Source organism: Oncorhynchus gorbuscha, linkage group LG22 (assembly GCF_021184085.1).
Source record: "Oncorhynchus gorbuscha isolate QuinsamMale2020 ecotype Even-year linkage group LG22, OgorEven_v1.0, whole genome shotgun sequence".
In the NCBI taxonomy this organism is placed as follows: Eukaryota; Metazoa; Chordata; class Actinopteri; order Salmoniformes; family Salmonidae; genus Oncorhynchus; species Oncorhynchus gorbuscha.
In genome coordinates this window covers 33056112-33198018 of record NC_060194.1, presented here as the reverse complement: position 1 = coordinate 33198018, position 141907 = coordinate 33056112, and the positions used below count along the sequence as shown (strand labels likewise).

Below are 141907 nucleotides of genomic sequence, written 5' to 3'. Positions count from 1 at the left end.
GATATTTTAGACAGTCTTCTCACTCACCTACCTGTTGATGAGCGGAAAGAGATGGTTGGTCTGATTCAGAGATTTCCAGGTTTATTTTCTGATACACCTACAAACTTAATAGAACATGATATTGACATTGGAGGTGCTGACCCCATTCGTCAGCGGTTCTATAGAGTTTCTTCAGAGAAACTACGTTGTCTGGATGCTGAGGTCAAGTACATGCTGGAGAGTAAGATAGCAGAGCCTTCTTTCTCCAGTTGGGCTTCTCCTGTATCTTGGTCAGTAAACCGGATGGAACAAACCGTTTTTGTACGGACTACCGTAAGGTAAACAGTGTCACAAAGCCAGATTCATTTCCTCTTCCTCGGATGGAGGACTGTGTTGATCAAGTCGGTGCAGCTAAGTTTGTGAGCAAATTTGACCTGTTAAAAGGCTATTGGCAGGTGCCACTGACGAGTAGGGCACGTGAAATCTCTGCCTTTATTACACCCTTTGGTCTGTACTCGTATTCAGTTATGAGTTTCGGTCTGTGCAATGCACCTGCCACTTTTCAGCGACTTATGAACAGGGTTGTCGCCGGTCTGACCGGGTGCGCTGTTTATTTGGACGATGTAGTGATCTATGCAGATACTTGGGAAGAACATCTGTCCCGTATTCAAGCCTTGTTTGAACGTCTGGCTGCGGGTCGCCTCACAATCAATCTGGCAAAATGTGAGTTTGCTCAGGCGACCGTTACATACCTTGGAAAAGTGGTTGGGCAGGGTGAAGTGCGTCCTGTTCGGGCTAAAGTGGTGGCTATTGATGCTTTTCCACCACCAACTACTAAAAAGGAACTGATGCGTTTCTTGGGCATGATTGGTTATTACCGTAGTTTTTGTAATAACTTCTCTACTGTGGTCGCTCCCTTGACAGATATGCTGAAAGCTAAGGCTGTTTACGTTTGGTCTACTCGTTGTCAACACGCTTTTGAAGATTCAAAGAGGTTGCTTACCTCAACTCCAGTGCTGGCTGCTCCTCGCATGGATTTGTCATTTACCTTGCAGGTGGATGCTAGTCATGTGGGGGCAGGTGCAGTTTTGCTGCAAGCAGATGTGTCTGGGATTGAGAGGCCTGTTCGTTAAACTTTTTAGAAAAGAAACTATTATCAGTTGAACTATTCGGTTATTGAAAAGGAAGCGCTAGCACTCATTTGGGCGCTACAACACTTCAAGTGTATGTCGGGTCGGGGTAGTACCTATTGTGGTCTACACCGACCATAACCCCCTCACTTTTTGAGGTCCATGATGTGTCCAAACCAGAGGATAATGCGATGGTGTTTATTTTTACAATCATTCCATCTCGATGTGAGGCACATCCGGGGACTGAAAACGTGATTGCTGATGCGCTCTCTCGTGCGCCCTGTTCCTAATGTTTACGTGACTGACCATTGTTTCGTATTGTCATGTTCTCTCTGTCCTGTCTGCTCCCTCCTGGTCTTGTTTTCTTTCCTCTTAAATGTTGCTTCCTGTGCGAAGGTTGCTGAGGTCTGGGGAGGAGGTTGGCTGGGGCAAATTGTAAGTGTGAACACGTAAACCCTCATCAATTTGGGACGCAGAGGCCTGTGTCAATTTGGGACGCAGAGGCCTGTGTCAATTTGGGACGCAGAGGCCTGTGTCAATTTGGGACGCAGAGGCCTGTGTCAATTTGGGACGCAGAGGCCTGTGTCAATTTGGGACGCAGAGGCCTGTGTCAATTTGGGACGCAGAGGCCTGTGTCAATTTGGGACGCAGAGGCCTGTGTCAATTTGGGACGCAGAGGCCTGTGTCAATTTGGGACGCAGAGGCCTGTGTCAATTTGGGACGCGGGTGCCTGTGTCAATTTGGGACGCGGGTGCCTGTGTCAATTTGGGACGCGGGTGCCTGTGTCAATTTGGGACGCGGGTGCCTGTGTCAATTTGGGACGCGGGTGCCTGTGTCAATTTGGGACGCGGGTGCCTGTGTCAATTTGGGACGCGGGAGGCTGGTATGTTGTTCCGGGGTCCTTGTTGGTCCCCGGTTTTATGGGGGGGAATGTGACGACCCTCCCACTCTGTCTGCCGTATTCTGTCTTTGTTCTTGTTTCCTTATTAGGATGCCAGTGGGCGGAGTTGAGAGGGTCGTCAGCTACATGGGAAACACCTGGGCCAGGTGTCTCCCAGGATAAATAGACCTCTTCAACATTCATGGAGGGGACTCTCTCCATGCAGACACCTTTTGTAGATTGTGTTGTGGTTCTTGGTGGCCTTTTGTTTGTGTGCTTTGGCACCTTTCAACACCCTGCATTATCACATTCATGCATGCAAAACACTCACTTACACTACGGACTACTGATTACACACACCATTGGATATTTTCCTTAGTTGCTTTAGTTAATAAATATATCTTTTGTTACTCCTTATCTCCACGTTGTCTCCCTTTGTTACGGGCTTTGAGCCGGTTCGTGACACCTGTCTGCGCATTATGCCCTGAATATATTCTACCATGCCCAGAAACCTGCTCCTCTTATTCTCTGTCCCCAACGCTCTAGGCGACCAGTTTTGATAGCCTTCAGCCGCACCCTCATACTACTCCTTCTCTGCTCCGCGGGTGACGTGGAGGTAAACCCAGGCCCTGCATGTCCCCAGGCACCCTCATTTGTTGACTTCTGTGATCGAAAAAGCCTTGGTTTCATGCATGTCAACATCAGAAGCCTCCTCCCTAAGTTTGTTTTACTCACTGCTCTAGCACACTCTGCTAACCCTGATGTCCTTGCCGTGTCTGAATCCTGGCTCAGGAAGGCCACCAAAAATTCAGAAATTTCCATTCCCAACTATAACATCTTCCGTCAAGATAGAACTGCCAAAGGGGGAGGAGTTGCAGAGATAGCCTGCAAAGTAATGTCATACTTTCCAGGTCCATACCCAACCAGTTCGAACTACTAATTTTGAAAATTACTCTCTCCAGAAATAAGTCTCTCACTGATGCCGCCTGCTACCGACCCCCCTCAGCTACCAGCTGTGCCCTGGACACCATTTGTGAATTGATCGCCCCCCCATCTAGCTTCAGAGTTTGTTCTGTTAGGCGACCTAAACTGGGATATGCTTAACACCCCGGCAGTCCTACAATCTAAGCTAGATGCCCTCAATCTCACACAAATCATCAAGGAACCCACCAGGTACAACCCTAACTCAGTAAACAAGGGTACCCTCATAGACGTCATCCTGACCAACTGGCCCTCCAAATACACCTCCGCTGTCTTCAACCAGGATCTCAGCGATCACTGCCTCATTGCCTGTATCCGCCACGGAGCCGCAGTCAAACGACCACCCCTCATCACTGTCAAACGCTCCCTAAAACACTTCTGTGAGCCCTTTCCTTTCGACCTGGCCCGGGTATCCTGGAAGGACATTGACCTCATCCCGTCAGTTGAGGATGCCTGGTCATTCTTTAAAAGTAACTTCCTCACCATTTTAGATAAGCATGCTCCGTTCAAAAAATGCAGAACCAAAAACAGATACAGCCCTTGGTTCACTCCAGACCTGACTGCCCTCGACCAGCACAAAAACATCCTGTGGCGGACTGCAATAGCATCGAACAGTCCCCGTGATATGCAACTGTTCAGGGAAGTCAGGAACCAATACACGCAGTCAGTCAGGAAAGCTAAGGCCAGCTACTTCAGGCAGAAGTTTGCATCCTGTAGCTCCAACTCCAAAAAGTTCTGGGACACTGTGAAGTCCATGGAGAACAAGAGCACCTCCTCCCAGCTGCCCACTGCACTGAGGCTAGGTAACACGGTCACCACCGATAAATCCATGATTATCGAAAACTTCAATAAGCATTTCTCAACGGCTGGCCATGCCTTCCGCCTGGCTACTCCAAACTCGGCCAACAGCTCCGCCCCCCCCCGCAGCTCCTCGCCCAAGCCTCTCCAGGTTCTCCTTTACCCAAATCCAGATAGCAGATGTTCTGAAAGAGCTGCAAAACCTGGACCCGTACAAATCAGCTGGGCTTGACAATCTGGACCCTCTATTTCTGAAACTATCCGCCGCCATTGTCGCAACCCCTATTACCAGCCTGTTCAACCTCTCTTTCATATCGCCTGAGATCCCCAAGGATTGGAAAGCTGCCGCAGTCATCCCCCTCTTCAAAGGGGGAGACACCCTGGACCCAAACTGTTACAGACCTATATCCATCCTGCCCTGCCTATCTAAGGTCTTCGAAAGCCAAGTCAACAAACAGGTCACTGACCATCTCGAATCCCACCGTACCTTCTCCGCTGTGCAATCTGGTTTCCGAGCCGGTCACGGGTGCACCTCAGCCACACTCAAGGTATTAAACGATATCATAACCGCCATCGATAAAAGACAGTACTGTGCAGCCGTCTTCATCGACCTTGCCAAGGCCATCGACTCTGTCAATCACCATATTCTTATCGGCAGACTCAGTAGCCTCGGTTTTTCGGATGACTGCCTTGCCTGGTTCACCAATTACTTTGCAGACAGAGTTCAGTGTGTCAAATCGGAGGGCATGCTGTCCGGTCCTCTGGCAGTCTCTATGGGGGTGCCACAGGGTTAAATTCTCGGGCCGACTCTTTTCTCTGTATATATCAATGATGTTGCTCTTGCTGCGGGCGATTCCCTGATCCACCTCTACGCAGACGACACCATTCTATATACTTTCGGCCCGTCATTGGACACTGTGCTATCTAACCTCCAAACGAGCTTCAATGCCATACAACACTCCTTCCGTGGCCTCCAACTGCTCTTAAACGCTAGTAAAACCAAATGCATGCTTTTCAACCGATCGCTGCCTGCACCCGCATGCCCGACTAGCATCACCACCCTGGATGGTTCCGACCTTGAATATGTGGACATCTATAAGTACCTAGGTGTCTGGCTCGACTGCAAACTCTCCTTCCAGACTCATATCAAACATCTCCAATCGAAAATCAAATCAAGAATCGGCTTTCTATTCCGCAACAAAGCCTCCTTCACTCACGTCGCCAAGCTTACCCTAGTAAAACTGACTATCCTACCAATCCTCGACTTCGGCGATGTCATCTACAAAATGGCTTCCAACACTCTACTCCGCAAACTGGATGCAGTCTATCACAGTGCCATCCGTTTTGTCACTAAAGCACCTTATACCACCCACCACTGCGACTTGTATGCTCTAGTCGGCTGGCCCTCGCTACATATTCGTCGCCAGACCCACTGGCTCCAGGTCATCTACAAGTCCATGCTAGGTAAAGCTCCGCCTTATATCAGTTCACTGGTCACGATGGCAACACCCATCCGTAGCACGCGCTCCAGCAGGTGTATCTCACTGATCATCCCTAAAGCCAACACCTCATTCGGCCGCCTTTCGTTCCAGTACTCTGCTGCCTGTGACTGGAACGAATTGCAAAAATCGCTGAAGTTGGAGACTTTTATCTCACTCACCAACTTCAAACATCAGCTATCTGAGCAGCTAACCGATCGCTGCTGCTGTACATAGTCTATTGGTAAATAGCCCACCCATTTTCACCTACCTCATTCCCATACTGTTTTTATACCGTTTTTATTTATTTACTTTTCTGCTCTTTTGCACACCAATATCTCTATCTATACATGACCATCTGATCATTTATCACTCCAGTGCTAATCTGCAAAATTGTAATTATTCGCCTACCTCATGCCTTTTGCACACATTGTATATAGACTCCCCCTTTTTTTCTACTGTGTTATTGACTTGTTAATTGTTTACTCCATGTGTAACTCTGTGTTGTCTGTTCACACTGCTATGCTTTATCTTGGCCAGGTCACAGTTGCAAATGAGAACTTGTTCTCAACTAGCCTACCTGGTTAAATAAAGGTGAAATAAAAAAATATTTTAAAAATAAAGATGGTGTCACGTTCACTGTCTTCAAACTACCTGTCATAGATGAGCCAAGGTGCAGCATGCATGTAATTCCACATCTTTTAATAAAGTGAAACCTTCACAAAAAAACTGGTAAACAGAAACCGACAACATCACCCGCAACATTAGGTGGGCAAAAGGCTGCCTAAGTATGATTCCAAATCAGAGACAACGATAGACAGCTGCCTCTGATTGGGAACCGCACTCGGCCAAAAACAAAGAAAGAGAAAACATAGAATGCCCACCCAAATAACACCCTGATCTAACCAAATAGAGAAATAAAATGTCTCTCTAAGGTCAGGGCGTGACAGATGCACTATAACCCACATAAAGTATGTGTTAATGCCACAGTGACACACAAGTGAATGTGTGTGTGTGTGGGGGGGGGGATCATTTTGCAAGCCCAATTTTTCAGTTTTTGATTTGTTAAAAAAGATTGAAATATCCAATAAATGTCGTTCCACTTCATGATTGTGTCCCACTTGTTGATTCTTCACAAAAAAAATCAGTTTTATATCTTTATGTTTGAAGCCTGAAATGTGGCAAAAGGTCGCAAAGTTCAAGGGGGCCGAATACTTTCGCAAGGCACTGTATATCCTCCAAACACCGGCTTCGAGGGCATTATCACTTTTATACAACAGGGTACCAACATAATCAAATAATGATTGACATATTTTCATTAAAAACTTTATTTTAATGAATTTATTCATATTATTTCATCCTTCCACGAGATATAGTCCCGAAACAAATCTAGGGTTGCTACCCAAACAGGCTGGTCATTAGTTCTATTGGTTCAGTTGCAAGAGTCAGTCGTTCAGTATAGAGGTCGACTGATTAATCGGAATGGCCGATTAATTAGGGCCAATTTCAAGTATTCATAACAATTGGAAATCTGTATTTTTGGACACCGATTTGGGCGATTTAGAAATATATATTTTTTACGCATTTATTTAATCTTTATTTAACTAGGCAAGTCAGTTAAGATCACATTCTTATTTTCAATGACGGCCTAGGAACGGTGGGTTAACTGCCTCGTTCAGGGGCAGAACGACAGATTTTCACCTTGTCAGGTCAGGGGATCCAATCTTGCAACCTTACAGTTAACTAGTCCAACGCTATAACCACCTGCCTCTCGCTGCACTCCACAAGAGACTGCCTGTTTTGTGAATGTAGTAAGCCAAGGTAAGTTGCTAGCTACCATTAAACTTATCTTATAAAAAACAATCAATCATAATCACTAGTTAACTACACATGGTTGATGATATTACTAGTCTATCTAGCGTGTCCTGCGTTGCATATCATCTGACTGAGCATACAAGCAGACAAGCATACAAGTGTCTGACTGAGCGGTGGTAGGCAGCAGCAGGCTCATAAGAATTCATTCAAACAGCACTTTTGTGAGTTTTGCCAGCAGCTCTTCGTTGTGCGTCAAGCATTGCGCTGTTTATGACTTCAAGCCTATCAACTCCCAAGATGAGGCTGGTGTAAACGAAGTGAAATGGCTAGCTAGTTAGCGGGGTGCGCGCTAATAGCGTTTCAAACGTCACTCGCTCTGAGACTTAGAGTAGTTGTTCTCCTTGCTCTGCATGGGTAACGCTGCTTCGAGGGTAGCTGTTTTCGATGCGTTCCTGGTTCGAGCCCAGGTAGGAGCGAGGAGAGGGACTGAAGCTATACTGTTACACTGGCAATACTAAAGTGCCCATAAGAACATCCAATAGTCAAAGGTCAATGAAATACAAATGGTATGGATGGATATAGTCCTATAATAACTACAACCTAAAACTTCTTACCTGGGATTATTGAAGAATCATGTTAAAAGGAACCACCAGCTTTCATATGTTCTCATGTTCTGAGCAAGGAACTTAAACGTTAGCTTTCTTACATGGCACATATTGCACTTTTACTTTCTTCTCCAACACTTTGTTTTTGCATTATTTAAACCAAATTGAACATGTTTCATTATTTATTTGAGGCTAAATTGATTGTATTGATGTATTATACTAAGTTAAAATAAGTGTTCATTCAGTATTGTTGTAATTGTCATTCTTACAAAACAAAAAAAAATCATCCGATTAATCGGCATCGGCTTTTTTGGTCTTCCAATAATTGGTATCGGTATCGGCATTGAAAAATCATAATCGGTCGACCTCTAGTTCAGTATTTTAGTTCTGTATCTACGTACGCTACCCAGTCCTTCGTTCTAAATGTTCCATTGCCATACTGGTTGGTAACGTTCTTATCCCTTGCTTACTAGCTAGCCAACTACGGATAACTTACAGTCACGTCCAGTGACGACCTGCCCCACCTGTTTTGAGCACCACATTTTCAGCAAAAGAAAATGTGCATGCTATTTTGGCATTAATTTGTATCACATATCAGTTTGAAAACAATATTTTTTAAAAATCATTTAGTTAATAAAGCTGCATACAAACATGGTCTCTTTTTTGTTTTCTTGAGTAAGGGAACTCCAAAATGCAGGTGTTTCAGCCTAGCTCAGTGCGTTCTGTGGAGGTGGGGCAAGCCAGCAGAAAATAGGGAGTGTTACGTCGTAATTGCCTAAGTGTTCTGTCACTCATGGGGACACTACGTCACCACCAAGTCTAAGGGTAGAGCTAGAAAATTCAAGCCCATTGGGTGCTGCCATAGAGTTACATTAGAAGTGCCCATCAAACAAGGCTCAAGCTCATTGTCCACAGATACAATGATGTCAAATCACATTACATCTACAGTAGCTTTCATTGGACTGATCATGTCAACATCATACATTCAAAATCTTAGCTAGCAGTCATCAAGAATCAAGTCGACAATCTACTGGCAAATCCTTTTTAATCTTTGTCATATGAAGAGAAATAATGAAGAGAAATTATAGATAAAATGTATCGGTGCTCATTGGCCATTGGACATAGACATTACACAACAAGGTGGGAATCGCAAATTCAACAATGAGTCATTTGGGTGTGACATGGGTGATGTATGTGTTTTTGTACTGTCTAGGGGTTTTGTAGTTTTATGGGGTTGTTTACCATCTAGGTGTTTATGTATGTCTATGGTTGCCTAGTTTGGTTCTCAATTAGAGGCAGCTGTTTATCGTTGTATCTGATTGGGAACCATATTTAGGCAGCCATCTTCTTTGGGTATTTTGTGGGTTATTGTCTATGTCTAGTTGCCTGTGGCTGCAGTTTTGTATGATAGCATCATGTTCGTTTTGTTATTTTGTATAGTTTGTTTAGTGTTTGTCTTCATTAATAAATAGAAGATGTATTCATATCACGCTGCGCCTTGGTCTCCTCTATTCAACGAACGTGACACAGGATTTGTGCCGCGCTCAAAACAACTGTTAACTCGGAACTGCAAAATCTGACTTTAGTGGTTTCAAGACAACTGGGAAATCGGGAAAAAATTAGCTACGAATGGGAAAATACATTTTGAACTTTCATCCAACACGGAATTGTAAATTTGGAACTTGGGCCTCTTTCTAGAGCTATGACCTGAAGATCACTGATTCGCCCTTGTTTTTTTTCAGAGTTCCCAGCATCACCCTAATAATTTGATACATGTTCACCTCTTAATTTCACCTACTGTTCTGACTTAGTGGTGCACATGTAACCTATAACTTGTTTTTGAGAATGTAATCATCGAATATTGTAAAAGCTTGAATTTTCTGCTTATATGCCCCTTTATTTTTCCGACATTTCTGACTTGGTGTACAGGGAGAACACTGTAAGAACGGCCCATGTTCTGAATTCTGTTGCTGTACATTTCACAAGTGCTGAACAAATAGTTTTATTGACTACATCCGTCCTAGCTTCCTCATTAATGTCTTAATCAAAGTTACGGATTGCCTCTTATCAGCTTGTCGTCCCCTTATGCCATATTTTGTACATCTCAATTGTCAGGAAAAAAACACATTTGTTTAAGCAAGTCAGCAATATCAGCTATGTTTTTTAAATGCAGTAAATGAGGCTTAATGAACTGTTTTTCTGCCAGACAATCCTCTGCTGATAGCCAGGTGTAGCAGTGGTAAGGTGATGGCACTGCTGTTGGGACTCAGCTGTTGGGACAGCTTTAAGTAGGCCCTAACAGTTTGTGGGCACTGTTCATCACCATTTCTAGTGCAATTAATGTGTTGTGTTGTGTAGTGGCTTTGCTGGCATGCATCCCACATTTCTGGGGGGGGGGGGGGGGGCGGGGGGCACCAAGATTTACATGCTAAAATCGCCACTGGTCACGTCAAACAGTGCAGACAGAGTAACAACAGTAGCTGCATTTGTTTAAACTGTTTTTTGTGACATTTATTTAGATACATCCATAACAATGACTAATGAGACACGATTTCACCTGGAATAGAAACTGTGCTCTCTCGTTAGGACACTGTTGTTCAGAGGAGCTAGCCAACAACACAGCTATCACAATAACTTCAAACTGAATCTGGAAAGACTGCAACCTAGCAGCACTTCATTTCGTTTTACATTTTTTCAATTGACATGTCTTTGTATGTATCCATAAAAATTATGCCAGATGATTCATGATTTCAACTGGCTGAGAAAGGCTGCCTGACTCTCTCTCATCCCGACTCCTGACCCCTACATGTCCATTACTATGGGACAATTGGAGATCGAATTAGAATATTGAAACAATGTTGCAAATGTCAAGGCAGACAGAAGGGAGAATGCTGATTGGTTAAAAGCGCATTCCAGTGGGTGTCTATTCTACAATTTACCGCCAGATAAATATATTACATTAAAATGCCTATTTACTATGTTCCATCTGACTGCGCAATCCACTGTCTCCAGGCAGGGAAGTTATAAACTTGATCTCCACTATAAAAAGCATCTAAACATTATCTCACATTTATTTTAGACAAAGAAAAGTGAGATAATGTTTAGATGCTTTTTATAGTGGATATCAAGTTTATAACTTCCCTGCATGGAGACAGTGGATTGCGCTGGATTTTTCTTTTAGACAAAGAAAAGTGAGATAATGTTTAGATGCGTTTTATAGTGGATATCAAGTTTATAACTTCCCTGCCTGGAGACAGTGGATTGCGCAGTCAGATGGAACAGAGTAAATAGCCATTTTAATGTAATATATTTATCTGGCGGTAAATTGTGGAATAGACACCCGGTGGAATGCGCTTTTAACCAATCAGCATTTAGGGTAGGACTCTTCCCCTGTATAAATTATAAGCAGGCAAGACTTTACAACATCAAATACATAGCATACTATTAAACCCACAGCCCACATTACTGTACACATACACTACATATACAGTCGTGAAACACAGCAAATAAAACACATTGACATTCAAACATGTCAAAATTGTGGATAGCCTACTGCTAAAGGGAAATCATAAATCTCAGAAAATGTTTGTTACAGAATCAAATCAAATCAAAAAGGACACTCAAACGCGCGCACGCACGCACGCACACACACACATATCACAAGAGGTTGGTGGAACCTTAATTGTGGAGGACGGGCTCGTGATAAGGAGGATTGATATCAAATAAATCAAACACATGGTCCCAATGTGTTTCATGCCATTCCATTCGCTCCGTTCTGGCCAATAGTATGAGCTGTCCTCCCCTCAGCAGCCTCCTGTGATCTATCTATCTATCTATCTATCTATCTATCTATCTATCTATCTATCTATCTATCTATCTATCTATATATATATATATATATATATATATATATATATATATATATATATATATATATATATATATATATATATATATATATAGACGCACATACACTCAACATTGCTGATTGAACACTGGCCACATCACCATGTTAAAGACACAGCCGCAAACACAACACTGTCTTGTCAGCAGCGTGCGCTCTCACCAGTCCGACACCTCTCAGTAGCCAAACGAATAATACATGACTGCAATTAAGTCGGTTTTATGAAGCGATACTGACCCGATCACCTTCATTAGGGACGCGCTGATCCTCATAGACATTGCACATGCGGCAGGTAAAATATTTGCCTCGCACACCGGGGTGTCAGACAGTGTCTGTATTTGGTACGTCTGCTGTTACCCCGCGGATCTTTTAACGTGACAGATAGAAATGCGCGTGCACCATCTGCTTGGACTCGGTTCAGTCATGAAAAATTTGATTCTGCTCTGGTCCGTCTCTCCCAAGTGACCCCGAGACGTGCGCGTGCCCTGTTCACTTGCCATTGTAATATATGAAATATATGATAAAATACCCTAACAGATGTGCTTCAATGTCTAAATTCAGTGCACTCGTAACCTAATTCAGCCAAATTACATGTAGGTGTGTCAGGTCTGAAACCATTTAAGGGACGTTGGCTATTGTTCATGAAATGGCCCAAAATAAAGTGGAGTAATCGACTCTTCAGCCCCGCAATTACGCACAAACAAGGTTCACAATAAATCCACCAAGTCATTCATCTCGAATACATGTTTTTCAAGCAAGCCATCAAAGATAATCACATGTGTTGCGTTAAAATCGTTTCGCCTATAATTTGCAAGTGCCTAATATAATGAATTCAGACTGACAAAGCAATCATGCATTCGAAATCTCAAACGTTAAAAAATCGGTTTCATCATCATGTGCCGCTATAATATCCCGCGCAAAAATTCTTACCTCGCCTCAGCGCGCAGCATGGGTGATTACCTTCTATGAAATTAAGGATTCATTTACCTTCAGAGTTCGGTCTTTAAGGAACTGTCTGAAGTTTCTGGCGTGTCGTTGTATCTGCTTGTCTCTCGTGAGAAGAACTGAGTCAAATATGTGAACAGGGCAAACGCTGTTATCGCATCTCTCTCTCTCTCTCTCTCTCTCTCTCTCTCTCTCTCTCTCTCTCTCTCTCTCTCTCTCTCTCTCTCTCTCTCTCAAATAATAAAACGGCTGTCTTAAAATCTCTCATCACGTACACTTTCGCTCTTTCTTTCTCTGGCCGTCTCTCTCTGACTAACAGTTCACCACTATGTTTCAGGTCATCATCATTACAGTAGCCTGTCCGTTAACTGACCATCGTCATCAACATCAACATCGTCATCATCATCATCATCATCATCATCAGTAAAATAATCAAAACATAATCAACATATTGTAATTTTCATGTTTTTGTATCTATTTGTATGTTCATATTGAATAACTAGCATCCAGTTCCTGTTGAAGGCAGAGAGAGCCCTGATCCAGCATTCCCATTAGAAAAGTAGGAGAGACTATTCCTCCTCCATTACATAAACACAATCCAGCAAGATGACAGATCATGAAAGGACTGATTTATCCACTGGGGAGAGATTATGTGTGTGTGCACTCTGCTCTACTCTCTGTCTATGGGTGAGGGTGTGTTTGCTGGTGCTCCCTTTGTGAGAGTGTGTCCCTCAGGTCTTGATGGGTGTCTTGGAAAGCCTCCTTCCTCCCCAATGACCCAGGTCACTTCTATCCCCCTAGGATCTATGCGGTGTAACCGCACCCACACACACACACACACACACACACACACACACACACACACACACACACACACACACACACACACACACACACACACACACACACACACACACACACACACACACACACACACACACACACACACACACACACACACACACACACACACACACACACACACACACACACACGAGGTTGCTACAACCTAACCTATGAATGAAAGATTACAACGTAGGTACACACAGGTCGAGAAAAAATGTTCAGAGGACAGACAGTGACACACATGGACAGACAGCGCCACATTCAATACTGCCTTGCACACTCTTGCCTGCATCTAGCTGATCTAGTGTAATCATTAGTCCACTGCTGAGAACATATTCTCATTCACAGCAAGCACAGTCAGGCATAAACAGGTAATATGATACACAGGTAGGCAGGCAAACACAACAGATCAGACCGATGTCCTCTCTTCTGCCTGCAGGGTGCATCTCCCCCTCTCCACCTATCTGCTCCTAGCTGTCTGAGAGGAAGACAGGGTGGTTGCTCCCACCAGGCCCTCTGCCTTCATCTCCTCATGATTATTTACCATTTGAATGGTATAGTTACAGGGGAGAGGAAGGGGGATGAATGAGCCAGTTAGAAGCTCGGGATGATTAGGTGGCCACGATGGTATGAGGGCCAGATTGGGAATTTAGCCAGGACACCGGCGTTAACACCCCTACTATTACGACAGGTGCCATCGGATCTTTAGTGAGCACAGAGAGTCAGGACACCCGCTTAACGTCCCAGCCAAAAGACGGCACCCTGCACAGGTCAATGTCCCCAATCATTGCCCTGGGGCATTGGATATTTTTTTAGACCAATGGAAAAAGTGCCTCCTACTTTCCCTCTAACAACTATTCCAGCACCATCTGGTCTCCCATCCGGGAAGTGACCAGGACCAACCCTACTTAGCTTCAGAGGCAAGCCAGCAGTGGGATGGAAGGTGGTATGCTGCTGGTGCACAGAGATAAACACTCAGACAAAGAAATAAAGAAAGACAGACAGACAGACGGACGGACGGACGGACGGACGGACGGACGGACGGACGGACGGACGGACGGACGGACGGACGGACGGACGGACGGACGGACGGACGGACGGACGGACGGACGGACGGACGGACGGACGGACGGACGGACGGACGGACGGACGGACGGACAGACGGACGGACAGACAGACAGACAGACAGACAGACAGACAGACAGACAGACAGACAGACAGACAGACAGACAGACAGACAGACAGACAGACAGACAGACAGACAGACAGACATGGTTGCTCCCACCAGGCCCTCTGCCTTCATCTGCTCATGACATTTACCATTTGAAGTTCTGTTCTTACTTCCCCTTCACATTGCACAAAGCAGCACAAATGAGAGGGAGGGAGGAGAGGAGAGGGGGAAAGAGAGGAGGGGGGATGGAGGTAGGGAGAAGAGAGGGGGAAGAGGGAGGGATGAGAGGGCGGAAAGAGAGGGGAGAGGGAGGGAGGAAATGGGGGAAGAGAGAGGAGATGGGAAAGAAAGGAGAGGGGGAGAGGGAGGGAGGAAAGGGGGAAGAGAGAGGAGATGGGAAAGAAAGGAGAGGGGGAGAGGGAGGGAGGAAAGGGGGAAGAGAGAGGGAGGAGAGGGGGATTGCGTGTCTTCAAATGTGTGAGATCATATAGTGTAATGTGACAGGGAATGTGTGTGTGTGTGTGTGTGTGTGTGTGTGTGTGTGTGTGTGTGTGTGTGTGTGTGTGTGTGTGTGTGTGTGTGTGTGTGTGTGTGTGTGTGTGTGTGTGTTTGTGTGTGTTTGTGTGTGTGTGTGCGTGCGTGCGTGCGTGCGTGCGTGCGTGCGTGCGTGTGTGTGTGTGTGAGAGAGAGAGAGAGAGAAAGTTGGGAAAATGTGACAAGGAATGTGTGTATGGTGTGTCAGCAGCATACCACCTTTCATCACACTGCTGGCCTGCCTCTGAAGCTAAGCAGGGTTGATACTGGATGGAAGTCCAAATGCTGCTGGAAGAGCTGTTGGAGGGCCAGTAGGAGGCCCTGTTTCCTCTGGTCTAAAAGAAATACCCCAATGCTCCATGGCAGTGATTGGGGACATTACCCTGTAAAGGGTGTCATCTTTAAGATGGGACATTAACTGGGTGTCCTGACTCTCTGTGGTTGCTAAAGATCCCATGGCACTTATTGTAGGTGTGCTAACCCTGGTGTCCTGGCTAAATCCCCAATCTGGCTCTCATACCATCATGGCCCCCTATTCATCCCCAGCTTACAATTGATGCATTCATCCCCCCCTCCTTTCCCATGTAACTATCGCCCAGGTTGTTGTTCTCAGTCAATTTACCGAGTTAAATAAAAGTGTGTGTTGTTGTTACTGGTTTAAATATATCCATATATGGGTCTTGCTTTTGTTTTTCCTTTTCTGCATCCCTCACTCTGACAGTCATACTACTGCCATAGCTCATTTTAATTTTCTCTTTCAGCCTGCTCCTGCATGGTCAGTGAAAGAAAGGAATGGAGAGAGGAGAGAGGAGGATGAGAGGAGTTAATGAGAAAACTGCTTGCCTACTGCACAGCTAAACTAAGCCGTACTGACCACCCACCTGCCCTCATGTCTCTTTAGCCATGACTCCTCAAACACTCAACACCCCTCACCCAGTCACTCAGAAAACACAGATTCATCCGTTTTTTTCCTCACTCACCTGAGACCAGATATTATATGGCTTTAAAGTGTAAGGTTTCTAGCCCACCTCCCACAGGTAAAGAGACTGTGCTGCATAGTCCCAAAGGTACTCCACCGCAGCAGATCTGCTTAGACATTAAAAGGATAAATACATACTGTACCTGGGCACATTATCCTTTACACAAATAGATAATGTGTGTAGGAAAATGCACAATATACAGGTCACTTGTGAAGCAGATGTGTGCCGAGCGAAGAACAAAACGCTAACTATAAAAACAACAGCCAAATTAATGATTATTAATGATGATAATCATCATTATCATCCAAGCAGAGAGAAAATAAAGTTTCAACAAATAATATGGTGGCTTTATTTACCAACTTTGTGTCCACGACATGCAGATCACAGAGTTTTCCGATGCTGCCAAGTATTTAAACCAAAAAATGGATTAACACCTGTAAATGAATTACAAATAAGTGCATCATTATGTGTGAAGTGAATGTGAATTGTATGATATGAGTTCACCATTTTATGACTAACAAGGCTGTCCACACCAAAAGTATTGGGACAGTGACAATTTTGTTGTTATTTTTTTTCTCTGTACTCCAGCATTTTGGATTTGAAACTATACAATTACTATCAGGTTAAAGTGCAGCTTTCATTTGGCTTTCATTTCAGGGCATTTTCATACATATCGAGTGAACCGCTTAGAAATTACCACACTTTTTGAACATAGTTCTCCCATTTTAGGGGGGAAAAAGTGTGGTTATTAAGCAGATATGGATAAGAATACCCAAAAACTAAAGCTGACAGTCTGCATTTTAACACTTTAATCTCATAGTCATTGCATCATTTCAAATCCAATGTGCTGGCATACGGAGCCCAAACAAAAACAAACTTGTCACTCTCCCATTACTTTTGGAGTTCACTGTATAACTATATAACTATATAACTAAATTATAGATAATTAAGTAATGTCATTATGTATCTACATTAGCGGGTCACTATGTATTTACAGGGCCTTCAGGAAGTATTAACCCCCCTTGACTTATTGCACATTTTGTTGTGTTACAGCCTGAATTTAAAATGGATTCAATTGAGATTTGCCACTATACACAATACCCCATAATGTCAAAGTGGAACAAGGTTTTCTACATTTTTATAAATTATTAAAAAATGAAAAGCTGAAATGTCTTGAGTCAGTCAGTATTCAACCCCTTTGTCATGGCAAGACTAAAAAAGTTCAGGAGTAAAAATTTGCTTAATAAGTCACATAATAAATTGCATGGACTCTGAGTGTAATGATAGTGTTAAAAATGATTTTTGAATGACTTCCTCATCTCTGTACCTCACACATATATGTAAGGTCCCTCAGTCAAGCAGTTAATTTCAAACACAGATTATACCACAAAGACCAGGGAGGTTTTACAATGCCTTGCAAAGAGGGGCATCGATTGGTAAATTGGTCATATTAAAAAAGGCATTAATTGAATATCCCTTTGGTGCAATTATTAATTACACTTTGGATGGTGTATAAATACACCATCGACTTCCGCCGAGATTGGCTCTCCTGCCCGTTCGGGCTGTGCTCGGCGGTCGTCGTTACCGTCCTATTAGCCACTAACGATCCCTTTTCGGTTATCTGTTGGTTTTGTCTGATTGTTTTCACCTGTGTGTTAGTTAATTAGTATCTGTATATAATGTAGGTTGTCCCGCCCTTGTTTTGTGCGGGATTGTTTGTTTTTGACATTTCGTTTCGGCTGTCGGTGTTTTTTGTGTTTTATTTCTCCGGTTTGTCTGTTTATTCCCGTTTTGGATATTTTTCACCCTGTTTGTATTTTGGGTTGTCCGTGTTTATTGTTGTTCACCGGAGAATAAACCTTTATTCATTATTTGCTTCCACCCACCTTGACTAGTCGTGACAGATACATGCATCCTTCCTAACTCAGTTGCCGGAGAGGAAGGAAACCACTCAGGGATTTCACCATGAGGCCAATGGTGACTTTAAAACAGTTACAGAGTTTAATGGCTGTGATAGGTTAAAACTGAGGATGGATCAACAACATTGAAGTTACTCCACAATTACTAACCTAATTGACAGAGTGAAAGGAAGCCTGTACAGAATTAAAAATATTCCCAAACATGCATCCTTTTTGCAACAAGGCATTAAAGTAATACTGAAAAAAATGTGTCAAAGCAATCCACTTTTTGTCCTGAATACAAAGTGTTATGTTTAGGGAAAATCCAATACAACACATTACTGAGTACCATTCTCCATATTTTCAAGCATAGTGGTGGCTGCATCATGTTATGGGTATGCTTGTAATTTCTCAGGATTAAAAAAGAAACTGTCACGCCTTGGTCATTGTATCTTGTGTTTTTGTTATATGTTTGGGTAGGCCAGGGTGTGACATGGGTTTATATGTTGTATTTCGTATTGGGGTTTGTATTTATTGGGAGTGTGTATTAGTAGGGGTGTGTCTAGTTAGGCTTGGCTGCCTGAGGCGATTCCTAATTGGAGTCAGCTGATTCTAGTTGTCTCGGATTGGGAACCGTATTTAGGTAGCTTGAGTGTGCGTTGTATTTCGTGGGTGATTGTACCTGTCTCTGTGTTAGTCACCAGATAGGCTGTAATTAGTTTCACTCGTTTATTGTTTTTGTATTTTCAGTTATTTCATGTACAGCATTTTCTTCATTAAAAGTCATGAGTAACCTACACGCTGCATTTCGGTCTGACTCTCTACAAACAACAGACGAACTACATTACAGAATCACCCACCATTCACAGACCGAGCAGCGTGTGAACTGGCAGGATCTAAAGGAGGACGTTATGGACGGCAGAAGCAAGGAGTATACTACGTGGGAAGAAATTGACAGGTGGGCGGCCGACCCAGAGCGAGTGCAGGAGCCCGCCTGGGATTCCCTACAGCAATGCGAGGAGGGCTACAGGCGAATCGAATCAACAAAAAAAGACACGCCGGAAAAAAAGGAGAGGCGCTGGTTTAAACAGGCAGCGACAGCTGGAGCAGCAAAGGGAGGATGAATTATTTGGAGAATGGACATGGGAAGACGTGTTGGATGGTAAAGGTTGTTACACTTGGGAGGAGATATTGGCCGGAAGAGATCGCCTCCCATGGGAACAGGTGGAGGCACTAAGGAGAGCAGAGGCAGCGGGAGATAGGAGCCGACGATACGAGGGAACACGGTTGGCAAGGAAACCGGAAAAACAGCCCCAAAAAATTATTGGGGGGGAGCTAGAAGGGAGAATAGTTATGCCAGGTAGGAGACCTGCGCATACTCCCTGTGCTCACCGTTGGGCTAGAGAGACCGGGCAGGCACCGTGTTATGCTATGGAGCGCACGGTGTTTTCAGTGCGGGAGCATAGCCCGGTGAGGCACATACCAGCTCTTCCTATTGGCCGGGCTAGAGTGGGCATCGAGCCAGGTAAGCTTGGGCAGGCTCGGTGCTCAAGAGCTCCAGTGCGCCTGCACGGTCCGGTCTATCCAGAGCCACCTCTACACACCAGTCCTCCGTAGCAGCTCCCCGCACCAGGCTTCCTGTGCGTGTCCTCGCGCCAGTACCACCAGTTCCAGCACCACGCACCAGGCCTCCAGTGCGCCTCGCCTGTTCAGCGCAACCAGTGCTTTTCTCCCCTCCTGCGCTATCGGAGTCTCCCGCCTGTTTAGCGCAGCCAGAGCCTTTCTCCTCTCTTGCGCTGCCGGAGTCTCCTGTCTGTCCAGCGCCACCAGTGCTCCCAGTCGGCCCAGCGCGTCCAGTGCGCATCGCCTGTTCAGCACAGCCAGTGCTTTTCTCCCCTCCTGTGCTATCGGAGTCTCCAGCCTGTTCAGCGCAGCCAGAGCCTTTCTCCTCTCCTGCGCTGCCGGAGTCTCCTGTCTGTCCAGCGCCACCAGTGCTACCAGTCGGCCCAGCGAGTCCAGTGCGCCTCGCCTGTTCAGTGCAGCCAGAGCTTTTCTCCTCTCCTGCACTGTTGGAGTCTCCCGCCTGTTCAGCTCAGCCAGAGCCTTTCTCCTCTCCTGCGCTGCCGGAGTCTCCTGTCTGCCCAGCGCCGCCAGTCGGCCCAGCGTCACCAGTCTGCCAGGATCCGCCAGAAGTGCCAGTCTGCCAGGATCCGCCAGAAGTGCCAGTCTGCCAAGATCTTCTAGATCGGCCAGACAACCTGAATCATCCAGGTCCACCAGCCAGCCAGGATTTACCGGAGCCTACTACCTGCCTGAGCTTCCTCTCAGTACTGAGCTTCCTTTCAGTACTAGGCTTCCTCTCTGTACTGGGCTCCCTCTCAGTACCGGGCTTCCCCTCAGTACTGGGCTGCTTCGGTCCCGGGCTACCCCTCTGTCCCGGGCTGCCCCTCTGTCCTGAGATGCCCCTCTGTCCTGAGCTGCCCTGCTGTCCCGAGCTGCCCCTCTATCCCGAGCTGCCCCTCTGTCCCGAGCTGCCCCTCTGTCCCGAGCTGCCCCTCTGTCCTGAGCTGCCCCTCTGTCCCGAGCTGCCCCTCTGTCCCGAGCTGCCCCTCGGTCCCGAGCTGCCCCTCAGTTATGTGGGAATCAGGGTGAGGACTATTAGGCCATGGTCGGCGGAGAAGGTGGATTATCCTAGGACGCGAAGGGGAGGAACTAGGACATTTATGGAGTGGGGTCCACGTCCCGAGCCGTACAATAACCTATATGGAGTGGGGTCCACGTCCCGAGCCGTACCTAATAACCGTATTTAGGTAGCTTGAGTGCGCGTTGTATTTCGTGGGTGATTGTACCTGTCTCTGTGTTAGTCACCAGATAGGCTGTAATTAGTTTCACTCGTTTGTTGTTTTTGTATTTTCAGTTATTTCATGTACAGCATTTTCTTCATTAAAAGTCATGAGTAACCTACACGCTGCATTTCGGTCTGACTCTCTACAAACAACAGACGAACTACATTACAGAAACGTAATGGAGCTAAGCATAGGCAAAATTCTAGAAGAAAATGTCACGACTTCTACCGAAGTCGTTGCCTCTCCTTGTTCGGGCGGTGCTCGGCGTTCGACGTCACCGGTCTTCTAGCCATCATTGATCCATTTTTCATTTTCCATTGGTTTTGTCTTATCTTCCCACACACCTGTTTTCAATCCCATGCATTTACCTGTTGTGTATTTAACCCTCTGTTTCCCCTCATGTCTTTGTCAGAGATTGTTTTATTGTCAGTGTTGTTTATTGTTGTGTTGGTGCGCGACGGGTCCTCGTACCCATGTTTGTTCATGTCTGTACTTTTAGTGTTATGGAGCATGTTCCGTGGACATTTATTAAAAGACTCAATTTACACTCCATTTTGACTCTCCTGCGCCTGACTTCCCTGCCACCTATACACACGACGCTGACAGAAAACCTGGTTCAGTCTGCTTTCCACCAGACACTGGGAGATGAATTCACAGCTGCCGGTGGATTTTAAAGAACTCATTGGGTCACTAATTGACACCAAAAAATGCCCAATAATATCTGTCCCTCTGCCCTCCCTAAATCGTGGCATTGAACGGTTCAGGAGACTTTTAGCCCTCCATAACTGGCTACGAGACTATTGCAGCTCTGTGGGTGTAACATTTATTGACAATTTTGATACCTTCAGGAAACAAAGCTCGTATTATAAGGAGGATGAGATCCACCCAAATCATTTGGGTTTACTGGATACTTTCACAGCATTATAAGGCTACGTTGAGACAATGACTTATCAATGACCAAAGCCCAGCTCATGTATTCCCTACCATTGTGTCGCTGAGTTGACATAATGTAAGTAACCTAATTTATGTCCCTCTGACCGCCCTGAATGCCTCTGCTGATCCTACAGCTATTGTATGCAGTAATCATATGCTATGAACCAGAGTTATACTGTTAGCACTGAGGTGGTGTGCCCTAGCAGGAAGTCCGCTGTGTGCAGCTCAACCTGCACTAACATAAATAACCTGAGCATGTCTACCTCTGCTAATCTTCCCGGTAAAGCAATAAAAACAATCAAGCATCCCAGAAAAGTGTTAAAAATAGCCCACGTTAACATATGTAGCTTAAGAAACAAGGTTAATGAAATCAATAATTTTCTAGTAACAGAAGACATTCATATTCTGACAATCTCTGAAACTCAGACTTAGATAATATCTTTGATGATACAGTGGTAGCAATACACGGTTATAACATCTACAGAAAAGACAGAAATGCCAAAGGTGGAGGTGTGGCTGTTTATTATCAGAACCACATTCCTGTTAAGCTTGGAGAGTGTCTCATGTTAAATACTGTTGAAGTAATATGGCTACAGCTTCATCTTCCTCACTTAAAACCCATTAGTGCCTCGCCCTAATAATTTGATTAATTTTCCCCTCATAATTTTGTCTACTGTTCTGACTTGGTGGTGTAGCCTATTGCCTGTTTTAGATAAATGTCATCATTGAATATTGTAAGAGCTTTCATTGTCTGCTTATATCCCCCTTTTATTTATCCTACGGTTCTGACTTGGTGTACAGGGAGAATACTGTAAGAACGGCCAATGTCCTGAATTCTGTTGCTGTACATTTCAAAAGTGCTGAACAAATAGTTATGTTGACTATGTCCATCCTAGCTCTCTCATTATTGTCTTAATCAAAATAACGGATTGCCTCTTATCCACTCGTCGTCCCCTAATGGCATATTTTGTACATCTCAATTGTCAGTAGAAACCACATTTGTTTAAGCAAGCAAGTTAGCCACATCAGTTATGTTTTTTTTAAAGACAGTAAATGAGGCTGAATAAACTGTTTCGCTGCCAGACAATCCTCTGCTGATAGCCAGGTGTAGCAGTGGTAAGGTGTTGGGACTGCTTTGGGGACTCTGCTGTTGGGACAGCTTTACGTAGGCCCTAACAGTTTGTGGGCACCGTTTGTCACCATCATAGTGCTATTAATGTATTGTTTAGTGTTGTGTAGTGGCTTTGCTGGCATGTATCTAAAACATTTATTTTTTTTTACCCCACCAAGATTTACATGCTAAAATCGCCACTGCTGGCCATAGATATTCAAATACATTTAAGTCAAAACTGTAACTCGGCCACACTGGAACAGTCACCATCTTCTTGGTAGGATACTCCAGTGTAGATTTGTCGTTGTGTTTTAGGTTATTGTTCTGCTGAAGGGTTAATTCATCTCCCAGTGTCTGGTGGAACACAGACGGAACCAGATTTTTTCTCTAGGATTGTGTCTGTGCTCCATTCTGTTTATTTTTTATCCTGTAAAACTCCCCAGTCCTTAACTAAGTATACCCATCACACACACAAGATGGCGCCGACAGAGATGGTCGCCTCACTTCACGTCCTTAATTAGATTGTTTATGTATTATGTCTTACATTGTTAGCCCAGAAAATCTTAAGTATTATTACACACAGCCAGGAAGAGCTATTGGATATAAGAGCAACGAGAACTTACCAACATTACGACCAGGAACATGACTTTCCCGGAGCGGATCCTTTGTTCAGACCTCCACCCTGGACATTGGATCTAATCCCAGAGGCCGACCCAAAACAACCTTGTTGCCACTGGAAGAGGCAGGCGGAGTGGCCTCCTGGTCAGACTTAGAAGGTGAGCACACCAGTCTCTAGACAACAAGATGGACGAAATTAGGGCACAAGTTGCCTTCCAGAGAGACATCAGAGATTGTAACATTCTCTGTTTCATGGAAACATGGCTCACTCGGGATATGTTGTCAGAGTCGGTACAGCCACCAGGTTGCTTCATGTGTCGCATCGACAGAAACAAACATCTCTCTGGTAAGAAGAAGTGCAGGGGTATATGCCTCACGATTAATGACTCATGGACTCATAAGGAACTCAAGTCCTTTTGTTCACCTGACCTAGAATTCCTCACAATCAAATGTCGACCGCATTATCTCTCAAGAGAATTCTCTTCGATTATAGTCACAACCGTGTATATCCTATCCTCCCCAAGCAGATACCTTGACGGCCCTGAAAGAACTTCACTGGATGGAAAGTATATATCTTGAGGATGCATTTATTGTAGCTGGGGATTTTAACAAAGCTAATTTGAGAACAAGGCTACCTAAATTCTACCAGCACTAGTCTGGGATATGTTCCGGGTAGCTTCAGACAATAACATTGACGTATACGCTGACTCGGTGAGTGAGTTTATTAGGAAGTGCATTGGAGATGTGGCACCCACTGTGACTATTAAAACCTTCCCTAACCATGATCCATGGATTGATGGCAGCATTCTCGCAAAACTGAAAGCCCTAACCACCATATTTAATCATGGCACGGAGACTGGAAACATGACCGAATACAAAAACGGTGTAGATATTCCCTCTGCAATGCAATCAAACAAGCAAGGCGTCCGTACAATCATGGATTACAAAAAGGAAACCATCCCCATCGCAGACATCAACGTCTCGCTCCCAGACAAACTAAACAACTTCTTTGCCGCGCTTTGAGGACAATATAGTACCACGACACGTTCCGCTACCAAAGACTGTGGGCTCCCCTTCAACATGGCTAATGTCAGTAAAACTTTTAAACGTGTTAACCCTCGCAAGGTGTTAACCCCAGATGACATCCCTAGCAACGTCCTCGGAGCATGCACATGCTTCAAGATGGCCACCATTGTTCCTGTTCCCAAGAAAGTTAAGATAACTGAACTAAATGACTGTCACCCCATAGCACTCACTTCTGTCATGATGAAGTGCTTTAAGAGACTAGTCAAGGATCTTATCACCTTCACACTACCTGATACCCTAGACCCACTTCAATTTGCCTACCACCCTATAAGGTCCACAGACAATGCAATCGCCATCACACTACACACTGCCCTATCCCATCTGGGGAATCCAAGAGGAACACCTATGTAAGAATCCTGTACATTGACTACAGCTCAGTTTTCAACACCATAGTACCCTCCAAACTCATCATTAAGCTTGAGACCCTGGGTCTCGACCCAGTCTGTGCAATTGGGTCCTGGACTTTATTTTTTTTTACATGTTTTTATTTTACCCCCCTTTTCCCCCAATTTCGTCATATCCAATTGTTAGTAGTTACTATCTTGTCTCATCGCTACAACTCCCGTAGGGGCTCGGGAGAGACGAAGGTCGAAAGCCATGCGTCCTCCGAAACACAACCCAACCAAGCCGCACTGCTTCTTAATACAGCGAGCATCCAACCCAGAAGCCAGCCGCACCAATGTGTCGGAGGAAACACTGTGCACCTGACGACCTGGTTAGCGTACACTGCGCCTGGCCCGCCACAGGAGTCACTAGTGCGCGATGAGACAATGATATCCCTACCGGCCAAACCCTCCCTAATCCGGACGACGCTAGGCCAATTGTGCGTCGCCCCACCGACCTCCCGGTCGCGGCCGGCTGAGACAGAGCCTGGGCACGAACCCAGAGTTTCTGGTGGCACAGCTAGCACTGCGATACAGTGCCCTAGACCACTGCGCCACCCGGGAGGCTGGTCCTGGACTTTGTGACGGGCCGCCCCCAGGTGGTGAAGCTAGGAAACAACATCTCCACCCAGCTGATCCTCAACACTGGGGCCACACAATGGTGTGTTCTCAGCACTCTCCTGTACTCCCTATTCACCCATGACTGTGTGGCCATGCACACCTCCAACTCAATCATCAAGTTTGCAGACAACACTACAGTGGTAGGCTTGATTACCAACAACGATGAGACAGCCTACAGGGAGGAGGTGAGGGAGTGTGGTGTCAGGAAAATAACCTTTCACTCAACGTCAACAAAACAAACTAGATGATCGTGGACTTCAGGAAACAGCAGAGGCAGCACCCCCCTATCCACAATAACGGGACAGTAGTGGAGAAGGTGTAAAGTTTTAAGTACCTCGGCGTGCACATCACGTACAAACTGAAATGGTCCATCCGCACAAACATCGTGGTGAAGAAGGCGCAACAATGCCTCTTCAACCTCAGGAGGCTGTAGAAATTTGGCTTGTCACCTAAAACCCTCACAAACTTCTACAGATGCACAATCGAGAGCATTCTGTCGGCCTGTATCACCGTCTGGTTAGGCAACTGCACCACCCTCAACCGCAAGGCTCTCCAGAGGGTAGTGCGGTCTGCACAACGCATCACCGGGAGCAAACTACCTGCCCTCCAGGATATCTACAGCACCCGATGTCACAGGAAGGCCAAAAAGATCATCAAGGACAACAACCACCCGAGCCACTGCCTGTTCACCCCGCTATCATCCAGAAGGCGAGGTCAGTGCAGGTGCATCAAAGTTGGGACAGAGAGACTGAAAAAAAGCTTCTATCTCAAGGCCATCAGACTGTTAAACAGCCATCACTAACACAGAGAGGCTGCTGCCAACATACAGACTCAAATCACTGGCCACTTTAATACATGGATGTCATAATGGTATCACTAGTCACTTTCAATAATGCCACTTTAATAATGTTTACATATCCTACATTACTCACCTCATATGTATATACTGTATTTTATGCCATCTATTGCATCTTGCCTATGCCGCTCAGCCATTGCGCATCCATATATTTATATGTATATATTCTTATTCCATCCCCTTACATTGTGTGTGTACAAGATAGTCGTGAATTTGTTAGATTACTTGTTAGATATTACTGCACTGTCGGAAGGAGAAGCACAAGCATTTCATTATACTCGCATTAACATCTGCTAACCATGTGTATGTATGAAATTTGATCTGATCTGATAACATGATGCAGCCACCACTATGCTTGAATATTTGTAGAGTGGTACTCAATAATGTGTTTTATTGGATTTTCCCCAAACATAAGACTTGTTTTGGAGTATTTTTTAAATCCTGTACAGATTTCCTTCGTTTCACTCTTCTCAAATAGGTTAGTATTGTGGAGTAACTACAATGTTGTTGATCCATCCTCAGTTTTAACCTATCACAGGCATTAAACTCTGTAACTGTTTTAAAGTCACCATTGTCCTCATGGTGAAATCCCTGAGTGGTTTCCTTCCTCTCCGGCAACTGAGTTAGGAAGGATGCATGTATCTTTGTAGTGACTGGGTGTATTGATACACCATCCAAAGGGTAATTAATAACTTCACCATTCTCAAAGGAATATTCAATATTCATTTGTTTCTTCCCCCATCTACCAATACGTGCCCTTCTTTGCGAAGCATTGAGGAATTGGAAAACCTCCCTAGTCTTTGTGGTTGAATCTGTGATTGTAATTCACTCCTCAACTGAGGGACCTTCTAGACAATTGTATGTGTGGGGTACAGAGATGAGGTAGTCATTCACAAATCATGTTAAACACTATTATTGCACACAGAGTCCATGCAAAATATTATCTGACTTGTATTCAGTGGTGGAAAAAGAATCCAATTGTCATACTTGAGTAAAAGTATAGATACCTTAATAGAAAGTGAAAGTCACCCGGTAAAATACTTCTTGAGTAAAAGTCTGAAAGTATTTGGTTTTAAATATACTTAAGTATTAAAAGTAAATGTAATTGCTAACATATACTTAAGTATCAAATGTATAAATCATTTCAAATTCCTTATATTAAGCAAACCAGACGGCACCATTTTCTAGTTTTAGAAATGTACGGATAGCCAGGGGCACACTCCAACACTCAGACATCATTTACAAACGATGAATGTGTGTTTAGTGAGTCTGCCAGATGAGAGGTTATTTTGATAAGTGTGTGAATTGGACAATTTTCCTGTCCTGCTAAGCATTCAAAATGTAAAAAGTATTTTCTTATTATTAAGGAATGTAGTGAAGTAAAGGTAAACAAGTAATATCTAACAGTTTCACAACATATACCCAAAATACACGTACATCTAAATATAGAATGGATTAAGAATGTATATATATATACACTACCGTTCAAAAGTTTGTGGTCACTTAGAAATGTCCTTGTTTTTGAAAGAAAAGCACATTTTTTGTCCATTAAAATAACATCAAATTGATCAGCAGAGTTGCAAAGAAAAATATTATATTAAGAAATATTAAGATGAGCAAAAGAACACCGACACTGGACAGAGGAACTCTGCCTTGAAGGCCAGCACCCCGGAGTCGCCTCTTCACTGTTGACGTTGAGACTGGTGTTTTGCAGGTGACTTGTTAAGCAAATTTTTACTCCTGAACTTATTTAGGATTACCTTAATAACAAAGGTGTTGAATATTTATTGACATTTCAGCTTTAATTTTTTATTAATTTGTAAACGTTTCAAAAACACAATTCAACTTTGACATAAAGGGGTATTGTGTGTAGACCAGTGACAAACAATCTCAATTGAATTATTTTAAATGCAGGCTGTACAATAACAAAATGTAGAAAAAGTCAAGGGGTGTGAATACTTTACTGTACTGTAAATCAGATTGACAGAAACAATACAATCAGATTTTTTTTTTTAAAGATTTCTTAAAACATGTTTTCATTTGGTCATGGGTTATTGTGTGTAGATGGGTGAGAAAAAAACTGTTTTAATCAATTTTGAATTGTGGAATAGGTCAAGGGGTATGACTACTATCTAAAGGCACTGTACCAGACCTGCGTTCGAATACATGTGCATTTGAGTATTTGTTACTTTTACTTTTTAATTACTTTTTTCTGTGTATTTGAGTATATTAAAATCCACAGCCCAGAGTATTTGAATGGTTCTTTTTATAATAGTTGACCAAATTGTTTTTGAAATTTCAAATACTATTTTCAAATACCTGGGTTAAATGCATGGGAGTGTAGTTGAGCAAATGTGTAACGGTTTTCTTTAGGTGAAGTAGAGGCGGACCAAAACGCAGCGTGGTGGTTATTCATGTTCTTTAATAAAGACACTAGACATGAATAAACTAACAAAACCAATAAACGTGGAAAACCAAAAACAGCCCAATCTGGTGCAAACCACAGAGACAGGTACAATCACCCACAAACACACAGTGAAACCCAGGCAAACCCAGGCTATCTAAATATGGTTCCCAATCAGAGACAATGACTAACACCTGCCTCTGATTGAGACATATCAGGCCAGACATAGAAATAGACAAACAAGACATCCAACATAGAATGCCCACTCAGATCACACCCTGACCAACCAAAACATAGAAACATACAAAGCAAACTATGGTCAGGGTTTGACAAAATGTATTTGAGCATTTTCAAGTTCTTTCCAAGTGTATTTCTAAATACATTCCACTATTCAACTACATGTATTTTTGTTCAAATAAAGGTTATCTGAATACTTGTTTTGAAATCCATTGATAAGAAATTGAAATACCTGAAATAGTATTTGAAACCAGGTCTGGTATCTACAGTAAGCGTGGCGTCAAAGTACATTTCTAACCTTCCTTTTACCATCCCTTTATTGTGCCACCATGTCAGTGATTTGTAGTCCTCCAGACCTACATTTCTCTGTCAGTTGCATCAGTTCACTAATGCACTCTCACATCACCACAGGGACGGTGCGCAATTTAAGGGGTATTCATTTTATATTTGATATTATCTTTTTTTAGCTTTACCACTAGTTGTTATGTTAGTCTGTCTGCTCATCCATCCTCATCTCTCTCATCTCAGTGAATTAACTGCTGGGCTAAGTCAACAGTGTGTGTTATGTTAGTACACTCAACAGTGTGTGGATGTTAGTGCACTCAACAGTTTGTGGATGTTAGTGCACTCAACAGTGTGTTATGTTAGTGCACTCGACAGTGTGTGTTATGAACTTGGCTGCTTACTCATGCCTTAGTCTCCTCTGACTATGCAAACACTGACACACTCACACTTCTACAAAAAGAGAATTCCCATGCATCTTATTTTCATCTCCCTCTCTTTTCCACCATCCACCAGATGGCTGACCCATCTGCTCCCTCTCTCTTTCCCTCTATCTCTACCTCCATCTCTTTTCCCCAATACTCTGTGTTTCATACGATAGAAATCCATGATCTCCTGTACACAGAATCCTCCATCACTGTCTGGAGTTATTTACTTTCTCCAACTTGGTTTATCTTGGTACAAGGTGTATGTGGGTGGGTGTGTGTGTGTGTACTGTGCATGTGCCTGTATTTGGCCATACCCTGGTACACCTCAGGGTTATTTTGTTGTACTCAAACATTTGTGGACTCCTAGCTCATCTCTGTCTTTGAGGCTCTGTCACTTTCCTTATATAGATAGCTAAAGGCCTACTGAGAGGCCTCTGACTGACAGGTGAGCAGAAGGCACCAAATACACTCATAGACAAGCAAGTACACACATTTTGTGATTTGATTTGACACACACACACACAAACAAACAGACACACACACACACACACACACACACACACACACACACACACACACACACACACACACACACACACACACACACACACACACACACACACACACACACACACACACACACACACACACACACACACACACACACACACACACACACACACACACACACACTCGGATACAGAAATACACACACAATTAGCCCAAGGTTAAGGGAGGTACAGGATACTGATCATTTCCAACACATGCAGTGAAAGTCAACGAGGATATAGACAGAGAGACAGAGAGACAGACAGACAGCGGACGAGAGAGAGAGAGAGAGAGAGAGAGAGAGAGAGAGAGAGAGAGAGAGAGAGAGAGAGAGAGAGAGAGAGAGAGAGAGACAAGAAGGGACATCAATACACAGACATGCAAAACACAGACAGACATAACTATAAAACCAGAGGGTAGTGTGTACGGCCCAGTACATCAGCTTCCTGCCATCCAGGACCTCTATACCAGACTCCAGCCACACAAGTCATAGACTGTTCTCTCTGCTACTCTGTTTATTATCTATTACCTCGACAAACCTGTACCCCTGCACATTGACTCGGTACTCCTTGTATATAGTCTCATTATTGTTATTTTATTGTGATACAATTTGTCCTTTTGTTTATTTAGCACATAATTCTTACTTACTTTTTAAAAACTCTGCGTTGTTGGTTAAGGGCTCGTAAGTAAGCATTTCATGGTAAGGTCTACAATTTATTTGATTTGTTTTGAGGTGTGGACTTGAGTAATATGACTTGGATCAAGTCTGACTCAAGTCACAAACTTGATGCCTCAAGACTCAGGACTCGACTTTGACATGAGACTGATGACTTGAAATTATCTGGCCAGGTTTTGTATTGTTTTCTTACTCATTTTGTGGCACAAGAGTCTCCGTGGATTACTCTCCACGCAGCCAGAGACAGTATAGCACTTGCAAAAAAACACACACTCGGCCCTCTGATATGACCAGAAAACTATAAATCGCCACAGATCGGATAAGCTAGAGCAGTGAGAACATTTTGGGGGGTTGCAAATGTGAAACTCAATGGGAGAAATATATATTTACTGTATAACTTTGCTTATGCGATCTGGTCACTATCATAGGCCAATGGCAGGGTTCCCCAACTAGCTGAATTTGGCCAGCGGGTGGTTTGATTTACCCCCCCAAAGTTTTCTGATCATTTTTACAAATAATATGCAGTACCAGCCGAAAGACTCACCTACTCATTCAAGGGTTTTTCTTAATTTTTCACTATTTTCTACATTGTAGAATAATAGTGAAGTCATCAAAACTATGAAATAACACATATGGAATCATGTAGTAACCAAAAAACATTATTTAGGATAATAAATACAAACGGAGATATCTGTTTTTGCAAAAGAACCCCTCAAATATGTTGTACACTTTAATTGGGAATCATATTTAATTGGATCTGTAATTACTAAACAATTTATTCTCATTAATAACAAGGTGAACACTAGGACAAATTCTGTTTAATATGATGCCATTTTTGATGCCTCAGTCGGGCAGATACAAGTGCACAGTTTCATATCATCACATGTTTGTTGCGCAGAACTGTCAATGTGACAATGGCCCTGTCATGAGACAATCAGGATAATTGCCACACCTGAAGGTGTTACAAAATTGGGTAGCTTTGACAATCAAATGGGTGGGTATTAAAAGGCATGCAATTACAATGTGTAATGAAGCACAATGGCTGCTTTGGCACTGTTGGGAGATTTGGTGGACGGAAGAATTCGTAGAGAGCGGATTTTCAGAGCAAATTTTCAGAAACCAGCTAGATTTACTGGCCAACGATGATGAGTGGCATATGAGCCGGTTCCAAATACCAAGAGATGTTCTCTTGGATCTCTGTGCTGTAGTGGGCCCAGCTCTACAGAGAATCACCCTCAGAAACCAAGCCATGCCTGTCCCACTTCAACTCCTTGGCAAACTCGTTAGTCGCGTTGATGGTGTCTCTTTGCGTTTGCAGGACTGCATCTGTGAGGACACGGCTGCTGGAGGGTTGTGACACGAGTTGCAGTGGAGACACCATGGCTGGGCGCACTCACCTCCTCCTCAGCTGCAGCACCACCTCCTCAGTGGAACACTCACCTCCTCCTCAGCTGCAGCACCACCTCCTCAGTGGAACACTCACCTCCTCCTCAGCTGCAGCACCACCTCCTCAGTGGAACACTCACCTCCTCCTCAGCTGCAGCACCACCTCCTCAGTGGAACACTCACCTCCTGCTCAGCTGCAGCACCACCTCCTCAGTGGAACACTCACCTCCTGCTCAGCTGCAGCACCACCTCCCCAGCGGAACTCACCTCCTGCTCCGCTGCAGCGCCACCTCCCCAGTGGAACACTCACCTCCTGCTCAGCAGCAGCACCACCTCCTCAGTGGAACACTCACCTCCTGCTCAGCTGCAGCACCACCTCCCCAGTGGAACACTCACCTCCTGCTCAGCAGCAGCACCACCTCCCCAGTGGAACACTCACCTCCTGCTCAGCTGCAGCACCACCTCCCCAGTGGAACACTCACCTCCTGCTACGCTGCAGCACCACTTCCCCAGTGGAACACTCACCTCCTGCTCAGTTGCAGCACCACCTCCCCAGTGGAACACTCACCTCCTGCTCAGCTGCAGCACCACCTCCCCAGTGGAACACTCACCTCCTGCTCAGTTGCAGCACCACCTCCCCAGTGGAACACTCACCTCCTGCTCAGCAGCAGCACCACCTCCTCAGTGGAACACTCACCTCCTGCTCAGCTGCAGCACCACCTCCCCAGTGGAACACTCACCTCCTGCTCAGCAGCAGCACCACCTCCCCAGTGGAACACTCAGCTCCTGCTCAGCTGCAGCACCACCCCCCCAGTGGAACACTCACCTCCTGCTACGCTGCAGCACCACCTCCCCAGTGGAACACTCACCTCCTGCTCAGTTGCAGCACCACCTCCCCAGTGGAACACTCACCTCCTGCTCAGCAGCAGCACCACCTCCCCAGTGGAACACTCACCTCCTGCTCAGCTGCAGCACCACCTCCCCAGTGGAACACTCACCTCCTGCTACGCTGCAGACCCCTCCTGTCTCAGCCTCCAGTATTTATGCTGCAGTAGTTTATGTGTCGGGGGGCTAGGGTCAGTTTGTTTATCTGGAGTACTTCTCCTGTCCTATTCGGTGTCCTGTGTAAATCTAAGTGTGCGTTCTCTAATTCTCTCCTTCTCTCCTTCTTTCTCTCTCTCGGAGGACCTGAGCCCTAGAACCATGCCCCAGGACTACCTGACATGATGACTCCTTGCTGTCCCCAGTCCACCTGGCCATGCTGCTGCTCCAGTTTCAACTGGCCTGGGCCCTAGGACCATGTCCCAGGACTACCTGACATGAGGACTCCTTGCTGTCCCCAGTCCACCTGGCCATGCTCCTGCTCCAGTTTCAACTGTTCTGCCTTACTATTATTCAACCATGCTGGTCATTTATGAACATTTGAACATCTTGGCCACGTTCTGTTATAATCTCCACCCGGCACAGCCAGAAGAGGACTGGCCACCCCACATATGCTCTCTCTAATTCTCTCTTTCTTTCTCTCTCTCGGAGGACCTGAGCCCTAGGACCGTGCCCCAGGACTACCTGACATGATGGCTCCTTGCTGTCCCCAGTCCACCTGACTGTGCTGCTGCTCCAGTTTCAACTGTTCTGCCTTATTATTATTTGACCATGCTGGTCATTTATGAACATTTGAACATCTTGGTCATTTTCTGTTATAATCTCTACCCGGCACAGCCAGAAGAGGACTGGCCACCCCACATAGCCCGGTTCCTCTCTAGGTTTCTTCCTAGGTTTTGGCCTTTCTAGGGAGTTTTTCCTAGCCACCGTGCTTTTACACCTGCATTGTTTGCTGTTTGGGGTTTTAGGCTGGGTTTCTGTACAGCACTTTGAGATATCAGCTGATGTACGAAGGGCTATATAAATAAATTTGATTTGATTTGATTCCCCAGTGGAACACCCACCTCCTGCTCAGTTGCAGCACCACCTCCCCAGTGGAACACTCACCTCCTGCTCAGCAGCAGCACCACCTCCCCAGTGAAACACTCACCTCCTGCTCAGCTGCAGCACCACCTCCCCATTGGAACACTCACCTCCTGCTCAGCTGCAGCACCACCTCCCCAGTGGAACACTCACCTCCTGCTCAGCAGCAGCACCACCTCCCCAGTGGAACACTCACCTCCTGCTCCACTGCAGCACCACCTCCCCAGTGGAACACTCACCTCCTGCTCAGCTGCAGCAGCACCTCCCCAGCGGAACACTCACCTCCTGCTCTGCTGCAGCACCACCTCCCCAGTGGAACACTCACCTCCTGCTCAGTTGCAGCACAACCTCCCCAGTGGAACACTCACCTCCTACTCAGTTGCAGCACCACCTCCCCAGTGGAACACTCACCTCGTGCTCAGCTGCAGCACCACCTCCCCAGTGGAACACTCACCTCCTGCTCAGCAGCAGCACCACCGACCCCGCTGGAACACGCAGCATCTAAAAACAATAGAAAATGTCAATTGTTTGTTTTGCATGTCCGTGTTCCCCTCCATCTCTGTCACTACTCCACTCAGGAGGAATTCCCCTATAATACCAGCAAGTCGCTCATCAAGGGGGTTGAGTTCCGGTGTCCCCTTTCCCCCGCCCGTGGCAAAAACATAAGGCTTTGCACCTTTTTGACTCCACTTTTATGTCGGACCACTTATTTTTATTTCTGAGAGGGTCCGACCTTCTGAGCCAGCAGCATTCACAGCGTCCGCCACATGCTGCCACCTAATGGCTTTTTGGCATTTGTAAAGCAGTGTCCACCAAACAATATATTTTTTCATGCTTCAAACTCCCCTACAAGAACTTCCATTTCACACTGGGTGTAATTTCTTTTTTTTGCCTTTCTGTCAGGATTTGTCGTCATTGTCGTCATGCAGTCAGTATGGATTAATATTCATTAGGGCATTTCACTGACTATTTATAGGCAACCATGGGCGTTAAAAAGGGTGGGACAAGACGCTCGCTCACGTGCGCCAAATTTCGAGTTGATAGAGATTTATAAAGGGAAACCGGCGTGGGACGTGTGTGTGCAGTGTGTTAGAAATCAGAATATTTTTGTGGGTAGGCACCTCCTGTGTTTCATCCATATGCCACCTTTTGAGTGAATCCTCCGCACAGTTTTATAAATGAGGCCCCAGGCCATCTGATGCAGCACTCTTATCACTCTCTTTATTGGTCAAATAGCCCTTACACAGCCTGGAGGTGCAGAAAAAATGATGCAGAAAAATTTATCCACGCTTTTGTCACTTCTAGGTTAGACTACTGCAATGCTCTACTTTCCGGCTACCCGGATAAAGCACTAAATAAACTTCAGTTAGTGCTAAATACGGCTGCTAGAGTCCTGACTAGAACCAAAAAAATTGATCATATTACTCCAGTGCTAGCCTCTCTACACTGGCTTCCTGTCAAAGCAAGGGCTGATTTCAAGGTTTTACTGCTAACCTACAAAGCAATACATGGCCTTGCTCCTACCTATCTCTCTGATTTGGTCCTGCCGTACATACCTACACGTACGCTACGGTCACAAGACGCAGGCCTCCTAATTGTCCCTAGAATTTCTAAGCAAACAGCTGGAGGCAGGGCTTTCTCCTATAGAGCTCCATTTTTATGGAACAGTCTGCCTACCCATGTCAGAGACGCAAACTCGGTCTCAACCTTTAAGTCTTTACTGAAGACTCATCTCTTCAGTGGGTCATATGATTGAGTGTAGTCTGGCCCAGGAGTGGGAAGGTGAACGGAAAGGCTCTGGAGCAACGAACCGCCCTTGCTGTCTATGCCTGGCCGGTTCCCCTCTTTCCACTGGGATTCTCTGCCTCTAACCCTATTACAGGGGCTGAGTCACTGGCTTACTGGGGCTCTCTCATGCCGTCCCTGGAAGGGGTGCGTCACCTGAGTGGGTTGATTCACTGATGTGGTCATCCTGTCTGGGTTGGCGCCCCCCCTTGGGTTGTGCCATGGTGGAGATCTTTGTGGGCTATACTCAGCCTTGTCTCAGGATGGTAAGTTGGTGGTTGAAGATATCCCTCTAGTGGTGTGGGAGCTGTGCTTTGGCAAAGTGGGTGGGGTTATATTCTTCCTGTTTAGCCCTGTCCGGGGGTGTCCTTGGATGGGGCCACAGTGTCTCCTGATCCCTCCGGTCTCAGCCTCCAGTATTTATGCTGCAGTAGTTTCTGTGTCGGGGGGCTAGGGTCAGTTTGTTATATCTGGAGTACTTCTCCTGTCCTATTCGGTGTCCTGTGTGAATCTAAGTGTGCGTTCTCTAATTCTCTCCTTCTCTCTTTCTTTCTCTCTCTCGGAGGACCATGCCCCAGGACTACCTGACATGATGACCCCTTGCTGTCCCCAGTCCACCTGGCCGTGCTTCTGCTCCAGTTTCAACTGTTCTGCCTTATTATTATTCGACCATGCTGGTCATTTATGAACATTTGAACATCTTGGCCATGTTCTGTTATAATCTCCACCCGGCACAGCCAGAAGAGGACTGGCCACCCCACATAGCCTGGTTCCTCTCTAGGTTTCTTCCTAGGTTTTGGCCTTTCTTGGGAGTTTTTCCTAGCCACCGTGCTTCTACACCTGCATTGCTTGCTGTTTGGGGTTTTAGGCTGGGTTTCTGTACAGCACTTTGAGATATCAGCTGATGTACGAAGGGATATATAAATACATTTGATTTGATTTGATTTAGTCCCAATAAGCGCAAACCAGATGGGATGGCCTATCACTGCAGAATGCTGTGGTAGCCATGCTGGTTAAGTGGGCCTTGAATTATAAATAAATCACTGACAGCGTCAACAGCAAAGCACTCCCAGACCATCACACCTTCTCCTCCATGCTTCACGGTGGGAACTACACAAGCGGAGATCATCCGTTCACCTACTCTTGGTCTTACAAAGACACAGTGGTTGGAACCAAAAATCTCACATTTGGACTCATCAGACCAAAGGACGGATTTCCACCAGTCTAATGTCCTTTGCTCATGTTTCTTGGCCCAAACAAGTCTCTTCTTATTATTGGTGTCCTTTAGTAGTGGTTTCTTTGCAGCAATTCGACCATGAAGCCCCTGCCGAGGCGGCAGGGTAGCCTAGGGGTTATAGAGTTGGACTAGTAACCGAAAGGTTGCAAGTTCAAATCCCTGAGTTGACAAGGTACAAATCTGTCGTTCTGCCCCTGAACAGGCAGTTAACCCACTGTTCCTAGGCCGTCATTGAAAATAAGAATTTGTTCTTAACTGACTTGCCTAGTAAAATAAAGGTAAAAAATTAAATAAATAAAAAATGTGGTCTCCTCTGAACAGTTGATGTTGAGATGTGTCTTTGAAGCATTAATTCAGGCTGCAATTTCTGAGGCTGGTAAAGAACGTATCCTCCGCAGCAGAGGTAACTCTGGGTCTTCCTTTTTTGTGGCGGTCCGCATGAGATCCAGCTTCATCACAGCGCTTGATGGTTTTTGCGACTGCACTTGAAGAAACTTCAAAGTTCTTGAAATGTTCCATATTGACTGACCTTCATGTGTTAAAGTAATGATGGACTGTCATTTATCTTTGCTTATTTGAGCTGTTCTTGCCATAATATGGACCAAATAGGGCTATCGTCTGTATACCCCCCTACCTTGTCACAACACAACTGATAGGCTCAAACAAATAAACCTCTAACAAGGCACACCTGTTAATTGAAATGCATTCCAGTTGTGTCCAAACCTTTGACTGGTACTGTATATATAAATATATGTGATGGGATGTATAGCCATTATGGACTGTATTTGGATGCTGGCCTTGAAGGCAGAGTTCCTCTGTCCAGTGTCTGTGTTCTTTTGCCCATCTTAATCTTTTTTATGGCCAGTCTGAGATATGGCTTTTTCTTTGCAACTTCGCCTAGAAGTCCAGCATCCCGGAGTTGCCTCTTCACTGTTGACGTTGAGACTGGTGTTTTGCAGGTACTATTTAATGAAGCTGCCAGTTGAGGACTTGTGAGGCGTCTGTTTCTCAAACTAGACACTCTAATGTACTTGTCCTCTTGCTCAGTTCTGCACCGGGGCCTCCCACTCCTCTTTCTATTATGGTTAGAGCCCGTTTGCACTGTTCTGTGAAGGGAGTAGTACACAACATTGTAAGAGATCTTCAGTTCTTGGCAATGTCTCGCATGGAATAGCATTCATTACTCAGAACAAGAATAGACTGACGAGTTTCAGAAGAAAGGTCTTGGTTTCTGGCCATTTTGAGCCTGTAATCGAACCCACAAATGCTGATGCTCCAGATACTCAACCATTCTAAAGAAAGCCCGTTGTATTGCTTATTTAATCAGCACAATAGTTTTCAGCTGTGCTAACATAATTGCAAAATGTTTTTCTAATAATCAATTAGCCTTTTAAAATGACAAACTTGGATTTGCTAACACAATGTGCCATTGGAACACAGGAGTGATGGTTGCTGATAATGGGCCTCGGTACGCCTATGTAGATATTCCATAAAAAATCAGCCGTTTCCAGTTAAAATAGTAATTTACAACATTAACAATGTCTACACTGTATTTCTGATCAATTTGATGTTATTTTAATGGGAAAAATGTGCTTTTCTTTCAAAAACAAGGACATTTCTAAGTGACCCCAAACTTTTGAACGGTAGTGTATATATATATACATTCTTAATCCATTCTATATTTAGATGTACGTGTATTTTGGGTATATGTTGTGAAACTGTTAGATATTACTTGTTAGATTTTACTGCACTGTTGGAGCTAGAAGCACAAGCACTTCACTACATCCGCAATAATGTCTGCTAAACGTGTATGTAGCCAATATAATTTGACTTGATTTGATTATTTGATTTGATAGTTGAATAGGATGGTATAGACTAGAATACAGTATATACATATGAAATTAGTAAAACAGTATGTAAACATTATTAAAGTGACCGGTGTTCCATTATTAAAGTGACCAATAATTCCATGCCTATGTACATAGGGCAGCAGCCTCAAAGGTACAGGGTTGAGTAACCAGCTGGTAGCCGGCTAGTGATAGTGACTAAGTTCAGGGCAGAGTACTGGGTGGAGGCTGGCTAGTGGTGAATATTTAACAGTCTTGTGACCTTTAGATAGAAGCTGTTTTCAGTCTCTCAGTCCCAGTATTGATGCACCTGTAATGACCTCACCTTCTGGATGATAGCGGGGTGAACAGGCTGTGGCTCAGTTGATTGATGTACTTTATCTTTTTGGCCTTCCTGTGACATCAGGTGCTGTAGTTGTCCAGAATGGCAGGCAGTGTGCCCCTGGTGATGCGTTTGGCAGTTTGTGAGGATCTTAGTGGCCAAGCCAAATTTCTTCAGCCTCCTGAGGTTGAAAAAGGTGCTGTTTTGCCTTCTTTGCCACACTGTCTGTGTGTGTGGACCATTTCAGATTGTAAGCGATGTGTACGCCGAGGAACTTGAAGCTTTTCAGCTTCTCCACTATGGCCCCGTTGATGTGGATGGGGGCATGCTCACTCTGCTGTCTCCTGAAGTCTACAATAAACTCTTCATTTTGTTGACATTGAGGTAAAAGTTATTTTCCTAGCACCACTCTGCCAGAGCCCACACCTCCTCACTGAAGATTGTCTCATCATTGATGGTAATCAGGTATACTACTGTTGTGTCATCTGCAAACATGATGATTGAGTTGGAGGTGTGCGTGGCCATGCAGTCATGGGTTAACAGGGAGTACAGGAGGGGGCTGAGTACCCACCTTTGTGGGGCCCCTGTGTTGAGGATCTGCGTAGTGGAGGGCGGGGTACAGACTAGAGGTCGTCCGATTAAGATTTTTTCAACACTGATACCGATACTGATTATTGGAGGACCAATAAAGCTGGTACCGATTAATCAACAGATTTTTATTTTTTTTATTTGGAATAATGACAATTGCAACAATACTGAAAGAACAGTTATTTTAACTTAATATAATACAGAAATAAAATCAATTTAGCCTCAAATAAATAATGAAACATGCTCAATTTGGTTTAAATAATGCAAAAACAAAGTGTTGGAGAAGAAAGTAAAAGTGCAATATTTGCCATGTAAGAGGGCTAACGTATAAGTTCCTTGCTCAGAACATTAGAACATATGAAAGCTGGTGGTTCCTTTTAACATGAGTCTTCAATATTCCCAGGTAAGACGTTTTAGGTTGTAGTTATTATAGGAATTATAGGACTATTTCTCTCTATACCATTTGTATTTCATTAACCTTTGACTATTGGATGTTCTTATAGGCACTTTAGTATTGCCAGTGTAACAGTATAGCTTCCGTCCCTCCCCTCGCTCCTCTCTGGGCTTGAACCAGGAACACAACAGCCACCCTGGAAGCAACGTTACCCATGCAGAGCAAGGGAAACAACCACTCCAAGGCTCAGAGCTAGCGAGTGACGTTTGAAATTCAATTAGCGCGCGCTAACTAGCCAGCCATTTCTGTCTGGGCCTGCAGCCTTGCGAGTGTTAACGCGCTTAAATGTCTTACTCGCGTTGGCAATGGAGAACCAACTGTGGCACTGCATTATCCTCAAAGCGGGCAAAGAAAGTGTTTAGCTTGTCTGGGAGCAAGACGTCGGTGTCTGCGACATGGCTGGTTTTCCCTTTGTAATCCATGATTGTCTGTAGACCCTGCCACATACGTCTCGTACCTGAGTTGTTAAATTGCAACTCCACTTTGTCTCTGTACTGTTTTTGTTGTTGTTGAGTTAACTGTGTTTTCTATTGGTTTTCTATGGGAAACTAGATTTATGAGGCACCTGGTTGCAGTTCCTATTGCTTCCACTAGTTGTCAACAGTTTAGAAATTGGTTGATGTTTTTCCTTTGAGAAATGAAGAAGTAGGGCTGTTCAGTGTCAAGCCAAGTGGACTCTTTTGTTTGGTGCGCACAACCTGGAACTCGCTCCACTTTGATTTTATCCGCTATTGAACACAGTATATTCCGTTTTAAATTTGACCGATTATTTACGTTTTAGGATACCTAAAGTTGGACTAGGAAAATTGTTTGAAATGTTTGTACCAAGTTTACAGGTAACTTTTAAAATCATTTTTAGTCATGTTGGGCGAGTTGGAACCGGTGTTCTTCTGAATCAAACATGCCAAATAAATTGACATTTTGGGGATATAAGGAAGCAATTTATCAAACAAAAGGACCATTTGTGATGTTTCTGGGACATTTTCGAGTGCCAACAGAAGAAGATCTTCAAAGGCATGAATTATATTGTTATTTCTGACTTTCATGTCGCACCTCCCTGGTTGAAAAATGTTTGTCATGCATTTGTATGATGGGGCGCTGTACAGATAATCGCATGGTTTGCTTTCACCGTAAAGCCTTTTTGAAATATGACATGGTGGCTGGATTAACAAGAAGTTAAGCTTTATTTGTATGTATTACACTTGTGATTTCATGAAAGTTAAATATTTGTAGTAATTTAATTTGAATTTGGCTCTCTGCCATTTCACCGGATGCTGTCAAATTGATCCCGCTAAAGGGATTTGATCCCTAAGAAGTTTTTAACAAGACAATAACTAGGAGATGGAGAAATGTAAAAAAAAAATGGACAGAAATGCTTTTCTGATTCTGTAGTTGTTGTTGAAATATTGAACAAAGAACAGAAAGTGGGTGTACTGTATGTTTAGAAAAATAATATAGTCTGGTGTGTGTGTGTGTGTGTGTGTGTGTGTGTGTGTGCATGTTTGTGTAAGTGTGTGTGTGTGTCACAGCTGCTACCAGGGACACTCCTGGACAGAGCAGCGTGGGACCGGAGACCTCAGGTGTGGCTACAGCAGACCTATTCTAGGAGGGAGTATGGAGAGATGAAGGGATAGAGGTATGGAGAGAGATGGAGGGGTCAGAGGTCAACGTGGGTACAGGGTCAGCTGTATTCGTTTGGAATTAACAAAACCATTTAAAACCCTGTGTAACTGTGACCTAACCAAATAAAACATTACAAAAGCGATACAAGGATAACATCCTTGCCCCCAAGAGCAGTCTTGCCCCCCCCCCCCCACACACCTTGCCCCCATCGCCCTGGGTGGCCCAACTATACCTAGCTGTCTCGGAGCAGAGGGACGAGGAGAAGTGTAGAGATGAGGACCTCCTGCGCTGTTCTCTAATCTGTTGCTTTAACCCTTCATTAAACACACTCAGCATTTAACTCCTCGCTGACTGAGCCCTGCCTGCCTCGCAAAATCACACAGCCCTCTGGTGGGATCCCAGCTGAGCTCAGATATGCCAATTAGTGAGATGAAAGCCAAGGCTACATCAGCCGGATCAGAGCTAGGCATTACAAGACTCAGGTGAAACAAACAAACCAATTAATTAATTAATTAATCCTACCAATCAACCAGACTGTGTATGTGTTTGAGAAGGGAGAGTTATCGAGAACAGATGGTGTGTGTGTGTGTGTGTGTGTGTGTGTGTGTGTGTGTGTGTGTGTGTGTGTGTGTGTGTGTGTGTGTGTGTGTGTGTGTGTGTGTGTGTGTGTGTGTGTGTGTGTGTGTGTGTGTGTGTGTGTGTGTGTGTGTGTGTGTGTGTCTAAGAGTCTTTGTGGGAGTAATACGAGAGGTCCTGGAACTGATTGCAGTAAACTGATAAACAGATGAAAGCAGCAAACGAGAACAGTGAGAAAAAGTCTTTAATGTTTCATGTTAGGGAACGACGCTGGTGAAAGACTGACAACATGGAGCCGTAGTAAAAATACCAGAGCAGAGCAGCTTTACAAGGCAGTGCTTTAGAACAATAGAGCGAGAGGGACAGCAGCTAGCCAGGCAGAGAGGCAGAGGCAGTACTCTACTCAGTAAAGATCAGAAACAAGGGACCATAATAAGGCTCACATAAGGCCAGCCATACAAGCCATTAGATCAAGGTAACATCGGCAATGAGCAGCCATGAGGATCACAGTTAAGACATTGCAGATATTGGCAACATAAATCCTCACACAGAGAAACGTATGGCATGACAGTAAGAGGGAAATAGACGTAAGAGATTAAAGACACAACATTATCATAGAGGAACAAGAAGGATCCCATCTAATGTATTGCATGTGTTATAGTTCACATAGTTAAAAGTATTGAATGTGGTTGAAGGCGGATAGGTAGCAATTCTTACTAGGGTTAATGGTCAAGTGGTATGTGGTGCCAACGTTTGATCCACAGGGCAGAGGGGCAGAGGACCAGGCGCCATGCTGCCACTGTGCCCTTGAAGAGAAAAGGGCTACATGAGCAGACTGCTGAAAAAGGTCTTGGAGAGGCAGTGGGGAGAGAAGAGAACAGAGAGCCAGTGAACTGAATCATCACCACCATCAATGTAATGAGAGGAGATCTGTCCTGAGAGAGGAGATAGAGAGGGGGGGTGGAGAGAGAGGGGAGGTGAGAGAGAGGAGCAGGGGAAAAGGTTGAAAAGGAGAGGGGGAGAGACAGGAGAAAGGGAAGGGGAGATAGGGGGGAGGAAGTGACAGGGGCAGAGAGAACAGGAGGGTAGAGGGATTGAGAGAGGCATGGGCAAGGGAAATAGAGAGGGAAGGAAAATGGAGATTGTGATTCAGAGAGGACATGGGAGAGAGAAAAAAAGAGAGAGAAAGAGCTGAGAGGGGATAGAGAATAAGAGGGATATGGGGACTGTGACAGAAATGGAAAGTGAGAGAGGGGGGGAGACACAGCGGATAAATATTTGTTCGGCTTTCTGCTGCAGTGCTGACGAGGGAGCTTAACATCAGAGACTGAATACCATCGAAGGGACAGACTGCTGGTTGTTTGAGGTTGTGGCACTCCAGCTGTCAAAAGGAAGAGAAGAGACAAAAAGTGAGAGCAAAGGCCCAGGTAAGGGCAAGAACAGAGAGAGAGGGAGAGAGAGAGAGGTGAGATTAATTTATGACTGAGAATTAGAGGACAGAGAGAAAGGGGCCAGAAAAGGGCAAGAAGAGAGAGAGAGAGATAAAGACTGAGAATTAGAGGACAGAGAGAAAGGAGCAAGAAGAGAGAGAGATATTTTATTCTCTCTTACTATTCTCAGGTTACTACAATCACACATTGTAAATTATCATAAATGATCATATTCATTATACAATCCATTCAATACCCACTCAGTCTCATAATCTATATCACCCTCTTCAATAATTTCCAGAATATCAAATCAAATCAAATTTATTTATATAGCCCTTCGTACATCAGCTGATATCTCAAAGTGCTGTACAGAAACCCAGCCTAAAACCCCAAACAGCAAACAATGCAGGTGTAAAAGCACGGTGGCTAGGAAAAACTCCCTAGAAAGGCCAAAACCTAAGAAGAAACCTAGAGAGGAACCGGGCTATGTGGGGTGGCCAGTCCTCTTCTGGCTGTGCCGGGTAGAGATTATAACAGAACATGACCAAGATGTTCAAATGTTCATAAATGACCAGCATGGTCAAATAATAATAAGGCAGAACAGTTGAAACTGGAGCAGCAGCACAGTCAGGTGGACTGGGGACAGCAAGGAGCCATCATGTCAGGTAGTCCTGGGGCACGGTCCTAGGGCTCAGGTCCTCCGAGAGAGAGAAAGAAAGAGAGAATTAGAGAGAGCATATGTGGGGTGGCCAGTCCTCTTCTGGCTGTGCCGGGTGGAGATTATAACAGAACGTGGCCAAGATGTTCAAATGTTCATAAATGACCAGCATGGTTGAATAATAGTAAGGCAGAACAGTTGAAACTGGAGCAGGAGCATGGCCAGGTGGACTGGGGACAGCAAGGAGTCCTCATGTCAGGTAGTCCTGGGACATGGTCCTAGGGCCCAGGCCAGTTGAAACTGGAGCAGCAGCATGGCCAGGTGGACTGGGGACAGCAAGGAGTCATCATGTCAGGTAGTCCTGGGGCATGGTCCTAGGGCTCAGGTCCTCCGAGAGAGAGAAAGAACGAGAGAAGGAGAGAATTAGAGAACGCACACTTAGATTCACACAGGACACCGAATAGGACAGGAGAAGTACTCCAGATAAACAAACTGACCCTAGCCCCCCGACACATAAACTACTGCAGCATAAATACTGGAGGCTGAGACAGGAGGGGTCAGGAGACACTGTGGCCCCATCCGAGGACACCCCCGGACAGGGCCAAACAGGAAGGATATAACCCCACCCACTTTGCCAAAGCACAGCCCCCACACCACTAGAGGGAAACCTTCAATCACCAACTTACCATCCTGAGACAAGGCAGAGTATAGCCCACAAGGATCTCCGACACGGTACAACCCAAAGGGGGGGGGGGGGACCCAGACAGGCCGACCACAACAGTGAATCAACCCACCCAGGTGATGCACCCCCCCCCCAGGGACGGCACGAGAGAGCCCCAGCAAGCCAGTGACTCAGCCCCCGTAACAGGGTTAGAGGCAGAGAATCCCAGTGGAAAGAGGGGAACCGGCCAGGCAGAGACAGCAAGGGCGGTTCGTTGCTCCAGAGCCTTTCCGTTCACCTTCCCACTCCTGGGCCAGACTACACTCAATCATATGACCCACTGAAGAGATGAGTCTTCAGTAAAGACTTAAAGGTTGAGACCGAGTTTGCGTCTCTGACATGGGTAGGCAGACCGTTCCATAAAAATGGAGCTCTATAGGAGAAAGCCCTGCCTCCAGCTGTTTGCTTAGAAATTCTAGGGACAATTAGGAGGCCTGCGTCTTGTGACCGTAGCGTACGTGTAGGTATGTACGGCAGGACCAAATCAGAGAGGTAGGTAGGAGCAAGCCCATGTAATGCTTTGTAGGTTAGCAGTAAAACCTTGAAATCAGCCCTTGCTTTGACAGGAAGCCAGTGTAGAGAGGCTAGCACTGGAGTAATATGATCAAATTTTTTGGTTCTAGTCAGGATTCTAGCAGGCGTATTTAGCACTAACTGAAGTTTATTTAGTGCTTTATCTGGGTAGCCGGAAAATAGAGCATTGCAGTAGTCTAACCTAGAAGTGACAAAAGCATGGATTAATTTTTCTGCATCATTTTTGGACAGAAAGTTTCTGATTTTTGCAATGTTACGTAGATGGAAAAAAGCTGTCCTCGAAATGGTCTTGATATGTTCTTCAAAAGAGAGATCAGGGTCCAGAGTAACGCCGAGGTCCTTCACAGTTTTATTTGAGACGACTGTACAACCATTAAGATTAATTGTCAGATTCAACAGAAGATCTCTTTGTTTCTTGGGACCTAGAACAAGCATCTCTGTTTTGTCCGAGTTTAATAGTAGAAGGTTTGCAGCCATCCACTTCCTTATGTCTGAAACACATGCTTCTAGCGAGGGCAATTTTGGGGCTTCACCATGTTTCATTGAAATGTACAGCTGTGTGTCATCCGCATAGCAGTGAAAGTTTACATTATGTTTTCGAATAACATCCCCAAGAAGTAAAATATATAGTGAAAACAATAGTGGTCCTAAAACAGAACCTTGAGGAACACCGAAATGTACAGTTGATTTGTCAGAGGACAAACCATTCACAGAGACAAACTGATATCTTTCCGACAGATAAGACCTAAACCAGGCCAGAACATGTCCGTGTAGACCAATTTGGGTTTCCAATCTCTCCAAAAGAATGTGGTGATCGATGGTATCAAAAGCAGCACTAAGGTCTAGGAGCACGAGGACAGATACAGAGCCTCGGTCCGATGCCATCAAAATGTCATTTACCACCTTCACAAGTGCCGTCTCAGTGCTATGATGGGGTCTAAAACCAGACTGAAGCATTTCGTATACATTGTTTGTCTTCAGGAAGGCAGTGAGTTGCTGCGCAACAGCCTTCTCTAAAATCTTTGAGAGGAATGGAAGATTCGATATAGGCCGATAGTTTTTTATATTTTCTGGGTCAAGGTTTGGCTTTTTCAAGAGAGGCTTTATTACTGCCACTTTTAGTGAGTTTGGTACACATCCAGTGGATAGAGAGCCGTTTATTATGTTCAACATAGGAGGGCCAAGCACAGGAAGCAGCTCTTTCAGTAGTTTAGTTGGAATAGGGTCCAGTATACAGCTTGAAGGTTTAGAGGCCATGATTATTTTCATCATTGTGTCAAGAGATATAGTACTAAAACACTTGAGCGTCTCTCTTGATCCTAGGTCCTGGCAGAGTTGTGCAGACTCAGGACAACTGAGGTTTGGAGGAATACGCAGGTTTAAAGAGGAGTCCGTAATTTGCTTTCTAATAATCATAATCTTTTCCTCAAAGAAGTTCATGAATTTATCACTGCTAAAGTGCAAGTCATCCTCTCTTGGGGAATGCTGCTTTTTAGTTAGCTTTGCCACAGTATCAAAAAGGAATTTCGGATTGTTCTTATTTTCCTCAATTAAGTTAGAAAAATAGGACGATCGAGCAGCAGTAAGGGCTAGTCTTTGTAGTAACTGTCATTATTCCTATCACTACAATGTCCAGACACAGAGTCAATGTGACTCATACTGCAATCTAAGCTCCCATGATCTGCTGACCTGGTCCTTCTATACGTTTCCTCCTGTCCGCGATGGAGAAGAGTCATAGACTGTAGCAAATGGCACCATATTCCTATATAGTGCACTACTTTTGACCAGAAGTAGTGCACTATATAAGGAATAGGGTGCCATACATTACCATACATGTGTTTCTGTGTGAGTGGGGAAACCATCAGAACAGGGGAAGGTAACTAGATTCAGCCACGGGATGATTTTTGTCGGAGCTGATGGTCGGGGGGCCGGAACATAATTATAATAATTTGCACACTGAAAATTGACTACAACTAAGCCCAAAAATAGATTATACTTGAAAATAACAATAATTTCATATCTTGATTACATTGACACATATCAGATCGTCTCTTTAGCCATCCCTCCGGATCATCTGTCAATGGTGTCCTCCCCTCATCTCCGTATTCTCTCTCATTACCCTCACATTCACTTCCAGCCTGAATTACAATTGCAGACTCAGTAAAGAGGCAGGAAGCTGAGGGGCTGGACCTGAGTAACGAGCTCTGGGATGTTTAATTAATACCTCCCCTTCCCACCATGTACCAGGTGGGCGTTCAGGCCAGGGGGAAGACGGCATTGATCGGACCGGGCCTGGATGGGCCTGGGGAGGTAAAGGGGAAGGTGGACGATGGGCCGAGGTCGTCCCGGGGGAGATTCAGTGGAAATCTAGGAGAAGAAAGACAACTTCACGCCTCGGTGCAGAGTCTGGGCCTGGCTGAGTTGGGCCTGCTGATGAATGTCAAAAACCCTGCAGTCCTCTGAGACACTTCAAACCTCCAAAAACACTGTACTTTACTATCCCCTTCCCTTCCCACAGGCAGACAGGCAGACAGGCAAGCAGAGAGATAGCCTATTTCCATAAGTACTGCCGATAATGTGATGAATCTATATTGAACTCCATTTAATTGTGTATGTCATAAACTGGTCGTTTGATGTTGGATACATGAATCAGTGTTTGCTCCCTCCACCACACTGCCATGTATAAAATTACAAAAAGAGTTTTGCATTGGTTAGTTTTGCAAATGTTAGTTCATACAAACAATACCAAGCACTAAAACCAGCAGGCACTCAAAATCCTTTTGATACCCTGAAAAAACAAGAATAAAGGAGGAGCAATCCACTCCCAGTCCTACAGGGCATGATGATCACCATTTAATAAAGGTTGTCACTAGTTACCACAGCCACAAAGTCTACATAGGCTATATTGTAAAAAACAAAATATGAAAACATTTTATTTTTGGTCTTAATTTAAGGTTAGGGTTAGGCATAAGGTTAGGAGTGTGGTTACGGTTAGGTTTAAAATCTGATATAGAAGATAAATAGTAGAAATAGGCGGGGTTTAAGCCATAATTATGACTTTGTAGCCGTGGTAACTAGTGACCACCCATAAAGGACTCGGCAATAAAAACAAGCGCCACACAGGAGTACGTGGACTGAACATGGCAAGAGACCAGCGCTTCTCTTGACCCCGTGTCTGTTTGCCTGGGAGGCCAGGAACCTCTGCTGCTGACGATGAAACAAACAGACATGCCACGTTTATACAGTCAGGTGTCATGACAAGGTTTAAACTGCCCTGAGCACCAGGGTTCCTCTGGGGCTATCATTATCACCATCATCAGAACAACACGCACAGCAGTGGGGGAACAGCACACTAAAAGTGCCTACAAACCTGCCTCTGAAAATGACAAGGACTGACTCGGAATGGACCAGACCTGTTAGACCACACTTAAAGGCTGGCAATGTTTTCTCAGTGAGGAGTTATTCATTCTTGCCGCTGAATTATTTTGACGGAAAAGCCATTGTCAAAAACAATGTTGTGGAGAGGAAAAACAGGTTCGAGGAGACCAGCAGCACGTGACAGGAATGACAAGCGCCTCAGAGAAATGAAAAATGGCACCTCTCAAATGAGGCGAGGGAGCAGCAGCCTCTTGCACGACGGAGGATAGGGATGCGCAAGAAGCACAAACGCAATTATCCATCGCGCCAGCTCTGCTGTTTGTCAGAAACTGGCGCGCGTTTAAGGACTCGAGCATGCTGATTAGGCTTACCAGACGCCCGGAGAGCCTTCAGGGTGGACACAAGACAGCGCGCCCAGAGTCATTACCTCAGCCAAATAGACTTCTCATTTGTTTTGCCGATCCTGGTACAGCATCAAGGATGAGATTCAAATAAATAATATGTTTTTCTCTGGTACACTCAATCATCACCAAAGGCACACATGCTAATCATTGTTTTTCTCTTTGATCTCTTTGCTCCTACCGTCACATGGAATAAGTGTTTTAGATCGACCTGTAGATATATAATAATAATAATAATAATAATAATAATACAGTGCCTTCAGAAAGTATTCATACCCCTTGACTTATTCCACATTTTGTTGTTGTTAGAGCCTGAATTCAAAATGGATTACATTGCTTTTTTTCATTCAATAATGACAAAGTGAATCCATGTTTTTCGACATTTTTTGAAATACTACTGAAAATAAAATACAGAAATACACATTTGGCAGTAAATACAGCTTTGAGTCTTTCTGGGTCTCAGAGCTTTGCACACCTGAATTGTACAATATTTGCACATTACAAAAAATGGTATTCTTCAAGCTCTGTCAAGTTGGTTGTTGATCAATGCTAGACAGCCATTTTCAAGTCTTGCCATAGCTTTTCAAGACAATTTAAATCAAAACTGTAACTAGGCCAGGGACATTCAATGTCATCTTGGTAAGCAACTCCAGTGTATATTTGGCCTTGTGTTTTCGGTTATTGTCCTGCTGAAAGGTGAATTTGTCTCCGAGTGTCTGTTGGAAAGCAGACTGAACCAGACTGAACCGGGTTTTCCTCTAGGATTTTGCATGTGCTTAGCTCTATTCCATTTCTTCTTATCCCAAAAAACTCCCTAGTCCTTGTTGATGAAACGCATTCCCATAACATCATGCAGCCACCAACATGCTTGAAAATATGAAGAGTGGTACTCAGTTATGTGTAGTGTTGTATTTGGCCCAAACCTAACGCTTTGTATTCAGGACATAAAGTACATTTCTTTGCCACATTTTTTGCAGTTTTACTTTAGTGCCTTATTACGAACAAGATGCATGGTTTGGAATATATTTGTTCTGTACAAGCTTCCTTCTTTTCACTATGTCATTTCGGTTAGAATTATGGAGTAACTACAATGTTTTTGATCCATCCTCAGTTTTCTCCTATCACAGCCATTAAACTCTGTAACTGTTTTAAAGTGACCATGGCCTCATGGTGAAACCCCTGTGAGATTTATTTCCTCTCCTGCAACTGACGCCTGTATCTTATTAGTGACTGGGTCTATTGATATACTATCCAAAGTGTAATTCATAACTTCACCATGCTCAAAAGGAATATTCAATGTCTGATAAAAAAAATAAAAAAATAAATGTAACTACCAATAGGTGTCCTTCTTTGCGAGGCATTGGAAAACCTCCCTGGTCTTTGTGATGGAATCCGTGTTTGAAATTCACTGCTCGACTGAAGGACCTTACAGATATGTGTGTGTGTGTGGTACAGAGATGAGGTAGTGATTAAAAAATCATGTTAAACACTATTATTGCACACAGAGTGAGTCCATGCAACCTATTATATGACTTAAGGTCATGTTTTACTGCTGAACCTATTTAGGCTCGCCATAACAAAGGGGTTGAACACTGATTGGCTCAAGAAATTTCAGCTTTTCATTTGTAATCCATTTGTAAATACTTTGAAAAATATAATTCCACTTTGACATTATGGGGTATGGTGTGACACTAAATCTCATTTTAATCTATACATTCAAGCTGTAACACAACAAAATTTGGAAAAAGTTAAGGGGTGTGAATACTTTCTGAAGGCAATGTATATGCCATTATAGTACTTATATCCAAAATGGCTTACAGTCCTGCGTGCATAGATTTCACGTATGGGTGGCCCCAGCGGAAATCAAACCCACGACCCTTGGCGTTGCAAGCGCCATGCTCTACCGACTGAGCTACACAGGACCATCCACAGGAGCTATCCAGTTTGAAATGGATCTGTGTTCATCTAACAGACTGGCCTCCCCCAGGAGCCTCACCCTTAATCAGATTTGGTAGCTGAGACCAAAATTGCATAGGACCACCTGACAGATGGCATTACGTGGGCATAGAGGTTATTTTCTGACACTGTGAAAATCATTGTGCTGGCACCTTCCTATATCGCCATTCACCAGCTGGTCTTTTTCAAAATGCACTGTTATTTAGGTTCAAACACAATGTTATTTTCACCATTTGTCAAACCGTCCCCGTGTCACCATCCAATAGTCGATTTTAAATCATTATGAGAGTGGAGAGAGCAAATCATGAGATGATGAAACTGAAAAATGGCCCTCATATTGAGAGCTAAATGGCCCTATACCAAGGGTGGAGACCAGTGGCAGTCGGTGCCGTTTAAGATGAGGGAAGACGATACATTTTTTATGAGAATGGCTAATTTCTATTACAGCATATTGGATGACTGTCATTCATATTCCATTCACCCAGCTCAATGTAACATCAATAGGTTTTGGCTACTACATAACTCACATTTTCCCTGTACCCATCATGAGGTTGTAACTCTGGATAAGAGCGTCTGCTAAATGACTTAAATGTAAATGTAACAACCTAGCCTATGAATGAAAGTTCACAATGTAGTTTGAGAGAAATTTTAGTAATCAAAGTGACAGTGACATTGAGTACCGCCTTGCACACTCTTCCCTGCATCAAGTGGATCTAGGATATAATCATTAGTCCAACAGTTGCAAACAACAGTTTCAAATTCAGGTAGTATGTTAATCCCCATTTCGTTCCATTTAAGAAAAGTTTTTTAACAGAATCGGCGGAATTAATACATCCTTGATCACACACAAACATTTCACTTTCATAGCAGCCAAATACAAAAAGCATGACCATTTGTTTGTTGTATAATTCCATCTCGCATATAAGAGCTCTCCTCTTCTCACCTTTTCCTCTTATTTGTGGACTTCAGTGTAAAACACATCTGTCTGTGACCAGGTGAAAAAAGCTTTCCAAGCCAAACCTTCATAGCATAACTGCTAACCGCTAAGCACAGCCTACATCGCTGTCAACCTATTAGCAAGCGTCACAGTCAACATAGTAACTAGAACAAAGGCGTTAATAAACCCGCAACAATCATGCAGTAAAGTATAGTCAGCAAGCAGTTTAGCAGTTACAACAGCAGATCCCTGTGGCGATACATTCATAAAACCAAAAGCTTACCTTGACTTGGAAGAGTTCCAGTGTTGGATAGCCATAGCCAGGTAGATATCATATGTGAGCCATTTTTTCAAGAGGCTAGACTAGCTAGCTGCATTCACTAGCTACGTGAATGTGAAAAAAAATACAACAAAATATAACTAGCTCTCTCTATTGGTTCTTCCTTTTTTAAGAAATGTAACTATTATCTTTCTCTCTCTTTGAGTCAACTACTCACCATATTTTATGCACTGCACTGTTAGCTAGATGTAGCTTATGCTTTCAGTACCAGATTCATTCTCTGATCCTTTGATTGGGTGGACATGTTAGTTCATGTTGCAAGAGCTCTGATAGGTAGGAGGACATCCTCAGGAAGTTGTCATAATTACTGTTTAAGTTTATGGTAGGGGTGAGAACCATGAGCCTCCTAGGTTTTGTATTGAAGTCAATGTACCTAGAGGATGGAAACTTGCTGTCCTCCGTGCTACATTACAGTGCTGTTGAGACTACTATAGACCTTCCTTGCAAAATAGTATTTGAATGAATTATTTGGTGACGTAAATATATTTAGTATAGTTTAATATTAAAAGGATAACTTTGTTTCATTATTTAAATTATGAAATTCACTGAGGATGTTCCAACTGTTCGTCCTCCACTGGTGGAGAACTTCGGTCATAACTGGCCACAGGCCCCTCATGTTGTACAAGCTTTTGTTCCATTCCAGTTCTTCTACACACTCAAGTCCATCATGTTGGAAAGAGAAGACCAAGATTAGTTCAATATTTGAATTAGGAATCTTGTGCTTATCCTTAAAATAGTCTTTGCTCACTCATATGACCTTGCCATCTCATCAGTGGTCCACTAACCAGTAAGTTAAATGCTCTGCATGAATCCAGCTCAACACACAGTGCCATTGTGAGGTTGCAATTCGCATCTCTTCCTTTTACTCAGAGCAGAACACTGGAAAAGGCTCTTTTACATTTATTGAAATCCCATTTGTTCATTTTTCCATCTGCCAACTATCCACCTGTGAAACTAGATTCTAACCCTGGCTGAAGGGGTAGGGGCCTAGACGTCTACCCATTGCCGTTGTTTCCCGCCCATAAAACCGCTGAAGGGCCTCACAGCCCAACGCAGACCGTTACATCGTAAAGCACAGTGACAGAGCGGCACATAACATTAGCATTGAGAAGCTAAATGTGTCATAGAGAAATTAAACAATACATTTCCCTTCCAATTAAATAATTAAATCGTTGCTAAACCAGTGGAGGGGAAGTTACACGTGAGGGGAAAATACACTGTATTCCACACAGGAAACAGAATTAATGCTAGATATGTAAATGAGCAACTCCAATGGTTTAAAAGGTAAACACTGCTGCTACTCCCCACTGGATCACAGAGCAGGGTTAGAAGGGTCGCTATCGGTAGAGGAACAGAAAACATCAAGATTTCAGAGGCAAATGACAAAATGTCAACAGAAAATGAACATTTTGGGGAAAGGAGTAATGTCAAGGAAAAATATGAAATGACAGGTGAGAATGTGTTGTGTGCATGTTATTCATGTACACATCTACAGTAAACACAGGAGGAAAAACAAAAGGACACAAATAAAAAGACATTCCAAGCTGAAAAAAAAAAAACATCTCGGGATTTATTGATAAAATATTTGCTTTCCCAGTTCTGGTTACAAGGTAGAGCTATAACAGTGTAAGAGAGACTACTCCAAGACTGAGTGAGCCGTATATTGAGCCCCCCATATCAAACACCGTGTGGGGGAACTGGAGCCCATTGTTTGGGAAAAATGTTCAAACATTTAAATGAGCTAGGAACATATCTGAAAGTAAACCACAGACGTGTAAGTGAAATTCATCCAAAACGGAAGAAAATTATTGCGATATCCTTATCAACCATTCCTAATTCTTATAATTCTCAAACTCGACCATTCCTCCCTCCCCTCTCTATTTCTTTGGTTCTTGGTACTGGTGGTGCAGCTTCAATACATCTTCCTGGGAGACTCTGGTCCAGCCCTCACTGTGGACGTGGTATAGGTTGACCTGTCCTCCGCTGTAGGCATCTCGGTATGTGGCCTGGTAGATAGCCCTGCGGCCCAGCTCACACGCCTCTTCCACAGATAGATCCTGTCTCAGCCCGCTGTCCACCACACCGTACGCATACATGGACCCAGAGCCAACTGCAAACAGGTCTCCGCACACACGGTTCCCCTCCGAGTCCACGTAGTACAACCCTGAGGAAGCAGAGACCGGAATCAGTCTATACCATCTGACATTCAGGGAGGGGTAGGAGGAGAGCAAGGTAAAGTGGGTTAATTTAACAGACTTTCGGAATCAAGTGTTGAACTGTGTCAGGGAAATTGAGATGTAGGCTACAGACTAGGGCTGACCCCATTAAGTGGAAAATATATATATTTTTCCCATTGCTAGTCTAAAAAAATTCTCGGCCGACCAACGGTCTGTCCACTTAATGGGGTCAGCCCGAGTGTGTAGCCTACACCTCAACTTCCCTGACAGTTCAGCACGTCCGTCCAACAGTCTATGTACATACGTGTGTGTACACACACACACACACACACAGTGCCTTGCGAAAGTATTCGGCCCCCTTGAACTTTGCGACCTTTTGCCACATTTCAGGCTTCAAACAAAGATATAAAACTGTATATTTTTGTGAAGAATCAACAACAAGTGGGACACAATCATGAAGTGGAACGACATTTATTGGATATTTCAAACTTTTTTAACAAATCAAAAACTGAAAAATTGGGCGTGCAAAATTATTCAGCCCCTTTACTTTCAGTGCAGCAAACTCTCTCCAGAAGTTCAGTGAGGATCTCTGAATGATCCAATGTTGACCTAAATGACTAATGATGATAAATACAATCCACCTGTGTGTAATCAAGTCTCCGTATGAATGCACCTGCACTGTGATAGTCTCAGAGGTCCGTTAAAAGCTCAGAGAGCATCATGAAGAACAAGGAACACACCCGGCAGGTCCGAGATACTGTTGAGAAGAAGTTTAAAGCCGGATTTGGATACAAAAAGATTTCACAAGCTTTAAACATCCCAAGGAGCACTGTGCAAGTGATAATATTGAAATGGAAGGAGTATCAGACCACTGCAACTCTACCAAGAACTGGCCGTCCTTCGAAACTTTCAGCTCATACAAGGAGAAGACTGATCAGAGATGCAGCCAAGAGGCCCATGATCACTCTGGATGAACTGCAGAGATCTACAGCTGAGGTGGGAGACTCTGTCCATAGGACAACAATCAGTCGTATATAGCACAAATCTGGCCTTTATGGAAGTGGCAAGAAGAAAGCCATTTCTTAAAGATATCCATAAAAAGTGTCATTTAAAGTTTGCCACCAGCCACCTGGGAGACACACCAAACATGTGGAAGAAGGTGCTCTGGTCAGATGAAACCAAAATTGAACTTTTTGGCAACAATGCAAAACGTTATGTTTGGCGTAAAAGCAACACCCTGAACACCATCCCCACTGTCAAACATGGTGGTGGCAGCATCATGGTTTGGGCCTGCTTTTCCTCAGCAGGGACAGGGAAGATGGTTAAAATTGATGGGAAGATGGATGGAGCCAAACACAGGACCATTCTGGAAGAAAACCTGATGGAGTCTGCAAAAGACCTGAGACTGGGACAGAGATTTGTCTTCCAACAAGACAATGATCCAAAACATAATGCAAAATCTACAATGGAATGGTTCAAAAATAAACATATCCAGGTGTTAGAATGGCCAAGTCAAAGTCCAGACCTGAATCCAATCGAGAATCTGTGGAAAGAACTGAAAACTGCTGTTCACAAATGCTCTCCATCCAACCTCACTGAGCTCGAGCTGTTTTGCAAGGAGGAATGGGAAAAAATTTCAGTCTCTCGATGTGCAAAACTGATAGACATACCCCAAGCGACTTACAGCTGTAATCGCAGCAAAAGGTGGCGCTACAAAGTATTAACTTAAGGGGGCCGAATAATTTTGCACGCCCAATTTTTCAGTTTTTGATTTGTTAAAAAAGTTTGAAATATCCAATATATGTCGTTCCACTTCGTGATTGTGTCCCACTTGTTGTTGATTCTTCACAAAAAAAATACAGTTTTATATCTTTATGTTTGAAGCCTGAAATGTGGCAAAAGGTCGCAAAGTTCAAGGGGGCCGAATACTTTCGCAAGGCACTGTACATATACACACACACACACACACACACATATACATACACACACATAAACACGTATGTACATAGACTGATGGACGGACGTGCTGAACTGTCAGGGAAATGGAAATATATACACACACACACACACACACAAAATATACATACATACATATAAATATACACACACACCCCTCCCCTCCGGGAAAGTATTCAGGCTCCTTGACTTTTTCCACATGGTAACATTACAGCCGTACTCTAAAATGTATTAAATAACATTTTTACCCTCAAATCAAATCTAACTACACACAATCTCCCATAATAACAAAGTTAAAACAGGGTTAGAATTTGCAGACTTAAAAAATAAATAGCTTATTTACATAAGGTCACACAGTTGACAGCGCATGTCAGAGCAAAAACCAAGCCATGAGGTCCAAGGAATTGTTCGTAGAGCTCCGAGACAGGATTGTGTTGAGGCACAGATCTGGGGAAGGGTACCAAAATTTCTGCTGCATTGAAGGTCCCCAAGAACACAGAGGCCTCCATCATTCTTAAATGGAAGAAGTTTGGAACCACCAAGACTCTTCCTAGAGCTGGCCGGCCTGTCAAACTGAGCAATCGGGGAGAAGGGCCTTGGTCAGGGAAGTGTCCAAGAACCCGATGGTCACTCTGACAGAGTTCCTCTGGGGAGATGGGAGAACCTTCCAGAAGGACAATCATCTCTGCAGCACTTCACCAATCAGGTATATATGGTAGTGGCCAGATGGAAGCCACTCCTCAGTAAAAGGCAGATAACAGCCTGCTTGGAGTTTTCCAAAAGGCACCTAAAGGACTCTCAGATCATAAGAAACAAGTTTCTAGTCTGATGAAACCAAGAGGCCAAGCGTCAGATCTGGAGGTAAAATGGCATCATCCCTATGGTGAAGCATGGTGGTAGCAGCATCAGCACACAGACAAGACAACGCAGGAATGGCTTCGGGACAAGTCTCTGAATGGACTCTGGCTGGGTCACTCAATGACAAACTTGAAACAGATTTATTTTGAGATATATAGACTATTAGAAATTAAATGAAACTGTTCCACGAAAATGTGCACATGAAAATCATAACTTGCACGCAGATCAGTAGAAAGGGTATGATAACTTGGCACTCCAAACCGCTGGTGTAGGCTATTACCGGCAACTTCAGGAGCATAATGGCAGAATCTGCGAGGGCCAGCAGCGGAAGAGGAGGGTCGGGAACAGGTTTTTTTCCATCTGGTTAGCCTACATTGATCTCAGACTCTTAGTCATTTGTTTTACTTTATTTTTTAAATAACAGTACTTAAAGCATCAGGCAAGCTCAGTAGCCCACATATAGATGATTTTTTATAAAAACATAGAATGTGTCAAATATATATTTAAAAATACACTTTTAAAAAATGTCTACCAATCGCTTGGTTGAAAGAACAGACAACTCAGTCGACCAAGATTATATATTTTTTATTTTAGTTAGGGACAGCCCTACCATCCACAAACACTTCTCTCTCTCACACGCACACAAAACACGTAATAGATCCAAGTGCACACACCATGCGGTGCCCTCCAGAGGGAATGTGAACAGCTGCATCCTCAGAGTAAACCAAGCCCAGCAGAACCTGCTGACGAGGCACATCCCGAAACACTGCCTGCCTGTCTACCCCGGGGCGCTGCTCTAGGCCTTATTGATCCCTCCCAACACACCCAAATTAATTATCAACCCATACCAGGCCAAGCAGGTGACCCGAACTCAGAGGAAAGATGGAAAAACTAAACAAAATCACAACCATATTCATATATACACACTCGCACATGCTACACCTGATAATGCAAGCACACATACACACACAAAATTCAGGCTGGTGTATTTGCAAGGATGACTTGTGAGACAGTTTAATCCCCAATGTGACACGCAGAGGGCTTGATCACAGTGACGCAGCAGCAGTGACTAGCCCCACCAGCCTGTGCTGTTCCACCAGAGAGCCAACCTACAGATGGTGAATCAGGGAGGGAAAAAGCCAGTCTCTCAACACCATAAAAACATGAACCTATGATAATTGTGAATCTCACACACACACACACACACCTCCCAGGACAGTTAAGGACAGCCTATTAAAGCATACTTCTTTAAGAAATTGCTCTAAGAAGTCACAATTGCTTTCAACTGGCAAATTGCACCTTCTATACGCGTCGTTAGCTCTCTCTGATAATCACTAAGCTCCTGCCTATGCCAGGATAATTTGCCATTTTGGAGCTGCGACTGAAGACTGAGGACTGGTTAAAAATGTAATAGAGACTTTTCTAAAGGCAGCCACTCATGCAAAGAGGCAGGGAGGAAGGAGGAGGGTGGCTCTTCAGGGCCAGGCAGGGATAAAAGCACCAACACCTCCACATCCATAACACACCTGGGATCTATGTAGAGAACGCAGGAATGTAGATTGGGATGACGGAGGGGGAGGGAGAGTGCGTCACTGAGAAGCGGCACAGAAGATGAGGGGAGAGGGGGACGCTCATCATGGCAGAACAAAAGGGCTTAAATTCACGAGCCCACATAAACCTGCAGGAAGGCGGCGGGCTGCGAAAGGCGGAACGTTCCGGCATAGCGCCTCGCCTTCCACTCCACCAGTTAGGTGACAGGCGGTTAAGCTCTAGCTCTTTTTCATGTCAGCGCTGAGGAACATCAGAGTGACAGCCTTCAGAAGAGCAGGGGCTGGCATCAGACGGACGAGCAGAGTGTCTGTCTGTCTGAATGTGTCTGTCTCACTTAAACACATCACTGGCTCCGCTCCAAGGGAAAGGAGGCCAGGGGCTTCAAAAACAGATGCTCAGCCTCACACTCACTAGGGAACAGCAGCTTACCTATACTGTGCAGCTCCTGCTACCTGTGCAAATCCACTGACTCACTCACTTCAGGAGCCTATGTGGTTTGGTATTACAGTGCATTAACTTGGCCGTCAATGCATCATATAGTCTCTCCATTTCATGACGCTTACCCTTTAAAAGTAACTGTTCAATGTTCCCAGATTTCTTTGAAATATAATTAATAGTGAAAGTTTCCCCCCAAAAAAAATTGTAATTAAGTATGTTAATTGTGTTGGAATGGTGTGGGCGTACAGAATGTGTGTCATTAAAAATTATTCTTGCTTTTGAAGTGTTTTTTGCCCTTTAGCCACAAATAGGAGTATAATACAAGTCAACAACATTATTTGGATACAAGTTAACAGAATAAGAACTTTTAAAAGTGAGCTTTTCACTTGACAGTTACTTTAAGTACACTGATCACAAAACATGAGACGATTTGTGTCCTAGAAACCAGCAACAGAACACGACCGCGAGAGGTGTGCGTTAACTCACACCATCTAGCAGCCAGGCACTAAGCCTGTTCACCATATGAGAGTCATGGCATTGAATGTTATTACTAGGCACTAAGCCTGTTCACCATTTGAGAGCCATGGCATTGAATGTTATTACCAGGCACTAAGCCTGTTCACCATTTGAGAGCCATGGCATTGAATGTTATTACAGTCATATTAGTCAAGATCTTAACATACTTCATTAGATATATTTATTGTGCCACTTAAGACACTTAATCACCAGAATAACAGTGCTTGACATCATTGTAACCGCTAATGAGCTTTCTCTTAATCGAGATTGATTTAATTTAGATGACATTTACCTCTCCATTCAAATCACTGGCATTGTAGCTGCTGCCATTCCTACAGCACTTATAGTGGGATCATTATTCACGCGATTGATTGCAGGATTTAATACGAGTCACCAAGGTCCCAGGCAGTCTGAAAGTCCACACATACTCCACACTCTGTGAACAAAGCTCATCGGTCAAGCAGAACCACTTTATGCATGCGACCCAATTGTCCAGGCCGAGACCGTGCGTCAATCACCACGCCGGCTCTCCCTGGCCCAAAGTCCCAGCCCTATCAATCTCCCGTCACAGCGTCATGGTGCAGCCCTCTTTAAGCACACCTCATGTACTGTAATGTAGGCTACTGACTATTACCTCACAGCATCTAAAAACACAAGTTAAATACACAAAAGTAAGCAAGTGTGACAGCAATGCCATCTAGTGGGAGACAACCATAATGCAGTCAAACCAGTACTTAGCCTACTTTTTGAACTGTGTTGGTAACTGTTGACAGCTGATGTGTTGTAAACATTTTCACAAGCAGCAGAGACAGGAGAAGTTCACTCAATCCCTGCTAACTATTGCTATTATGAACCACAAAAAAGAATATACACACACACCTCATACTCTGAACAGCTACTAAGTCATGATGTATGTTGCCTACCTGGTATGAGTATGGGAAAACAGTTTACATAGTTGGCTAGTTCACCGGATCATAGTGTAAACAAATACATGTACAGGTATGACTGGGGTTCCACTGTAACATAGCTACGTCAATTGGGGTAACACATGTACTCAGAGTGTAGGAGTTTTAATTACCTGGTCCCCTCTTGTCCCAACCACACACCATGGTGCCCATGCTGAGGCCCATGCCTTTATACTGGTACACCATATTTGCCAGAAGCTTGGAGGCAGCTGCCACAGAGATGCGCTCCTTGTTGCGAAGCTCATAGACGCGACACTGGCGGGCCAGCAGGCGCTCCCAGAAGCTGCAGTCTGCTGCACCTCCAGCCATGGTGCCCAGCAGGTACGGGTTAATCTCTATAACCTTCTTTACAGTCTGGGAGGCGATGTAGGCGCCAGCTGTGGCCCGAGAGTCCACCGCCACGATGACGCCATGTTGGAACTGTGGAATGATGACAAATGGGATTGCAGGTTGGTTAAGGAGGGCCAGCTGCTCTTGACTTGAGAAATTGGTGGCCTTACTGGCTGTCCGTTGATGGTTTCTTTCTGCTACAGAGAAGTTGATCCAACACTTTTAGAAGGATACAAATTCTAATGAACAACGTTTAGGCCAGTATGTAATGTATACTTAGCAAGTAACCTTTGCCCTGGATAGGACCACGTAACTAACTAAGTGCAATTGAAATTACTGACAAATGCCAAGCAAATAAACTGTGGCTACTAGCTAGTATGTGACACATTTGGATAAAGCAAACTTGTAATCTAGCTGGAGAACTGTCAGTGTTGTCAAGCTACTGCAGGCAGTTATTTAAATAGCTAGCTTGCAAGCTTGGCTAGCGTTGGCAATGAGCAAGCACAATTTACACGCTAACATAAGCTAGCTAGCTAACCATCAAGAAAACTGAAAAACAGACAAAGCAAGAAACTCAAGATCACGTCACCAATATAGCTAGATATAGCTGATATCAAATACAATTATCACGGATATCATTTTAGTTCATGTGTGAGTTATATTACATTTTAAAAAAGGCTTTAACTAGCAATCTTAATTTACTTTGAAAGCCAAGGTGGTAGTCCCATGGAGAAATTCTATTTTTCTCTCCGGGCCGTCCTTGTCGTCAGGGCCGAGTGAAGCTTTTATGGCGAAATTAAGTCTGTCGCCCGGTGCAGCCCCAAATCCCAAATCGGTCTGACCGAATCGACAACCAAATGAAAAAGACCGGTCATTATTAAATGAAAAATCCGCAGACTCACTCTGCAAGACACTAGACAACGCCATCTTTGAAAGTGTTTTGGAGATCAACCGACATACACGTCTCCTTCTATGGTATTTTTGCGAATGTACAATTGGATGTGCATCGCGCCACCTACTGTACGGGATGAATAGAGGATAACACTTCATAACTTTTGAACGGCAATAACGACTCTGGGATTTATATATACCGTTCAAAAGTTTGGGGTCACTTAGAAATGTCCTTGCTTTTGAAAGAAAAACACATTTTTTGTCCATTAAAATAACATCAAATTGATCAGAAATACAGTGTAGACATTGCTAATGTTGTAAATGACTATTGTAGCTGGAAACAGCTGATTTTTAATGGAATATCTACATAGGCGTACAGAGGCTCATTATCTTGTTCTGAGAAATGAATGCTATTCCATGCGAGAAATCCCGGAGTCGCTTCTTCACTGTTGACATTGAGACTGGTGTTTTGCGTGTACTATTTAATTAAGCTGCCAGTTGAGGACTTGTGAGGGGTCTGTTTCTCAAACTAGACACTAATGTACTTGTCCTCTTGCTCAGTTGCGCACTGGGGCTTCCAACTTCCTCTTTCTATACTGGTTAGAGCCTGTTTGCGCTGTTCTGTAAAGAGAGAAGAACACAGCGTTGTACGAGATCTTCAGTTTCTTGGCAATTTCTCTCGTGGAAAAGATTTCATTTCTCAGAACAAGAATAGACTGACGTGTTTCAGAAGAAAGGTCTCTGTTTCTGGTCATTTTGAGCCTGTAATCGAACTGATGCTCCAGATACTCAACTAGTCTAAAGAAGGACAGTTTTATTGCTTATTTAATCAGAACAACAGTTTTCAGCTGTGCTAACATAATTTCAAAAGTGTTTTCTAATGATCAATTAGCCTTTAAAATTATAAACTTGGATTAGCTAACACAGTGCACCATTGGAACACATGAGTGATAGTTGCTGATAATGGGCCACTGTACGCCTATGTAGATATTCCATTAAAGAAATCAGCTTTTTCCAGCTATAATAGTCATTTACAACATTAGCAATATCTACACTGCATTTTGGATACATTTTGTGTAGAAGGTTTTGATTTTAATGGACAAAAAAATGTGCTTTTCTTTCAAAAACAAGGACATTTCTAAGTGACCCCAAACTTTTGAACGGTAGTGTATACCTAAAATGTTATTAAATAAATCAAACAACTTTACTGTTAAAAAAAGGTATAGATCTGATCCCTACACAGGCACAAGGGGTGCCTCGGAGGGCAGGCCTTCTTCTGGCACCAGTACCCCTTGCATGTCTTCAGATGTAAAATCTTTATGTCCCAAAGTCTTTCCTTCTGCAGTCACAATGTCCAGTTTTATAGACTTCGTTGAGACTTGAGTTGTACAGTTTATAAATGTGGCCAGGAACTCTATCTTTTTAACACACAGGGTATTGTTTGACTGGCTGCAAACTTTTACTACAGGCTGTGGTGCATCCACTACCCTAAGTTCACTAGCATCACTTGTTTAATAAATGATTTCAAATCGCCTCCGCGTAGGAGATTCGATTGATCACTAACTTTTGCCAACTCAATCGCCTTCACTCCAGGAACTCGGGATCATGAACCCCACCACAATTGCAACACCGTCGTCCTTCTACACATCGTTCTTCAGTATACTCTGTCCGTCTGCACACACTTGAAACAACAATCCAGCTCTAACACTGTGTCTTACATAGCCAAGCTTCACATGCGTAGGTAGATGCTCTTTTCAAAAAAAAATAGGACCAACAGACTTTCTTCTTCTCTCCATTCACCCAGCAAGTCAGAAGCCGGGCACTAAACCACACCAGGAATTCTCCTTAGGTATTCAACGTGAACATCCATCGTCACCCCTGAGATGACTCTTTTGACGGGTGATCTACTCCGAAGTTCAAAGCACAAATTTCTGTTGTCCGGATTCTTTTGAGGCCCACTGCAATCGTGCTCTGTTCTTCAGAATTACAATGAATCAAAATAAGACACCCCCCCCCCCCCAAAAAAGTAAGCAAATCACTATCATTCGTAGATGTATCCTTCACTCCAATTTTAGACTATTTCCTTTTTGTTCCAGTTTGACACTGCTGTTGTCCATTCAGGACTTTCATCTTCACCAACTTTGCTTGATGCTCTGCTCGATTCGAACTCAGCTTTCACTCCACTCCATGCCATTTTACTCCACCTCTCTGTATTTTCTCTCGCTCTACTGATCCCCTCTTCCCCACACCTAGAGTCAAGACCAAAGATGTTGCATGACCCCCGGCATCTTTCTTTTCTGTCTTCTTTGAATCGAAGATGCCAAATGCTAAGAGTGGCCACTATTGCACTGGCAGGATGCCAACCGCTGTTAAACTTAATCCAAGAAGAAGTAGTATCTCACTGGCAGACTGTGGCAGCAGCTCTCATCTAATTTATTCCTTGCTTGTTGCCAACCTTTCCTCTTCATTCTCTCCCTCTGCACCCACACCCTGTATCTGACCCACCATCTCTGCATGCATTTCCCTTACTTTCTGTAAAAAGTGGCCAGTGATTCTATTTACTTAAATCTACCCTAGCCCAAGAATGAACTAAAGAAGCATAAAATTACTCCCTATAGTCCAAGGAACTGACATGTTCTGTTTCTAGGCGAATTGGCTCTGGCAGTCCAAACACTCAATCTAAACGTGAATTAATTCTCAATTGCAGTGCAGTTCTAGAAACATAAAGCCCTCTACCTTCATATCACATCAAAATAAATTCCCAAATGCTAAATATAGGCTACATTGACTGTACACTATTTTAACCGGTTTTAACAGAGTTGCCGCTGACAGTATTTTTTTGTGACAACACAATTATGGTGTCCGTCTTCCGTTTACACACAGGTGTTCGGAGACGCAGTTAGCTAATTAGCAGAGGTAGTCACCTCTGTCTTCCATCTGTTTTCTGTAAACAAGAGCTGTAACATGGAAATATGGCTGATATGAAATATACGTTCCTTATGTTTCCAAAACCGTACTGCAAGCGATGAATGTTAACGTTCAGCACGAGTGTCGGGGCTCTTCATTAAACTCCCCCGGCCAAAAGATATACGTTCATGAATAGACGCTAAAGGTAATTAGCAGCTATGAATGGGCTAAATCTACCCCTACCCTCTAACCCCAACCATCCCCCTTCCCTATTTATCAATCCCTATTTCTTATCTTCCTCACTCTCTTCTTTTCCCCTCTTCAGCACCCTCTCCCTCTTTCTGTGGTACTCCTCTCTCAGATCCTCCCTGTCTCTTCGGCAATATCCTTGGGCAGTGATGTGGAAAAGGTCCACACAGTTCCCTGAATATGCATCTCTGTGTGTGGCCCTGTACACAGCTTCTCTGGCCAATGAGATAGCCTCCTCCTCATTCAGGCTCCACCGCACCTCTCCATCCAGCACTCCGTAAGCATAAGGCGAACCTGAGCCAACCGAGAAAAGCTCTCCCTGCAGCCGGGTGCCATCACTGCACACATAGAACAGCTTTGGGCCACAACGATCCCTGACAGGATGGGATCTTGTCAGGTCCACATCAGTTACTGCATGTCTTGTTCTCTCACAGGCACGGTCAGTCAAGTCATCTTGACTACAAGCATCACTAGTTGACAATACTGTCTCTTCAATGGGCCGTTTTGCTGGAGAGATGCTGTCGTCTCTGCCTGATCCCATCCTATCAACTCTTTGTCCCTTGAATTCCTCCACCCTAACCTCCTCTACATCCCAGCCACAAAGAGTAGCTGCCACACACACATCAGTCCCCTTAAAGGGGTGCAGCATATGAGAGAGGAGCTTGGCAGAGCCAGTAATTGACAAGCGGCGGCCGTGCCGTAGCTGGTAAAGGCGGATCTCTCTGGCCAGGATTCTCTCCCATAGCATGCAGTCTGCACCACTGCCTGAGGTGGTGACCAGTAAATGGGAGTGGATGGGCAGGATCTTCTGGGCAGAGGGACAGGCGACAAGCCCTGAGCAGCTGGCACGTGTGTCTGCCGCTGCTATAACACCTCCTTGGAACACAAAGGCCAGGGTAGTGGTTCCATGAGACAAAGGGAATGGGCGGCGGGTGGGCAGTGATGAGGAGGTGGACAGGGAAGAAAGGGACGTGTGTCTGTTGTCACAGCGGAAAGGAACAGAGCTCTGAGGAGGAGGTATGAAAAAGCGCAGAGGCACCCCTCCATCTCTCTCAGATGATTTAAACCTTCCCCAACCAAGGATCCTTTCATCAGCCATGTCCAGGAGAGGAGTGGTATCTCCCATAGGCCCAGATAGTGAGGCAGGAGTATTCCACATGTGAGACATAGGGGTGTCCTGAAAGCCACTGACATCTTGTAAAGCCATTGTGATGGTATTTTGCTGACGGATTGTGGTAGATATCAATGCAATAAAGATCACAAAACAGACTCAATCTCCCTACAAAAACAGATTTACTGTCCCTTGAATTTGTGTAAAAGGTTGATGCTCAGTGTAATCTCTTAATATGGAGAGGCAATACAATTTAACAGCACAGAGCAATCCATAATCCAGAGAAACTGTCCTTAGGCTTGTTCAATTTCTCCCAGTGAAATCCATTTTTACGGCCTTGTATATGACAGTCCTGCTTGGTATCAACTCTCTCCCCAAATACAATGACACTGAACTTGAAGTGTTTTTATATTGCAGTCTGACACACACATGCGCGCACAAACACACACACACTAATATTTCTCACAAGCATTTAGCTTGACTTAGCGATATATGATAGTGCTTCTGTTGTGATGGTGATACGATATAGAGAAGCGACTCTACAAACACTACAGGGTCAATTCTGAGGCAGCTTGTCAATAGGCCACATTAGTGAAGCGACACTTGCACTTGCATAAACATGTCCTCTTGTTACATTTTTTGTTTCACATTTAATGTCATTTTATATCTGTGAGTTATATTTGAAGGTAAATCCAATTATTATTATTCTTCACAAAAGGGTCGTTACCCTTCAAAAAGAACAAGGAAGAGGATTTCGACACCATCTCATATTGTTCCGAAATCGTGTCTGTTGTTAGAAACAGATAAGATTAGCATTCATGCAACATTATTTTGTTGAAATATCATTTGATCTCAGAAATTAAGCTAATTAATTGCACCAAAATTGGCCATTTTAATTTATAGGACTCATAATATTAAATAAATATTATGCCCAACGTTTGATTTGGACTAAACCTTTTTCTAACTATGACAAGTTTACCATCCAACCTTTTTATGCGAGTAAAGAACATGTTGCATAAAAAATGTCACGACAGGCCTTGTCGGTAAACGTTCCAAATCCCAACAAAACAAAATACGCTAGACAATTAATTATGTGAGAAATAACGGTGGAAATGATTTTATGCTCAAATATTGATATATTAACCATCATATTGAAGTCAACTTGGAGTCACTACAGCTCAGGAAAGTATGCAGGTTATTAGGCTACAGATGAAATAAATTATGATGAACTTCACAGGGTGGTGAAAGTGCACAGTGATGAGCTTGATGCTCCTTTCCAATAAATACAGTGCCTTCAGAAAGTATTCATGCCCCTTGACTTATTCCACATTTTGTTGTGTTGCAGCACGAATATAAATGGTTTAAATGTTTTTTTGTTACCTATCTACACACAATAACCTATAGGGAAAGGGGGATATATACAAGATGGCGCCGGAGGGGAGGGCTGCCATTTTATTGGTTCTTAACCAACCATGCTATTTTGTTAGGTTTCTTTGTGTGTTTTTTTGCACAAAATGTTGCTGCTACCGTCTCTTATGACCGAAAAGAGCTTCTGGACATCAGAACTGGGATTACTCACCTCAAATTGTATAAGGAGTTCGTCATCAATGAGTCAGACGCGAGGGATATACTACAGACACACGACCAGGTCCAAATCCCCGTGATTCTCTGGAAAAGGAAACGTAGGATTCGCGGAAAGAGATCAGGATGCCTTGTGAGGATCAGGAGATGAGTGGCTTATCTGCCCTTTCCTTCTGTTCTGATAGCTAAAGTCCAATCGCTGGAAAATGAATGAGAGGAACTGAAAGTACGTATATCCTATCAACGGGACATGAAAAACTGTAATATTTTATGTTTCACCGAGTCGTGGCTGAACGTCGACATTAAGAACATACAGCTGATGGGTTATACACTCTATCAGCAGGACAGAACAGCAGCCTCTGGTAAGACACGGGGCAGGGGCCTATTCATATTTGCAAATAATAGCTGGTGCACGATATCTAAGGAAGTCTCAAGGTTTTTCTCGCCTGAGGTAGAGTATCTCATGATAAGCTGTAGACCACACTATCTGTATTTTTTGTAGCTACATACCACATCAGACCGAGGCTGGCACTAACACCACACTCAATGAGCTGTATTCTACCATAAGCAAACAGGAAAATACTCATCCAGAGGCGGCGCTCCTAGTGGCCAGGAACTTTAATGCGGGGAAACTTAAATCAGTTTTACCTCATTTCTATCAGCATGTTAAATGTGCAACCAGGGGAAAAACAATTAGAGACCACCTTTACTCCACACACAGAGATGCGTACAAAGCTTTCCCTCACCCTCCATTTGGTGAATCTGACCATAACTCTAACCTCTTGATTCCTGCTTACAAGCAAAAATTAAAACAGGAAGCACCAGCGACTCGGTCTATAAAAAAGTGGTCAGATGAAGCAGATGCTAAACTAAAGGACTGTTTTGCTAGCACAGACTGGACTATGTTCTGGGATTCTTCCGGTGGCATTGAGGAGTACACCACATCTGTCACTGGCTTTATCAATAAGTGCATTGAGAACGTCGTCCCCACAGTGACTGTATGTACATACCCTAACCAGATACCATGGATTACAGGCAACAAGGGTAGAGCTGTCGCTTTCAAGGAGCGGGACTCGAACCTGGAAGCTTATAAGAAATCCCGTTATGCCCTACGATAAACCATCAAACAGGCAAAGCATCAATACAGGACTAAGATCGAATTGTACTACACCGGCTCCGACGCTCATCGGATGTGGCAGGGCTTGCAAAATATTACAAAGGGAAACACAGCTTAGAGCTGGCCAGTGACACGAGCCTACCAGACAAGCTAAATAACTTCTATGCAAGTTGAGGCAAGTAACACTGGAACATGCATGAGAGCATCAGCTGTTCCGGACAACTGTGTGATCACACACTCTGCGTGTGATGTGAGTAAGACCTTTAAACAGGTCAACATTCACAAGGCCGCTGGGCCAGACAGATTACCAGGACGTATACTCCGAGCATGCGCTGACCAACTGGCAAGTGTCTTAACTGACATTTTCAAACTCTCCCTGTCAGAGTCTGTAATACCAACATGTTTCAAGCAGACCACAATAGTCCCTGTGCCCAAGAAGACTAAGGTAAACTGCCTTAATGACTACCGACCCGTAGCATTCACATCTGTAGCCATTAAATACTTTGAAATGCTGGTCATGGCTTACATCAACACCATTATCCCAGAAACCCTAGACCCACTCCAATTTACATACTGCACCAACAGATCCACAGTTGATGCAATCTCTATTGCACTCCACACTGCCATTTCACTCATGACTGCACGGCCAGGCACGACTCAAACACCATCATTAAGTTTGCTGATGACACAACAGTGGTAACCGACTACGATGAGACAGACTATAGGGAGGAGGTCAGAGACATGACCGTGTGGTGCAAGGACAACAACCTGTCCCTCAATGTAATCAAGACAAAGGAGATGATTGTGGACTGAGCACGCCCCCATTCTCATTGTCGGGGCTGTAGTGGAGCAGGTTGAGAGCTTTAAGTTCCTTGGCGTCCACATCACCAACAAACTAACATTGTCCAAGAACACCAAAACAGTTGTGAAGAGGGCACAACAAAACCTATTACCCCTCAGGAGACTGAAAAGATTTGGCATGGGTCCTCAGGTCGACAAAAGGTTTTACATTTACACCATCGAAGCGACCCATCATAACGGGTTGCATCACTGCCTGGTATGGCAACTGCTCGGCCTCCAACTGCAAGGTCACTACAGAGGGTAGTGCATACGGCCCAGTACATCACTGGAGCCAAGTTTCCTGCCATCCAGGACCTCTATACCAGGTGGTGTCAGAGGAAGGCCCTAAAAATTGTAAGACTCCAGCCACCCTAGTCATAGACTGTTCTCTGTTCTACCGCACGGCAAGCGGTACCGGAGCGCCAAGTCTAGATCCAAGAGACTTTAATAATTCTACCTACATGTATAATGTCTCGTCATTGTCAGTGATAAGGCCTACCACTGTTGTGTTATCAGCAAACTTAACGATGGTGTTGGAGTCGTGCCTGGCCGTGCAGTCAATTTCCTCGACACCGGTGCCCCTGCACATTGACTCTGTACCGGTACCCCTGTATATAGCCCCGCTATTGTTATTTACTGCTGCTTTCTAATTATTTATTATTCTTATCTCTTACTTTTGTTTAGGTCTTCTCTTAAAACTGCATTTTTGGTTAAGTGCTTGTAAGTAAGCATTTCACTGTAAGGTGAAATGTTGTTGTATTATACCTGTTGAATTCGGCGCATTTGACAAATAAAATTAGATTTGATACCTAGTCAGTTGTATAACTGAATGCCTTCAACTGAAATGAGTCTTCCGCATTTAACCCAACCCCTCTGAATCAGAGGTCTGCCTTAATCGACATCCACTAACTGCCTTGCTCAGAGGCAGAACGACTTTGTATAATCAATATCTTTTTTTAATTTTAACCCAGCTACCAATAGGGGCCATTCTTTGCGAGGCATTGGAAAACCTCCCTGATCTTTGTGGTTGAATTTGTTTTAGAAATGCACTGCTCGGCTGAGGGACTTTACAAATAATCGTATGTGTGGGGTACAGAGATTAGGTAGTCATTCAAAAATCACGGTGAACACTATTATTGCACAAAGTGTGAATTTATGCAACTTTTTAAGCACATGTTCACTCCTGAACTTGACATAATAAAGGCGTTGAATACTTATTGACTCAAGATAGCTCAGCATTTCATTTCCAATTCATCTGTAAAACAATTATTCCACTTTGACATTATGGGGTATTGTGTGTAGGCCAGTGAAAAAAAAATCTCAATGGAATTTGATTTCCATTCAGACTGTAACACAACAAAATGTGAAAAAGTCAAGGGGTGTGATTACTGCACAGTATCGAGGGTTTTATTATTGTGACATGATGGTTGATGCTTGGCTGATGTTTGACAAATAAAAATAATCTCACTCTGTCCATAATAATCTCATAATGTACACTATACCCACACTGTAGCTGCGATCTGTTGGCTAGAGCACATGTGCCAATACCAGAGTGGGCACATTCGCTATAATGCAAAACATTTTGTGACAAAACCATCAGTGGAGTTGAAAATGCAATGGAAACCCATTCAACCTGTATTTTTTATTCGGTTCATGGGAATTCAACTGCAAAAGTTTTTTTAATGTGCACTACATCATCACACACAGCCTTTTATCTGCAAAAAGTACATTTGATGGAAACTCATCTCTGGTGGTAAAATGCATACATTGCTTATATGCAGATTTTTGAATATTTGCACAGAAATCTGTGGCCAATTGGATGGAAACCTAGCTAATGAGTTAGACATGAGGAATTGACAAAAGACACCCACAGACCCCCCCCCCCCCAATCTCAGCCCAACAACGAGTATATACTATCAGTTCTCTATTTGACAAATAGTATGGAGCTGTGGCTCACAGTATGGTTTCTTCATCATATGTAGTGTATTCTCAGTGAACTTTTTTTTTTTTTTTTTTAGAGAAATTTGGCATTGGAGTTGTTGGGTTTATGTACCATCCCACATCCTGATATTACCAGGTTCTTGACCACAAGATGGTGCTATTCTGAGATTCTTTTTTTTAAAGGGATAGTTCACTCAAATTACAAAAATACATATTGGTTTTCTTACTCTGTAAGCAGTCTATGGCCCACGGGCATATTCATTACGGAAATCGTTCACTGTTTAAGAACCAAACTGAAGCGAACAAAGAAAAATGAGAGTTAATATTGGACAAATTCAGGTAGGTCCCGCCCCATTTTGTTTGCTTCCGTTTTGAAACAGAATCTGTGTATTGAATACGCCCCCGGTATCACAGCAACGCTTCAGTTTTATTTACCTGGCCACTGTTTCAAATGCAAACTTTTCAGCAGTTGTGTCATAAATCTAATGGAAGTCAAATGGTACCTATATTAGCATTTCTTAGTATGCTAGTTTAGTGAGTCTGCCATATCAGAGGCAGTGGGGATGGCCAGGGATGTTCGGTTGATAAGTGTGTGAATTTGACTATTTTCCTGTCCTGCTTAGCATTCAAAATGTAAGAGTACTTTTGGGTGTCAAGGAAAATGTAAAAAGTACAATATTTTCTTAAGTAATGCAGTGAAGTAAAAGTAGTCAAAAATATAAATAGTACAGTACAGATACCCAAAATAACTACTTAAGTAGTACTTTAAAGTATATTTACTTAAGTACTTAACATCACTGAAAATGTGATTTATAGAGCCAATATATTTTTTATATATAAATTAAAGAAACTGGAAAATCAAGAACAGCGGGACGAATCTAATTAACAACCACCCCAAAAAATTATGCAGCTAGATACTTACTTACATTGTCTGGGTGTGACCAAATATGATCCCAATGGTTTATCAAACATCTGTGACGTGACCCCAAACTACCATAATCTCGCTGGATGTACAAGTGTCGCGACAGTTGTTGAAACTGCATTCCGGGGGAAGTCATTTTGATTCTGCGCTTCATATCCACGCTATGACAGCATACGCTTGACTAGAGCCAAAATGGCGTCGGTTTCCCCGATTCTAGTTGCAACTCCCTTCTTTCCCATTCCCTCGGTTAATGATGGCGTCCCACAGTACAGGGGGCAGGGTGTCTTGCGGGAGAGATTTGAATTGTGTGCCCGAGGTTGCTGACACACTTGCAGCGGTCGCTAAACTTGGGTAAGTAAACTGCTTCGTTCAAGCAGTCAAATACTAGAGACGAGTAGGATATGCCTATCTACCCTTCGGCTTCATTTCTACACGTGATGTAGCCAGCTAACTGGCTAACTATTTTAGCGCGGCAGTAACAGCAAACTAGCTAGGTTCATTTGCCGGTGAAATATTAGCACGTGCACTATCACAATGGCTAAGAAATGTTCCTCCTGGCCATTACCTCAATATGATCTGTTGAGAATACATTTGACTGTAGATCGATGACGTTACTTGAATGTATTATACAATTAAATGTTAACTACGTTTGTAAAGTAATTTTCGTACAATAAACTTTGCAAGAGCATCAGGCTAGTTTTTACATTTAAAATGTTTATTTTGTATTTATTTAACCGTTTATTTAACTAGGCAAGTCAGTTAAGAACAAATTCTTATTTACAATGACTGCCTGCCCAGACCAAACCCGGACGACGCTGGCCCAGTAGTGCGCCGCCCTATGTGACTCCCAATCACGACCGGATGTGATTCAGCCTGGATTAGAACCAGGGACTGTAGGTCATCGACAACTCAACTAAAGTGTCCCATCTGTCCCTTCTCTTACAGGTTTGACTTCTTGTGCATGCCCCTCTTCCACCCGAGGTTCAGGAGGGAGTTTGAGTTGGATCCCGCCAAAGTCCGATCTGGAGCACATACACGCTCGGACCTGCTACTTTGTGGGCGAGGTGAGGTCAGAGGCAACCTGTATTTATACTGGCCTCAATGGTAGGAACTAGACAGTACATTCTCATTCCCAAGTTCCACTGAGCACAGGAGCATTTACTTACATAAATATCTAATCAAATGTTTTATTAAGTGTCAGGATATTGAATTACAATTCTTCCTTACCCAGACTGGAACACTCTGGTTGTTGGAAAGCTTTCTCCGTGGATCGAGACAGACTCAGAGGTGGAGACGGAGCGCAGGAATTCAGAAGCGGTGAGTTGGACATCATGAAAAGACGTATTCACACATGTTTCGCTATGAAAATGACTTTCTATTGTTTAAATTCAGGTAGGTCCCTCCCCATTTTGTTCTGTTTGGGTTCCGTTTGAATTTTAGTAAATACACCATGGCCTCCTTTGTCCGCTCAAGCAGAACATTTGAAACATATTTGCCACAGTTTGAATTGTTGCTCTCCTTTCATCCCTCTGTCATGTCTCAGGCTCTGGTCCAGGAGCTGAACTTCTCAGCGTATCTGGGTCTGCCGGCCTTTATGATCCCTCTGAAGGGCCCTCACTGTGCCAACCTGGCCCGTGTGCTGCTCAACCACATCCAGACTGGACACCACTCCTGCATGGTAGCTACAGCAGTCAAGAGTTATCTATCTGTACCATATAAGAACTATAACTCATTCTTAATCCTTGGCTTGTGTTGTGACTGGCAATTTCATGGTATTTCAGTGAACTTAAAATTGAAGTTATGAAACCTACAACTAAGAAATTGTGGATTGTGTCATCAGTTCTGGATCCGGGTCCCCCTGATTTCCTCTGATGATATGCGTGATGACATCATCGAGAATGAGCAAACGAAACACACAGATGATGGCAGTAATGACGAGAAGACCTGGGCCTGGTGGGTCTGCCATCACAGCTAGGGCCACGTGGCTACGGCATCAAGGTTTTCAGCCTTGTTTTTTTGCTTTTTGTAAAAATGTACCTTCTGTTTTTAATTTTTCAGGTGGCATTCATTCAGAACTCTTTGTGACTACAACAAGAGAATCTGTTTAGGTAAGGAAGCAGGACAGGGAAACATGGTTGGAGTGTTGACAAACTGATAAGGAATTGTTTTGGTCACAATTGATACTGACCTTTCTTCCATTCCTTTCCCTGAAGCCATTGAGGTTGGAGCAAACATGCCCACCAACGCTGTGATCGACAAGTGGCTTGGAGAGCCAATTAAAGCAGCTATTCTTCCCACCAGTATCTTTCTGACCAATAAAAAAGGGTTCCCAGTCCTTTCAAAAGCCCACCAGCAAATCATCTTCCGTCTATTCAAGGTACTGTAAATGGCAATTGTTATAGCAACTACAACCGTTTTATCTTCAGTCTGTCTTCTGTTCTTGAAAATGTATTTTACAAAACATTTCCTTGTTCTCCCAGCTTGAGGCCCAGTTCATCTTCACTGGCACCAGTCGTCACAGTGAGAAGGACTTCCGCTCTTACTTGCAGTACCTTGAATACCTCAACCAGAACCGCCCTGCCCCCAATGCCTATGAACTGTTTGCCAAAGGTTACGAGGATTACCTACAGTCTCCTCTTCAGGTTTGTGTTTAAGTTTGTAAATAGGCATACCTATTGTCTGTATGCATTGGATTCTTTGTTATGTCTAACTGTTCTCTTCCCATTAGCCTCTCATGGACAATCTTGAGTCTCAGACATATGAAGTGTTTGAGAAGGATCCCATCAAATACTCCCAGTACCAGCAGGTAAGGAGCCTTTGACATGCATGTTCTCACAGTATAATACACTAACAGTATTAGTGATGTGGCTGGTAGGGTTTAACACAATAATATCATTAAGTTCCGATTGGGTTCTCCTGATCTTTATGCAGGCTGTGTATAAGTGTTTAATGGACAGAGTCCCGGAGGAGCAGAAGGAGACCAATACACAGTGAGTAGCTCCAACACCTCACTGTCTGTCCTCTGTTAATGAGTATCAATTCTCCTATCACCTTCCCCCTCTGTATCTGGTGGGTAACGGTATGCATTCTCTGTAACCCCAGGGTGTTGATGGTGCTGGGTGCTGGGAGAGGTCCTTTAGTCAATGCCTCCCTGCGGGCCTCCAAGCAGGCTGACAGAAGGCTCCGTATCTACGCTGTTGAGAAGAACCCCAACGCTGTCGTAACGTGAGTGGAACTTTTTCTCATTTTGAACCCTGACCTCCAAAAGATTTGCCAGCACAGACTAAACTCATTCCAGAAGATAATTGAAGTCCTCCATTTTTTAAATTCAGGCATTTAGGAGTAATTTCCCCGGATAGCTTTAATACTCTCTGGCAGATTAATAAATCCAGATGAAAATGGGATTTTCTCCACTGAGCTCCTAAAAATTCCCTGTACTGATTCTGTCACACACTCCCAGGCTTGAGAACTGGAAGTTTGAGGAGTGGGGTGATCAGGTGACCGTAGTGTCATGTGACATGAGGGAGTGGGCGGCACCTGAAAAGGCGGACATCATCGTCAGCGAGCTGCTCGGGTCCTTCGGGGACAATGAGCTGTCCCCAGAGTGTTTGGATGGAGCACAGAACTTTCTCAAAGGTAGGGGGGGGGTCATTCTAATTGCAGTAATTTGCAACTCGTTGACATTGAACTTTTGCTCATCAAAATTTCAATAAAGATCGAAATCTTTGATAGCTATACATATCATGGGCATTGAAAGACAATTACCATTTATTTTGCCTCATCCACCTCTACCCTTGCATCTTAAACGTGTTCCCATTCTCTTGTTCCTCTCAGATGGTGGGGTGAGCATCCCCTGTTCCTACACCTCCTTCCTGGCCCCCCTCTCTTCCTCCAAGCTGTATAACGAGGTCCGGGGGTGCAGGGAGCGGGACAAGGACCCCGAGTGCCACTTTGAGACCCCTTACGTAGTCCGACTCCACAACTTCCACCAGCTGGCTGAGCCCAAGGCCTGCTTCACCTTCATTCACCCTACCGCAGGTAACACACAGGCATACACACACGTCGAACACCCTTACATGGTTAATGATCACACATATGTACTAAATGCCCTTCTCTCCTTTCCTTCAGATATGAACAACAACCGGTATCAGTGCCTCAGATTCTCTGTGGGGTGTAACACAGTGTTGCATGGCTTTGCTGGATACTTTGAGACCACACTCTACGGAGATGTCACACTCAGTAAGTAGTAAGAGGGGACAACGATGATGATGAGGTTTTAAGGTGTTTGGATAACATTAACATCAATGTGTGCATCTGTTTGGTCAAGGTATTAAGCCAGAGACCCACTCTCCTGGAATGTTCTCCTGGTTCCCCATCCTCTTCCCTCTCAAAGTAAGTTGACTGTCATACGGTCATGTAAAATGTCTTTACATTTTATTACCCAAAAGAATGTAGTGTATTTACTCTTTTCCTTCCTGCAGCAACCGATCCCTGTGACGAAGGATGATGACGTCGTGGTGAGGTTCTGGAGGTGTAACAATGGGAAGAAGGTGTGGTACGAATGGGCCGTGACAGAGCCCTCGTGCTCCGCTATCCACAACCCAGCAGGACGATCCTACACCATCGGCCTGTGAAGATCTCACACCCACATACATACAGACGCAATTAAACAGGCACTTGGTTGCAAATGAAGTTGAGGTAGTCTTGCTCAAAAGGTCTAGCATTTTACCTATTCACCTGTAATCATGAGCTTGCTCATACCATGAAACCTACAGACCAGGGTCACAGTGAAGGTTTAGAAACCTACAGACCAGGGTCACAGTGAAGGTTTAGAAACCTACAGACCAGGGCCAAATTGAAGGTTTAGAAACCTACAGACCAGGGCCAAATTGAAGGTTTAGAAACCTACAGACCGGGGCCAAATTGAAGGTTTAGAAACCTACAGACCAGGGCCAAATTGAAGGTTTAGAAACCTACAGACCAGGGCCAAATTGAAGGTTTAGAAACCTACAGACCAGGGCCAAATTGAAGGTTTAGAAACCTACAGACCAGGGCCAAATTGAAGGTTTAGAAACCTACAGACCTGGGCCAAATTGAAGGTTTAGAAACCTACAGACCTGGGTCACAGTGAGGCTTTAGAGCTGGGAATAAGAACCCAATCAATGGTTTAGATGGGACCGATTTGAGGCTGTTAATTTACAGTATAGTTAGGAGTCAGTTTCAGGCATGGACTATCATCCACATACATTCCCATACCTATTGAATTTAAGTTACTTATTTTGCCGGCAGTCAAGAGACCCCCAATGGCAGTATTCAGACAGGCAGCTGAATTTTTATATTTTTTTCACTAATTGTTCTTTTGACCAATCAGATAGTCTATGAAAAATATCTGATGTGATTGGTCAAAAGACCCATTCCATACTATAATAAATCGATGAAATGGCTCTAAATTGTAACTCGACACTTAAACTGGTTACAACTCCGATACAGCAGTGTGTAGGAGATGGGCTGTTCAGGTCATGTTTTTCAGGTGTTCATTTCTTTTTGTTACGTTTGTCGGATCCATATTGTCAATAAAGACAATTACTAGCAACTTGCTGCTCTTTGCCCTGTTTATGTGCCTCTTGCATCTACTTACTTATTTAGCATGTTCACTCGTGGGTTAAATGGCAGGCTGTGGTAAGGTTGTTATTCCACTGAATTATTTTGAATTCCGGGTATGCATATCAAAAAGATATTTGGAATGGAAAACAATGCATGCATGTACACAAAGAAACTGTATATAAAAGATCTATTCCTTTTTGTGTCTGATCAGACTGCATCATGGCTTGTAATGTGGTGATGTATTCTGTCCAGTAGGTGTCACCATAGGAGAGGTCAGGATCAAATATTGGCATTGAATGTAATTAGCATTTTATTTTTTATTTAATCAGGCAAGTCAGTTAAGAACAAACTCTTATTTACAATGATGGCCTACACCATTCGAGGCAAACCTATCAAAATAACACAAGTAGGTAGCTAAGCCACACATGCTGTCATTTAGGGATCAGGTCCAATAGAAATGGAGAAGGAAGACTGCTATATCAGAGGAACATTTATCACAGATTCTTGGAATTGCTGGTAAACACCAAGTTTCCTTCTGGAAAAGAAGACCTCTTAAAATCGTCTCCACAAGGTGAGAGTGTTATTGCTGCAGTGTAGACCTCTAGGTAATACTTTCACCTTTTCCCACATCAATTTTCAAATAAATACTGATGCATTTGAACTCATGTCCTATGAGTATTTAATGTAATTGGAAATAAGTATTTTAAAATACGAAATTTGACATTTTTTGAAAATACTTCCAATAGAATTAGCTGATTTCGGTCGCATTATTTGAAAATACTCAAATACTGTACACAGAAAAATTTGAATTTCAATAAAGAATTTAACACACGTATTTCAACACAGTTCTGGTACCAAGTGACCTTTCTTGCCCTCTCATATTCCTGTAAATAGTGTCTGCTCTAGATATATAGGTACCCTGCCATTTTAGGGTGGGACAAACACTAATGCAAAACAAGCTCTAAAATATTCTCAAATGTTGGCCTTAATCCACATCACAAACCACAAACCAAACTGCTCACTAACTGCCATTGATGTTTTCATTCTCTCAAAATGCTGACTGTGTTGCTGTCTCTGTCCCGCGCTGTTTTACCATGAGAAGACCAGCAGCAACGCTAGCTCAACCACACACTCACTCTGGCTGCTGTTTTACCAACAAGCTGTGTACGTAATGTGTGCACACATGATACTTGTCATTATGGTAGTAAGCGACACAAGTATAAGATGTTTTTTCCCCAATTAAACATGAATTCACTAAGGCATAGCTTGGAATTTGACCAACTCAAAGTCAGTGTTTCTCTCCATCTGTCCGTCTGCGTGACCCTAATAAGGTGTTTTGACAGATTGCTTGTGATGACAGAGTTGCTCATGTTAAGAGAAAACAAATATCCAGCTGTAAACACAGGTGTGAAGGAGGGCAGGTTGTAGCCTCCACCTCAAAGGCATGGTTGTTTTAGAGGAACCCGTTTTGTTCTCAGATCAATCTAGTTTCCAGACCGTGTCAATGCTATATAATATGATGGCTACTCACACCTTTCCTATTTAATGCACTTGAATGATTTCTATCATTCTACTTCCTCTTGACCTTTCACAAACTAATTTAAACGAACATTCTTAAATTGTATTTGAGTTTACTAAAGCATTATAACAGTAAAATAATACATTAACAACCCTGCTGAAACGTGGAGGGGAGGGGCTAACCCTGTGTTGACTATTTCGGCCACATTGATTGGTTGAGCATTTCAAGCAAATTGTGTTAAATTTTCTGGTAAGGCGGAGATCTTGTTCACTTGCTAATGTAGAACAGCTGTCGGGTGTGCTGATAACAGGATGCTGGTGATTCGTCATTTTAAAAGTCACGGCTACTCCGAAGAGGTGGGTCGATCATTTTGTCAATTGCTTGAATTTGAGGCTGTAAAACAGTGTCAAGGATTACAATGGCATAGGCTATATTGTATCCATCCAAACTGAATCGCTCTCATCAATAATTACAGGGGCGCTACTGTCACTGGGGAAGGGGGACGTTCCCCACATTCTGAAATTGCATTTTTGTCCACGATACAAAACGATTGTGCCGTAGGACCATGCGGACGCCTGTGAGCGGTTGGGTAGGCTGTTTGGAGTGTTTATCCGACTGGAAACAAATATGCCCCCCCCCGCACACACACACTTCTAAAACCAAAGTTGCGCCCCTACTAGGCTATATCATGCATTGTTTTTTGTATATTTTTTTAAAACAAAGAAATCAACTTTAGGGGCAAATGAGAAATAATACATACTGTTATAGGCAACAGGAATGTAGTAGTCTGGCACACAGAATGGGTTATTGGGAACATTTAGGTTACTGATATAGCCTACTGTAAATTGCATACCATTGCCAGTTTGCCATTGTTATTTTCAATGTGGTCGACCTGCCGCTGTGTATAGTAGGCCTATAAGATTATCTTCAGTGGCCTATTTCCTCTACAAAGCCTATTACTGCTGGGTGATCTTGTGCCTACTTTACGCAGGTGGGGCTGGGCTGGCTGGTCGCACCGCGTTGCGTCGAACTGAATTATTTATGAAACAATGTAGTTTCTAATAATAGCAGTAATCTCGGTGTAGCCCACACACTTCGAATGGCAGGGAAACGTTATGGGGCGGTATATTGTACGCTTCATCAGTCTGAACGCTTACATTTATGTTTTAGTTAACTAGAGAATTCTCACTGACAATTTATTTGTAAATCACATTTGTGCCACGGGCTGTGTTTTTTTTATGGCATCAAAGATAACTTTGACACTGATAAATAATGTTTCTGTAGATAAACGGTTTTTGTTCTCCATTAATGCAGGTAACACCAAACTGAGCTAGGTTGCACCGCACCTGCGCTTTTCATACAACAAAGTAATCTTGGAGACGAGATGACCGATGGTCCTAGGCTGCGGGGCAATGCATCGGCAGATGGGGATACGCTTTCCTCCGAATCCACTGAAGAGGGCTCAGGAAGAGTGGCCCTGAAGAAGGAGATTGGCCTTGTCAGCGCATGTGGAATTATTGTGGGCAAGTCATTATTATGCTCATCCGTTCTTGCTATCTATTATGTCTTCCTCAATGTAGGTATGGGTGTGTCTACCTAAAATCCAACCTAAATAGATTGCGATGAAATGTATGGTCCACATGGATTGCACAAACTGTGCTAATTTTGTAGCTGATCTGAACTGGTCTTGAAAAACCTGTGTACATTATTTAATGGCCAGGCTACTTCCTGAAAGTTTTGTGATTGCAAGAAAATCCACAGGGCTCAAAATACATTATGTGCCTGTGTGAGGTTGTCTATTTAACTGGTATGTGGATTTGTTCTAAAATGGCTGTCACAGAGCTGCATCCATCCCACCCACATGCAGAGGAAGTCAATAAAAAGTAATCTCAATAATGCTTGGCCTGTGTACCAGCTGCACTTTAAATCATCAGCATGGATCAGCAAAGTGTTCTTGGGGACCTTCAATGCTTCATACATTTATTTGGTACCCTTCCCCAGATATGTGCCTTGACACAGTCCTGTCTCTGAGCTCTTCGGACAATTCCTTCGACCTCATGGCTTGATTTTTGCTCTGGTATGCACTGAACTGTGGGACCTTATATAGACAGGTGTCTTTCCAAATCATGTCCAATCAATTGAATATAACACAGTTGGACTCCAATCAAATTGTAGAAACATCAGGAATGCTCAATGGAAACAGGATACACAAGAGCTTAATTGAGTCTCATAGCAAAGTGTCTGACTACTTATGTAAATAATCCATTTGCAAACAATTCTAAAAACCGGTGTTCACTGTCATTGTGGGGTATTGTGTGTAGATTTAGGAAAACAAATATTAATCAATTTTATAAGGCTGTAACGTAACAATATTTTGGTCAAGTCACCCAAAAAGTCGCATATTGCAGCTTTAAGGTAAACCCTTAAAGGGTATGTAAGCATAAACGTAACCACATGTAACATATGAATTTGCATTAGAATACGCAGCAAAAGTCCCAGTGCAACGTTACCCTTCACTTTTACATTTTGAGTTGTTACACAAAACGGATCGGCAGTCATGCCGGGAAAGAAAAATAAATTGTGGGGTGTGACTTAATATGGAGGATGTGACAAGTCAGCCTATTACCTATATGTAAACTCCAACAGAAATAACAGAACTTCAAATGTATAACTTCAAATTATACCAAATCAATTGCACTCATGACTACTGGTTTCAATTAAATTCAGCCAATTTACAAGCAAATATGAATGTTACAAATCAGCTTGCAAGGTTACTAGCCTGCTAACGTTAGCCCTACAATCTGCTAATGTTACATTAGTATTGTGAGTCAGCCAGATGCTATCAGCACCTCCCTTCCAGCAACATTAAAGTAAACCAACTTTTTGAAAATGCATAATGCCATCTAACCAGTTATTCAATAAGGTTACCGGTATATGTAGTTCTTATCCAGCCACCTAGAGTTATTTTAGTCTGACAGCTAACTAACCTAGCTAGCCAACCACCATGGTCTACATAGCTAAGTAGTTAGCCAGAGAAATTAGTCTAGCATAGGCAGGAACCCACAGAACACCCCCCCTCCTCCCCCCAAAAAAATTGACAGCTGAGTTGGTTACCAAAGTCAAAGAAGAGCTAAGGAGAGACCTTCAGAGGGAGAGCTAGCTAATCCAATAGCAATATAGTGAGGTAAATCCACATTACATTTACCTGGTTTATCTCCACTGTTGACACTTGCCATATTGGTTTGTAGGAAATAGGTTGCAGGCTTCACATTCACCTGGTTTGTCACTCATTCTGAATCCTGCCTTCTACTGATTATAACCTGCTGACTTCAACCGGACAAACTGTTCTGACTTCAAAGCTTGCTTCTCCTTTTTTGGACCACAAATGAGTCCTAACCCCGTCCTTGTGGGTATTACTGCACTAGCGACAAACAGAACTACAACACTCACCCGACTACCACTAACAAACATTACTTTATATGGTTTCTTCTTTGTGGATGTACATAGTAGCTCACCAGTGCCAACACTTGGTTTGGAATGTAATTACATGCTAGCAGGTAGTAGGTAGTGTTAGCCAGCTGAAATTAGCTAGGTATCACCGGTTCTCCATATGACGCTGAGAAATGCATTGTGGGTAGTTCCGAAGATATCCGTAAATAAGTTATGTTTAAGCTTTTTTACATTTTTGTAGTTTTAGGTAACCACATCGTGACTACAACTAAGTTACTAAGTCTTTGACCACGCTGCTACTTTGACAAGAACTCGTGCTTCCTTTCCTTTAAGGGTAATACTTAAGATGTTTTATGTAACTGGGCTCCATGGTTGAAGTGAACCTACAGGACAGTATAGCGCTCCAGGAACCGGGTTAGAGAGCCAGACCTGTGCTGTAGAATCACACCTCATAACAATTTCTCTGCGTGTAGATCTGATCTTTTAGAATTACTTTTGAAGTCGGAGTCTGACTGGGATCTTCCTTCCCTGGGTGGTCTTTGTGGTGAAGGGATCAGTCAGATAAGCCTGGGGGAAATGTGAGTGTCAGTCTGTTCCTGAGCGTGATTAGTCAGCAGTTGGTGGTTTTGCCCTGCTGTCCTGTTTGTGCTACTGTATTATTTCAGACTCCCAAAAACATTCTGATAATCCTGATCTTATGTTTGAGTCACAACAAGTAGTCTGAAGATGTAGTTGCGACTGATGTAAATGAGAAGAGGTAGTGGATAGTGAGTTATACAGTATGAGAAGTTGGCAAAGGGTTCCTGTGATGTTGTGCTTACTTGGCCCCTAAGCAGGAAGCTGTGGACTAAGTGACCGGAAACACTCACTTTCCGTTCCAGTCCACACTCCACTTGTTTATCAGCCAAAGGGACCATGTCGGCCTTAGTCAATGTTGTGTAATATTACCCTCCACTTTTGAAAGATTGATGCAGCATTTTCCACTCCTCCTTACCCTCCCTGTCTCTTTGTCTGGGTCTCAGGTAACATCATCGGTTCAGGGATCTTTGTGAGCCCAAAGGGTGTTCTGGAGAATGCGAGCTCTGTGGGGCTGGCTCTCATCGTGTGGATTGTCACTGGAGTGATCACAGCCATTGGCGCACTCTGCTATGCCGAGCTGGGCGTTACCATCCCCAAGTCTGGAGGAGACTACTCATACGTCAAGGACATATTTGGAGGACTTGCCGGGTAAGGGAAATGCATGGTGATGAGAGAATACTTATACTGTAAGATTACTGCAAGAGAAGTACTGGTTACCATCTGTCATTTTGAGCCACCCTTTTCTCAGACACAGAAATTGACAGTATACTGTACAAAGCCCCCCCCCCCCCACGAAGCAGTACATTTCCATCCTCTTGTCCTCCACCATTTCCTGTATGTCATTAACCTTGTTTTAGTGTCTGCCCTTTATTGTACACATGCATCAGCCCATATTATTGAATGTCTGCTAGTTGGTTTTTTGTGTTCACACTGTCCTCTAATGAGCACTGGTATTTATTTTCCTGACAGGTTTTTGCTCTACTTCAGAAATGTAGATGTTGATATACGTGAATGAGGTGTTTTGACGTGTGATTTTCTGACCCCCTCCCTCCTTCCCTCCCTACCTACCTCTCCCAGGTTCCTGCGTCTGTGGATCGCGGTATTGGTGATCTACCCCACCAACCAAGCGGTCATCGCCCTCACCTTCTCCAACTATGTCCTGCAGCCCCTATTTCCCTCCTGCTTCCCCCCAGAGAATGGCCTCCGCCTGCTGGCTGCTGTCTGTTTATGTGAGTGCCTCAGAGAACATGCATGCCGCCTTAGTTGTTTTTGGACTACTTTGTTTACTTCAGCCTGATCACTGGCCCTCCTGGCTCTCTTCGCTGAATTTGAGACTTGAGGTATATTTGTAGGTCAAATATACCGTATTACCCAGTCTACATTTACATTTAAGTCATTTAGCAGACGCTCTTATCCAGAGCGACTTACAAATTGGTGCATTCACCTTATGACATCCAGTGGAACAGCCACTTTACAATAGTGCATCTAAATCTTTTAAGGGGGGGGGGGTGAGAAGGATTACTTTATCCTATCCTAGGTATTCCTTAAAGAGGTGGGGTTTCAGGTGTCTCCGGAAGGTGGTGATTGACTCCGCCGTCCTGGCGTCGTGAGGGAGTTTGTTCCACCATTGGGGGGCCAGAGCAGCGAACAGTTTTGACTGGGCTGAGCGGGAACTGTACTTCCTCAGTGGTAGGGAGGCGAGCAGGCCAGTCTAGTATAGTGTTACTGTATTCCATGTGTGGTAAGTTGCTATGATGCGTGATGTGACTCTTCCTCCTTTCGTCCCAGTGTTGCTGACGTGGGTGAACTGCTCCAGTGTGCGCTGGGCCACTCGTGTTCAGGATGTCTTCACTACTGGGAAGCTGCTAGCCCTGGGTCTTATCATCATCATGGGCTTTATGCAGATCTGCAAAGGTAGACTCGGTCTCTTTGATTTTGATTCTGATCTGTAACTGTTGATTTCTTTCATCATTCATTAGTCATTGGGATGTCTACAGGATAGGCCTACTGTACGTGGAGTATTGGCAAAGACGGTACACTATGGAGATGCTTCTCCAATAGAAGAAAATGCAATCGGCGCCTGCGTAGCAACCTAGCGGTGCCAAAAGCCCTGGTCTACCCTAGAAATCCTGTGTAAATTACCATTGGCAGAATGGCCAAACTAAACTTTTTTTAGACTGCTGTTTTGGCCACTAAAATGTGATGTTATGATGATGTTCGATCCCCACTGGTAAACATTTAAAATTTCGCTACAAATCGGGATATTTAATTAAATATACAGTTTTAAGTCGGAAGTTTACATACATTTAGGTTGGAGTCATTAAAACTTGTTTTTCAACCACTCTACAAATTTCTTGTTAACAAACTATAGTTTTGGCAAGTCGGTTAGGACACCTTCTTTGTGCATGACACAGAAGTAATTTTTCCAACAATTGTTTAGACCGATTATTTCACTTATAATTCACAATGACAATTCCAGTGGGTCAGAAGTTTACATACACTAAGTTGACTGCCTTTCAACAGCTTGGAAAATTCCAGAAAATGATGTCATGGCTTTAGAAGCTTCTGATAGGCCAATTGACATCATTGGAGGTGTACCTGTGGATTTATTTCAAAGCCTACCTTCAAACTCAGTGTCTCTTTGCTTGACATCATGGGAACATCAAAAGAAATCAGCCAAGACCTCAGACTTTTTTGGGTAGACCTCCACAAGTCTGGTTCATACTTGGGAGCAATTTACAAATGCCTGAAGGTACCACATTCATCTGTACAAATAATAGTACGCAAGTATAATCACCATGGGACCACGCAGCCGTCATACTGCTCAGGAAGGAGACGCCTTCCGTCTCCTAGAGATGAACATATGTGGGTGCCAAAACTGCAAATCAATCCCAGAACAACAGCAAAGGACCTTGTGAAGATGTTGGCGGAAACTGGTACAAAAGTATATATTTCCACAGTAAAATGAGTCCTATATCAACAACTTGAGAGGCCGCTCAGCAAGGAAGAAGCCACTACTCCAAAACCGCCATAAAAAGCCTGACTACGGTTTGCAACTGCACATGGGGATAAAGATTGCACTTTTTGGAGAAATGTCCTCTGGTCTGATGTAACAAAAATAGAACTGTTTGGCCATAATGACCATCGTTATGTTTGGAGGAAAAAGGGGGAGGTTTGCAAGCCGAAGAACACCATCCCAACCGCGAAGCACGGGGGTGGCAGCATCATGTTGTGGGGGTGCTTTGATGCAGGAGGGACTGGTGCACTTCACAAAATAGATGGCATCATGAAGAGGGAAAATTATGTGGATATATTGAAGCAACAGCTCAAGACATCAGTCAGGAAGTTAACCCATTTGCGACCAAGCTTTTTCCAAATGGAAAATGACCCCAAGCATACTTCCAAAGTTGTGGCAAAATGGCTTAAGGACAACAAATTCAGGGTATTTGAGTGGCCATCACACAGCCCTGACCTCAATCCTATAGAAAATTTGTGGGCAGAACAGAAAAACGTGTGCGAGCAAGGAGGCCTACAAACCTGACTGTTACACCAGCTCTGTCAGGAGGAATGGGCCCAAATCAAATGTATTTATATAGCCCTTCGTACATCAGCTGATATCTCTAAAGTGCTGTACAGAAACCCAGCCTAAAACCCCAAACAGCAAGCAATGCAGGTGTAGAAGCACCCAACTTATTGTGGGAAGCTTGTTGAAGCCTACCTGAAACGTTTGACCCAAGTTAAACAATTGAAAAAGGCAATGCTACCAAATACTAATTGAGTGTATGTAAACTTCTGACCCACTGGGAATGTGATGAAAGAAATAAAAGCTGAAATAAATCATTCTCTCAACTATTATTCTGAAATTTAAAATTCTTAAAACAAAATGGTGATCCTGACCTAAGGCAGGGAATATTTCCTAGGATTAAATGTCAGGAATTGTGAAACACCTTAGCCAAATATATTAAAACTCAGTTTATGTAAACTTCCGAATTCAACTGTACTTGTCAAATATAAACGCAACAATTTCAACAATTTTACTGAGTTAGTTCATATAAGAAAATCACTCATTTGAAATTAACTCATTAGGCCATAACCTGTTGATTTCACTCGACTGGGCAAGGTGTGCATTTGCTCACTGAAGTCGGTTATGACGCCGAACTGCAATCAGGTCGAGATGCTGAGGACTGAGCACGCAGATGAGCTTCCTTGAGACTGTTTCTGACTGTTTGTGCAAAAATTATTTGGTTGTGCAAACCCACAGTTTCATCAGTGGTCCAGGTGGCTGGTCTTAGATGATCCCGCAAGTGAAGAAGCCAGATGCGGAGGTCCTGGGCACGGGGTCTGTGGTTGAGGCCGGTTGGACATACTGCCAAATTATCTAAAACAATATTGGAGGCAGTTTTTGGTAGAGAAATTCAAATTGAATTCTCTGGCAACTACTCTAGTGGACATTGCTGCAGCCAGCATGCCAATTGCACGCTCCCTCAAAACTTGAGACATCTGTGGCATTGTGTTGTGACACAACTGCACATTTTAAAATGTCCTTTCATTGTTCCAAGCACAAGCTGAACCTGTGTAATCATGCTGTTTAATCAACTATTTGATATGCCAAAGCTGTCAGGTGGATGGATTATCTTGGAAAAATATTTTTTAAATAAATACATTTATTTCACCTTTATTTAACCAGGTAGGCTAGTTGAGAACAAGTTCTCATTTACAACTGCGACCTGGCCTAGATAAAGCAGTGTGAACAGACAACAGAGTTACACATGGAGTAAACAATAAACAAGTCAATAACACAGTAGAAAAAAAGAAACAAATGTCTATACATTGTGTGCAAAAGGCATGAGGAGATAGGCAAATAATTACAATTTAGCAGATTAACACTGGAGTGATAAATGATCAGATGGTCATGTGCAGGTAGAAATACTGGTGTGCAAAAGAGCAGAAAAGTAAATAAATAAAAACAGTATGTGGATGTGGTAAGTCAATTGGGTGGGCTATTTACCGATGGACTATGTACAGCTGCAGCGATCGGTTAGCTGCTCAGACAGCAGATGTTTAAAGTTGGTGAGGGAATAAGTCCAACTTCAGCGATTTTTGCAATTCGTTCCAGTCACAGGCAGCAGAGAACTGGAAGGAAAGGCGGCCAAATGAGGTGTTGGTTTTAGGGATGATCAGTGAGATACACCTGCTAGAGTGCGTGCTACGGGTGGGTGTTGCCATCGTGACCAGTGAACTGGGATAAGGCGGAGTTTTGCCTAGCATGGACTTGTAGATGACCTGGAGCCAGTGGGTCTGGCGACGAATATGTAGCGAGGCCGACTAGAGCATACAGGTCGCAGTGGTGGGTGGTATAAGGTGATTTGGTAACAAAACGGATGACACTGTGATAAACTGCATCCAGTTTGCTGAGTAGAGTATTGGAAGCTATTTTGTTAATGACATCGCCGAAGTCGAGGATCGGTAGGATAGTCAGTTTTACTAGGGTAATTTTGGCGGCGTGAGTGAAGGAGGCTTTGTTGTGGAATAGAAAGCCGACTAGATTTGATTTTAGATTGGAGATGTTTGATATGAGTCTGGAAGGAGAGTTTACAGTCTACCAGACACCTAGGTACTTAAAGATGTCCACATATTCTAGGTCTGAACCATCCAGGGTGGTGATGCTAGTCGGGCGTGCGGGTGCAGGCAGCGAATGGTTGAAAAGCATGCATTTGGTTTTACTGGCGTTTAAGAGCAGTTGGAGGCCACGGAAGGAGTGTTGTATGGCATTGAAGCTCGTTTGGAGATTAGATAGCACAGTGTCCAAGGAAGGGCCAGAAGTATACAGAAAGGTGTCGTCTGCTTAGAGGTGGATCAGGGAATCTCCCGCAGCAAGAGCAACCTCTTTGATATATACAGAGAAAAGAGTCGGCCTGAGAATTGAACCCTATGGCACCTCCATAGTCTGCCAGAGGACCGGACAACATGCCCTCCGATTTGACACACTGAACTCTGTCTGCAAAGTAGTTGGTGAACCAGGCACGGCAGTCATTAGAAAAACCGAGGCTACTGAGTCTGCCGATAAGAATATGGTGATTGACAGAGTCAAAAGCCTTGGCCAGGTCAATGAAGACTGCTGCACAGTACTGTCTTTTATCGATGGCGGTTATGATATCGTTTAGTACCTTGAGCGTGGCTGAGGTGCACCCGTGACCGGCTCGGAAACCAGATTGCACAGCGGAGAAGGTACGGTGGGATTCGAGATGGTCAGTGATCTGTTTGTTGACTAGGCTTTCGAAGACCTTAGATAGGCAGGGCAGGATGGATATAGGTCTGTAACAGTTTGGGTCCAGGGTGTCTCCCCCCTTTGAAGAGGGGGATGACTGCGGCAGCTTTCCAATCCTTGGGGATCTCAGGCGATATGAAAGAGGTTGAACAGGCTGGTAATAGGGGTTGCGACAATGGCGGCGGATAGTTTCAGAAATAGAGGGTCCAGATTGTCAAAACCAGCTGATTTGTACAGGTCCATGTTTTGCAGCACTTTCAGAACATCTGCTATCTGGATTTGGGTAAAGGAGAAGCTGGGGAGGCTTGGGCGAGTAGCGGGGGGGGGGGGGGGGCGGAGCTGTTGGCCGAGGTTTGAGTTGCCAGGAGGAAGGCATGGCCAGCCGTTGAGAAATGCTTATTGAAGTTTTCGATTATCATGGATTTATCAGTGGTGACCGTGTTACCTAGCCTCAGTGCAGTGGGCAGCTGGGAGGAGGTGGTCTTGTTCTCCAATGGACTTTACAGTGTCCCAGAACTTTTTGGAGTTAGAGCTACAGGATGCAAATTTCTGCTTGAAAAAGCTGGCCTTTGCTTTCCTGACTTCCCTGAACAGTTGCATATCGCGGGGACTATTCAATGCTATTGCAGTCCGCCACAGGATGTTTTTGTGCTGGTCGAGGGCAGTCAGGTCTGGAGTGAACCAAGGGCTATATCTGTTCTTAGTTCTGCATTTTTTGAACGGAGCATGCCTACTGACGGGATGAGGTCAATATCCTTCCAGGATACCCGGGCCAGGTCGATTAGAAAGGCCTGCTCGCAGAAGTGTTTTAGTGAGCGTTTGACAGTGATGAGGGGTGGTCGTTTGACTGCGGGCCCGTAGCGGATACAGGCAATGAGGCAGTCATCGCTGAGATCCTGATTGAAGACAGAGGACGTGTATTTGAGGGGCCAGTTGGTCAGGATAATGTCTGAGGGTGCCCTTGTTTACAGATTTAGGGTTGTAACTGGTGGGTTCCTTGAGGATTTGTGAGATTGAGGGCATCTAGCTTAGATTGTATGACTGCCGGTGTGTTAAGCATATCCCAGTTTAGGTCGCCTAACAGAACAAACTCTGAAGCTAGATGGGGGGGCGATCAATTCACAAATGGAGTCCAGGGCACAGCTGGGAGCGGAGGGGGTTCGGTTGCAGGCAGCAACAGTGAGACTTATTTCTGGAGATAGTAATTAAAAAAATTAGTAGTTTGAACTGTTTGGGTATGGACCTGGAAAGTATTGACATTACTTTGCAGGCTATCTCTGCAGTAGACTGCAACTCCGCCCCTTTTGGCAGTTCTATCTTGACGGAAAATGTTATAGTTGGGAATGGAAATCTCTGAATTTTTGGCGGCCTTCCTAAGCCAAGATTCAGACAAGGCAAGGACAACAAGAGGGATGGAAAGGAGGAGTAGTATGAGGGTGCGGCTAAAGGCTATCAAAACTGGTCGCCTAGAGCGTTGGGGACAAAGAATAAAAGGAGCAGATTTCTGCTTACTATCAGGGATGTAAACAAATTTGTGCACAAGATTTGAGAGAAATTATCTTTTTGTGCTTATGGAAAATTTCTGGGATTTTTTTTCAGCTCATGAAACATGAGACCAACACATTACATGTTGATTGGTACTTTTGTTCAGTGTAGTTATCCATTCTGACGTCATTTGTTGTGACGCAGGACCACGTGCTGACAGACAAATCACTGGCCAGTAGGCTCTGAGGAGGGCCACGCCCTCATGTCATAGACATTAAGGTTGACTCTCAGGCAGGATGAAAATGACTACATCGACCACAATCTTTTCCTGCAGTTACAGCCACTTTCAACATGATCCTTAGTGATTTTTTTGTTGTTGGTGCCATTCAGCTCAATTCAGCAATATTGCACGCTTCAAATTAAAATACTTCTGGCTTCATGCGCCAGCTGCTTTTTCCCATATTAATACATGGATGACGTCAGCGCTGTCACGATCTACTGGTTTTCATGTCCATGGACCCCACACACAATTCCATCACCCACTCTGTGTTCTGTGTTGTCTGTGCCCAGGGGAGTATTACTGGCTGGAGCCTGCGCATGCATTTGAGACGTTCCAGCCCTATGACATTGGCCAGATAGCCCTGTCCTTCCTGCAAGGCTCCTTTGCCTACGGGGGATGGAACTTCCTCAACTATGTCACAGAGGAGCTTGTCGACCCCTACAAGTGAGCTAGATCCCCCAACTTGACCGAAATCACAAGTTGCACATGGTCTCAACAGGGTAGCATTACATACACACCCAATCTAACCAGTCATGTCTGGATATCATTAGTGTCCGACTTGGGCAGGAGCTCACTGGAGTGGAGTACCGGCACCAAAAATGTTCTACTGCTTGAGCTCCTGCACCTCCTTATAGAATAATAGCTCAAATTTATTGTGGAAATGCTGTACCTAAATATATACGGTACCGGCACCCAAAATGAGTATCGGTACCTATTTCAGTCCAAGTCGAGCACTGGTTATCCTAGTCAACCATGATCTATACCTTTTAACTCTGTATTACAGATGAGACTGTGTCCTGTTAGGCCTGTGTTATCAATTTGGATGGTAATTCACACCATTCATACACCCCCACCAGAACCCCAGCTCTTCAACCCTGTTCTCTCTGTATAACAGGAACCTTCCTCGGGCCATCTTCATCTCCATCCCTCTGGTGACTTTTGTTTATGTGTTCGCCAACATCGCCTATGTCACCGCCATGAGTCCTCAGGAGCTGCTGGCCTCCAATGCCGTCGCTGTGGTGAGATGCCCCGGCCCTCCCCATTCTGCTGCCCTTGTGTAGCTGCTTTTGGGAATGGCTGCGTTTGGGACTCATGCAGCTTGGTCTAAAGTCTGGTTATCAGTAGAAAATGCTTTTAGTCACCAGTCTTGGATTTCAAAGTCATCCTGAAACATCAGTTAGTAGAATTTGTTTGTTGAAACTCTCCTCTCTCCTGTGTCCACAAATTCTCTTCCAGACATTTGGTGAGAAGTTACTTGGAGTGATGTCATGGATCATGCCCATCTCTGTCGCACTGTCTACTTTTGGGGGGGTCAATGGCTCCCTCTTCACTTCGTCGAGGTCAGTTTATGCACCCCATCCTTCGCTCTCGGTTTGTCTTTTTGCTCTCACGCTGTCTGTAATTACATTCCCCATTCTTTCCTCCTGTCTGTAGTGCGTCCTTCATACTTGTGGAAATATCAGACCACAGAATGATCACATCTAGTCACTATGATTCCTGTTCTTTCTGCACTCTCTAACCCCTTTCTTATTCCATATGTTGCACCTCTGTGTGCCTCTACCATCACTGCCCTGCTTTGTCTTAATTTCTTTGTGTCCCATTTGTTATCACTTGTTTGTTTTTCTACACCTCAATGGACAGTTTCTTTTTTACCCCTCGTTCTTTGTGAGTCCAAAAGCAACAAGAGAGAGGACTGTTTTTCCAGTATCTCAGTGCTGACCTTATATTCATGTTCTTCACCGTCTCTTTCAGGCTGTTTTTTGCTGGCGCAAGGGAAGGCCATCTCCCCCGGCTACTGGCGATGATTCATGTGAAACGCTGTACCCCAATCCCAGCCCTACTATTCACCGTGAGTCCTAACTTTACCCGGCGTAACCTCTCTTCCTCTCTCACACCTACAAACGTGTCATCCCAGTTCATTTTATGTACAGTAGTCTCTCGAGTCTGTAATGCTTAATTTGACTTTAAAATGAATGGATGACTTTTGCCCCACCACCCTGCTTCTTTACAGTGTGTATCCACCCTACTGATGCTGTGCACCAGTGACATGTATACCCTCATCAACTATGTGGGCTTCATAAACTACCTCTTCTATGGGGTCACCGTCGCTGGGCAGATTGTGCTGCGCATCAAACAGCCAGACCTATATCGGCCTATCAAGGTAAAACCTTCATGCCTGTGCTTCCATCACTCAATCCGTTTGGACAAGGTTATTGCTTGCACATTTTGGGAGGAGCATGGTTTTGATAAGAATTCTTTACTCAATACTGTCCTGATTGCAGTCATGGGTCTACTCTTGTTTATGACAAGTTACAAGCTGACATATGAACAATGCCATAATTGTCAAAGCATGTGTTGTGTTCCCCCTGTGGATTGTTCAATTGTTTACTCTTTACTTTGTATGCATTACATTGTTTGTGTAAATTTATCATGTATGAGATGGTATAGATTGTTGGCTGTCCTGTCTTCAGGTGAGCCTGGTGTGGCCAGTGATCTACCTGTTGTTCTGGGCCTTCCTGCTCCTCTTCTCGCTGTACTCTGAGCCTGTGGTGTGTGGCCTCGGCATGGCTATCATGCTGACTGGAGTCCCTGTCTACTTCCTGGGGGTCTTCTGGGACAACAAGCCCCAATGCTTCAACACCTTCATCGGTATGGAAACCATATTCACTAGTGATGATGCTCATTACTACGTCCCCTAGTTCTTTCTAGTAAAGTGCTAAATGACAGTACCTGTACCATTTATTGTTGTGCAAAATGCTTAGCTTTCGGGATTACAGTCGTGGCCAAAAGTTGAGAATGACACAAATATTAATTTTCAGTCTGCTGCTTCACTGTCTTTATATATTTTTGTCAGATGTTACTATGGACTATTGAAGTATAATTACAAGCATTTCATAAGTATCAAAGGCTTTTATTGACAATTACATGAAGTTGACGCAAAGAATCTATTTGCAGTGTTGACCCTTTTTCAAGACCTCTGCAATCCACCCTGGCATGCTGTCAATTAACTTATGGGCCACATCCTGACTGATGGCAGCCTATTCTTGATTCTTGCATAATCAATGCTTGGAGTTTGTCAGAATTTGAGGGTTTTTGTTTGTCCACCCGCCTCTTGAGGATTGACCACAAGTTCTCAATGGGATTAAGGTCTGGGGAGTTTCCTGGCCATGGACCCAAAATATCGATTTTTTTTGTTCCCAGAGCCACTTATTTATCACTTTTGCCTTATGGCAAGGTGCTCCATCATGCTGGAAAAGGTATTGCTCGTCACCAAACTGTTCCTGGATGGTTGGGAGAAGTTGCTCTCGGATGATGTGTTGGTACCATTTTTAATTAATGGCTGTGTTCTTAGGCAAAATTGTGAGTGAGCCCACTCCCTTGGCTGAGAAGAAACCCCACAATTCAGTTCATTTGCATGGCAAAGAGGAACTTTGCAATTCATCTATCACTCTTTATAAACTTCTGGAGTATATCCAAATTGCCATCACACAAACTGAGGCAGCAGACTTTGAAAATTAATATTTGTGTCATTCTCAACTTTTGGCCACGACTGTATTGATATGAAATCTATTTTTTCCTCTTCTACAGTTGGTTACTCACTACTTTCTCCCACCCAGGTAAGATGACCCATGTGTGCCAAAAGTTCTGTGTGGTGGTGTACCCAGACATGGGCGAAAGCAGGAATGTAGGAAACCAGGGAACGGAATAGGGACAAAGATCTAGGGGATGTGTTCATCTGAATGGACATTGGCACAGACAGTCACTCCTAAAAGGGTGTTGAGAGAGACTGGGAGACATCAAAAGATGGACGGATGCACTCAAGGAGATATGCTACAGCACATGGTTTTCTCTTGTAAATGTTGACTAGCCTTAAGACTTTACACATCTGCCTCAATGCAATTACTACTGCCCATTCCCATGAGTCTGAGCTGCAATATCAATATATTGGACAGATAAGTAATGTTGATGTTCAGATGTAAAGATAATTTTCTTCTGTTTTGGAGAATGTTGTACTGTATTGTCTTTTATTTAGATTTTGGTATCGGTTTCATTTCCGTTTTGGTTGTGGCAAAGTTGAATAGTGATCTTAATGTATAGTCTTCCACATAACACTAAACAAACTCATTCCCTAAATGTTTGTTTACTGCATTTAATTTATCACCCCTTTTCATTGTTTTGTTATTGTTGTACATGAGTGTAATGTCTTCTGTAGACTGCTCTTCAATGAACTAGAGGGTAGGTGTACTCCTGAACGATTAGATCCTTTTATGTGATAAAGCCACTTCAAAGTCACGTTATACCACTCATGTAACTTGATATGTAGATCTTCGAGATTAGATTTTTAATTCTTGCAAAAGAACTAGCATGACCCATACACTGAATGTAATAATTATGTAAACAAATGATTAATAATCATAGAAATGCTGCATAGAAAATATATAATTTACATTAAGTTTTGCTCAAAGGCGCAAACTTCGTCTGTTTATGATTGTCAATAATAATGCAACATATTCCTTTATAAAGCCAGTCACAGGTCTTTTTGTTTGGTGATACACATCTTGCATTGATTGAAATGTTTATTACTGTGCTGCTCAGCATGGAATCACTAATTCCTTACACTTTCAAGATTCATTACCATCTTATATTCTCAATATCAATAGAAACATGCAATGAAACACTAACACACTAGTCATTTGAATGATAAGAAATTCCTCACTGAACTGCCACCATCTATCTTACATGCTTTGTTACCCTGTTTGTCAAGCAACAACAGGCAATGACAATGAACAGGCATGCTCCTACTGTCTCCTTGTGGTGCTGGGAAGCCCAATGCTGGTGGTTTAGTTCCTTCCTGCCATTAAAATCCTCCCACAAACACTATCTCTCTGCTCCATTTATGTGGTCCGATCTATGCTTCCGAGGATATTATTTAACTTACCACCACTGTTTAGTAATAACATGTAAAACAGCTCTCATGTAAATGTGTTAATTGAGTTGTGCAGTGGCAGAAAGGCAAACGTGCATGTTTAGACACTTACACAATGTTATGGATGAAAATAAAATTACATAGGGATGACTGATGAGAGGAATGTTGCTATAATATGGAAAAAGATGACTGACCATGACCTTCAATGTAATTGTTCAGGTGATTGCTTCTCTGTCAATGCACCATCAGTTTACTCAGCACCCCCACCTCAAGCTTTCATCCACCTGGGGTGTATTAATTAGTTGGATTGTTTTGCAACTAGTTTGTATTGGACAAATGTTTGTATTGGACAAATTCAGTTATGTTTGCTTTAGTTTGTTTCATGGAACAAACGATAACCAGATGTTGCTAACTGTTTGTTGCTAAATGCTTAATACACCCCTGTTGTCAAGGACACCGACCTCCACGTAGCCTACAGTCTAGGCCTAGGAACAGACAGTGTTCCTAGCAAAGGTGTCTAAATTCTGGATTACAGTGCTATGTATTGGCCATTGAGAGGCTTTGACGCCAGTGGTCGGCCATATTGGCAACCCCCAGTAGGCGCAGTCCTACGTAGGAATGAATGGAATTGTACTGTATTTAAATTAAATATTTCAAGGACAAAATTAAATATTTAAGTATGTTTTTGGTATAGTGGGACACTAACATCATGCATTAAGGTGTATGTAATACAACAAATGTGGCAAAAATGAATGTAGGCATTAATTTCTATAGCTATTTTTCTTTCCAACGGCGAGGGAGTGCCAAGATGGAGGCAAGAGGCTTCAACACAGCACCCCCTACAAATCATCTAGTGTATAAATAATTTGTTTTTTTTAGCCTTCAGTTTTCCTAAGGGGCGGAGTTCAGGGTTTGTCAGAGATCCGATTTCGGAAGTGATGCTGCCATTATGTTTTTCAGATTAAGTTTATGGGTTTAGGTACTGTCGTACTTTAGGCGTCCAGCCAATATAAGCCGCCCATTCATTTGTGAGGCAAGCGTTTAATGAATGTTGACACATCTCCGTTTATTGAGCAAAGAAACCGGCTTGGTATTTTTATAGGGGCGTTTTCACTTTCTGAAGGTAAGAGACAAGCTCCCATGTAATCGAAGGTTATCCTCGGGCATTAACGTTAGCTAGCTGGCTAAATAAATGCATGGTTGACATCTCTATTAAGCATGTTCTAAAAGTAGATCGCCTAACGAACTGAATTTCTATGCAAGAGCTGTGGTTCCTCGCTTGCCATCACAGCATAAAAACATCGTGTGTTGTGTGTGGCTAAGGAGTGCTAGTTAGGTGAGTGAATTTGATAGTTAACTACATTGACTGTGTCAAGATAAAATTGACGTCAATGTTTTATATTTCACGGCTGCCTGTAAATGTACGTAAAGCTTGTTTAGTTGTACATCATGGTCGTTTCGTATTTAACTTTTCACTAATGACTGAACGGCTGCTCTATTAAACGAATTAGAGACCTCGGGTGTATCATTAACCCCACTTGCACCTCGGAAGTAATATTGTTGTTCTTCATGACTGTACAGGAAATGCGAGTGTTTTTACAGGCGCTCATGAACGTGTTATTAGTTTTGCTTGGACCGATACTCAATGCATTTTCCCGTTCAGATTACTATGTATTCTTGTATGTCTGTCACCTGCCTTACGTGTCGGTGAGCCAGGCAGGTAATAAGGACCTTTGTTGATGTTGTTGGAGCTCATCCTGAACTCTCTTTCACTCACTCAAACAGCAGAGCCATGTCTCCTTCGGTGCGTCTGCAGGAGATGATCAGGGTGATCAGAGGAGCCCGTACACAGGGTGAGGAGCGTGGTGTGATCCAAAGAGAGTGTGCTGCCATCCGGGCACAGTTCAGACAGGCTGACAATGGGACCCGCTCTCACAACTTGGCAAAGCTGCTCTATGTGCACATGCTGGGCTACCCCGCCCACTTTGGTCAGGTAGTGAACAGTGCTCTTAAGATTATAATTATTTATTTAGTTTCTACAGCGCTTTTCATTACATCTCAGTGTTGATAATATAAATAAACAAGCAACATATAAAATATATACAGAATGTAGCTACACTGAACAAAAATATAAATGCAACAATTTCAAAGATTTTACTGAGTTACAGATAATTTAAGGAAATCAGTCAATTTAAATAATTTAATTTGGCTGAAATCTATGAATTTCACATGACTGGGAATACAGCTATGCAACTGTTGGTCACAGATACCTTCTTTTTTTTTTAAGTTAAGGGCGTGGATTAGACAACCAATCAGTATCCGATGTGATCACCTTTTGCCTCATGAAGCACGGCACATCTCCTTCACATAGAGTTGATCAGGCTGTTGATTGTGGCCTGTGGAATGTTGTACCACTCCTCTTCAATGGCTGTGCGAAGTTGATGGATATTGGCGGAAACTGGAACACGCTGTCGTACAAGTCGATACAGAGCATTCCAAACGTACTCAATTGGTGGCATGTCTGGTGAGTAATGCAGGCCATGGAAGAACTGGGACATTTTCAGCTTCCAGGAATTGTGTACAGATCCTTGCGACATGGGGGATGTGCATTATAATGCTGGAACATGAGTTGATGGCGGCTGATGAATGGCAAGACAATGGGCCTCCGGATGCCATAGATAAAATGCAATTGTGTTCGTTGTCTCTAGTTTATGCCTGCCCATACCATAACCCACCACCTCCATGGGGCACTCTGTTTACAACGTTGACATCAGCAAACTGCTCACCCACACAACGCCATACACTCTGTCTGCCATCTGCCCGGTACAGTTGAAACCGGGATTGATCCGTGAAGAGCACACTTCTCCAGCGTGCCAGTGGCCATCGAAGGTGAACATTTCACCACTGAAATCGGTTACGATACCGAGCTGCAGACAGATCAAGACCCTGGTGAGGACTACGAGCACGCAGATGAGCTTCCCTGAGACGGTTTCTGACAGTTTGTGCGGAAATTCTTTGGTTATGCAAACCCACAGTCTGTTTCATCAGCAGTCCAGGTGGCTGGTCTCAGACGATCTCGCAGGTGAAGATGCCAGATGTGTAGGTCCTGGGCTGGTGTGGTTACACGTGGTCTGCGGTTGTGAGGCCGGTTGGACGTACTGCCAAATTCTCTAAAACGATGTTGGAGGCGACTTATGGTAGAGAAATGAACATTAAATTCTCTGGCAACAGCTCTGGTGGACATTCCTCCAGTCAGCATGCCAATTGCAGGCTCCTTCTATACTTAAGTCATCTGTGGCATTATATTGTGTGATAACTTCACATTTTAGAGTGGCCTTTTATTATCCCCAGCACAAGCTGCACCTATGTAATGAACATGCTGTTTAGTCAGCTTCTTGATATGCCACACCTGTCAGGTGGATGGATTATCTTGGCAAATGAGAAATGCTCACTAACAAAGATGTAGCCAAATTTATGGACCAAATTTGAGAGAAATAAGCTTTTTGTGCAAATGGAAAATATCTTGGCTCTTTTATTTCAGCTCATGGGACCAACACTTTACATGTTGCATTTATATTCTTGTTCAGTGTACATAAGATGTCAGGGGATGACTCTGTAGAGTTGGTATATTTGCTCTTTTTGTATCCTAACGACCCCCCCCCCCCCCCCCCCCCCCCCCCCCCCCCCCAATCTGGTGTCAGATGGAGTGTGTGCGTCTGATTGCAAGCCCTCGGTACAATGAGAAACGTGTTGGGTACCTGGGTGCCATGATGCTTCTAGACGAGAAACAGGATGCCAGTCTGCTCATCACTAACTCCATCAAGAAGTAAGGACAATTTTATCTGAAATGCTCTATTAAAGGGGAAATATAAGACAGACGGACGGTTCTACAGTTCCATAATCATGTGTAGGCTGTGTATGATCAATGTAGTCATTAGTCACATAAACATAGTGGTCTAGTAGCCTCTACTTGAGGACAAAGTCATTGAGAAATGGTCATGAAACCCCTCTCTCTCTCTCTCTCTCTCTCTCTCTCTGTGTTTCAGTGACCTGTCCCACAGCAGTCAGTATGTCCAGTCTCTGGCTCTGTGTACTCTGGCCTGTATGGGCTCAGCTGAGATGTGTCGAGACCTGGCCCCAGAGATCGACCGCCTCCTCAGAGCCTCGAACTCCTACATCAAGAAGAAGGTGAGCACCGTCTGTAGCCACACACACACCGCCACTCCTTCCATCATGGTTGAGCTTGGTAATGCAGAAACACAAACCAATCCATCTTGATCACTACTGTCAAACACTGCATTGCAACAGACTGATGTATACAATCATGGGCACTGATGTTGAAGGTTATTTTAGTTATGAAGCTGATCGTGATGACATTTCAGGCAGCTCTATGTGCAGTACACATGGTGAGAAAAGTACCAGAGCTAGGGGAGCTGTTCACCCCTGCAGCTCGATCCCTGCTCTCTGAAAAGAACCACGGTGAGTCACTCATCTAACCATTTAAAAAATATATTTTTATTACCAGCAATCTGTTCAAATAAATAAATCAAACAACTGTTCACTGTCTGCTCCTCTGTACCAGGCTGTCCGTCTCTACCTATTTCACAGTCTTACATTTGAGGACAGTACGTAGTCTTACATTTTGACTGTGAGCTGTTATTATGCATGTTATAGTAAATGGTGTCAGTGTGGCAAATATTCCCCTGTCCTAATGGTTTCGTCCGATTGCAGGGGTTTTACATGGAGCTGTGGTTCTGATCACTGAGCTGTGTGAGCGCAACCCAGACACTCTAGAGCAGTTTCGTAAGGTAAGACACACACTTAAACCTCATCCTACTCCATTCCAGTACATCCACTCAACATGAGACATTACATTTCAGTCCCTTGAAATGTATATATTTGGTTTTACACTGTTAAACTTCTAATTACAAAAACAGAACACATTCTCCCACAACCCTAGATGATGGTCTGTGAGTCTGACTCCTGCTCTGTGTGTGTTTGGCCCAGGCGGTGCCGGAGCTGGTCCTGATGATGAAAGGCCTGGTGATGTCGGGCTACTCTCCAGAACACAATGTGGCTGGGATCAGTGACCCATTCCTGCAGGTCAGTGTTTTGAATAGTGAATTGGAATCGGGGTAAAAACAAGCATATTGTGACAGAATCTACATGTTTCTCTCTCTCTCTTCCTCCGACTTCCTCCATCATTAGGTGCGCATTCTTAGGTTGCTGAGGATCCTGGGGCGCAATAATGACACAGCCAGTGACGCCATGAATGACCTGCTGGCCCAGGTACAGTATTTCCATCAATAAATAGTCATGCAGGGTTGTTTTATGAACTATTTAGATTTTAATCACAGCTTTTGTATTATTGACCTTCAGGTGGCTACGAACACAGACAGCAGTAAGACCGCAGGCAGTGCTGTTTTGTATGAAACTGTTCTCACTGTTATGGACATCAAATCAGAAAGTGGCTTGAGGGTAAGTGTCACACATGATATTGTCATCAAGAGATTTCTTGTTTGTATATATTTATATCTATTGGAAGTGCTACAAGTGATGGAGGCCAATGTAGCTTACATTTCTGCATAACAGAAGCCGTATCGAAGATGTTTTGTGTGTGACAGGTCTTGGCTGTGAACATCCTGGGGAGATTTCTTCTGAACAATGATCGGAACATCCGGTTAGTCTTCCCTCTCTCTCTTCCTTTGATCTCATCTGGTCCTTTTTCATGGTTTCTGGCCTGTTGCCTAGAAGATTATTGTTGCCTGAGGCAGACAAACATCTGGATTCTGATCATGCTTAACACGGTCAGTAATGTCTATTTGTGGGATTATTTAGCTAGAGCCCTTAGAATGACAGACAGGGTTCTCTGTACGTCGTGGGCTCACGTTCACATATGAAGTTTCCTTTTATCGGTCTGTTCTGAGGCATACTTCCTGTTGGGATTGCCTTAGTAGGGTCTGTCTGGTCCAGCAGGCTATTCTTGTCTGGTTTTAGGCTTAAGCTCACATCCCTGTGACAGTGTGATGGCTGCTGGAGAGCTGCTAGACTGGCTTAGATGGGATCATTCTGTCATATCGTTTCACCAGATGCACTACATATACAAAACTATGTGGACACCCATTCAAATTTGGCTATTTCAGCGACACTTGTTGCTGACAGGTGTATAAAATTGAGCACACAGCCATGCAATCTCCATAGCCTAACATTGGTAGTAGAATGCCCTTACTGAAAATCTCAGTGACATTCAACTTGGCACTGTCATAGGATGCCATCTTTCCAACAAGTCAGTTAGGCAAATTTCTGCACTGCTAGAGCTGCCCCGGTCAACTATAAGTGCTGTTATTGTGAAGTGGAAACATCTAGGAGCAACAATGGTTCAGCCGGGAAGTGGTAGGCAAGCTCATAGAATGGGAACGCAGGGTCTTACATTTACATTTACATTTAAGTCATTTAGCAGACGCTCTTATCCAGAGCGACTTACAAATTGGTGCATTCACCTTATGACATCCAGTGGGACAGTCACTTAACAAGTGCTTAGTACGTAAAAATGGTCTAACTTCCGGTTGCAACACTCACTACCATTTAAAAAAATATATGTATGTTTTTTAACTGCTTCTGGAAGCAATGTCAGCACAACAACTGTTCGTCGGGAGCTTCATGAAATGTGTTTCCTTGGCCGAGCAGCCGCGCACAATAATGGTCTGGGGCTGTTGTTCATGGTTCGGGCTACGCCCCTTTGTTCCACTGAAGGGAAATCTTAACTCTACAGACTACAATGATATTCTAGATGATTCTGTGCTTCCAACTCTGGCAACAGTTTGGGGAAGGCCCTTTCCTGTTTCAGCATGACAATGCCCCTGTGCACAAAGTGAGGTTAATACAGAAATGGTTTGTTGAGATCGGTGTGGAATAACTTTACTAGCTTAAACAAAGCCCTTCAAAATCATCGAACACCTTTTGGATGAATTGGAAGGCCGACTGCGAGCCATGCCTAATCGCACAACATCTGTGCCCGACCTCACTAATGCTCTTGTGGCTGAATAGAAGCAAATCCCCTCAGCAATGTTTCAACATCTAGTGGAGTCTTCCCAGAAGAGTGGAGGCTGTTATAGCAGCAAAGGGGGACCAACTCCATATTAATGCCCATGATTTTGATTTTCGACGAGCAGGTGTTCACATACTTTTTGTCATGTAGTGTAGATATTTAAAATAAAATTCAAAGACCTTGAACTTGGAGGAGAGCAGTCACGCCTAACACCAGGGAAGAAAGCACACAGCAATTTTTTACATAATATATATGAGATGGGAGATCTTGGAAATTATACTTATAGACAAGAATCACAAGCATGTTGCTTGGTTGAGCAGAGTATATTTTCCGTGAAATGTATACATGCACCAATTGTGTTGATCAATTCACAGCCCTTACACAAATATAATGCAGAAATATAACTTGTCTGAATGTATTTATTTTTATTCATGCACAGGTATATTTCCATGACTTCCCTTCAGAAAATTGTTCAGACGGACCACAATGCAGTGCAGCGTCACAGGGGGACCATAGTGGACTGCCTGAAGGACCAGGATGCTTCTGTCAAACGGTAATGTTGTGATTTCTGAACTTATCTTACCAGCTGGCCATGTTCTGCCTATACATGAGCTATTATGGAAGGAGGTGTGGTAATGTAGAGAACAGCAAACAGTATATTGTTCTATTATTTATGTTTATCCCTCAGCCGGGCGTTGGAGCTTTCTTTGGCCCTGGTGTCAGCTGTCAACATCCGCTCTCTGATGAAGGAGCTTCTCCTCTTCCTCTCCAGCTGTCCCCCAGAGCTCCGAGCACACACCACCTCAGGCATCTTCAACGCTGCAGAGAGGTACAGGGCTGGACCTCGCCTGGCTATGGGCTTTAATCTCTATGCCACAAAGTCTCTCTGTGGTCTGTGTGTGCTGGGATGTCTCATTTTGTGTCTTTGTCTATATGAATGTTTCCCTGTCTCTTTGAGTGACATGTTACTGTGTTTCTGTCTTGCTCTCAGTGTCTGTATATCTCACAGCTATCTGGCTGTTCTATCATAAAACATACACAGGCCTAGCCAGGAGCCTGCCCTCCCTGTGTGTCAGTCTCTGTGACTGTCTATATTTGTGTCTGAGCCGCAACACTGACCACTAAGTCTCTGTCTCTGTTAGGTATGCTCCCTCTCAGCGCTGGCACATTGACACCATCCTGCATGTCCTCACCACGGTAAATAATGACACTATATACTGCACCACAATCACCTGGTTTCAGAGCCTTTACAACTTGTTTTTAACTGAATATCTATTGTAAATACCCCCATGATGTGTCTCACTGGTCTCACTCCACTAGCCTATACCTCAAGCCGTCTGGGTGGAAACTAGGCCACCCCACATTGCCAATGTTTGACTTTAGTCTAGACAGTGGAGTTCTTCACTGATCAAGAAGGGACCCGTTCCGACCCGCACCAAGAGCAGCAGCATAAATTCTAGAATTTCTCTCTCTACTGCAGCAGTCATTCAGATCTGTATGGATCCTTCGGGACAAGTCAGTTAAAATGACACATACCTGGGACAATTCGATCCGACCCAGACCCGTGACATTATTTAGAGTTCTAGATCCGGACCCGCTGTCTAACTTTCTACTAGGCAGTACAAAATCAAATCACAGTTTATTTGTCACGTGTGCCGAATACAACAGCCTTACCGTGAAATGCTAAAATGCTTTTACAGTGAAACAGTAAAAATACATTTGAAAATAACAGTAGCAAGGCTATACAGTGGAGCAAAAAAGTATTTAGTCAGCCACCAATTGTGCAAGTTCTTCCACTTAAAAAGATGAGGCCTGTAATTTTCATCACAGGTACACTTCAACTATGACAGACAAAATGAGAAGAAAACAAATCCAGAAAATCACATTGTAGGATTTTTAATGAATTTATTTGCAAATTATGGTGGAAATTAAGTATTTGGATAAAAGCGTCTGCTAAATGGCATATTATGGCATATTATTTGTTCACCTACAAATAAGCAAGATTTCTGGCTCTCACAGACCTGTAACTTCTTCTTTAAGAGGCTCCCCTGTCCTCCACTCGTTACCTGTATTAATGGCACCTGTTTGAACTTGTTATCAGTATAAAGACACCTGTCCACAACCTCAAACACTCACACTCCAAACTCCACTATGGCCAAGACCAAAGAGCTGTCAAAGGACACCAGAAACAAAATTGTAGACCTGCACCAGGCTGGGAAGACTGAATCTGCAATAGGTAAGCAGCTTGGTTTGAAGAAATCAACTGTGGGAGCAATTATTAGGAAATGGAAGACATACAAGACCACTGATAATCTCCCTCGATCTGGGGCTCCACACAAGATCTCACCCCGTGGGGTGAAAATAATCACAAGAACGGTGAGCAAAAATCCCAGAACCACACCTAGTGAATGACCTGCAGAGAGCTGAGACCAAAGTAACAAAGCCTACCATCAGTAACACACTACACCGCAAGGGACTCAAATCCTGCAGTGCCAGATGTGTCCCCCTGCTTAAGCCAGTACATCTCCAGGCCCGTCTGAAGTTTGCTAGGGAGCATTTGGATGATCCAGAAGACTTAAATGTAAATGTAAATGTAAGATTGGGAGAATGTCATATGGTCAGATGAAACCAAAATAGGACTTTTTGGTAAACTCAACTCGTCGTGTTTGGAGGACAAAGAATGCTGAGTTGCAGCCAAAGAACACCATACCTACTGTGAAGCATGGGGGTGGAAACATCATGCTTTGGGGCTGTTTTTCTGCAAAGGGACCAGTACGACTGATCCGTGTAAAGGAAAGAATGAATGGGGCCATGTATCGTGGGATTTTGAGTGAAAACTTCCTTCCATCAGCAAGGGCATTGATGATGAAACGTGGCTGGGTCTTTCAGCATGACAATGATCCAAAACACAGCGCCCGGGCAACGAAGGAGTGGCTTCGTAAGAAGCATTTCAAGGTCCTGGAGTGGCCTAGCCAGTCTCCAGATCTCAACCCCATAGAAAATCTTTGGAGGGAGTTGAAAGTCCGTGTTGCCCAGCAACAGCACCAAAACATCACTGCTCTAGAGGAGATCTGCATGGAGGAAATGGGCCAAAATACCAGCAACAGTGTGTGAAAACCTTGTGAAGACTTACAGAAAACGTTTGACCTCTGTCATTGCTAACAAAGGGTATATAACAGAGTATTGAGATACATTTTTGTTATTGACCAAATTCTTATTTTACACCATAATTTGCAAATAAATTCATTAAAAATCCCACAATGTGATTTTCTGGATTTTTTTTTCCGTCTCATTTTGTCTGTCATAGTTGAAGTGTACCTATGATGAAAATTACAGGCCTCATCTTTTTAAGTGGGAGAACTTGCACAATTGGTGGCTGACTAAATACTTTTTTGCCCCACTGTATACAGACACCGGTTATTCAAGCTTATTGAGATAGTATGTAGATATGGTTAAAGTGACTATGCATGTATGATGAACAGAGAGTAGCAGAAGTGTAAAGAGGGGTTGGCGGGTGGTGGGACACAATGCAGACAGCCCGGTTAGCCAATGTGCAGGAGCACTGGTTGGTCGGGCCAATTGAGGTAATATGCACATGAATGTATAGTTAAACAGAGTAGCAGCAGTGTAAAAAGAGGGGTTGGGGTGGGGCCACAATGCAAATAGTCTGGGTAACCATTTGGTGTCGTATTGCTTGGGGGTAAAAACTGAGAAGCCTTTTCGTCCTATACTTGGCACTCCGGTATCGCTTGCCATGCGGTAGTGGAGAGAACAGTCTATGGCTGGGGTCTTTGAACATTTTTAGGGCCTTCCTCTGACACCGCCTGGTGTAGAGGTCCTGGACTGCAGGCAGCTTTGCCCCAGTGATGTATTGGGCCATACGCAGTACCCTCTGAAGTGCCTTGTGGTCGGAGGCCGAGCGGTTGCTGTCATTACCAGGCAGGGATACAGCTGTAGAACCTTCTGAGGATCTCAGGACCCATGTCAAATCTTTTTAATTTCCTGAGGGGGAATCGGCTTTGTCATGCCCTCTTCATGACTGTCTTGGTGTGTTTGGACCATTCTAGTTGGTTGTTGATGTGGACACCAAGGAACTTGAATCTCAGTCAAACTAAGAACTCTCTTTCAGGCAGGGGGTGACGTGCGGGATGAGACTGTGCCCAACCTGATCCAGCTCATCACCACCGCAACAGAACTTCACTGCTACACGGTCCACAAGCTGTACAGAGCCCTGATTACAGACATCTCAGTGGTATGGCTTTAGTATGAATGTGTTTGTGCCATGCTCTGTAGGAATGTGTGTGTTATCATTCAGGAAAACCTCAAGGCTCTGGTTATACTCGGATTATCAGCTGTGGCACTGTGCAACGTTTGTGTGTACGCAGCAATCCCTGGTACAGGTTGCGTGCTGGTGTATTGGGGAGTATGGAGACCTGCTTCTGAGAGGAGAGTGTGAGGAGACCGAACCTGTTCAGGTATGTGCTTTGGTTGTTGTAACACAGTCATGGTTAACACCAATTGACAATACAGTAGTAATTGTCATTAAACCGAGGCAGTAGTTCTTGTTTTCTGTCCTGCCCTTAGGTGACGGAGGATGATGTCCTGGACGCCTTGGAAACGGTTCTACAGTCACATATGTCATCGCCAGCAACCAGGGGCTTCGCTCTCACAGCAACCATGAAACTCAGCACACGCATAACACATAACGTGGAGTAAGCATCAGTATCTCACACTGCTTGAACTATACTATACAGCAATAACTGAAAACTGCTATGTCAGTTTTTGCCCACTGTGTGGGGTCTTGGGACTTGACTCTCTACATTGCTGATACAGCGACTACTAAAATAGCTCTTGCTTCCGCCTGTTTTTCTCTCCCCTGTCCCTCTCTGGCAGTCGCATTAGGAGCATCGTCAGCATCTACGGCAGCTGTATCGACGTGGAACTCCAGCAGAGAGCAGTGGAATATAACGCTCTCTTCAAGAAATACGACCACATGAGGTACAACCTATAATGTACATAATACTATTTGCAATGTTAGCCAATCATACATGCATATAGTGGTGTCAGAGGAAGGCCCTAAAAAATGGTCAGACTCTAGTCAGACTGTTCTCTCTGATACCGCACGGCAAGCGGTACCGGAGTGCCAAGTCTAGGTCCAAGAGGCTTTTAAACAGCTTCTACTACCAAGCCATAAGACTCCTGAACACCTAATCAAATGTCTACTTGCATTGACCCCCCTTTTGCTTACACCGCTGCTACTGTCTATTGTTATCATCTATGCATAGTCACTTTAAACTCTATCTACATGTACATATTACCTCAACTAACTGTACTGGTACCCCCCCTGTATATAGTCTCGCTATTGTTATTTTACTGCTGCTCTTGAATTGTTACTTTTATATCTTATTCTTATCTGTATTTTTTTTTTAAACTGCATTGTTTGTTAGGGCTCATAAGTAAGCATTTCACTGTAAGAGCTACACCTGTTGTATTTGGCGCATGTGACTAATAGAATTTGTTTTTGATTTCGACTATTATATTTTATGTATGGGTACATTGCCAGTGAGTGGGGCATTGCATCATGGAAGCCACTGTATCCCACCCCAGTACACTGCTAAGAGAGCTCTCTGTGCTCGCAGGGCTGCCGTGTTGGAGAGAATGCCGGTGATTGACAAAAGCTCCCCGGGACATACCAATGGAGAATCAGCAGGGGGGACTATCAAAGAGTTGGAGCCAACCAAACTGACACAGGAAATGGTATTTCCCCAGGAACCTTCTAATCAGGTAAGTGATGAAAATGACTGCAATAAACTTAGGTATTTCAGCTACCTGGATATATATATATATCTGACCTACTATTGTATACTGTGTGTGTACTTTCTCAAGCTAAACTTCTTGAATATTACATGATGTGTAATATTTACCCTTGCTTTACCTTGTCAAGGTGTGTGATCTGTTGGACCTGCTGGGTGGTTCTGGGGAGCCTTTCCAGCCCAGCCCATCCCTGTCCAGTACAGCACCTGGCCCAGCTAACAGCACAGCTGGGGGAGACCTACTGGACCTGCTGGGAGGCCTGGATGTAACACCTGGTGAGACACACACAACAGCTGAGAGAGGGAAAGAGATGGATGGAGTCAAATATCAACTGTTTTGGAATTAACACATCTTCATAATGTATTTAATGATCATCTGTTTTTGGTGTTGAATTCCATGATTTCCAGTGACAGATTTTTTTTTTCTTTGTTGCCATAGCACCACCTAGTGTTACAGTGTATGAGAAAAACGGTGTGACGCTGAAACTACAGACTGACACACAGACAGACACAGGGATGACCGTTACCCTCACTGCCACCAACTCCACTGACGGGGACATCACTGGCCTCACCCTGCAAGCAGCAGTACCCAAGGTCTGCTTCCCCATCTCTTTGTGTCGGAGTACCTTTTGTATTTGGTATTCCAAGCTTTTACGTCATGAGTAGGGTCCTCCAGACCATGTAACTGACCAGGAAGAACTCTCGGCCCTACTTATAGGCTGTTTGTGACCTTTATCTCGCACTCCCATCCACCTCAGAGCGTCCAGTTACAGATGAAGGCTCCGAGTGGTGACGTCATCCCTGCGCATGGCTTAGGTCAGGTGACCCAGACTGTGCTCCTCAACAACCCAAACAAGGTGGGTCTTCATTCAGTCAGTTCATGGTCACCACATGCATGCGCACACCCACAATGGACTAAAAATGAACTTCTTCCCCCCCCCCCCAGGTGAGTCTGAAGATTAGGGTGCGTGTGTGCTACACCAGCCAGAGCTCTGTCTGCCAGGACACGGTGCAGATCGACTCCTTCCCAAGCACTGCCTGGTAATGACCGCTGCAATCAACCTGTCCATCAACACTGACACAGACATAAGACAATGTACGTGGAAGGATCGATAGCTGACCAGGCCCAGGAGTGGGGACCCATTCTACCTAACAGCTGCCTGTAAATCATTTCGAGGGGATCCTCTCTGTCAATCAACTATTCCACACTACAACCTGATGCTGTCAGTCCAAGCTGATGTTTTTTCAAATTACTCTTAATTGTTATTTTTCTAAATGGCTGACCCTCGTGAACTGTGGAAATTGTTCCCCTACAGTTTGACATGGATTCATGTAGATGAACTCTCAAGAGACTCTGTCACCCTAAAAGCCATTGTCACCATTCTACCTTTTCAGCTCCTGTTCGGACTACTGGTATTACATTACCCATAGGTTAACTAGCGGTATTAATGACACCACTGAACATGGTACTAGCTTCGCTGTATATTTCCAGACTTGCAGGTCATCTGTGTCACATCAATCAACAACAGTAATATGCAGCTGTCTGCCTGAGCCAGTGGTACTCGTCCAATCAGAAGAACAATAAATCCTGAGAACTGCAATCATGACTGTCCACATGAAAGGGGTCTGTCAGGATACATTTTAAGAGTAGTTGGTAGTCTTGGCTCGTGCAACCTTGTAAACTAGTTAAGCTTGACACCTTGTCTTTCACTCCAGGACTACTGACCTACTTACTGGTGTAGGTCACTGTTACAATTATCCTAGTCTGAGCCACATGATCAGCATCCCTTAACACTACGCCTTATCTATACTTACATGCCTTCCGTTGGTGTGCTCTTGTCCCTACCTCTCTCTACCATCTGATCGGCTGCTTCTCTCTTCCCTTGTGCCTGTCACTCAGAACCCCCTTTTGGAGCTGAGGTATTATGGTGTATGTGTATCTTGACTTTATTGAGGTGAGAGTTGCTGTTTTATCTGTGAATGATTTAACTCCCCCATATCGCTGTATCTTTGAAGCATCAGTGCCAGTCCTAACCAGTGTTTCCCCTGCCATAGCTTTAGCTTCCAAAGTTATTTTCTATGCCCGGGGAAAGACTGGCCCTGACCCCTGCCCTGCATACACTACCCAACCACTTTCAGCAACAACAAAAACATGTTCTTGTTCTTAAAACACTAGATAGTCTTGGGTTGTATGAGATTGCAAATCTTGTTGCAATTACCAAATAATTTATGCATATTGGAGAAGTGCCTCCACAAGGTTACAAAAGTAGTACTAGAAAATTAGTTTGGTAACTTTCCAATATTCCAAACATCTGGGCCTTATTACCAGCTGCCCTTGCAATTGTTTAAGTAAATTGGTTTGTGGATATTAATAATTGTATGCTTCCAATGGGATTCAGTGCAAATAAGCAAAACATCCACCCTTTAGACCACTACACTCAAAGGAACCAGCTGGAGAAATGGAAACGGAAAGAGAATTTTGTTTGTGTGCATTGCCTTCGACTCCCATGTTGTCATTTCTAATTAAAGGTTATCAAACCTTAATGAGTTTAGAATTCCTATAACTGCCTATATATGGAAAGGAGTTTAACAATGCACTGCTAAGTCACACACTCATACAATAGCAGCCATACAGCCATGTACTTCAAAACAAAAAGTCAACTTCACCTTTTTAATCACAAGCAAAATATTTGAACTTAAAGCAAGAGGTGGTTACAAAAACAATCTACACAGAAGATTTATAGCAGAAGGTCCTTTGTTTGCTGAGGTGCAGGAGGCCTAATAACATTAGTGCCACACCATTGTGGCAATTTGCTGCTCTGTGTTGCAACATGGTGTGAGTGACAATGACAGAAACTTGTGGGTTGGCACAAGGCCGGCCCCAATGCCCACTAGACGATGAGTTGTATTCTGTTACAGTGGCGGACTAGCCCTCCTCTTAGCGCCAGGACCAGATGCAGAACTGAGCCTCCCTGGATCTTGTAGTCTGCAGCAGTCTTCTCATCGTTCCTGAGGGATGGGAGCAGATAAGACATCCAAGATGTAATGCCACCACTTGATTAAATGGAGCTGATTTTCATGACAAGATTGTGATGGAAGGGTTGATCACTAACATCTGTTTTCCACTGTAGATTAGTCTTTGTTGTTGAGGTGGAATCCCCTCCTTCTCCTCCACTCTTTCTTTAATTCTCTCCACCTTCATGGGTACAAGAAAGCATATGAGCTAAATGTCTTTACTAGGACGTCACTCCCCAGCAATGTATGCTGACATGAGTAATATTACACATAAAGCAAATCCATGAGATAAATATCATCAACCTCCAGGAGTAATGCAGATGTTTCATACCTTGTCTGTGGGCTCAATGTCGATCTCTATTTCTTTGCCAGTGAGAGTCTGTAACAGTAAAATAATTGATCATTTCAGAGCATAAAATACAATATTGCACTAAACAGCAACATCGTATAAGGATTGGCCTAAATTAGTGGGTAATGGCTACGGTTCAACAGCACCTGTTTATTGTACAAAGTGAGGCCTTGTATCCTGTCTGAATTAAGATGAAGACTGGGTGAGCAAAGCAGCTCAAACATAGGACAATGGCCATAGAACTTAATTTAGTATGGTAGTAAGCTACCTAAAGTAAATGAGTTATACTGAACAAAAATATGAATGCAACAAGTAAAGTGTTGGTCTCATGTTTCATGAGCTGATTTAAAAGATGGCAGACTTTTCCTTTGCCAAAACAATCCATCCACTTGGGGAAAATAAAAGGCTGCTCTAAAATGTTTTGTCACAACACAATGCCACAGATGTGTCAAGTTGAGGGAGCGTGCAATTGTCATGCTGACTGCAGGAAAGTCCACCAAAGCTGTTGCCAGAGAATTTAATGTTAATTTCTCTACCATAAGCTGCCTCCGGCGTCATTTTAGAGAATTTGGCAGTATGTCCAACCTGCCTCAACTGCAGACCACGTGTAATCACTCCAGCCCAGGACATCCACATCTGGCTTCTTCACCTGAGGGATCCTCTGAAACCATCCACCCTGACAGCTGATGAAACTGAGGACTATTTCTGTCCGTAATAAAGCCCTTTTGGGGGGGAAAACTCATTCTGATTGGCTTGGCCTAGCTCCCCTGTGGCTACGCACTTGCCCTTCCAGTCCCATCCATTGCTGCGCCCCTGCTCTCCCAGTCCCATCCATTGCTGCGCCCCTGCTCTCCCAGTCCCATCCATGGCTGCGCCCCTGCTCTCCCAGTCCCATCCATTGCTGCGCCCCTGCTCTCCCAGTCCCATCCATGGCTGCGCCCCTGCTCTCCCAGTCCCATCCATTGCTGCACCCCTGCTCTCCCAGTCCCATCCATTGCTGCGCCCCTGCTCTCCCAGTCCCATCCATGGCTGCGCCCCTGCTCTCCCAGTCCCATCCATGGCTGCGCCCCTGCTCTCCCAGTCCCATCCATTGCTGCGCCCCTGCTCTCCCAGTCCCATCCATTGCTGCACCCCTGCTCTCCCAGTCCCATCCATTGCTGTGCCCCTGCTCTCCCAGTCCCATCCATGGCTGCGCCCCTGCTCTCCCAGTCCCATCCATTGCTGCGCCCCTGCTCTCCCAGTCCCATCCATTGCTGTGCCCCTGCTCTCCCAGTCCCATCCATGGCTGCGTCCCTGCTCTCCCAGTCCCATCCATTGCTGTGCCCCTGCTCTCCCAGTCCCATCCATTGCTGCACCCCTGCTCTCCCAGTCCCATCCATTGCTGCGCCCCTGCTCTCCCAGTCCCATCCATTGCTGCGCCCCTGCTCTCCCAGTCCCATCCATTGCTGCGCCCCTGCTTTCCCAGTCCCATCCATTGCTGCGCCCCTGCTCTCCCAGTCCCATCCATTGCTGCGCCTAATTAATTTAACTCAATTGACTGATTTCCTTACATGAAATATAACTCAGAAAAATTGTTGTTACTTGTGGAGATTATATTTTGGTTCAATATAGTTAATGTTAGCTAACTCTACATTCTATACGGGGATGACTGTTTCGATGTCAATGGCCTGCTGCAATGTCCACTATATAGCGCTTTTCAGATCTATTCATATATTTAGCTACGGCAGATAGCTAGATCGGTGATGTGATGATCATTCAGTATGTAAACTAGCGGTCTTGGCCACCAATTAAATGGCTGGTCTTACCTTAACCTTGATCAGCATTTTGATTGTCGCATAAAATACGCTTTAAATCGATGTAAAAAAAAATACCTAATCCACACCTTGTGTGGTACTATCAAATTGAGCAAACCAGATTGTTCAATCTTTTTGATTCAACTTTATTTCCTGTGTAAGTCACTATAAACCCTGTAAAACCAGTCAAGCATCAAGAGAGGAATTAGTTCAGTTACTTCTTAACTACAATGATCTGTTCTCCAAGAGCGCACTGCATCGTGCAAAGCCAAGGGCTTTGAGTATTGCATTCGACTCACAGATGACAGACCATTTCGCCTACCATATCGGAGGGTTCCGCCTGCCCATTACCAGAAACTACGACAAGTGTTGACGGAAATGGAGGAACAGGAAATAATCAGGAAATATGTTTGCGAATATGCTTACCCTCTAGTAATGGTGTGGAAGAAAGATGGTGGGCTTCGTATATGTACAGTTTTCAGATGGCTAAATGCAAGGACACACAAAGATGCACATCCACTTCCACACCAATCTGACTGTCTTGAAGCTCTAGGGGGCTACACCTACTTCAGTACGATGGACTTGACATCAGGCTTTTACAACATACCTATGTGTGAGGAGGACAAAAAGTATACAGCCTTCACTACCCCACTGGGTCTGCATGAATACAATCGAATGCCGCAGGGCCTATGCAATAGTCCAGCTTCATTTATGAGGATGATGCTTAGCATTTTTGGAGACCTAAACTTCAGTAGCCTGCTGTGTTACCTAGACGACCTCTTGGTGTTTGCACCAAGCGAAAGACAAGCCTTGGATAGATTGGAGCTGGTGTTCCAGAGACTGAGACAGCACAACCTGAAACTGAGTCCAAAGAAATGCAATTTCTTGCGGACGTCTATGAAAGTTTTGGGTCATGTCATTAATGGTGACGGGGTGGCTGTGGACCAAACCAAGGTGGATGTGATATCCAAAATGACAAAGTCGGATCTAATGGAGGAAGATGGGTGCACTCCTTCATTCCAAGTCATGTTAGGTCGCGTTCCGAGACTCCCTGTTGATATAATGTTCAAGCAAGTTTTGAGGGATCCTGTGCTTGTTGACTATAGTAGCTATGTCAAAACACTGAAGTCCCATCTCCATGAAGCAGTGAGCATCACTCAACAGCATACAGTTAAAGAACAACAGAAACAGGCCAAACATTATGACAGAAAAGTCAGAAGCACTCACCTGAACAAAGGAGACAGAGTGCTTCTCGCTAAAAAAGGAGAAAGGGGGAAAAGAGAACTTGCCGACAAGTGGGAAGCTAAGGTGTACACGGTCATTGACAGAAACTTACACACACACATATATAAGGTGGTGGATGATAAAGGAAACACCAAGGTGGTACATCGGAACCTTCTTCTAGACATCAGCTTTCTGCCGGTAGAAACACCTAAGGATGATTCACGTGAATCTCAATCAGATGGAGCTGTAGATCCAGAGTATGAGGGTCAGTCAATGGACCTTTCAGGCTTTGATGAAGAGGAAAGCTCTGGAGATATGACCAGTTCATGGATAAACTGTGGAGTAGATGACCCCGCAAATCAGGACTTTTCGGAGAGACAGGAGACAGTCAGAGATGAGATGGAGCAAGAACAGTCAGCGTACAGCTGCAGGGACAATCCAAATCAAGACCGTCAAGCTCAGTTATCTCTCAATAATGAGACTGCTGTTAGCATTCCTGACTATGACAGGGTAGCTGTAGTCCCTGACACAGAACCTTCAGGTATTCCTGACTCAATTGCACCCACTGATTTAGCAAGTGACCAAGACTTACAAAGACCGGGTTCACGTGATTCGCAAGATGTGGTCAGAACACGCACTGGCAGGGTAGTGAAATCTGTAAGTCGTCTTATTGAGACAATGGCTCAGAGACCATTCACTATGGAGGGCTTAGCCACCAAACTAGGAAAGTAGTCCCAGTCTCTTCCAACTCTGTTTTAAAAAAAGGTTTTCTTTATTTCTTCTGTTGTTCTAAGGAATATTCATGGATATGTAAAGCCATCTAAGTGATGTCGTTCTGCCCCTGAACAGGCAGTTAACCCACTGTTCCTAGGCCGTCATTGAAAATAAGAATTTGTTCTTAACTGACTTGCCTAGTTAAACAAAGGTTTTTAAAAAATGGTGTCAAGGGATAATATAATGTGAGGACGAGGGTTGTATGATGTACTTGGTAGCGTACTTGTCCAGGAGATTCCTCTGAATCTGCCTGCAGATAGCTTGTATAGCAGAGGACAAAGATGAAATCTTGGAGTTCACTTGTGCCAGTAGTGACTCAGTAGAGTTTGTTATCCCTTGAGTTCCATATCTTGATTGATATGCATTCAGGATTTTGGTGAAATTCAGGAGGGGTGAAACACAAACACAGTTGTAAAATATAATTGATGTATTTCACCGAAAATCCCTCATTTTGTGTTTTGTGAGACATAGGTTCCGCTTTGCAGACTACTTTATGGGGAAAATATGTAACTATTACAATTTTTACTTTTAAAACCCATACAAATTCAAGGATGTTTTCAGACCAGGAAATACCAAAACTGATGATGTTGGTATGTTTTTAGGTCTATAATTATCGCTCCTTGACCTTTCACAGGTGTTCAGAATTAAAATGATTAGGATCAATTGGTCCATAAATATTTCTAGTTTGTGGGCACTCCTAGATCATTCAGTCATGTCTCTCCTTTGGCAATGTGCAATTCTTTTGGCTGTCGTAGCAGCAAGCGCTGCCAATGAAGGTACGTCTAATAATGAACGCATAATATGATTATGTAGCGCTGATACCATGTTAACTTGAATAGGCTACTTATCTCATGCTGGCCGCCTAACAGACTAGCCAAGTTGTGGTGTTGGCTCTTGAGATGTGAATGATGACATTATCAAATTTATATTTTTAGATTTTAATGTGGATTGTGAGAAACACTCCATTAAAGTGACATGGAAGGTCAGTCCAGAGTTGGTTGAACATGCTGCCCGTCTTTTCCTTGGACACTGTGTTCCGTCCACATTTTCTGTTCTTCCCACGGGAGAAGGGATGGCGACATTCCACTACAACCTCAATGGCTGTGCCATCAAGAAACGGGTAACTCTTGTCTAACTCTTGACCCAATGTATGCCATTTTGGATCCTGCGACGAATAATGCTTCTCCTTCTATTCCCCAGGTGACTGGCAAAAAACACATCTATTCAACCAGCCTGACTTACAGACCTAACCGAAAGCCCAAACCTGCTGCTATTAGTCACCATATTAAGTGTGTTTACATAAGGTAACCATCTATGCCAGGGGTACTCAACTCTTACCCTAAGAGGTCTGGCCCCTGCTGTCTTTCGGTTCTACTTTATCATTAATTGCACACACCTGGTGTCCCAGGTCTAAATCAGTCCCTAATTAGAGGGGAAAGATTTTTTTTTAAATGCAGTGGAACTGAGTTGAGTTTTAGGGCTCTATTGGGTGTAGTGTACTCTAGCTATGGTGTTGGAATCAAATCTTCCTAAGCCTTTGCCACCTTCATTATTAAACTAAACATTCCCCCTTGTATGTAGACCTGAGGGATGGATTCCCCCATTCCTTATCCCTGCCTATGGTAGTGCTGAGGGTCATGGAGGATTGGTTTTCCACATGGCACTCCTCAATGGTGAGTGACTCATACAACATCAATTAGTGTAAGAATATGTTCAGTCAACTTAACTGGTAAAGAAATTCCTAGCAGAGGACACTGCCCAAAGCTAGTTGAAACCTGTGGCTGTACAGTACGTATGAGCATTGTGCCCCTTCCCCTCTCTGTTGCATGTAGAAGACCTTACTGGTCTGGCTAAGAGCAGCCTGTTTCCCCTGGGCTCTTTCATCCCCATCTGGGCAGCAGTGGATCAGAAGGACCATCAGCCCTTGCTGCTGCTCTTGGAGGAGTGTGTGGCGGCCACAACACCAGAACTGCAGTCTGCGAGCCTGGTGTACCCCATCATCACCAACAAGGGGTATGTACCAGACCTGGCTATGGCCATGTAGGGTGCACGTTTTGGTTTTTGACTGCCTAGCGCTAAAGTATTGAATACATTTTAAAGTTAGCTTATTTGCTGGATGGAAGTTCTGTTTGTCTGCTCATTGCACAATGCATTTTCAGTTGCCTTGCAGATGGGAAGACTGGGAACTCCAGGTTCCTGCCTAGGTACCACTCGTCTGCTATTCTGCTTTACCTGCAGTCCTTCAAGTTTGCCTTAGGCGAGGAAGTGAGTGGACCACAAGTTCTCGGTATGACTGGGTTGTTTTCATACTGTAGCTCTTGACTGTTCTCTTATTTCACCCCAGGTGTATATTCATTGTAAGCTTGTTGCATGGGACCCTGAGGTTTTTGATATAGAAAAGAAGGCCTGCCACTACATTAAAGAGACTGGAGAGTAAGTATTGGTCACATAACGACCATAATGACGTTAGTGCCAATGCAACAGCCAACTTTTTTAAAAATTCATAGATGGGAGCTGCTGGACGACCCGTCTCAAAGTGACCTCTGCAAGTGCTGTGACTCGAGTTGCAAGCCTCGGTTGAAGAGGGGTGTGGATTCAGGTATTTTGAGGCACTTCATTTCAAGCCTGACTAAACTGTAGTTCCATATTCATTTGAGCTGATCACTCTTGAGTTCTGATGGGACTGCAGCTTGAAGTAATTTATATATATATTTTTCTCAGAACCCCAGGGCCTGGTTCAAAACTCTGTTCTTGGACCGCTCACAATAGTGGAAAACTCTGAAACCCGGATCCCCAGTGAATTTGTAAAATATCCTACTGTAGAACAAGGTTGGTGATTTTGGCATTGAAGACTATAGTTTACACTTGGCTTTTAATTGTATCAGCTTTGATGCCAAATGAACTTGAACCTGTAACCTACTCATCTGTCATTGTGTTCTGTATTCAGTTGACTGGTCGGTGTAATGGTCTGGAACACTTTGCTTGTCAGGTGTGTGTGCTGGTTATTTTACTGTAAAATCCCCCAACGGCAATGAGATGCATGTTACTAACAATTCTTCAACCTGTTACAGGGATGGCTGTCTTTTCTGTCTCTACAGCCATCTAATTGTAGGTGGCCTGAAGGGTGCATCACTTTCTACTATCCCCAGTATGGATATGAAGTCCTTTGACTTGAGCATGTTTCAATAAAATGACTACTTTACAATGGTGTTTGTTTCTAATGGTTGTCAAAATGCTATGATCCTGATGAGATGTACCCTAAATCCAGTAGTGCGGAGCCGGTATCTACACAAAATAGCCAAGAGGTGACCATCTGGTTGTAAGATACTTTTTCAGCAGTAGCCCACCCCAAGATGAAATTGACAAGCCAAGTTTAGGGATTGTAGGTGGCTGATGGCCATGCTTAGGTAACAATTCAGGAAAATGGCTGTAGTTTACCTTAGTTTAAATGTGTGTGTTTTTTTAGGAGAGTGCCCATCAGGGGAATATACCCCAAAGATTATCTTGGTTTCAGTGTCTTTCATACCTCACTGGCAAATGTCTACCTTTCTAACAGTTTAACTAGACTATCATTCGCATAGATTGAAAATCCCAGCAGTTCAAGAGCAAACTGTTTTTGGCACATTCATTGACATATAACTGATTAAACATTTCATAACACTGGCATTTCCCCTGACAGGTCACAAATGAATCCCACCCCAGTTAAATTTCATCATAGCTCACGAGCCCAGTACTTGCACTGTATCTGGTAACAGAACTCATTACAGACCAAGCGTCAGGTTTCTTTCTCCCTTTTTAAAATGATTTCTTTGCGTTGTCCTCCAGGAACCTCTTGTGGGGTGAAGATGTCGACTGTAGCTGACTTGGCCTTTTCCTTGGCCTGGGGGGTGACTCCAATATGGCTGCTGTTTGTAGACCTGGTACTTTTGAACAGGAACTCATGACTATTGGTTCAATAATGATGGGCTCCCGAGTGGCGCAGAGGTCTAAGGCACTGCATTTCAGTGCTGGAGGCGTAACTATAGACCCTGAATTGACTGGGCGTGATTGGGAGTCCTGTAGGGCGGTGCACTTGTTAGGGTTTGGCCGGGGTAGGCGGTCACTTTAAATAAGTGTTCTTTACTTGCCTAGTTAAATGTGTGCTGACGTTTCCCTTACCAATATTTGGAGGAAGGTCACTGGAGACCTGTGGGGTGTGTCGTGGAAATTTCCTGTATTACCAAATCATGAGAGCAAGTCAGTTATATCATAAAGTCCATAATTGAGCTTCACCATAGCCCTGTGACTCTCAGATCAATTCAGTGTCTATAAATTAATTCTGAGTGCTTAAAAACAATTCTTAGTATCATTTATAGTGAAGACACACTCCTCTCAGCTCACATGACAAATAACAGATTTTTAGGAACATTACAAAGGAAGACTTTACTTGAGAGAGGAGTATCCCATAGCCAGACAGCATTAGCTATAAATTATTGTTCAGTTTGGTCTCCTAAACAAAGTTCTCCCACTTCTTGGTACCACTTAGGACCAAAACATTACCTCATCCAATGGCATTTGTCAATTTGAGATACTCCCATCTCAAATACACCCCTCCTGGACAAGATCAGAAAAGACAGTGAGCCTCCTAGGCTTTACACTAAATCAAGATAAGGACAACCTCAGAGGGGACATGTAATAGTTACAGACACATTCCCATAAGAAGACAAGCCTGACCTCTCCCCTCTGGGGCACAAGTAACTTTCCCCACATAAGCATACTTATGAAAATTGATAAAACATCTTATTTATTAATGTTACCTAAAGAATTTGGATTCTGACACAACAGGTGGAAGTTGTGTTGGTGGTTGATGTGGCAGGGGTAGAGGTCATGGTGGGTGTGAAGCCTACAGCTCGAGCCAGACTGGTTGCTTGTGGGATATACGGATGGATAATCCTGGGTGCTGCTTCATAAAACTGTTAAAACCAGTCTATGCCTGCCAACTGCCTTTCCTTATTCAATGTGTTTTGGATTCCCATCCTCTCCGCCAGGTCAACTGACCCGTAACCTAATTCCTATTCTGAACCTAGCCTAACCGTAAACCCTATTCGTATGCCATTTAGCATATGTTTTTATCCTAACCCCAAACCTTATTCTAATCCTAACCCTGGCTCCTATTCTAATTCCGCCCCCTAATCCTGATAACTGGGGGATTATCTGACTATGATAACAGACATGTTATGCTAACTAGCTGGCATGCATTTAATTCACCTCAGACTCAATATTTTTGATAAACAGAAAACCCAGACATATGGCAGCAGATCCACAAGGTCTGCCATGAGAGGTGACTGTATAGTTCCCCTAAGGAAAAGCACCTTTAGTAAATCTGCATTCTCTGTGAGAGCTTCCCATGTCTGGAATACACTGCCATCAGACACACATAACTGCACCACATATCACACTTTCACAAAATGCTTGAGGACATGGCTAAAGGTCAATCAGATTTGTGAACATGGTCCCTAGCTGTGTGTTGCCGCTTTCCATGTTGTCTGTTGTCTGTAGCTTGTGAGGTGTGGAAACACTTTGTTGCTTTTATGAATTTTGTCTTGCTGCTTTTTGTTCTGTGTTGCTCTGTCTGCTACGTCTTGCTTGTCCTATGTTGCTCTGTCTGTATGCTATGTCTTGCTTGTCCTATGTTGCTATGTCTTGCTTGTTCTATGGTGCTATTGTCTATATTGTAATTGTTTTTAATAACCTGCCCAGGGACTGCGGTTGAAAATTAGCCGGCTGGCTAAAACCGGCACTTTTACTGAAACGTTGATTAATGTGCACTGTCCCTGTAAAAATAAAATAAACTAAACTAAAACTAAACGTTCTGCTCGTTAGGTTGCTAGCTAGCTAACTTGGCTAGTCAGTGCCTAAATTACAGCTAGATACAAATGATCAATAAAGAGATATCTTGCCGCATTGGTGTGGCAGACGGATTCCTGCCCTCAACATACTAACCTAACATATTACCACTTTACTAATAAAATCCAAATGTTTCCCTCTAAACAAATGGATGATTTATCTTAAGGCTTCCTTACATGTATATATCAAAAAACAAAATGTATCTAACTTCATTGGATTATATATACAACTTTTTCTAAATGATAAATAATTAAATACATTTCACTCAAAATTTTTGATGGCATGACTTCAAAAATGTTGAAATAGAGGACATTTGTTGTTGTTGTGAGATTTTCAGGGGCAGGGCACGCCTTACCCCAGGGTGCGTCTCGCCCAATAGTACCCTATATCCCAGTTGATTTGATGGTAAATTTACAACACTTCTAAGCGATGAATAAGAAATGGGAAAGTTCCAATTCCAAACAAGCTTAAGTCTCTTTCTGTACCTGTTCAAATTCTCTGGAAATGCAGTATTGCTTTCTTCCTTCCATGATATCACGAGCTATTCCATTACTTTTCCAGTGATTTTTTGTTTTAAAAAAAATGTAAATTTAGAAAGTTGGCATAAAAAAATTGTCCCGACAATTGAATCGCCTGCTGCGATGCGCTTTCATTTCTTGTCTCGTATGTCTCGTCAAATCAACAACAAAAATGGCTAAAACCCAGTGTTAAATATAAATTAAGTGGTTGAAGTGTTTTTATTACCCATTTAGGACAAATGTGAATTAATACATTTGAGACAGGTGGCAGTGCATACAGGCTATCTGTTTCATGTCTCAGGTAGCCCTCGAAAGCCAGCATGGACAGAATGCAATAATTGTCTCATGCCATATTATAATTGCACTCCTCTAGATCTGAAATAATTGAATGGTGAAGCTTGCATCCACCCAGTCAACCATAAAAGCAAGCCAAAGCAATTCAGGCATTCTTGAAAGTCTGGACAATCCTTGTCCTGCAAATAAAACTGGCACAAGATTAAGGGTGTGTTCCTCTGACCAGGCTTTGTTGAGGCATGCCAGATCTTACAACAAAATATCAGCTAACCACATATGTTATAGCAATCTGGTTCCTGACACACTCACTGACAACAAAACATTATTTATAAAAAAGCAATCTATTAATATGGTTTTTGAACACTATAGTTTGTTTACAAGCATGATAGCTGTACTTTTACTTTATTGTTCATGCAGCTTGGCGTTTCTCAACGAGTTCAAAGCACGGGAATGCATGCAACTAGTTACGACTTCACTACTGGTAAATTCAAATCTCCCACTTGGTTACAAACGCAGCATAAGTATCTGATAATTAATTGCAAGCCTGGAATGAGTTCATACTAATGATTTCCAGATCAGTGATTGATTTCCTGTGTAACAGGTGTAAAATGTACTTGATATATCTCACCAAAAATCCCTCTTATTTATTTTAATGTATTATTTAAAGGTTATTTTAAGATGTATTACATTACTTTCAAGAGTGAATTATTTTTATTGTATTTAATTTCTAAATTGTGTTAATGCTGTGATGTTCTCAACGGGAGCCACGCTCTTACTCCTCAGTTTGCTCAGAGCGTGATGAGGAGAGGCAAATATACTTGTATGGAGTCCAGACTGCAGCAGTAACTTTTGCCTTGTATTTGTATCCATTCCATGCAGTCATTAAAAGAGAGACAACTGGCTGAATTGTGTCCAAAGCCTTATCTTCCACCTACACCTTACCAGAACCCAACGCAGAAAGGTACCGGTGCAGAACCGGTTACATTGGTGCCGTGGCCCTGATCAACGTGGATCATTGTGAATCGCCGTTGATCAACACCAGCTTGGTCACCAGGTGGCCAGTCCTGACTTTGGAAATCTTATCACACAACTAGCCAACCAGATAGGACAGTCTATATCATCTCAAATTAGGATGGAAGGTGAGAAGAAGGAGGACAGGCTCAGAGCTCCAGTGCAGGCCAGACATTCACTGACACACCCTCCCTTAATTTATCCGGTATGAACTTGGTCATGCAGTCTGACGTGAGAGAGCCTCCATGTTTCAGAGGGGATGGGTCTGACAAGTACTCAGTACATGAATGGGAGGAACTCATGGACGTCTCCCTGAGAAAGAGGGGCTTGCCGGTCATAGAACAGTCACAGGAGATCATGTCCAAGCTTATGGGGAGCGCTAGAGACATCATAAAGATAACACTCAGCAGCAATACATCTCTGAAACCTCACGAGAACCCCAAAGTAATAATAGATATACTGAAACAACATTTCAGTGAGTTGACATATTCATCCATGCCTCTTGATGATTTTTACAACACTTTGCCAGTACTAGGAGAAAATGCACTGGAGTACTGGATCCGGTTGAACAAGGCAGTATATGTGGCCGACGAGTGTTTGAGGAGGCAGGGTCGGAGCACCGAGGACTCCAGCCGAGAGGTAATGATGATGTTTTTCGAAACACTGCCGAAATCCTTCTCTTTCTGCGGTTTTAAAGTTTAAAAAAGCCGATAGGTGGACAGCAGCTGAGATACAAGAACGTCTAGACGAGTATCAGTCTGAAATGAAAGCCCAAATGTTGACCAGGTCAAAGCACCCTGCTGCTGTGAGACAGGTGGTCACACATGTACTTGAAGATGAAGTGACATCTTGTCCAGTGTCTCCTAACCAGAGTGAGGTAATTGTCACACCCTCTAATCAAACTGAAGGAAACTGCATGCAAACCTTGATAAGCTTACTTGATCGCAGAACACTCAGACAACAGTAAGACCGCAGCACCCACCTAACCAAGGGTACTCTTACAGGAAATATTGCAAGGTGTGTAACGGTTCAAACCACTCTACACTTGCTCACTGTAGAAGGGAGGGTCTGTGTTGGTCATTATTTGAGTCAGGTCACTGGAAGAAAAACTGTCCGAAGTCTGAGCCTAGATACAGTGAGGAGGACACACGAGCAACCAATGGAGCGGAGCCGTTAAACTAGCGGGCCCGCATTTGGAGGGGGGGATATGCGGGTGAAGAGAAACAAACTCTCGAGTGTGATGAAGATTTAGAACGACGATATGTGAACGCATGTAGTACAGCACCAAAAGGGGTTTGGATCATAGCGCAGAATATACAGAGTAGCGCCATTTGATGAACTGTTTTATGCCCCAGTCACTGTAAATAACCAGTTCCAATTGAAAGGGATGCTTGACACTGGCTCCATAGCCTGTTCTTTAAGCGAAGCAGCAGAACAAAGAATGCTGGCGGAAAATATTAGTCTAGAGAAGAAACCACTATCAGAGCCAGTCATTCTCGTTGGTTTAGGGGGGGAAACAAAATGCATGTATGAAGTTGACCTTGATGTGTATGGGATTAGTTGTTTAGTCCCTGTGCTCATAGTCCCAGGTCAGCATGATGATCTCATCCTCGGTACAAACTTGATAAAACACCTTATGCATCAAATGAAGGGTACTGACGAGTACTGGAGCCTCATATCAGAATGTGCTTCGCAGCCATCATCTGCAGGTGAATACTTTTTGAACATGATGACTAACCTGACATGTTGGCAGAGTGAAGAAATGCCCAGAAAAATAGGGACAGTCAAACTCAACCAGGCTGTCACACTCCTCGCTAAACAAGAGCAGCTAGTGTGGGGAGGCTTCCCAACAGCGTGCCAATGTCTCCAGGGAGCACCATGCCATGAAATATCATGGTGGGTCGAGTCATCACACCCCTGTGGGGCGACAGGTGGGTGCCCATGAAAGTCACTAACCTATCGGACAAACTCTAAAGACAAATTGAAAGCTGGCTGATGTGTCTCCCTGTCTGGCTGTGGAGGACTTCAAGCAGCCCATTACAACCGACTCCGTGGATTTGAAGCAGAAACTGCTTGATGTAGGGTTGGGATGGAGATTGACATCAAACCCTGTAAAACCAGTCAAGCATCAAGAGAGGAATTAGTTCAGTTACTTCTTAACTACAATGATCTGTTCTCCAAGAGCGCACTGCATCGTGCAAAGCCAAGGGCTTTGAGTATTGCATTCGACTCACAGATGACAGACCATTTCGCCTACCATATCGGAGGGTTCCGCCTGCCCATTACCAGAAACTACGACAAGTGTTGACGGAAATGGAGGAACAGGAAATAATCAGGAAATATGTTTGCGAATATGCTTACCCTCTAGTAATGGTGTGGAAGAAAGATGGTGGGCTTCGTATATGTACAGTTTTCAGATGGCTAAATGCAAGGACACACAAAGATGCACATCCACTTCCACACCAATCTGACTGTCTTGAAGCTCTAGGGGCTACACCTACTTCAGTACGATGGACTTGACATCAGGCTTTTACAACATACCTATGTGTGAGGAGGACAAAAAGTATACAGCCTTCACTACCCCACTGGGTCTGCATGAATACAATCGAATGCCGCAGGGCCTATGCAATAGTCCAGCTTCATTTATGAGGATGATGCTTAGCATTTTTGGAGACCTAAACTTCAGTAGCCTGCTGTGTTACCTAGACGACCTCTTGGTGTTTGCACCAAGCGAAAGACAAGCCTTGGATAGATTGGAGCTGGTGTTCCAGAGACTGAGACAGCACAACCTGAAACTGAGTCCAAAGAAATGCAATTTCTTGCGGACGTCTATGAAAGTTTTGGGTCATGTCATTAATGGTGACGGGGTGGCTGTGGACCAAACCAAGGTGGATGTGATATCCAAAATGACAAAGTCGGATCTAATGGAGGAAGATGGGTGCACTCCTTCATTCCAAGTCATGTTAGGTCGCGTTCCGAGACTCCCTGTTGATATAATGTTCAAGCAAGTTTTGAGGGATCCTGTGCTTGTTGACTATAGTAGCTATGTCAAAACACTGAAGTCCCATCTCCATGAAGCAGTGAGCATCACTCAACAGCATACAGTTAAAGAACAACAGAAACAGGCCAAACATTATGACAGAAAAGTCAGAAGCACTCACCTGAACAAAGGAGACAGAGTGCTTCTCGCTAAAAAAAGGAGAAAGGGGGAAAAGAGAACTTGCCGACAAGTGGGAAGCTAAGGTGTACACGGTCATTGACAGAAACTTACACACACACATATATAAGGTGGTGGATGATAAAGGAAACACCAAGGTGGTACATCGGAACCTTCTTCTAGACATCAGCTTTCTGCCGGTAGAAACACCTAAGGATGATTCACGTGAATCTCAATCAGATGGAGCTGTAGATCCAGAGTATGAGGGTCAGTCAATGGACCTTTCAGGCTTTGATGAAGAGGAAAGCTCTGGAGATATGACCAGTTCATGGATAAACTGTGGAGTAGATGACCCCGCAAATCAGGACTTTTCGGAGAGACAGGAGACAGTCAGAGATGAGATGGAGCAAGAACAGTCAGCGTACAGCTGCAGGGACAATCCAAATCAAGACCGTCAAGCTCAGTTATCTCTCAATAATGAGACTGCTGTTAGCATTCCTGACTATGACAGGGTAGCTGTAGTCCCTGACACAGAACCTTCAGGTATTCCTGACTCAATTGCACCCACTGATTTAGCAAGTGACCAAGACTTACAAAGACCGGGTTCACGTGATTCGCAAGATGTGGTCAGAACACGCACTGGCAGGGTAGTGAAATCTGTAAGTCGTCTTATTGAGACAATGGCTCAGAGACCATTCACTATGGAGGGCTTAGCCACCAAACTAGGAAAGTAGTCCCAGTCTCTTCCAACTCTGTTTTAAAAAAAGGTTTTCTTTATTTCTTCTGTTGTTCTAAGGAATATTCATGGATATGTAAAGCCATCTAAGTGATGTCGTTCTGCCCCTGAACAGGCAGTTAACCCACTGTTCCTAGGCCGTCATTGAAAATAAGAATTTGTTCTTAACTGACTTGCCTAGTTAAACAAAGGTTTTTAAAAAATGGTGTCAAGGGATAATATAATGTGAGGACGAGGGTTGTATGATGTACTTGGTAGCGTACTTGTCCAGGAGATTCCTCTGAATCTGCCTGCAGATAGCTTGTATAGCAGAGGACAAAGATGAAATCTTGGAGTTCACTTGTGCCAGTAGTGACTCAGTAGAGTTTGTTATCCCTTGAGTTCCATATCTTGATTGATATGCATTCAGGATTTTGGTGAAATTCAGGAGGGGTGAAACACAAACACAGTTGTAAAATATAATTGATGTATTTCACCGAAAATCCCTCATTTTGTGTTTTGTGAGACATAGGTTCCGCTTTGCAGACTACTTTATGGGGAAAATATGTAACTATTACAATTTTTACTTTTAAAACCCATACAAATTCAAGGATGTTTTCAGACCAGGAAATACCAAAACTGATGATGTTGGTATGTTTTTAGGTCTATAATTATCGCTCCTTGACCTTTCACAGGTGTTCAGAATTAAAATGATTAGGATCAATTGGTCCATAAATATTTCTAGTTTGTGGGCACTCCTAGATCATTCAGTCATGTCTCTCCTTTGGCAATGTGCAATTCTTTTGGCTGTCGTAGCAGCAAGCGCTGCCAATGAAGGTACGTCTAATAATGAACGCATAATATGATTATGTAGCGCTGATACCATGTTAACTTGAATAGGCTACTTATCTCATGCTGGCCGCCTAACAGACTAGCCAAGTTGTGGTGTTGGCTCTTGAGATGTGAATGATGACATTATCAAATTTATATTTTTAGATTTTAATGTGGATTGTGAGAAACACTCCATTAAAGTGACATGGAAGGTCAGTCCAGAGTTGGTTGAACATGCTGCCCGTCTTTTCCTTGGACACTGTGTTCCGTCCACATTTTCTGTTCTTCCCACGGGAGAAGGGATGGCGACATTCCACTACAACCTCAATGGCTGTGCCATCAAGAAACGGGTAACTCTTGTCTAACTCTTGACCCAATGTATGCCATTTTGGATCCTGCGACGAATAATGCTTCTCCTTCTATTCCCCAGGTGACTGGCAAAAAACACATCTATTCAACCAGCCTGACTTACAGACCTAACCGAAAGCCCAAACCTGCTGCTATTAGTCACCATATTAAGTGTGTTTACATAAGGTAACCATCTATGCCAGGGGTACTCAACTCTTACCCTAAGAGGTCTGGCCCCTGCTGTCTTTCGGTTCTACTTTATCATTAATTGCACACACCTGGTGTCCCAGGTCTAAATCAGTCCCTAATTAGAGGGGAAAGATTTTTTTTTAAATGCAGTGGAACTGAGTTGAGTTTTAGGGCTCTATTGGGTGTAGTGTACTCTAGCTATGGTGTTGGAATCAAATCTTCCTAAGCCTTTGCCACCTTCATTATTAAACTAAACATTCCCCCTTGTATGTAGACCTGAGGGATGGATTCCCCCATTCCTTATCCCTGCCTATGGTAGTGCTGAGGGTCATGGAGGATTGGTTTTCCACATGGCACTCCTCAATGGTGAGTGACTCATACAACATCAATTAGTGTAAGAATATGTTCAGTCAACTTAACTGGTAAAGAAATTCCTAGCAGAGGACACTGCCCAAAGCTAGTTGAAACCTGTGGCTGTACAGTACGTATGAGCATTGTGCCCCTTCCCCTCTCTGTTGCATGTAGAAGACCTTACTGGTCTGGCTAAGAGCAGCCTGTTTCCCCTGGGCTCTTTCATCCCCATCTGGGCAGCAGTGGATCAGAAGGACCATCAGCCCTTGCTGCTGCTCTTGGAGGAGTGTGTGGCGGCCACAACACCAGAACTGCAGTCTGCGAGCCTGGTGTACCCCATCATCACCAACAAGGGGTATGTACCAGACCTGGCTATGGCCATGTAGGGTGCACGTTTTGGTTTTTGACTGCCTAGCGCTAAAGTATTGAATACATTTTAAAGTTAGCTTATTTGCTGGATGGAAGTTCTGTTTGTCTGCTCATTGCACAATGCATTTTCAGTTGCCTTGCAGATGGGAAGACTGGGAACTCCAGGTTCCTGCCTAGGTACCACTCGTCTGCTATTCTGCTTTACCTGCAGTCCTTCAAGTTTGCCTTAGGCGAGGAAGTGAGTGGACCACAAGTTCTCGGTATGACTGGGTTGTTTTCATACTGTAGCTCTTGACTGTTCTCTTATTTCACCCCAGGTGTATATTCATTGTAAGCTTGTTGCATGGGACCCTGAGGTTTTTGATATAGAAAAGAAGGCCTGCCACTACATTAAAGAGACTGGAGAGTAAGTATTGGTCACATAACGACCATAATGACGTTAGTGCCAATGCAACAGCCAACTTTTTTAAAAATTCATAGATGGGAGCTGCTGGACGACCCGTCTCAAAGTGACCTCTGCAAGTGCTGTGACTCGAGTTGCAAGCCTCGGTTGAAGAGGGGTGTGGATTCAGGTATTTTGAGGCACTTCATTTCAAGCCTGACTAAACTGTAGTTCCATATTCATTTGAGCTGATCACTCTTGAGTTCTGATGGGACTGCAGCTTGAAGTAATTTATATATATATTTTTCTCAGAACCCCAGGGCCTGGTTCAAAACTCTGTTCTTGGACCGCTCACAATAGTGGAAAACTCTGAAACCCGGATCCCCAGTGAATTTGTAAAATATCCTACTGTAGAACAAGGTTGGTGATTTTGGCATTGAAGACTATAGTTTACACTTGGCTTTTAATTGTATCAGCTTTGATGCCAAATGAACTTGAACCTGTAACCTACTCATCTGTCATTGTGTTCTGTATTCAGTTGACTGGTCGGTGTAATGGTCTGGAACACTTTGCTTGTCAGGTGTGTGTGCTGGTTATTTTACTGTAAAATCCCCCAACGGCAATGAGATGCATGTTACTAACAATTCTTCAACCTGTTACAGGGATGGCTGTCTTTTCTGTCTCTACAGCCATCTAATTGTAGGTGGCCTGAAGGGTGCATCACTTTCTACTATCCCCAGTATGGATATGAAGTCCTTTGACTTGAGCATGTTTCAATAAAATGACTACTTTACAATGGTGTTTGTTTCTAATGGTTGTCAAAATGCTATGATCCTGATGAGATGTACCCTAAATCCAGTAGTGCGGAGCCGGTATCTACACAAAATAGCCAAGAGGTGACCATCTGGTTGTAAGATACTTTTTCAGCAGTAGCCCACCCCAAGATGAAATTGACAAGCCAAGTTTAGGGATTGTAGGTGGCTGATGGCCATGCTTAGGTAACAATTCAGGAAAATGGCTGTAGTTTACCTTAGTTTAAATGTGTGTGTTTTTTTAGGAGAGTGCCCATCAGGGGAATATACCCCAAAGATTATCTTGGTTTCAGTGTCTTTCATACCTCACTGGCAAATGTCTACCTTTCTAACAGTTTAACTAGACTATCATTCGCATAGATTGAAAATCCCAGCAGTTCAAGAGCAAACTGTTTTTGGCACATTCATTGACATATAACTGATTAAACATTTCATAACACTGGCATTTCCCCTCTGACAGGTCACAAATGAATCCCACCCCAGTTAAATTTCATCATAGCTCACGAGCCCAGTACTTGCACTGTATCTGGTAACAGAACTCATTACAGACCAAGCGTCAGGTTTCTTTCTCCCTTTTTAAAATGATTTCTTTGCGTTGTCCTCCAGGAACCTCTTGTGGGGTGAAGATGTCGACTGTAGCTGACTTGGCCTTTTCCTTGGCCTGGGGGGTGACTCCAATATGGCTGCTGTTTGTAGACCTGGTACTTTTGAACAGGAACTCATGACTATTGGTTCAATAATGATGGGCTCCCGAGTGGCGCAGAGGTCTAAGGCACTGCATTTCAGTGCTGGAGGCGTAACTATAGACCCTGAATTGACTGGGCGTGATTGGGAGTCCTGTAGGGCGGTGCACTTGTTAGGGTTTGGCCGGGGTAGGCGGTCACTTTAAATAAGTGTTCTTTACTTGCCTAGTTAAATGTGTGCTGACGTTTCCCTTACCAATATTTGGAGGAAGGTCACTGGAGACCTGTGGGGTGTGTCGTGGAAATTTCCTGTATTACCAAATCATGAGAGCAAGCCACACGCAAGTCAGTTATATCATAAAAGTCCATATTTAATTGAGCTTCACCATAGCCCTGTGACTCTCAGATCAATTCAGTGTCTATAAATTAATTCTCAGAGTGCTTAAAAAACAATTAGTATCATTTATAGTGAAGACACACTCCTCTCAGCTCACATGACAAATAACAGATTTTTAGGAACATTACAAAGGAAGACTTTACTTGAGAGAGGAGTATCCCATAGCCAGACAGCATTAGCTATAAATTATTGTTCAGTTTGGTCTCCTAAACAAAGTTCTTCTCCACTTCTTGGTACCACTTAGGACCAAACATTACCTCATCCAATGGCATTTGTCAATTTGAGATACTCCCATCTCAAATACACCCCTCCTGGACAAGATCAGAAAAGACAGTGAGCCTCCTAGGCTTTACACTAAATCAAGATAAGGACAACCTCAGAGGGGACATGTAATAGTTACAGACATATTCCCATAAGAAGACAAGCCTGACCTCTCCCCTCTGGGGCACAAGTAACTTTCCCCACATAAGCATACTTATGAAAATTGATAAAACATCTTATTTATTAATGTTACCTAAAGAATTTGGATTCTGACACAACAGGTGGAAGTTGTGTTGGTGGTTGATGTGGCAGGGGTAGAGGTCATGGTGGGTGTGAAGCCTACAGCTCGAGCCAGACTGGTTGCTTGTGGGATATACGGATGGATAATCCTGGGTGCTGCTTCATAAAACTGTTAAAACCAGTCTATGCCTGCCAACTGCCTTTCCTTATTCAATGTGTTTTGGATTCCCATCCTCTCCGCCAGGTCAACTGACCCGTAACCTAATTCCTATTCTGAACCTAGCCTAACCGTAAACCCTATTCGTATGCCATTTAGCATATGTTTTTATCCTAACCCCAAACCTTATTCTAATCCTAACCCTGGCTCCTATTCTAATTCCGCCCCTAATCCTGATAACTGGGGGATTATCTGACTATGATAACAGACATGTTATGCTAACTAGCTGGCATGCATTTAATTCACCTCAGACTCAATATTTTTGATAAACAGAAAACCCAGACATATGGCAGCAGATCCACAAGGTCTGCCATGAGAGGTGACTGTATAGTTCCCCTAAGGAAAAGCACCTTTAGTAAATCTGCATTCTCTGTGAGAGCTTCCCATGTCTGGAATACACTGCCATCAGACACACATAACTGCACCACATATCACACTTTCACAAAATGCTTGAGGACATGGCTAAAGGTCAATCAGATTTGTGAACATGGTCCCTAGCTGTGTGTTGCCGCTTTCCATGTTGTCTGTTGTCTGTAGCTTGTGAGGTGTGGAAACACTTTGTTGCTTTTATGAATTTTGTCTTGCTGCTTTTTGTTCTGTGTTGCTCTGTCTGCTACGTCTTGCTTGTCCTATGTTGCTCTGTCTGTATGCTATGTCTTGCTTGTCCTATGTTGCTATGTCTTGCTTGTTCTATGGTGCTATTGTCTATATTGTAATTGTTTTTAATAACCTGCCCAGGGACTGCGGTTGAAAATTAGCCAGCTGGCTAAAACCGGCACTTTTACTGAAACGTTGATTAATGTGCACTGTCCCTGTAAAAATAAAATAAACTAAACTAAAACTAAACGTTCTGCTCGTTAGGTTGCTAGCTAGCTAACTTGGCTAGTCAGTGCCTAAATTACAGCTAGATACAATTGATCAATAAAGAGATATCTTGCCGCATTGGTGTGGCAGACGGATTCCTGCCCTCAACATACTAACCTACTAATAAAATCCAAATGTTTCCCTCTAAACAAATGGATGATTTATCTTAACGCTTCCTTACATGTATATATCAAAAAACAAAATCTATCTAACTTCATTGGATTATATATACAACTTTTTCTAAATGATAAATAATTAAATACATTTCACTCAAAATTTTTGATGGCATGACTTCAAAAATGTTGAAATAGAGGACATTTGTTGTTGTTGTGAGATTTTCAGGGGGCAGGGCACGCCTTAACCCAGGGTGCGTCTCGCCCAATAGTACCCTATATCCCAGTTGATTTGATGGTAAATTTACAACACTTCTAAGCGATGAATAAGAAATGGGAAAGTTCCAATTCCAAACAAGCTTAAGTCTCTTTCTGTACCTGTTCAAATTCTCTGGAAATGCAGTATTGCTTTCTTCCTTCCATGATATCACGAGCTATTCCATTACTTTTCCAGTGATTTTTTGTTTTAAAAAAAATGTAAATTTAGAAAGTTGGCATAAAAAAATTGTCCCGACAATTGAATCGCCTGCTGCGATGCGCTTTCATTTCTTGTCTCGTATGTCTCGTCAAATCAACAACAAAAATGGCTAAAACCCAGTGTTAAATATAAATTAAGTGGTTGAAGTGTTTTTATTACACATTTAGGACAAATATGAATTAATACATTTGAGACAGGTGGCAGTGCATACAGGCTATCTGTTTCATGTCTCAGGTAGCCCTCGAAAGCCAGCATGGACAGAATGCAATAATTGTCTCATGCCATATTATAATTGCACTCCTCTAGATCTGAAATAATTGAATGGTGAAGCTTGCATCCACCCAGTCAACCATAAAAGCAAGCCAAAGCAATTCAGGCATTCTTGAAAGTCTGGACAATCCTTGTCCTGCAAATAAAACTGGCACAAGATTAAGGGTGTGTTCCTCTGACCAGGCTTTGTTGAGGCATGCCAGATCTTACAACAAAATATCAGCTAACCACATATGTTATAGCAATCTGGTTCCTGACACACTCACTGACAACAAAACATTATTTATAAAAAGCAATCTATTAATATGGTTTTTGAACACTATAGTTTGTTTACAAGCATGATAGCTGTACTTTTACTTTATTGTTCATGCAGCTTGGCGTTTCTCAACGAGTTCAAAGCACGGGAATGCATGCAACTAGTTACGACTTCACTACTGGTAAATTCAAATCTCCCACTTGGTTACAAACGCAGCATAAGTATCTGATAATTAATTGCAAGCCTGGAATGAGTTCATACTAATGATTTCCAGATCAGTGATTGATTTCCTGTGTAACAGGTGTAAAATGTACTTGATATATCTCACCAAAAATCCCTCTTATTTATTTTAATGTATTATTCAAAGGTTATTTTAAGATGTATTACATTACTTTCAAGAGTGAATTATTTTTATTGTATTTCATTTCTAAATTGTGTTAATGCTGTGATGTTCTCAACGGGAGCCACGCTCTTACTCCTCAGTTTGCTCAGAGCGTGATGAGGAGAGGCAAATATACTTGTATGGAGTCCAGACTGCAGCAGTAACTTTTGCCTCGTATTTGTATCCATTCCATGCAGTCATTAAAAGAGAGACAACTGGCTGAATTGTGTCCAAAGCCTTATCTTCCACCTACACCTTACCAGAACCCAACGCAGAAAGGTACCGGTGCAGAACCGGTTACATTGGTGCCGTGGCCCTGATCAACGTGGATCATTGTGAATCGCCGTTGATCAACACCAGCTTGGTCACCAGGTGGCCAGTCCTGACTTTGGAAATCTTATCACACAACTAGCCAACCAGATAGGACAGTCTATATCATCTCAAATTAGGATGGAAGGTGAGAAGAAGGAGGACAGGCTCAGAGCTCCAGTGCAGGCCAGACATTCACTGACACACCCTCCCTTAATTTATCCGGTATGAACTTGGTCATGCAGTCTGACGTGAGAGAGCCTCCATGTTTCAGAGGGGATGGGTCTGACAAGTACTCAGTACATGAATGGGAGGAACTCATGGACGTCTCCCTGAGAAAGAGGGGCTTGCCGGTCATAGAACAGTCACAGGAGATCATGTCCAAGCTTATGGGGAGCGCTAGAGACATCATAAAGATAACACTCAGCAGCAATACATCTCTGAAACCTCACGAGAACCCCAAAGTAATAATAGATATACTGAAACAACATTTCAGTGAGTTGACATATTCATCCATGCCTCTTGATGATTTTTACAACACTTTGCCAGTACTAGGAGAAAATGCACTGGAGTACTGGATCCGGTTGAACAAGGCAGTATATGTGGCCGACGAGTGTTTGAGGAGGCAGGGTCGGAGCACCGAGGACTCCAGCCGAGAGGTAATGATGATGTTTTTCGAAACACTGCCGAAATCCTTCTCTTTCTGCGGTTTTAAAGTTTAAAAAAGCCGATAGGTGGACAGCAGCTGAGATACAAGAACGTCTAGACGAGTATCAGTCTGAAATGAAAGCCCAAATGTTGACCAGGTCAAAGCACCCTGCTGCTGTGAGACGGGTGGTCACACATGTACTTGAAGATGAAGTGACATCTTGTCCAGTGTCTCCTAACCAGAGTGAGGTAATTGTCACACCCTCTAATCAAACTGAAGGAAACTGCATGCAAACCTTGATAAGCTTACTTGATCGCAGAACACTCAGACAACAGTAAGACCGCAGCACCCACCTAACCAAGGGTACTCTTACAGGAAATATTGCAAGGTGTGTAACGGTTCAAACCACTCTACACTTGCTCACTGTAGAAGGGAGGGTCTGTGTTGGTCATTATTTGAGTCAGGTCACTGGAAGAAAAACTGTCCGAAGTCTGAGCCTAGATACAGTGAGGAGGACACACGAGCAACCAATGGAGCGGAGCCGTTAAACTAGCGGGCCCGCATTTGGAGGGGGGGATATGCGGGTGAAGAGAAACAAACTCTCGAGTGTGATGAAGATTTAGAACGACGATATGTGAACGCATGTAGTACAGCACCAAAAGGGGTTTGGATCATAGCGCAGAATATACAGAGTAGCGCCATTTGATGAACTGTTTTATGCCCCAGTCACTGTAAATAACCAGTTCCAATTGAAAGGGATGCTTGACACTGGCTCCATAGCCTGTTCTTTAAGCGAAGCAGCAGAACAAAGAATGCTGGCGGAAAATATTAGTCTAGAGAAGAAACCACTATCAGAGCCAGTCATTCTCGTTGGTTTAGGGGGGGAAACAAAATGCATGTATGAAGTTGACCTTGATGTGTATGGGATTAGTTGTTTAGTCCCTGTGCTCATAGTCCCAGGTCAGCATGATGATCTCATCCTCGGTACAAACTTGATAAAACACCTTATGCATCAAATGAAGGGTACTGACGAGTACTGGAGCCTCATATCAGAATGTGCTTCGCAGCCATCATCTGCAGGTGAATACTTTTTGAACATGATGACTAACCTGACATGTTGGCAGAGTGAAGAAATGCCCAGAAAAATAGGGACAGTCAAACTCAACCAGGCTGTCACACTCCTCGCTAAACAAGAGCAGCTAGTGTGGGGAGGCTTCCCAACAGCGTGCCAATGTCTCCAGGGAGCAGCACCATGCCATGAAATATCATGGTGGGTCGAGTCATCACACCCCTGTGGGGCGACAGGTGGGTGCCCATGAAAGTCACTAACCTATCGGACAAACTCTAAAGACAAATTGAAAGCTGGCTGATGTGTCTCCCTGTCTGGCTGTGGAGGACTTCAAGCAGCCCATTACAACCGACTCCGTGGATTTGAAGCAGAAACTGCTTGATGTAGGGTTGGGATGGAGATTGACATCAAACCCTGTAAAACCAGTCAAGCATCAAGAGAGGAATTAGTTCAGTTACTTCTTAACTACAATGATCTGTTCTCCAAGAGCGCACTGCATCGTGCAAAGCCAAGGGCTTTGAGTATTGCATTCGACTCACAGATGACAGACCATTTCGCCTACCATATCGGAGGGTTCCGCCTGCCCATTACCAGAAACTACGACAAGTGTTGACGGAAATGGAGGAACAGGAAATAATCAGGAAATATGTTTGCGAATATGCTTACCCTCTAGTAATGGTGTGGAAGAAAGATGGTGGGCTTCGTATATGTACAGTTTTCAGATGGCTAAATGCAAGGACACACAAAGATGCACATCCACTTCCACACCAATCTGACTGTCTTGAAGCTCTAGGGGGCTACACCTACTTCAGTACGATGGACTTGACATCAGGCTTTTACAACATACCTATGTGTGAGGAGGACAAAAAGTATACAGCCTTCACTACCCCACTGGGTCTGCATGAATACAATCGAATGCCGCAGGGCCTATGCAATAGTCCAGCTTCATTTATGAGGATGATGCTTAGCATTTTTGGAGACCTAAACTTCAGTAGCCTGCTGTGTTACCTAGACGACCTCTTGGTGTTTGCACCAAGCGAAAGACAAGCCTTGGATAGATTGGAGCTGGTGTTCCAGAGACTGAGACAGCACAACCTGAAACTGAGTCCAAAGAAATGCAATTTCTTGCGGACGTCTATGAAAGTTTTGGGTCATGTCATTAATGGTGACGGGGTGGCTGTGGACCAAACCAAGGTGGATGTGATATCCAAAATGACAAAGTCGGATCTAATGGAGGAAGATGGGTGCACTCCTTCATTCCAAGTCATGTTAGGTCGCGTTCCGAGACTCCCTGTTGATATAATGTTCAAGCAAGTTTTGAGGGATCCTGTGCTTGTTGACTATAGTAGCTATGTCAAAACACTGAAGTCCCATCTCCATGAAGCAGTGAGCATCACTCAACAGCATACAGTTAAAGAACAACAGAAACAGGCCAAACATTATGACAGAAAAGTCAGAAGCACTCACCTGAACAAAGGAGACAGAGTGCTTCTCGCTAAAAAAAGGAGAAAGGGGAAAAGAGAACTTGCCGACAAGTGGGAAGCTAAGGTGTACACGGTCATTGACAGAAACTTACACACACACATATATAAGGTGGTGGATGATAAAGGAAACACCAAGGTGGTACATCGGAACCTTCTTCTAGACATCAGCTTTCTGCCGGTAGAAACACCTAAGGATGATTCACGTGAATCTCAATCAGATGGAGCTGTAGATCCAGAGTATGAGGGTCAGTCAATGGACCTTTCAGGCTTTGATGAAGAGGAAAGCTCTGGAGATATGACCAGTTCATGGATAAACTGTGGAGTAGATGACCCCGCAAATCAGGACTTTTCGGAGAGACAGGAGACAGTCAGAGATGAGATGGAGCAAGAACAGTCAGCGTACAGCTGCAGGGACAATCCAAATCAAGACCGTCAAGCTCAGTTATCTCTCAATAATGAGACTGCTGTTAGCATTCCTGACTATGACAGGGTAGCTGTAGTCCCTGACACAGAACCTTCAGGTATTCCTGACTCAATTGCACCCACTGATTTAGCAAGTGACCAAGACTTACAAAGACCGGGTTCACGTGATTCGCAAGATGTGGTCAGAACACGCACTGGCAGGGTAGTGAAATCTGTAAGTCGTCTTATTGAGACAATGGCTCAGAGACCATTCACTATGGAGGGCTTAGCCACCAAACTAGGAAAGTAGTCCCAGTCTCTTCCAACTCTGTTTTAAAAAAAGGTTTTCTTTATTTCTTCTGTTGTTCTAAGGAATATTCATGGATATGTAAAGCCATCTAAGTGATGTCGTTCTGCCCCTGAACAGGCAGTTAACCCACTGTTCCTAGGCCGTCATTGAAAATAAGAATTTGTTCTTAACTGACTTGCCTAGTTAAACAAAGGTTTTTAAAAAATGGTGTCAAGGGATAATATAATGTGAGGACGAGGGTTGTATGATGTACTTGGTAGCGTACTTGTCCAGGAGATTCCTCTGAATCTGCCTGCAGATAGCTTGTATAGCAGAGGACAAAGATGAAATCTTGGAGTTCACTTGTGCCAGTAGTGACTCAGTAGAGTTTGTTATCCCTTGAGTTCCATATCTTGATTGATATGCATTCAGGATTTTGGTGAAATTCAGGAGGGGTGAAACACAAACACAGTTGTAAAATATAATTGATGTATTTCACCGAAAATCCCTCATTTTGTGTTTTGTGAGACATAGGTTCCGCTTTGCAGACTACTTTATGGGGAAAATATGTAACTATTACAATTTTTACTTTTAAAACCCATACAAATTCAAGGATGTTTTCAGACCAGGAAATACCAAAACTGATGATGTTGGTATGTTTTTAGGTCTATAATTATCGCTCCTTGACCTTTCACAGGTGTTCAGAATTAAAATGATTAGGATCAATTGGTCCATAAATATTTCTAGTTTGTGGGCACTCCTAGATCATTCAGTCATGTCTCTCCTTTGGCAATGTGCAATTCTTTTGGCTGTCGTAGCAGCAAGCGCTGCCAATGAAGGTACGTCTAATAATGAACGCATAATATGATTATGTAGCGCTGATACCATGTTAACTTGAATAGGCTACTTATCTCATGCTGGCCGCCTAACAGACTAGCCAAGTTGTGGTGTTGGCTCTTGAGATGTGAATGATGACATTATCAAATTTATATTTTTAGATTTTAATGTGGATTGTGAGAAACACTCCATTAAAGTGACATGGAAGGTCAGTCCAGAGTTGGTTGAACATGCTGCCCGTCTTTTCCTTGGAC

General features: G+C 43.7%; 10 protein-coding genes across 13 annotated transcripts in view; 7 read left to right on the top strand and 3 right to left on the bottom strand.

The window, feature by feature from the left end:
* Nucleotides 1-32012: 32012 nt before the first annotated feature.
* Nucleotides 32013-34830, top strand: LOC124009419 (extensin-3-like). Its single transcript, XM_046321236.1, has 3 exons — nucleotides 32013-32029; nucleotides 32293-33384; nucleotides 34404-34830. Exons 1-3 carry the CDS (start codon nucleotides 32013-32015, stop codon nucleotides 34828-34830), a joined length of 1536 nt encoding a protein of 511 aa, XP_046177192.1.
* Nucleotides 34831-54662: 19832 nt separating this feature from the next.
* Nucleotides 54663-62855, bottom strand: LOC124009825 (proteasome subunit beta type-5-like). Its single transcript, XM_046322016.1, has 3 exons — nucleotides 62606-62855; nucleotides 61687-61993; nucleotides 54663-55276 (listed from the first exon to the last, which is right to left on the bottom strand). The coding sequence occupies exons 1-3, from the start codon at nucleotides 62828-62830 to the stop codon at nucleotides 54990-54992; spliced, it is 819 nt and encodes a 272-aa protein (XP_046177972.1). The 5' UTR covers nucleotides 62831-62855; the 3' UTR covers nucleotides 54663-54989.
* A 3129-nt stretch (nucleotides 62856-65984) lies between these two features.
* Nucleotides 65985-67157, bottom strand: LOC124009418 (proteasome subunit beta type-11-like). The gene is made up of 2 exons (XM_046321235.1): nucleotides 66545-67157; nucleotides 65985-66325 (listed from the first exon to the last, which is right to left on the bottom strand). The coding sequence occupies exons 1-2, from the start codon at nucleotides 67155-67157 to the stop codon at nucleotides 65985-65987; spliced, it is 954 nt and encodes a 317-aa protein (XP_046177191.1).
* Nucleotides 67158-73628: 6471 nt separating this feature from the next.
* Nucleotides 73629-79055, top strand: LOC124009364 (protein arginine N-methyltransferase 5-like). Its single transcript, XM_046321125.1, has 16 exons — nucleotides 73629-73813; nucleotides 74408-74526; nucleotides 74694-74779; nucleotides 75006-75140; nucleotides 75303-75415; nucleotides 75521-75570; nucleotides 75676-75839; nucleotides 75943-76104; nucleotides 76191-76268; nucleotides 76394-76452; nucleotides 76565-76687; nucleotides 76923-77098; nucleotides 77297-77500; nucleotides 77591-77701; nucleotides 77790-77854; nucleotides 77944-79055. The coding sequence occupies exons 1-16, from the start codon at nucleotides 73713-73715 to the stop codon at nucleotides 78094-78096; spliced, it is 1899 nt and encodes a 632-aa protein (XP_046177081.1). The 5' UTR covers nucleotides 73629-73712; the 3' UTR covers nucleotides 78097-79055.
* A 1757-nt stretch (nucleotides 79056-80812) lies between these two features.
* On the top strand, nucleotides 80813-97912 carry LOC124009365 (large neutral amino acids transporter small subunit 2-like). 2 transcript variants are annotated; one of them, XM_046321126.1, is made up of 12 exons: nucleotides 80813-80941; nucleotides 81900-82108; nucleotides 85058-85262; nucleotides 85692-85843; nucleotides 86403-86528; nucleotides 92938-93091; nucleotides 93543-93666; nucleotides 93884-93987; nucleotides 94400-94496; nucleotides 94659-94808; nucleotides 95119-95296; nucleotides 96265-97910. In XM_046321126.1, exons 2-12 carry the CDS (start codon nucleotides 81970-81972, stop codon nucleotides 96354-96356), a joined length of 1521 nt encoding a protein of 506 aa, XP_046177082.1. In that variant the 5' UTR covers nucleotides 80813-80941; nucleotides 81900-81969; the 3' UTR covers nucleotides 96357-97910. The 2 variants fall into 2 exon arrangements, with proteins under 2 accessions (XP_046177082.1, XP_046177083.1); XM_046321127.1 differs by lacking the exon at nucleotides 80813-80941 and adding an exon at nucleotides 81566-81715 and having other exon boundaries at nucleotides 96265-97912.
* A 603-nt stretch (nucleotides 97913-98515) lies between these two features.
* Nucleotides 98516-112979, top strand: LOC124009588 (AP-1 complex subunit gamma-1-like). 3 transcript variants are annotated; one of them, XM_046321512.1, is made up of 22 exons: nucleotides 98516-98697; nucleotides 99360-99427; nucleotides 101276-101400; nucleotides 101621-101762; nucleotides 101957-102053; nucleotides 102306-102382; nucleotides 102582-102677; nucleotides 102783-102863; nucleotides 102954-103052; nucleotides 103199-103254; nucleotides 105062-105175; nucleotides 105311-105451; nucleotides 105765-105819; nucleotides 108752-108874; nucleotides 109008-109097; nucleotides 109207-109334; nucleotides 109516-109620; nucleotides 110262-110406; nucleotides 110567-110711; nucleotides 110875-111029; nucleotides 111194-111292; nucleotides 111382-112979. In XM_046321512.1, exons 3-22 carry the CDS (start codon nucleotides 101276-101278, stop codon nucleotides 111478-111480), a joined length of 2172 nt encoding a protein of 723 aa, XP_046177468.1. In that variant the 5' UTR covers nucleotides 98516-98697; nucleotides 99360-99427; the 3' UTR covers nucleotides 111481-112979. The 3 variants fall into 3 exon arrangements, with proteins under 3 accessions (XP_046177468.1, XP_046177465.1, XP_046177466.1); XM_046321509.1 differs by having other exon boundaries at nucleotides 99360-99567; XM_046321510.1 differs by lacking the exon at nucleotides 98516-98697 and adding an exon at nucleotides 98728-98910 and having other exon boundaries at nucleotides 99360-99567.
* Nucleotides 112980-113092: 113 nt separating this feature from the next.
* On the bottom strand, nucleotides 113093-115755 carry LOC124009589 (NEDD8). Its single transcript, XM_046321513.1, has 4 exons — nucleotides 115605-115755; nucleotides 113782-113829; nucleotides 113549-113631; nucleotides 113093-113444 (listed from the first exon to the last, which is right to left on the bottom strand). Exons 1-4 carry the CDS (start codon nucleotides 115620-115622, stop codon nucleotides 113327-113329), a joined length of 267 nt encoding a protein of 88 aa, XP_046177469.1. The 5' UTR covers nucleotides 115623-115755; the 3' UTR covers nucleotides 113093-113326.
* Nucleotides 115756-118209: 2454 nt separating this feature from the next.
* On the top strand, nucleotides 118210-120792 carry LOC124009200. Its single transcript, XM_046320763.1, has 11 exons — nucleotides 118210-118366; nucleotides 118526-118710; nucleotides 118791-118894; nucleotides 119172-119263; nucleotides 119423-119603; nucleotides 119750-119855; nucleotides 119935-120023; nucleotides 120098-120189; nucleotides 120312-120419; nucleotides 120538-120579; nucleotides 120662-120792. Exons 1-10 carry the CDS (start codon nucleotides 118240-118242, stop codon nucleotides 120552-120554), a joined length of 1101 nt encoding a protein of 366 aa, XP_046176719.1. The 5' UTR covers nucleotides 118210-118239; the 3' UTR covers nucleotides 120555-120579; nucleotides 120662-120792.
* Nucleotides 120793-129851: 9059 nt separating this feature from the next.
* Nucleotides 129852-132434, top strand: LOC124009197. The gene is made up of 11 exons (XM_046320759.1): nucleotides 129852-130008; nucleotides 130168-130352; nucleotides 130433-130536; nucleotides 130814-130905; nucleotides 131065-131245; nucleotides 131392-131497; nucleotides 131577-131665; nucleotides 131740-131831; nucleotides 131954-132061; nucleotides 132180-132221; nucleotides 132304-132434. The coding sequence occupies exons 1-10, from the start codon at nucleotides 129882-129884 to the stop codon at nucleotides 132194-132196; spliced, it is 1101 nt and encodes a 366-aa protein (XP_046176715.1). The 5' UTR covers nucleotides 129852-129881; the 3' UTR covers nucleotides 132197-132221; nucleotides 132304-132434.
* Nucleotides 132435-141498: 9064 nt separating this feature from the next.
* Nucleotides 141499-141907, top strand: part of LOC124009205 — a 2580-nt gene continuing 2171 nt past the window's right edge. The window contains exons 1-2 of the mRNA XM_046320765.1: nucleotides 141499-141655; nucleotides 141815-141907. The exon at nucleotides 141815-141907 is cut by the window's right edge and continues 92 nt beyond it. Coding sequence (XP_046176721.1) covers nucleotides 141529-141655; nucleotides 141815-141907 — 220 coding nt within the window. The 5' untranslated portion in view covers nucleotides 141499-141528. The remainder of the gene's footprint in view (nucleotides 141656-141814) is intronic.

What these genes read in the sequence shown, in the direction of transcription:
- LOC124009419 (XM_046321236.1), top strand. An exon ending in CTACGCTGCAGACCCCTCCT is followed by an intron (nt 33,385 to 34,403) that starts GTCTCAGCCTCC and finishes CCTCCTGCTCAG; the next exon opens with CTGCAGCACCACCTCCCCAT.
- LOC124009825 (XM_046322016.1), bottom strand. Translation starts at nt 62,830, where the DNA reads ATGGCGTTGTCTAGTGTCTTGCAGAGTGAGTCTGCGGATTTTTCATTT. An exon ending in CTACCACCTTGGCTTTCAAA is followed by an intron (nt 61,994 to 62,605) that starts GTAAATTAAGAT and finishes ATCATTCCACAG; the next exon opens with TTCCAACATGGCGTCATCGT. An exon ending in TTGGGACAAGAGGGGACCAG is followed by an intron (nt 55,277 to 61,686) that starts GTAATTAAAACT and finishes CTGCTTCCTCAG; the next exon opens with GGTTGTACTACGTGGACTCG.
- LOC124009418 (XM_046321235.1), bottom strand. Translation starts at nt 67,157, where the DNA reads ATGGCTTTACAAGATGTCAGTGGCTTTCAGGACACCCCTATGTCTCAC. An exon ending in GGCAGCTACTCTTTGTGGCT is followed by an intron (nt 66,326 to 66,544) that starts GGGATGTAGAGG and finishes CCCATCCTGTCA; the next exon opens with GGGATCGTTGTGGCCCAAAG.
- LOC124009364 (XM_046321125.1), top strand. Translation starts at nt 73,713, where the DNA reads ATGATGGCGTCCCACAGTACAGGGGGCAGGGTGTCTTGCGGGAGAGAT. An exon ending in AGCGCAGGAATTCAGAAGCG is followed by an intron (nt 74,780 to 75,005) that starts GTGAGTTGGACA and finishes GTCATGTCTCAG; the next exon opens with GCTCTGGTCCAGGAGCTGAA. An exon ending in AATACTCCCAGTACCAGCAG is followed by an intron (nt 76,269 to 76,393) that starts GTAAGGAGCCTT and finishes ATCTTTATGCAG; the next exon opens with GCTGTGTATAAGTGTTTAAT.
- LOC124009365 (XM_046321127.1), top strand. Translation starts at nt 81,970, where the DNA reads ATGACCGATGGTCCTAGGCTGCGGGGCAATGCATCGGCAGATGGGGAT. An exon ending in ATATTTGGAGGACTTGCCGG is followed by an intron (nt 85,263 to 85,691) that starts GTAAGGGAAATG and finishes TACCTCTCCCAG; the next exon opens with GTTCCTGCGTCTGTGGATCG. An exon ending in ACCTATATCGGCCTATCAAG is followed by an intron (nt 94,809 to 95,118) that starts GTAAAACCTTCA and finishes TCCTGTCTTCAG; the next exon opens with GTGAGCCTGGTGTGGCCAGT.
- LOC124009588 (XM_046321509.1), top strand. Translation starts at nt 99,367, where the DNA reads ATGTCTCCTTCGGTGCGTCTGCAGGAGATGATCAGGGTGATCAGAGGA. An exon ending in AATCAGAAAGTGGCTTGAGG is followed by an intron (nt 103,053 to 103,198) that starts GTAAGTGTCACA and finishes TGTGTGTGACAG; the next exon opens with GTCTTGGCTGTGAACATCCT. An exon ending in AAGAAATACGACCACATGAG is followed by an intron (nt 109,621 to 110,261) that starts GTACAACCTATA and finishes CTGTGCTCGCAG; the next exon opens with GGCTGCCGTGTTGGAGAGAA.
- LOC124009589 (XM_046321513.1), bottom strand. An exon ending in ACATTGAGCCCACAGACAAG is followed by an intron (nt 113,632 to 113,781) that starts GTATGAAACATC and finishes GTACCCATGAAG; the next exon opens with GTGGAGAGAATTAAAGAAAG. An exon ending in ATCTACAGTGGAAAACAGAT is followed by an intron (nt 113,445 to 113,548) that starts GTTAGTGATCAA and finishes CCCATCCCTCAG; the next exon opens with GAACGATGAGAAGACTGCTG.
- LOC124009200 (XM_046320763.1), top strand. Translation starts at nt 118,240, where the DNA reads ATGATTAGGATCAATTGGTCCATAAATATTTCTAGTTTGTGGGCACTC. An exon ending in GCTGTGCCATCAAGAAACGG is followed by an intron (nt 118,711 to 118,790) that starts GTAACTCTTGTC and finishes TCTATTCCCCAG; the next exon opens with GTGACTGGCAAAAAACACAT. An exon ending in TACATTAAAGAGACTGGAGA is followed by an intron (nt 120,024 to 120,097) that starts GTAAGTATTGGT and finishes AAAAATTCATAG; the next exon opens with ATGGGAGCTGCTGGACGACC.
- LOC124009197 (XM_046320759.1), top strand. Translation starts at nt 129,882, where the DNA reads ATGATTAGGATCAATTGGTCCATAAATATTTCTAGTTTGTGGGCACTC. An exon ending in GCTGTGCCATCAAGAAACGG is followed by an intron (nt 130,353 to 130,432) that starts GTAACTCTTGTC and finishes TCTATTCCCCAG; the next exon opens with GTGACTGGCAAAAAACACAT. An exon ending in CCACATGGCACTCCTCAATG is followed by an intron (nt 130,906 to 131,064) that starts GTGAGTGACTCA and finishes TGTTGCATGTAG; the next exon opens with AAGACCTTACTGGTCTGGCT.